A 144,179-nucleotide genomic window follows, 5' to 3' on the forward strand; every position below is an offset into this window, starting at 1 on the left:
GGGCCGTGGCCCACGAGGGCTGTGCGTTATTTGGTGGCTACCTGAACTTGCTGAGTTACCGGGAGGATACATGGAGGACATTCTGGGAACAGTGCGTTCCCAGAATTTACAGCCCACAGAACAGCCATAGTAAAATGACTTACAGTAGGAGCCCTGGAGAAAAGAGGTGTGTTTGCGTAGAAGATATATTTTTTTCAATATTCTTTATGTTAATATGTCATCCTTAATGCAGCAGCTTCTGAGCAGGGAGCATGGCTGTTTTCTTGAAAATTTATCTCATTCTTTTTTCAAAGATCATCAGGAGCAATCCATCATTAGCTAATTGAGACCAGAAATGAAATTCTCCAACTGGTATTTCACACACCTAACAAGTGGAGGTAATGGTTTTGTCACCAGTATTTGTGCACGTGTACGTACAAACATAAATATAGACACTCGTGTCTTTCTATCTGTTTTACCATGGTGTCTGGGGTGAGCTGCCCTTGAAACATGGCAAACATCATGGAATAGCACCAAGGGGCACCAGTGCAGTACCTCGCTGCCTAGCAAGAACATTAGGTAGAGGGTTTTCTGTGTAGCTACAGGACTGAATAAGACTGCATCTAGTTAGCAGTTCATAAAAGGCTGATTTACCATTAGAAACTCATCCTGCCAAAGAGAAGAATAACCTACATCACAGGCAAGCTAGCCAAAATTCTCCTTTTCTCTAAAAAGGGTATTAAAGCAGATTTTCTTGTGAATACGTTCAAATAACTGAAATAAAATGCTTCACCAGTAAAATGGGGGATTTATCTCCATACTGCTTAATCTGGTACTGAAACATGAACTCCCTCAGATACATAGTTAATACACAATTGCCTGCTGCTTTTGACTATCTTCAGCCAACAGAAGGGCCCAAATATAAAATTACAGAAATTGGAGATGAAAGGTCTTAGTCAGTCAATTTGCTGAACCACTTGCCATGTTATCTGTGCTCCCTCTAATACACTGTCAAATGTTCTTATAATCATCACTTGGACTCTTGATGTCATTTGCATTCTGAACAACTTGGGTTTCGCGCACAAATGAATGGATTACACTCATCCATCCGTAGGTTATTCATCTGTTCAAGAACATTTCTATGTAAGACAAGGGTATTGCCAAAATTAAATAATCAATTAAAGAGCTTCTTGGTTTTGAGAAACCATTTATTTCCACTTACAGGTGCAAATTTCTATATAAAATGGGTAATGTTTTCTTCAACCTAACAGAGCCACGTATGATTTATGAAATGTTACTCCAGTAAGACAAGCTTATTTTACACTTTATTTACTCAGAACAGAACACTGATGGGAGAAATAAATGAGACGGACAAGATGATCCATAGTCGGGGGCACGGGTTGCTTTATTGCACAGCTAGGAACAGAATCTGGGCCTCTTGCATCACAGACCATTGACCTCGAAAGAAAAGAGGTGGAAGGCAGTTCGGATTGGACAACTGGAACAAACCACACAAAAAAAGAATCAATAAGTATTGAGAGCTAATGATCAAGTGCTGGCCTCATCTGACAGACACATGGATCAAGACGCTCTGAAAATGCAAGGCTGCAAAAACGCAGCACCGGGGGCTACGTGGATGCTGCTGCCCTTACAGTGCTCGCAGGGAAATTCATTACTTCAGAGTCCTCCTCTATTTGGTCTCTTCTACAAAATCATCAGAACTGCTTGCTCAGTAATTGAGGCACAACAATCAATTTCTACCTTGAAAATGTTTTATTTGTGTTTGGGAGTATTCTGTTCTATATTCCAAGTATGTTACTCCCTTGAGAATATTTCGAAAATAAGCCGTAGCCCCCCCACTCATTCTAATCCTCCAGTATGCTTATTCTGCTGCTGCTCCGGCCAGCAGGTTAACTAATTAAGCTGTACTTCCCAGAACTGTGCTGACAACACTAGCATTATCAATGGGGTTTATGATTAAAAGAAAAAAAAAAAAAAGAAAAATCCATTTGCTTTGTGCCCTCTGAAAAACAGAGGAGAAAAAAAAATCAATTATTTGCCAGGCAGATAAGCAGAAAGCAGAAAAAAAAAGGAAAAAGGTGATTAGTATCTTCTTTTTTTAAAAGATTTTTGGGGAAAAAGTTAATATTATCATTTTAATCTGAGAGATTTCTTTCAATAGCAATAGAATATTATACAGTCCCGAGTATGGATCTTCATTAATTCTACACCCGATTCGCTGCGATCTTCCTACCTTGAATGAAATCATGGCTCCAAGTCAACAGGACTTCTCCAGTGATTGCAATGAAACTCAGGTTACACTTGCGCTTTCAGCACCCATTGAAGAGCTTGTTTAAAAGCCAGAAGAAGGGTATAGGGGCCTAATGTGATTTTAAGTTCTCAAAGCAATGGTCACCTTTTTATTTTGGGGGAAAAACAAGCTTCCTTAGTTAACTTTCCTCTGCCTAGAAAGGCCTGAACTCCCATTAAAGACACATAGTCTTTTTACCAAGGGGCTCGCTACTGAGGTAGTGCTGGTCTCTCCCACGTCTCGTTTCCCAGCTCCCTGCAGACCCCTCATGATCAAGACGCTCTGCTGCATCCCTCGCGGGCACAGCCGCCGCTGCTGCCTGGCTGCAGGGAACGCGCTAGGCAGCGGACCCTCGGAGCGGCGCTGGGAGCATGCACACAAGGAACGGGCTGTAGGAAAGTTGGGGCTCTCAGCAGCTACCAACCCACAGGTGACAACTTTTTGATGAGGGCTCTGCCTACGCTGGCCCTTGAGAGAACACCCAGGCAAGGTGCTTGGTGGGTTGTGCAGGTTGCAGCTGCTGCCACATTGTTGATTAGCCTCAGCCTCCAAGTGCTGTCACCTGGCTCTGCCTGAGGACGGTAAGGTTAAGTAAGGGAAATACCCCAAAATAGAGGTGTGCAGGGCAGCACTGCTGTTTGTGATATACCCCTGCTCCACGCATAGATTCCCACTTTTTATGTGCACTTTTGGGCGTGGACTGGAAAAGCCAATGCTGGTGATGGACCCGCTCCTTGGCTCTGCTGCTCCACAGGGCTTGGGGAGACCCATGGTGGCGCCTCGGGCTTGGGTGAACTCGAAACAAAGGCGGCAGCAGCGCCGCTCTGCAGCACGACCGTGCTGAAACGCTCCTCGCACCTGGTGGGAGGAGAGGGGTCTCTCGGCTACCGCCTCCCCAGGCCTCGTGTGGAGCGTCAGTGAGCGACCACAGGAGACCGCGTCCTCCCTCCCCGCGCCCAACGCGCCACCAGCACCGCTCCCCACGCTGCTGTCCTTTTTCCTCCCTTTCTCCCTCGCTTTCCTCTGTGTAAAGGCGCGTCCACCCTTCCCCTCCCCGCGCGGCCAGCGGGGCAGAAGGCGCCGCGGGGCAGACCCGGCCTAGCGACCCCGGGCCCGGCGCAGCCCCCCGGGCACCGCCCCGCGCGGCCCCGCGCTCGGGGAGGGCCGGGGCGGGGCGAGGCGGCCGCGTCCCCCGCCCCGCCGCCGCCGCCGCCTCCACCTGCCGCCGCAGCGCCGGGAGCGGGAGCGTTGGCGCTGCTGCCGCGGGGCCCTTTGTGCTGCTCGGCCGCTGCCCGCAGGCCCGCGGCGGCTGCGTCACCCGAGGCGCTGCGACACCCCGCGCCCGCCGCCCCCTGCGCCACCGCCGCGGCGGAGCGAGGCCTCGCCGCCCCCTGCGCACGCACCGCGGGTGAGTGGCGGGGAGGCTGCGGGGGGCGGCGGGGCCGCTGCGGCGCTGGTGGCGGGGGGCGCCGCGAGGCTCTGACCCCGCTGCGCTGTGTGCGCCCCTAGGGAGCCCTGCGCTGCCGGCAGGATGGTGAAGCTGGGCAACAATTTCAGCGAGAAGAGCACAAAGCAGCCGCTCCTGGAGGATGGCTTCGACACCATCCCCCTCATCACGCCCCTGGACGTCAACCAGCTCCAGTTCCCACCTCCGGACAAGGTGGGTAGGGCGGCCGGGCAGCGCCGCAGCGCACAAAGGAGCGGCTGCCGGCGGGGAGCCCCGCGGCGCCTCCCGGCGCGGGCGTTTCGCCTCCATCGGGGGAAACGGCGGCCGTTCCGCTGACGAAAACCCCCGCATTGATCTGCATCGAAATTACTCCAGTTATCGGGGAAAAAGCAGGGAAAATGCTAGCAATAAGGGTGTTTAGACCCTGGTGCTGCCAGGAATATGGGGACATAGGTCTCCATGCTGCCTGGCATATCCCTTCTCATTCTGTGTTTCCTCTCAGTATCTGGAAGGTGCTGGATATGCCCTGTGAATTGCATGGATTTTCTCTGTGTCGGAACACCTCCCCTGACGGGAAGGCGCTGCTCCATCTCTCCGTAGGCAGCCCGGCCCCAGCGTGGGCTCCCGTGCCTTGTGTTGTCTCCGTGGGACTCCCGACGTGCCGAAATAGCCAGAGGGGAACAGCCTGCTCTGCTTCTCCTGGCAGGTTATTCAGCCCCAAACCTCCAAATTAGGGATTCAGTTGTCCTTGGCTAGACAGGAACAGTCCGAGGGGCTGCTTACAGTGTGCACACTGCTTTCTTCATTGTATGCTAGGGATTTAACGTAGGAAAATGATGTGGCCGCTGGTAAATATGCCGCTTCCTCTCACAATGATTCAGTAAATGTTACTGTAAGTAGTATGCTACTACATCCAGTAGTAAGATACGTTTCCAGATACTGACTTTTCGGATGTGCAGCTGGCAAAAGACCTGTATGATCATTGGAAAATGAACAACTGAACTGGGGAATGGTCAGTACTAGCTTTTAAATGATTCTCAGAGTGATTTTTGGTTTTGGCTTCATGTCTTCCAAAAGCTCAATTTTATTTTAAGATGAAATGATAGATAAGATGAAATGATAGGTAAAGTTCCTTGTAGCTTAAAATAATCACCTATTCTTATGTTAAGGATAGAGAATTCAGATTTCTGTGTTGCTGTGTAGCATGCTGCTTGTAGGCAGTACAGCTACATTTGTGATCTCCATTTTAATGCCTCTCAACATCATTCTGTTCTCAACGTGATGACCAGTTGGCAGGCATAAATACAGTAAGCCATAGCAGCTGCTCTGGAGCCTTAGGGCCTGTTTTTCACCCTGAGTTACATGGATGTAAATCCCATAACTGAGGACAAAAATCCACCCTGAGGCTTTAGAACAACTTAAGTCTCATGTATTCAGTAACCTGCCAACTGGTGACTGGATGTAGCTGGTTCCTGAGGACCCACAACCAGAGGTATTTGTTGTGCTACTCTGCTGTCACGCAGGTCTCAGTGTGGTCTGAGATTTAGCACAAGTGCCATCCCGTTGCAGAGCCGTGAGGATCTGTGCTGCTTTGATTGCTCCTGTGGCTCTTTGGCTGACAAAGACGCGCTGGGCAGAACTCCTCCCACCTTCACCAGGTTTGCCTCGAACAAAAGCAAGCACACGGCTAGACTTAAAACGCGAGAAAAGGGAGCACCGCCTGGCGTTCCGTCTTTCCCCGCTGTCCGTTTGTGCGTTCGCTTTCCTTTCCCTCTGCAGACATGGAGGGGAAAATAAAAACCCCGACTGGCTTTGTTCTGTGGCTGCCTGATAAGTCACGTTAGTGTTTCTTTGTTGGCTGCTATGGTCGAAAAGGCAGTAGGGCAATGGATGTGAAAAACAGCAAACGTAGTAAGTCAGGATTGACGCACAAATCAAATTCTGAAGTACAAAGACGCTCATGTATAATAAATCGGAGTACATACTTCTCACATCTGTGCTTATTATTCACTGACAAGTATGGCAGAGAAGCCCGGCTTCAAGACTAGTAGAGAGGATGGCACAAAGATGATTTGGATGATTTTGACAGCTTCTAAATTAAGTGGATGAATTGATCTAAATTCATTTTTAGGTATGTTAAACAAAAGAAGACATTACATAACCAAGCAGATAGAACTGTATGTTCAGTTCAGTAGCAACTGAATGTGATGTGAGTTGCCTGATATTATGCAACATAAGGGGGAGGAAGGGAAGCAAAATGTTAAAAACACTCCAAAAATCTTCAGTTTGCTCCTGTGATACTGTTGGGTATACAGAAAGTTATATAATTATTATAACTGTAGCTGAAAATAGATTTAGAAGCTACTTTCCCTGTGTCCTGTACATATCTGTGTAACATTTTAAATGTTTTTAATGTTAAAATTTTTAATTCAACTTTGTGGTACTGAGCTTAGGCACAACTACATACTCAAGATATCATTTCAGGTAAATGAGGAGCGAGAAGGGAAACCAAAAGCTTTGATTTCACTACCTGGCTACCTGTAAGTGTCACAGTCCTAATTTCACAATAACATAATTGCTAGGGGAAAGAGTGACACAATAATATCTGATAGCATAAGGTAACAATAGTACCCAATTCTAACAGTTTGAAAGGAATTGCACATTTATTGTTTAGAGTATAAGGGGAAAAAAAAAAAGTAAATCTAAACAGCACAGTCAGTACAATAAACAGCTTGCTGTTTTGAGAGTGATACTTTGAAAAGGTCATAAAATCTGTATAATACAGAAGTGAGGCAAATAGGCTACGTAGGTGAAAATTTTGTACAGCTAGAATGCTTAGGAGAGCACTAGAGATATGACTAAGGTAATGAATATTTTAGGAATAGAGGTAAGATGCTGAATCTTATGGCTTGGGGCAATAGCTCATAGCAGGAGATGAACTTAACTTGTAAGGGTTTCTGTGCATCTTGCTGCTTATAGCAAATAATCTCAAAGTTATCTGAGACTTTACAGGTACAGTGCAAAGAACTACATTCTATCACATATGGAACAGCAACTAGGTGGGTCATATCTCTTCTTTCAAACTCAAAATGGTGCCATCAAAGAATATTGCTGCTGATGGTAAATTTCTAAGGGCCCTCTTAAATAACCACCTGATCCCATTGGTCTGTGGTTTGAAATCACATTATTAGAATCTCCTGAAGCAAATGGAAGTGAGTATTCTCAAACGATACAAACAGCATGAAGTTGATGTTTCGTGATAAATTTGGACTTGAAATAAATAAATGTCTCTGTGCTATAGCAGCACAGAGGCAGATGAACTAAAAAAAAAAAAACACTCTGAACTTTTGCGAAATACTTCGAGAGAAAATTTGCTGGCGATTGCTTTGAAAACAATAGATAGGAAAAAATAACTGGCAACTTAGAGCTTCCACAGAGCAATTACTCACAGTGGGAAAATGCCTGGTATTGTGCTAGAAGCCCTTGTAGGCAGATAAGAGAAATAAAAGCACTGCTATGCTTTGGGTTGCACGAGGGAAATTGTTTCCTGGGTGAGTTAGTTAATTCTTGAGTAAATATGATGTTGAGTTTTAGGCTTGACAAATTTACCTGAGGATGTTTTAATAAGGTACTGACAGCTTTCTTTGATTTCCTTTTTTCCTTCCATTTTTTTTCTTTAAGGTCGTGGTCAAAACGAAAACAGAATATGAACCTGACCGCAAGAAGGGAAAGTTCCGCACTCCTAAAATAGCTGAATTCACAATCAGCATCACCGAAGGGGTCTCGGAAAGATTTAAGGTAAGCAGTGTTATCTGTAGATGATAATGACTCAGCTGTGCTCACAGAAGTGCTTAAAATCAGTTGCCGATCGTAGTCAAAACTGGCTTTTGCTAACACAATGGCTGTTGTAGGTACAACTGAAAAATAAATGGAAAAAAATCAATGTTAAAATAGTTCAGTACTTAGCAATAAAAAGCAGACTCTTGCAGCATTATTGCTTTTAATTCCTCCCTGGCAGGTCAGTTCATAAGACACCTCTGGCAGTGGGTGGGTTTGGGCACTTTGCTGCCAGGTGTGTATGTGGGCTGTGCACAGTTATGTCTCCCTGCATGGGTGATGCTCCTGTTTGTGTTGAAGGACAAGAACCACACGAGTATCTGTTTTCTTTTTGGGTTATTATTTTTTTACTGTAGCCAAGCCATTCTCATTTAAGCGCTGTCATATTCCATTATGTATTTTTTCACAGTTTAATGTATGACTTGGCAGCTCAGGGATATACACCAGACCTCTCTGCTATCAATTTTCCTGGTCCTGTTGTCCCTTCCAGCTTGGTGACGACTGTTGCTGGAGGCTGGCAGTTCAGCTCGAATCAGTGACTCGGGTCTGCTCCTTGGTGTCCACACTCTCACTCGCTTGAGTAGCCTCAGGGGAAAGCTGGGAGCTTAACTGATGCAAGGCTCGAGCTATCTTTCCTGTTTCTCCCTGGAGAATAGGTTTGAAGCAAAGCAAAGCAGGGAAGGTTGCACTTCTGATCATGTTTTTGTACCTGTTGTCTTAATAAGCAAAGACCATCACTTTCCAGTGCTGTTAACGGGGCATCCTACCCAAGGATGCCAAGGCGTCTTTAAAACAGTAGGCAACCATGCTGTTCAGTGCACAGGTACAACAAAGGTGGAAAGCCTCTCATTTAGCCTGAACAGAAATGCCAAGTTGCAATAAAAATATGTATTCTCATTACATAGCACCTCTGTACATAGCCCCTGTTTGGTGATTCGAATTTTAGGATGCACCTAATGATTCTAACTCTGTAACATGGAGAATAAAACACAGAAATTGTACCTGGCCCATGCTTTTAAAAGCTCTCTAACCCCAAAGTTACATTCGGAAACATATACATAGCTGTACCTGGAATTGTTGCCAGATGTTTTAGTGTGGGGCACCTGGTAGAGTCTTCATCCTTATAATGAAATCTGTAAGTTCTCTGTAAGGTGTGTGGCGAACCTGCTCAAACTGGGTGATAGAAGATGTCGTGAGTGTGACAGGGATTTACTGAGGAAATGAGGCCTAGTTCCAGTTTTTTCTTCATCTGATTTGGAGCAAGGACATCCCATCCCTCAGAAGATTCTTCTGGGAATTCTGACTCTTGCTTTCTCTTTCTCGTCCTGAATCCACGGTTCTGGTCCTTGAGATTAACCCTCTTCCTCTCAGGTGAGGCTTATACCTGTCTACATCTTACCCAAAAATATATCTCAGGCCTTTGGGCTATTTTTCCCCTCTGTGCAAGTTCTGAGCTTGAAAGTACTCTAAAAGGAGCTCTGAAAATTCCTATAACATTGCAGGTAAGAGTGTTTAGTCCGAATATCTGCTAAGGATACAGTCGAGCAGACTATTCTTGGGTATTTGCACTTAACAATAGCAGAAATATAGCGAGTAAGGTACTTTTTAAGATTAAAGTGTAGATGAGGAAGGATTTTTGAGTATCTCAGCTGATCTAAACGTTTTACTTACGAATATACATCTCTTTGTAGATCTGTCTTTGGAAAGTTGAGCAAAGAATAACCAATAAATACCTTGTCATGCTGTTGCATAGTCATTTCCAATTTGTGTGGCTGAGCAGTTAGATGCCAGAGCATTTTGATGTTGCATTTTTATGTATCTTTGGATGGCATACTTAAAATGTCTTTTAGATATTACTTTGTGATGATCGCTCAGGGATTAATCTCATACTACAGGGTTGCTAGGTTCTGCTGCTAGGTAACTGCTGCATCAGAGAGAGGTTTCAGTGAGATCTGGTTGCTCTTGGGAATTACATGATGATTCACACTGTGGCTGTAAGTCTAGGCTTTGAAAGGAGGGCGTGGGGGTTGATCAATTAGGAAAACTGTGGTTCAGTTAATTGAAAACAATAGTTTTGTGCAGCACAATCGGGTCCTAAAAATGTTCCTTAATTTCTATACAATGGTTTTTGAATTAAATTATGCTGCTTGTAACATTTTAAAAAGCAGGCATGATTGTCATATTCACCACTCCCAGTAGTAAATATTTCATGAATAATTGATGCTTTTTCATAAATATGTAGATGAAAAGTACTGATTGTGTGAGGTTTTTCTCCTGGGTCCTTATTAATTGTGAACTATCATGTTAATGGCTGCTGTTGATTCTGAGAGAGCAAAATGATATTTGTTTGAAAATTAAATATTTGCTATAATTATAAAATGCATTATTTAACTGATGGAATATTGACTTTGTCTTGGAAAAAAAATTAGAAGCTGTTTTAATGGCTTTAATATTCTGCATCACCAATGCATAAGCTTGCCACAAGATGTAAAATGAAACGTGGCACTAAGAATAAAAAGTCACTTGTATTTGCTAAAAATTCACAGGTGTATTCTAAGATGTAGTCCTTAAATAAGGACAAAGCTGACAGCATTTGGGGGAGTCGGTAGCACAGATCATCAGAAGCTCAGTTTTCTTGAGAAATTACATTACAGCAAGTGAAGCCACTCCAGCATGTGCCTGTGGCATGTAGATCATTTGGTGTTTAGCAGCTGAGTGAGTAAGAGTATTCTCTATGTTCAGTTCACATTATGACAGTTATAACAACAGAGCTGAGAATGTTTACAAGGGAAAATGCAGTGGTTTTGTGTGTTAAGTTCTGAATTCAAATTAGAATCTGTTTCAAGAATCCCAGAAGGTCAAAATGCGAAGGCTTCCCGATTCTGTGAACCCTTTAGTTTTACAGCAGTAATCACACCAAATATGATGTGAGGTTTTTTTTTCACTGAAGATCATGTGTTTCATTGAGAACTGGTAGCCTCTTTCTTTGGACAGTGTAGGTAATGTGGGGAGCTGGTCCTTCACGTCTGGTAAGCAAATGGTAAGCAATTTTCACAGAGGCAGATTTTCCTCTCGTGTAAATCATCTGCTATAAAGAACAGTACAGCATGGCTGGAACTGTCATTTCAAAAGAGATTTATGAATTGGGTGATAGAAGGAAATTATTGCAGGATAAAATTGATGGTATCAGTTAGCCTGGGCCAAACTTATGGCTCCATTGCTGGACAGCATTTTTACAAACTGCAGTTGGATTTCGTGGTAGGATGTCTGCTCTGGCTCCCACTGTATTGAGCTACAACAGTCTGCTGCACACAAGCACACCAATTTCAGAAACAGTCTGCTGCACCAAGGCACAAAATTTTTATCTTTGGGAAAACCCGAATAAAGAACATTGGGTATTTTGAAAGCAAATACTTCTGCTTCCCAGGAAATTTCAACCAAGCAGAAAGGTTTAAATGGAATGAAATTGTGGTGTACCTTGAAGCCTGTGGTTCCATACAAAGGCACAGCAGTTCTGCAGACTGTGCCCTTGCCTCATCTGCACCCATGGAACTGCAGAGCCAAGGCCTGAAGCTTCGGCGTGCCCAGACCTTGTGGCACGAGCCACATTCTACCAAGTAGCAAGCAGTGACGTAAACGCTTGCATGAAGTTGGGGACAGGGAGACCTTCTTTTAAAATTTTACTTGGTTATTTTAAAAGGTGGGAAAATGTCTGTTTTAACATGTTAACATTAATAAGTGTTCCATTATTGCTCAGTCTTAGGGGCCATCCTTTAAAACATGTTTACCTGTTTTTCTTAGTTTAACTATTATTTAGTAATTACTAAATATATATTTTTTACTTAGTAATTGCTTGGTATTACTGGCTGTCACGTAGTGCTGGGGATGGCAGCCGTCAGTAGTTCTGTTTAAAGTTGTTCACGAGTTTGGCAGGCTTTAGGCTTTGAATCTTTCCTATGTTGCTTAAGCAAGAAAAATAAAAAGTAAGTAACAATTCTTTTATTATAGCCACTATTTTTAAAAGTAAAGGCACTGTGGGACAACTATCTTTACTGCTTTTTTGAATTCCTTTTCTTCTTTAATACTTTATTTTCCTTTTTTTTAAAAAAAGGGGAATGGGTGCCTAACATCAACCCCTCTGGTCTGATTTAAGTGACCTGTGCCATTGCACTGCTTAGAAATCCTTTTCTTGGAGCAGGACCACAGACTGCAGTGACCCAGAAGGTGCTTTGGGTCTCTCCTGGTGTAAGCAGCCTTACACAGCCCTTCCTGAGATGTAGCAACCTCATCTAGCCTCTCTCCTTGCTGGTCCTTTCTGGGGTTGGAATGGGAAGGTAAGGAGGTCCACGCTTCAGGGTGTGAGGTTTCTTGGGCTGCTTCCTCTGTAGCACTGTTACTGCACTGGTAGGTGGTGCAGCGCCACGCAAGGACGTGACGGGGACGCTCTGTGTCCTGACCAGCCTTGTCAAACCACAGAGCTCCTCTCTGGAGGCCCCTGCCTTGGTACCTGCCTCCTGGCAGTACCTCCCTCAGGTTTCATTAAGCAGCTCCTTGCACTGTCATTTATAGGAAGAACTTGGCTCTGGAGCTTTTTCTTGTTTTCAGTTACTGGCCTTATGAGACCATGAGACCTTTTTTTGCTACTGCTCAGTCATCTCTGGGTAACTTCTCAAGTCAGTGAGAGTCAAGTGCTATCTTCCTCTTTGTCATCTGTTAGAGAAGGGCAGTGCTTTGATTTCTTTTGCCTTTTGTTACAGTCTACCCCAAGATTCTTCTCTTCTTTGAGCACAAAGATTTGGTGGGGAATGTTCTGGCAGAGAAGTTGGTCATATAGCCAAATGTGATGATAAGTGATGTTAGAAATGCCTTCCTGAAAGGAGGCACCTACTTGTCCTTTGAGCCCCCAGAAATACCATGTGTTTTCCCATGGTGGTTTAACCCAACTGTTCTGCACACCTGGGACTGCGGCACGAGCGCATCTGGATCACATCCTACATGCGGATAAGTGCACAGCCCTTTATTTTCTTTCATGTTGCCATCTTTTTCAGGATGAATCTTTGTTATTACCTCTTAACCCATATTGTCTCGGGCTCATCTTGCGTGCAGAGTTTTACAGACAGGCTAAGAGCAAACAGGAAAAGGATGATGGAAAAACATAAATGTTCCAGGAGGAGGAGAGCCATTTCCCTGCTCTGTGGCACGGTGCAGTTGGAGACGCAGGATCTCGGTGCAGAGAGGTCGAATCGAGGTCGTGGCCATTTGCAGCGAAGTCAACGTGATGTTCCACAAATTCTAGTCTGTGGGATGTAGCCAGGCTCAATCTATTGTAATTACAGTCTGCCTGCCTAAAATTCTGTAGTTTAAATTGGATAGCAATAATCTTAATTTCCTGTCCTAAATGGTTGTGCAGAGTTACTGTATTTCATCTGAGAGAGCTTTGCCTTTCACTGGTGAGCAAAGCATAAATTGATTGTAAATCATTGCAGATGAAAAGTGCTCTATAAATGCACGTCTTCACTCTTTTTATTTAGCACCAAGTGTGTGCTGGTAGGTTACAGGCAAATCAGAAACAAAGCTTGTGTTCCTGGGAGGCTACATTGAAATAGGTAATGCAGGGGTGAAAAATAGAGGTGAGATGTGACCAAGTGCCAGTGACTGAGCAGTGAAGATGTCTTGTTAGTTCCCTTGCTTGTAGCAACATGAGTGTTCTTGGGTGGATTTTATACTTCTTGAGAGGTGTGTGATGGGGGAAAAAAGGAGACAGAAGCAGGAAGGGATGTGAAGAGAAGTAGGCATAGCTGGTGCAATTGATGAATATTGCTGTGCATTCTCATTTGATTAAAATGGGAGCAAGATAAATGTTAGAAAAGTGAGGAAGGAGGCGCCTGCCGCAGCCAGGCAGAGGAGAGCAGAGCCTGCAGCGTTCTGCAGCTGCAGCAGCGTGTGGTGGGCTGAGCGGGAGGATCTCGTAGCAAACCTCGACGGTCAGGCCTTGTCACCAGCCGTTCACGTGTTAGGATAGTTGTCAGATCCAGTGAGTGTAATTTGTTTGGCTAAATGCTTACAGAGTCTGAAGATAGTCCTTTTTTTTGCCATGGGTACACTTAGTTCATTCATTAGTCAGCTCTCATTTCGATTACTGTAATGGCTTCTGGCTAGACACTGTCCTTCTTCTGCTCTTCACTTACAATCTATTCAAAAATCTGCCACTTGCATAATATCTTGTCATCTCTTCTGTTCACTGAGATCTGCTGCCAGATCTCCTTAAAACTAGCTTTAAAGGATACCTTGAAGATAAAAACAAAACCATACTGTAAGTCCTTGGTTTAAGGAAAGAGTTGATAGTGCTTCCTTGTAGTTAACTTTCCCTTAGCCTGCACAGGGAACGTTTAGCTTGCAATGTTGCTGTGGCAGAAAGCAATAAAATGTGCTGACCAGCTCGGGCGTAGAAGTGAGCCGGGGATCAGAGAGTTGTGCATCATTAGTGGTGGGTATTTGTGAAAGAGAAGAAAAAAATGTTAGAAGGAAGAGGAGGATTTTCAGCTTGTAGGAGAGAAGTGAATTGGATTAATAATGGGATCATCTGGAAATCCACTGCTGGGTTTCCTTCCATCTGTGTCATTTGTATGTGCAGCTCCTTTCCTTGCGCACGGGTTGCTGGTATCCTGAAGGATGGTCAGAGAACAGAGCCCCTGTCCTGTTAGGAAGGAGACAAGGGCTTACTTGATTAGGGATTTGCACATGGAGTGTGATTACAAATTATTGGAGATAACAAGAGGAAAAATTTACATGCTAATACTAAAATTAATAAGATTAGGTAATTCAATAAGTAAGTGAGAGAGAATGATTGTTGCGAGTTAAGAGCTCTCAGGGCTCCTGGCTCTTATCAGTGGCGCTCTGTGTGGTGCTGGAGGAGCCATCTTAGCTGTGACCTGTGAGAGCTCCGAGGACTCGCAGCTCCACAGAGGCAGGTGAAGGTGCAGCGTCTCGGCCAGCGGCGCGGAGGCTGGGCCCGCAGCGTGCCCAGCACCGGGCTCCTTCAGAAAGTCTAACGGCCTTCCAGAACAGCTCCAGAGTCTTAGAGACAGCGATCGCCCAATGATTGTGCACTTACAAATATCACCCCCAAGACTGGTTTCAACTACAAAATAGCTTGTCAGCTTGACAGAGTGCTCACGGCTGGGAAATAGTAAAATTATAAAACTATTCCCTGCCAGTAGGATGGGCGCAGAGCAGGTTTAAGATCCTTTGAAATTTGTGGATGTTTTTCAAAGCATTTTGAAATGTTTACCCCTTTCCATGGAGGAGACGGTCGTGACCGGGACCCAACTGCAGCTCCGCTTGGCGGCAGTGTCCCCCATCGAAGGCCGATTCTCTGTGGGAAGGCGCCTTCTTCGTGGCTCTGCAGAAAAGGCTTGGAGGCCACGGAAGCCATGGCAATGACCCCACTTCCCCGCTCTCTTGCCTCTTCCTTCTTCTCTATCCCTGTTCTGAAGGGAAGAGGGATGACTGCCAGAGCAGACGCTGGAGGATCACGTAGACTTGGAGCCAGCGGGTTGCAGTGCAGGAAGGGAATGACCCAAAACTGCGGCTTGGAGCGAGTTGTGTGTGTGGTGGGAGCAGAGAGGCGCTCAGGCCTCGGCCTGGTCGGGGATGCTGGCAGTATGGAAGGAAACCCCAGTGGTCTCTTGGGCGCACATATGGAAGGAGGAAACCCCCCATGGTCTCTTGGGCACCCATGTGGAGGGAGGAAAGGAGGAAACCACCATGGCCTCTTGGGCACACGGGACATGGCCAAGCTATGGGTGCAGGGCAGGACAAGAGTCCACCCGGGTTAACCCTTGGCTGCCCAAACGAGTAATAAAGTTGGGGGAAGGCTAATCGGATTTGAGAATTGATGTCAGTGTGAGGTTTTCGGAGGGTGATTAAAAATGAGATTTTTTTTTCCTCTTTTAATCCAATGATTGTTCTGGGAAACTGAATATGTTACTATTAACCAGAAAGGCCCTTTGCTTCCTCTCTCATTTAGATTGGCACGGTTACATTAGTATTTACATTTCTTCTGCTAAATTACTTTCCAATCTGTGGTTCTCCTTGCCCTCTTTTCCAGTCCTCTGTTTTTTTTTGCTTATTTTCTGGTGCTATCCTTGTAAAATCCATGTTTTTTGGAGCAGGTTCTGCTCCCCAGGCTGGTGTCCACCAGAAGCTTAGCACATGCTGCTACCTGGCCATGGTGACGTTGGCTTCCCAGCAGGGGTGTCTGTGAAGTTCATCTTGGTCTTTCATTATTAGCCCTAGCCCTGCTGCCAGATGCAGGGTTTGCAGTGCTACAAATCCTGGTAGTTCTGGGGTTTATCATAATGGTAGTGTGAAGGCTCTGGGTTTTTCTGTATGTTTTTGTTTTCCTTGCTTCCTAAAATACCTTTTTTTTCCTTAGAATAACTGACCCTGATATGTTGATTTTTTTTTTAGGCTGTGTATATACTCGGTTCACCCATATTTATTTAAAATATAGATCACATTGTCCTTTAATTTATTAATTTGTTTTATTTTATCTTTAGCTATATTTATGTATTTATTTTTAATGCTGTGAGAGATGCTGGCTTTTTTTCTTATTTGCCAAAAAAAAACCTCAACCACTCCTACTCTGTGGTCTTCTCGTAACCTCTGGGAGCTTCTCATTTGTGTTTGAGTAGAAATTTTTGAAAATTAACAATTCCCATCTAGGACATTCTCCCAAGTAATGATGCTGTTTGCTCAGCTCACACCTTCTGCAAAAAGAAAGAGATCTGATGGGGGAGCTTTGCAGGGTAACGGCTAGGCCCGAAGCCCATGGGCTTTTCCTGGCCAGAGGGAAACACTGGAGGTAATTTTATTTCCTGTATTACTGAAAAGGCTTCCCAGGCTCCAGCTGCTCAGGGTTTAACCCTGGGATGGCTGGCCTGATCCTGAGCTCATCTCAGGTTGAGCTCACGGCACGTCCCAGGCTCGGCTCAAGCAGCGGCGAGCCCCGGGGGCGGCAGGCAGGCCGGCGCGCGGCACCGCGGCCCGTACGGCGCAGGGCGCAGGGCGCAGGCCTCGCTCCCCGGCTGCGCGACAGCTGTGCCCGCGGCTGCAACCCCCTGCGTGGGGCTGGCGGGGAGCTGCTCCTGCGCCGCCACCACGGGGCGGGGAAGCCCCGGTGTAACCGGTGCGCTCTGGAGCACTGGGCGTCCAGGCTTGCGGGCTGTTGGCGTAACCATCCGCACGCACCGGGCGTAACAAACGCTACACCTAACAAGGAGGGACAGACGTTACTTTCTCCTTGCCCTGCCAGTCACCCTTATTATTTGGGTGACACCTGTGTTAATTTATTATCATTTTACTCCATTCTTGGCCAGGCAAGGGGTAAACAAACATGTTTATCCAGTGGCAGCTGACATAAACTTACACTCCCATTTACGTTGCTCACACACACTTGAAGAGCAGCAGACCAAACCCCAGACTACCTCCATGTGTCCTTGTGGCCTCGTGTGTGTGTGGAACAGAAAAGCAATCCGAAAAGCCTCCCTGTGCCGGCCACTGGGCCACTGAGGAGCTGACCTGCCCTTTTCTATGAGAAGAAGGGGGAGGCAGAGGCACTCAGGTGCCTCTCTCTCATCTCCCTCAATAGTTAAATAGCCTTTTTTATCCTTTGCTTGATTTTACTGCAAAGCGAGTTTGCTGTTGAAGGTGGCAGAGGTCAGTTACAAACAGCAATGTAACAAGCAGTGCTTTGCTCACTTGAGTGTGTTCTGTTTTCTTTACAGGTAACCGTGCTGGTTCTTTTTGCCCTTGCATTCCTAACATGTGTTGTATTCCTGGTAGTCTACAAGGTTTACAAGTATGATCACACCTGTCCAGAAGGATTTGTTTTCAAGGTAAATTGCATGCACGTTCTAGAAAAACAGAAGAGTATTTAGTTTTCTGCATAACCTTGATGCTGCATTGCATACAAATTAGTGCTTGTTTCATAGGTCACTGCTTCCTGTTGTGTTTTTCTGCTTAATTTGTCAGGGGGATTGTGGCTATCACACTAGTTTAATAATGTTTACCATTATTTCTGTTAATAGTAAAAAAGTACAGCACCGGTCCCACACCAGTGTCCTTCAGACCAACTTCAGCTGCACCTGTTTGAGCAAAGCCCTTATTTATCGGGCCGTACCCTTGGATGGTCCCTCCAAATTCACACATTGTAAGAAAAAAACATAACGATAAATCTAAAACCTGGAGAAAGGCAATTGGCTGTGGAATATATGTCACAGAAATAGGGAAGTAATCTTTCCATTAAGAGTAGCAGAGTTAAATAAGGGCAGTAAAAAGAACTTCTTGTTCTAGAACAGTGACCTCCAAGCCCTACCACTACAGGCCAAAAATGATGTCAAAAAGGGAAAATATACATTTATTTGGGGAAAAAAAATACTTTGGCTAACTGAAAGGGATGTTTGGACTCACATAATTCTTTCAAGATGATAGTGCTGGCTCTTCAGCTGTGACCTGGGCTGAAAGTCAAAAGGGAAACAGGGGATTTCTCAGTTATAAATTCAGCAAGGTTGGACTTTACTGCAGTTAGGTAAGAAAAGTAGTGTTGATGATGGCACTCTTTCATCTAGATGTTCTTTTAAGCATATCTATTCAGGCAGGTACCTTGCGTAACTTCAGAATGATTCCAGCAGAAGTGGTTGCCTCAGCACTCCTGAAAAACCTGTGCAGAACCTTCTGTGCCTGTCACGTTGGACACACAGACACTTTAACAGAATCCTGTCAAAGCTGTAGTCAGTCACTCTGTACTGGATTAATGTAGCTCCAACCATTTTTAGGTTATTTCCTCCTCTTGGTGCAAGAGGAGGAAAACAAAACGACTGTGGTGGAAACATTTGTCTGCAACTCGGGAGATTCAGCTTTCAGTTCTGCTGGTATTTTCTGTGTCATCTCAGGCAAGCTGCCTCTCTGTGCCCACGTCTCATGGGAGGACAGGTTTTTTCCCAAGCTTTCTCTTGGCTTCGAGCACTCTGGAACACGGGCCGCGTGATCTGCAGCGCATCCTGGCTTGATGAGAATGGCCGGCTAAGAGCTGCCCTCTGCTTCTCCCGTGTCCTTCCCATCACGTCTTCCCTTCCCTGAGTTGCAGCCCGCTGTTTTCTGCGGCCTTCTCCTTCTGGCATCACCAGCATTTGAGGGGAGGACAGTTTCTTAGTTGTGTTTCAGTCGCACTGTTGACAGAATTTGGCTGTTTATCCCTCCTTAGGATCTGGTGCTTCAAACAAGCCAGACAGGACGTCCCATGGCTGATGCTCTGTTCTTAAGGTGCAGCACACACCGAGTGTTGCCTTATGGAGTGTTACTCTCCCAGTGGTGGGTTCTGTGGAGGCAGTTTCCTGTTTGCTCAGAGGTGAAATGCTGGGATTCACAGTGTCTTCAGTCGTTTACATCTGCGAGTACATCTCCAGGATAAGCAAGCTAAAAAGCCTGGAACTACCAGTGCTGACATGAGTTTGTGTTTGCTGTGCATGCCTGTTTCTGTGAGCGTGTGTGTGTGTCGTGACACAGCTTGGCACAGATGGTCCAAGAGAGCCTGAGGAGAGGCTGGTGCCCTCCCATCATCATTGGGTTGACTCTCTGGATGACCCTCGTGCTTCACGGGCCTGCAGCAGCTGCCCTGGCCCGGGTGTCCCTGGGCTTGGATGCTCAGGGGAGCTGGTGCCATGGAAAGCTCAGGCGTATGCAGAGCTTTATGTCCGAGAATCAAACCCGCTCCTCCCCGCGCTGACGCTCTCGATACGTGGAGCTGTCCCAGGGGTTTCACTGTTTTCAGCCGTTCTGCTGTCCTGCACAGCCAGGCCTTTAAAGTCTGCTAAAAAGGTGCTTGTTTTCCTTTGTTCAAAAATCTTAAAATGGCTTTAAATCTCACTTGTGCTAATTTGTGCTTGCTGAAGCTTGGTGAGACAGCCCTAGTACTGCTGTCCTGATAAACGAATTCTGCTCTTCCTTTGCTGTTGTGTGCAGCCCTCCTCTGCAGCACTCGTCACTGCTGGGGCTCAGCTGCCAACACCTGAAGCTGCTCATACCCTGCAGAAACTTCTCCAGGGCCTCAGTGTGCTCTGTGCTGTGTCTGTGACTCTTTATGTGGCCAAGGCATCTGCCTTCTGCAAACTCATAATCAGCAAAGCAATTTCAGTGCATTAAAGGCAACAGAGTCATCTATTACGTTTGAAATTATTGACTTGGCAAAGTTAATAAAACAGATATTATTTTAAAGTGAAACACTGATATTGCTGAGGTCTTCGTATCAAGAGGACTAAAGTAGCCATCTAAATAACAGTCCAGTATAGACTGGCAACCAGGATTTTATCAGGCATTAAAGGCCTTAACTTGTAACTAGTGTTTTTAAGTAGAAGGGCTGGGAAAGAAAGGGCACTGCAGGGTCACTCTCTAGCATCCACCTTCTCCTGCTGCCATTCCTTCTCTGCCTACTTCTCCAGTAGTTTTGGGTGCCATGAAAACAAACTAAAAGGGTAGAGAGAAACAATCTGCAGAAGCTGGGAGCCGGGGAGCCACAAGGGAGGTTTTTCCATCCTCTCTGAGTTCATCCTCTCAGAAACATGGACTCGGGGGAGCAGAAATACAGCAAAGACGACAACTCTGGAACACGTTTCTTAGGCCCTTCTGTGGTTACAACAAAGTAACGTTACAGTAGTTTTTGCCTGTGGCAGAGCAAAGGGCTTCTGTTACAACTACAGTGTCTGTGGGTTTTTTGGGCTGGCAGGAATCTTGGCTTGTCTTCAACACTGATGATTTTATCCCATTGGCTTCAATTTCCCTGGTAGGTTTAATGAGTTCAATGGATTTTGCTCCTTCCCCGTTTTAAATGGGGGAAGGAGCCGCGCTCTGAGGCAAGGATTGTCCTGGCTGCTGCATGGCAGGAGCAAGGGCCACCACTGGTGCCAGTTAAACTGAGCCTCGTTGAACCTGGTCACGCGGAACGCGCGCCTGGCGTCTTGGGTTTTCTGGTGTCTACTGTTCGAAACGCTTGTTACTGAAACAGTTGTTACTGATGCTAGTTTAGTTATATATTTTTTTTCAGACTAAGACAAGGTTCGATCCTAAGCTAAATGTGGACATGTTTGAAATCTGATGAGTATCTGATTATTAAGTACATTCTTGAATGTACTTTTGTGCTCAGAAGTTTCCAGCAGAAAGTTTTGCTTGCTGAATGCTGAGAGCAGTAACTGCGACACTGCTCTGTGCCGTAACGCCGCGCGTTGCAGAGGGGCCCTTGCAGTGCTGGGAGTAGGAAGCTCCGGCAGGTTCTTCTCTTTCCAGCTGCTGCATGAAGGTTCCACAGGATTGACCGCTGCTGCTCTGAATGTTGCCGCTCCTCCCAGCTTGGCTGGGAGAAGGGCCTTTCTCCCACCCCAAACGCCGGCCCTGGGTGCGAGGCCAGGCGGCCCGGCCGGCACTGGGTGGATCCTAGGCAGAGGCCCGAGCAAACCTGGCACACGGGCAGGATCGTTCTCCTTCGGTGCAAACAGCTGCTTGAGGGCTCTCGCATCATCATCATCAGCCTTTCTAAAAGCTGCCCACAGACCAATGCATCGCTCATGCACATTCACTTTTTTTTAACAGACAGTGAAGTTACAATCTGACTTGGTATTTAACCATCTAAATCAGGTGGTTGATTTTCAGGAGCTTGGAGCACCAGCAGTTCCTATATAGTACTCTCAAACGTCTGAGAAATTACATAATATAGTCCCATTTCAGGATGGGTTTTAAAAGCCTGCTCTTGTCTGAGAAAGGAGGAGCCAGGTATTTTGTATGAATGCTGTGCACATGAGCTGGGTCACCCGTGACATTTTCACCTTGCTATAAACCTGTCCCTGCCTTGCTACCAAGATACTGGTATTAATTTTCACCACGCTATAAACCTGTCCCTGCCTTGCTACCAAGATACTGGTATTAATTTTCACCACGCTGACCAAAACCAGTGAAAGTGCCCAAAGTGCTAATCTAATGATAGAAATGGGGTGAGTGTAAGCTCAAACAGCTGGAGCCGTGCAGCTGGGGTGAGGAGGGAGGGACAAGGAGGAGGAAGCACCAACACAGGGCTGCAAGTGGGTGCAGACTTGGTATTTGTGAAAAGAAGTGTGGGCGTGCGTGTTGGTACGTTGTTGTTCTGGAAGAGAGGCCCAGGTGGCTGCTCCCGGCACGCGGGTGAGGTCTGAGCAGAGGGAAGGAGGGTTTGACCACGGCGGAATTACTGGGTGTCGCATCTTAACCACGCACAAAGGGGAGGGAGCTCAGACCAACAGGGGAAAAAAAAAATCACTCTCCAGACACTGTGTCTCACTAATCTACACGATGATTTTTCCTTCCAGAATAATCAGTGCATTCCAGCTGGATTGGAAAACTACTACTCCGAGCAAGACTCCAGCGCCCGAGGGAAATTTTACACGGTCATAAACCACTACAACCTGGCCAAGCAAACCATCACGCGCTCCGTGTCGCCCTGGATGACGGTGCTGTCGGAAGAGAAACTCTCGGAACAGGAGACTGAGGCTGCTGAGAAAGCAGCTTAGCTCAGATAAGCTCATTATTACCAGAATGTCATTTGAAGGTAACTAAGGGACTTTAAGGAACTTTTCATTGATTATAATTACGGATAATTTAGAGGTTACTCATGTTTATGGTGCAATTGCTTCTGTTTGCTGATACTGCTTTGCAAAAAAAAAAGAGCAACCAAACAAAAATTTGCTGCAGACCATTCATGGGCATAAAGCAAGGTGCATATCAGCATCGCTTTAGAGCTTTGACACCATTTTCAATGTTTAAGAAATCCAATGTTATATATGGTCTTGTAACTTATTGGATGCTGACAGATTTCTTCATGGGATTTTGCAGGGCTTGAAATTTAGATAAATCATGTGTTCTGTTGTCTGAACTGGCACTTACTTTATTTATTCTTTTTCTTATTGTTAGTCATTTTGCAAACTGAAACATCACAGCCATAACTAGAGTGATCTCTTGTTTAGCTAAGAGCTGTGTCTTTATTTGATTTCTGCTCAAACAAGAATGGTAAATCAGCATTGATAGCAAGAGCATAATATAATGATTGGTATGGAGAAAGGAAAGATATGTGAGGTAGCTTTTTTCTTACATTTCTTTACTGTTGTTGATTTGTAAGTGATAATGAAGTTCTCTGCAACACGGCATGCTCAATGTTTTATTATTGCTGTCAACAGGATTTAACTGCATTTTCCACTGTGGCTTTAGCGTCTTGGTAAGGATGTGCACAGAAACATGAACTAGATAAGACACTATGGAAAAACACAGGCATTTTTAGTAATGGATGTTGAGGCTAGTGTAAAAAAAATCATTAAGTTATTAAGGATGTTCTCATGAGAAATGACATGTTTTAATCATATTAAGAGGCAGAAAGCCTATTCACAGTAGATGTAGTCCACTATGTAATTTGTTGGATATGACAGATGGAGTAATGTCTAAATTTGCTCTTACTACATTAACATTTTCCCTTTTATCTATTATGACTATCTTTGAGTTATATGTATGGTTTGCAGTTTGCTACTTTTAAAAACACAGAGCATCACAGTGAAACAGTAGCATCTAGATACCACAGCTCGCTGGGTTGAGGCTACATGTGAAAAGTGAGTGAAGAAGTAAAGAAGTGTAACTGTCCACGTAGGGCTTGGGAGGGGAGAGGATGTAGATGGGCATAGTCTTGTGGATCCACGTTGAAGCTCCATTGTAATGACAAATTTCTCATCTCTTCTTAGTATGAAACCATGTTTTCATTTTTATTATAAATCTCAAATACATATATTACAACAGAAATCATCCCATTAATGTTTAAGTTGAAATGAGCGCCTGAAACACTTCAGGTAATCAGCTCCCTTCTCTGTTTTTGTTCTTATTACTTGAATGGGCTGGGTGTGGTGGACATGTCAAAAGTTCCATTGGTTTATGTAGAAACTATTCAAAAATGAAAGGAAAACCCAAGACTCTGGGTTCTTTCGCAGCATAGAGAATAGAAAAACATGGTCACGTTTCCACTTTTATTCTTCTCCAGTAGACTTGTGCTGTTAACAACTTTTCTTACCAATACAAATAAAAATAACCATTATTCTTTAATTCTCTAGGTTCGATATGAAATGTGCATTACACAGTAATATTGGTAAAAGGCTTTTATTATGTCATTTTAAGTGGAATGCATAAAAAGCAATAAATTATGTGCCAAATTGTTCTTTGCATTTAAAATTTCGAGGTTATGTTAAAAATGTTCAAAACACCCTGTTTGCATTTTCTAGTAGGCAAATACATTCTTGAATGTAATTAATTCACATGTAACTTTTGACATTTTCACTCTGTACAGAATAAAGAATAAGGATGATACTGCTTGTGGCATATCATATAATGATACATTTCTGAAGAGAGCCAAACAAATGGTTCATATCAACATATTTACAGAGGCCATTTGGATTTTACAAGGTAGAAAGATTATCATACATAGAAGCAATTCATAATGTATCTCCTCTCAAACTTAAGGCAATAAAAACAACTTTATATAACAAAGTAATTCAAATTAATACAGATGAGAGACAATCAGACAACTTTTCTCTCATTATAGCAGTAAACGTTACAAAGCGTAAAGCTTTACTATCTAGTGAGACATCTCGCCGCTTCCCAGGCTTGAAGGGAGCAGCAGCTTCTCCTCTGCCTCCCACAGGCAGCAGCTTCATTCTTATCTACAGCTGGCTTGAGCTTTTTGGCATTGAACATGTTACTCACCATTTTAGTACTTTGAAGAGTGTGGCTTAATATTGTCTGTTCTTTGGCTTTGTTCCAACATCTCAGAACTTGTTTTATTTACACTTTTTTTTTGTATTATTTTCTTTGCACCTCAAAGTAAAGTGTTTCAGTGGGTGGTTTGGTTTGGTTTTGAAATCAACAACCTTTTTGATCTCTGACTAAGCTAGTTTTTGAAGACCAGAAGTGGAGGTCACACATGCAAAATGTTCACGGCGTACAGGGACAATATGATTAAATGCTTGCAACAACTTAGCTGCTTTTGCACAATAACAATTTTCACTTGATCTGATCTGCACACGGGGAGGGGGACTTTAAATATCAACAACTGGGGTGAACAGCAATATTTTTTTTTCCTTTTGCTATCTCTGCTACTGCTCACAGCTCTCTTAACAGCTGATTCAAACATTTTTAGTTCTTTGCAGTATTAAGTTTGGATTAACATTTCAAGTCCCTTTATCAAGTGTAATCAGCTCCCTCTGCACTAATACACACATACTTATTTGTTGTAAAATACTTCCATCATAGCAGTATGAAAAATGATGCATAGAATATGCAGGTAGGACTATCCCACTCCACAGAAAAAAATGTCTAGAGTTCTTAAAACAAAGCTTGCAGATAATGTTTTTAATTAGTTATCGTACCAGTCCAGGAAAAGCAGGGAAAAGGAACACATCACAAGAAAGAAGAGGATCCATACTCTAAAGCCAGCATTGTTTTTGATTGCCTGTGAGGAGAAAGGGAATCTCTGTTACCATTTCCAGTAAAGATTCAACAAATATTTCAACAACGACAACCCTCGAAGACGGGTAGTGGCTGCAGCCTTCCCTATGAGATGGGCAGAGGCAAAACCTACCATTTATTTCCGATAGATCAAATTCAGGCTGACTACAGTGCTTGGGATTTACCCCCCTAAAGTTTCTTTGAAAACCAGTCATTAAATAAATACATAAATAAATAAATAAAGTCGTAGACAATGACACTATATCTAAAACATACAGAACTATGACAAAAATCTACACATTTATTTTAAAGCTATTTTTTTTAAGTTCCAAAATTGAATTTGTGTCATCAGAAGCCAATTCTCCATCATTCTAATAAACATCTCCCACCTAAGAAACCCCACCAGGGCTTTCTGGAGGTTGGGGTAGCAATGCTGATCAGGTGTTTAGGCCTCAAAGCAAGTAGAGCAAGCAGCAATTCTAGCAAATATTTTTCTAGGCATCTTCTCCCCAAAATGGACACTTGCAAACACTAGGGGACCTATTTTACTCTTTCTTCAGATTTATTCGTGTAATAGATTTTTTTTCACGTAATGCAAGCACTAATATGAATGAATGGTTTTGTATTTAGCACCTTCCTCAATTGTTTCCTCGGGGTGCTTGAGGAAACATAGTTCTACCTACAAATCTGAAACTGGAGGAAAAAAGGAAATTAGCACCACAGTGTGAGCACAGGTCCCTGAATCTCTGCCCATGAAGTGGTGGAGTTCAGGCTCCTGCAGGGAGGAAGCAGGTCCATGAGTAGACTCGCGCCCAGCCTCTTCAGTGACTGACTGGGAGGAATGCCATGGGATGGGGCCCTAGGACGTCCTACACAGGATGGGGCCCTGGAAGGAAGGGGGTCCAAGGGAGCAGCCCTCCTCCAAGGCCAGGATTGACACAACCCTGCGAGGAAGAAGTCGGGCAGGGCGGGCAGGAGACCCGTGTGGCCAAGGGAGGAGAGAGAATGTGGAAAGGGGGACAGGCCCCACAGGAGGAATACGGGAGTGCTGTCTGGGGCCGCAGAGATGCCGTGACGAAGGCTGTGGCCTATCTGGAATTAAATCTGCCACGGATGTCAAGGACAACAAGAAGGGCTTCTTCAAATATATAAATAGCAAAAGGAAGAGTAGGGAAAATGTGGGTCTGCCCCTGACTGGGGAGGGTGATGAGAGTTATAGAGGAGGTAGAGATACTGAATGCCTTCCTTGCTTCCATCTTTACTGCTAAGAGCAGCCCTCAGGAATTCCAGGCCCTGGAGACAAAGAAGTCTAGAGAAAGGAAGACTTGCCTTGGTTGAGGAGGACCAGGCTAGAGCTCATTTAGGCCAACCTGACACCCATGGACCCCACGAGAGGCAGCCACAAATGCTGCAGGAGCTGGTGGCTCTTACCCCTAGGCCACTCTCTATCATCTTGGGAAGGTCATGGAGAAGGGCGGGGGGGGATGCCTGAGGACTGGAAGAAAATCAGTGACATGAAGCTTCCAAAAGGGCAAGAGGGGGAGGACCCAGGTGCCTACAGTGTGACCGTGCGCCAGCACTGTGCCCTGGGGAACCCGGAGGGGACACAGCTGGAAACGGTACCTCTCGTATGTCTTCGTTGCCTTCTTTGATATTCTCGGTTGCACCCACTACTAACTGATGGATATTGTCAATCTCAGTTTCCTGTTAAGCAAGAAAAAAAAGTTGCATTTTTCATTCCCACTGGGAATATATATTAATAAGAATGTAAGTGAAAATAGTAAATACCAGCATGACTTTGCTTTTGTAAAAAAAAAAAAAAAAAAAAAAAAAAAAAATCCCTGTTCCCTTCATGCTTGCATTAGAGATTCATTAATCTTGTATTTTACCTGCAACCAAGACCAAAACACCCCAGAGAAAAAAATCCGCAAGATATATTTGCTACTGTAATATTAAAGTATACTAACCTGTTGCAAGACTTTTTCAGTGAATATCTCTTGTAATCTGGAGATTTCTACCACTTTTCCTTCAATTTGTCTTGATAAAGAACAGAAATAGTTATCTCAGAAATTAGTGCAAACATTTTCTGCTGCTTCTATTCACATTCTCAAACCCACTGACATGAGGCTATTCAAAAGGCCTGGTTAGTTTGGTAGCAGTTTATTACGTAGCTATAATGAGTGATTATGGCTTTAAAGGTTCACTACTGGGAGAAGACACAGTGGACCCCAAGTAGTTAATTTTTACCTATCCTTTTTATATGTTACTTTTAAGTATGAAATTTATCTTACCAAACAGTGATAACCTGAGAGGGTTCTACTTTGAGCCAGTTAAGTGGTTTAGCAGGAGAAGGGCAAAAGGCACCACCATCCCGGCCAAAAGGCCAGCAGCTCCAGGGGGGTTGGGAACTGCACCTCTCCTGCTGTTTTCCATGCATGGAATAGACAACTTGCTATGCCTGAAAAGCTTTAGCTGTTAAAACGTAGGTGAGAACGTGAGCCTTTATTTCAAACATAACCAGTACTACTCCCTAGAGTGCACCTGTGGCACCCGCCGCACGCGGGAAAGGAGCGGCGCCGGCTGCCAGAACAGCGGTGTGTCAAAGGAGAGGAAGCTGTACCTGACTTCATCAAAGAGGTTATTCATTTCGCCAACGAGTCTCTGGTTCTCCTGTTCAAACTGGAAGAGGAAACAAAAAAGGAACCCATGCGAGGTCGCAGTGCAGCTCATGCTCTGGGGATCCACAGACTTTCTTCAACCCCCCTTCCCCGCTCCCCCTAAGCCACCACCTCCCTCACCTTTCACTATGAAATATTTACAGTTTGTCACAACCAAAGAGATCTTCAGGAGTTCCTAATCTTAGCCTAAAAGAAGGATAGGAATCTGCTAGTTTGTAACCAATCATTACAACAGTTGATATTCTCCAGTTAGTGAACCCAGTACCAAAATAAGAAATTTTATTCAAGTTCCTTTGCACTAAAGAAAAAATATACTAGAGGAAATCAGGGCCTTCTCCCCTTTTATTTATAGTGGGGAATGTTCACAGTGGGTCTACTCTGCTCCTGTGATCTCTGCACAGGCATTTGCATTAGTTGTGCACTGCAGGTGAGAGCAGTTCAACATTTTACTATAACATGAAATATTTTAATATCTAGTACTTCATACCCTATAGATGCACAGGCTTTTTCTATCTCACCTTTTCATTTAAGGCTTGTGAGTAACAATGAAGCATTTAAATCTGTATTCTTCAACATTTCAAGTGCTTAAATTCAACATTTAAGCACTACATTCTTCAAATAAGTAAGCTTGAGAAGAAGGCAAACAGAAGCACACACGTAAATGAAAATAAGCTTTGATTTTCTGGCTGCACGTCAGTGCCAGAGCACGTGGAGCTCATTAAAGAACAAGGTAGCTGGTGACAAGTACAATGACACAATTTGCTGAAGCAGAATCTGCACAGCCAAAACACAGCCCAGAGAGGAATCACAAATGAGTTTCAAACAAGGAGTTATGAAACACTCGGACGGGATTTTGGGAGTCTGTGCGAGCTGACAGCGACACATCTCTGACAAACTGCATTTCTAAATCCCGAGCAAGAGACGCAGCAGTTGGGCACCGGCAAGAGCACCGCGGAGGTGCAGAGCCAGCCCCGTCTGCTGAGCGAGCTGTTGGGAAGGAGCCTGCCAGGCACTCTGGGACGTGAGCTTCATCCCTCGAGTGGCAGTTCCACGAGCAGGGAAAACGCGGCGCTGCCCTTAGGGACCCCGCAAGGTCCCGCGTGGTGCCTGGCAGCTCATCCCAGGCTTCCCAAAGCCTTCCAAAAGCTGGGAGAAAGGGCGGCACTTCCCTGAGGAGACGGCAGGTCAGCATCTGGGAACATCTGTCATCTTGTGCACAAAAAAGGAGGGAGGATGTGGGAAATGCCTGAATCACAGGGAATTTGTTGGGTCAGAGAGAGGGTCACGCTGCATTGCTGAGAGGCAGAGGGACAATTGCCACAAAAGCAGTGTTACTGAAAACGAAGAACTTGGCATTTCCATCTGGTTTAAACAAGGCAGTTCATTAAGATACAACATGGACATTAGCGGCTCTAGTACGAGTTGCATTCAGACCCTCACAGCGTATTGCACAGTACAGGAGTACTCTCCTCCCCTCTACAGCAGTCAGTAACTCGTGGCGCTGCACTGGGGTGCAGCCTTTCGAAAAAGGAGAGCATGGAGCCATGGAGCGATCCGTGCTGCTCCCCTCCTCCCCTAAGCAGGTGCTGCTGCTCATCCTGTTCCACGGTATGGCAGCTCAGCCCCTTCACTGGGCACCTGCCCAGTTTCCTCCTGGATTTTCTGCTAGATTAAGAAGCTGGAGCTCCCATGGGCTGAAGCCATGCCAGGCTCAGGGGAGCCTTGCCACGTTAACAAATACAAATCTGTGGGCTTAATCTGGCACAAGTGAATGGGAAGGGACTCCCCTTTTTTTTTTTTTTTTTTTAATTAAAGAAGGTAACAGTTAATCTCTTAGGAAAAGGCTTAGGGTATGCCATAGTTTCTGGCATACTCATTTTATTATAGTAATAAAAATATTTTTAATTTCTTTTAAAATATAAGCGTCTTTTTGCAGCAGAGGTTCCCCGGCCCCAGAGCAGAGGGCAAGGCTGGCCCTGGGCTGAAGGAGATGCCCTGCGCGGCTGCCCCGTGCCCCTCGTTCCTGCCTAAAGAGTTAACGTTTCTGCTTTAACAGCAGGGCAGCGCTCGCAGGGCGCTACCACTTCCACAGTGCTGGGCAGAGCGTTCGTTAAAATTTCATCACTGAACACACTGACATTTACTTCAAAAAAGCAGGGAGTTAAGTGGGTGTTACCATCGCAACCCTTGAGCTTCGCACTGGAAGCCTGTGATGTGGGGGGAGTCGCCGCAGGGCAGAGGCAAGGGAGAGAGCCCTGAGGAGCCGCGCGGCTCCGCGGGACGGGAGGGCCGTTAGGAGGGGCCGTTAGGGAGGGGCCGTTAGCCGGGCGGGACGCGCGCGCCGCCAGCCTCCCCCGCCCGGCTGTAGGGGTAACCGTTTCCGCACAAACACTCCGCACCAGCAGCTCCATGCTTTAAGCCGTCTTAGCAAAACCCAAGACGATAGGCAATTTAGAAGGCAAATTTTCAATAAGGAAACAGTGGGTGCTTTTAATCCCTTACAAATAGCACACATCCACTTGAGAAGTATTATTATAAAAGTCCCTGTGATATTTAAAACCCTCTATCGGCATGGAATTCTTTTTGAACGCTGCTAGATACACTCTGCAATTTGAAAGCAGGACTGATGAATTACTGGTCTCAAGCAGCAGCAAGATATGATGAAACAGTCAACTGAACAAAAGGGTAAAACGCGGGACACATTGTACATCAACGTGTCACACAAGAATTTACACAAGAGGAACATAAAACAGACTATAGCAATCAATACAGCTCAACAGTTTATGACTTATTAAAGTAACTGCTTTTTCTGAAAGTAAAATATTCTGTTACCAAAGTATGGCACAGAGTGACAAATTATATAGACTTTTTTCAGAATCTAACAACTAGATGAAATAATCAGAGTATTTTTCGTTATCCCACGAGATGAATCATTAAATGTATCTGATTTTGGTTAAGACAAAAAGTAAGACAGAAAGAGACAGGAAAAATGAGACATTTTCACAACTCAAACAGCAGAAACTATTTTCTTTTCCACTCAATCTGACCGTAACACATCTGCTCACAATAACTATAAAAACATTAATATACCTGTACGAAGGGTTATAAACTGAAATTTATTGTGCAAATCATACAATAGCCTGCAACCATTTTGAATCATGTAACGATCTCTCCTGTGGGTGAAATAACGAGTTAAATTGCCGTTGCAGCCATATGATAGGGCTTTAATTCATTATTTTACCCGCAGGAAGGACCATGAAACCATCACTGAGAACCGTAAGGACAATTTGCCACAACACATTCCAATTTAAAACCGATACAGCCGTTTCTGGGCTGTAACCTATCTTCTTCCTTCTGAGTGTTCCTGGATTTTATTGAGTAACTTAAATGCAGTTAAATCCGCTCTTCACAAATCAAACACTTAGAAAGTCAAAATTCAGTTGTCTGTAGCAGCAAACATAACGCAGAGGGGAAATAATTAGGGAATCGGTTATCTAAAACCGGGCTGGTTCCTAAGGGTTTGCAAAGAACCCCCTGGACTCTGCCCTAAGGGCACAATAAAGCCAGTGAGTGCTGCCAGGTTGGTATGATTTCATTTGGGAGTGTCCCAAGGCAATGAAAAAAGCAAGGCGCATACTTGGATTTTTCCCATTTACACCAATATTTATACCTGCTTACATCTCGGACCCAGATTTACATACGAGTTATGTGACTTGTCATTCTTTTCAGAGTCTGACAGGAATGGACATTGCACAATATCCAACATTACCCAGAAAGGCCAAAGCACTGAAAGGGAGCAGCTTCACTATAACACATATCTTTAAGGCTCTGTAAATTACCTAATAGTAATATTCATAAACTGAGACAGAAGTCACTTTAGGTCCACAGAAGAGAATAGTTTGCTAAGCTGTAAACATCAATACGTTAGTGGCAAAGACTTCAAATGTAAAACTGCAGCAAACAATGTGTTGCTGTACATTACAGAAACCTGTAAACTCTCTGTTTACAGCTTGGCAACTCCAATATAAGGTATCCAGTTCAATTCTGAAAAAGTCACCCCCTCAAAATTGCCTCCATCAAGGAGTATTAACTAGGCACAATCAGCTCATTTTCTACTTGACAATCACACAGGGAGGAGAGAAAAAAATCACCTATACTATTACTGCCACGAGTGGCGACTCTCTTACTTCAGTAGTCTCCTCTCAAGGTGCAGTGTGGGGATAATATTTAGTAGAGGCAGAAAGAGGCTGTATTTCCTCCCAGCAGAGCCAGGAGCCCAGGCTCGCGCTCTGGGTGAGCAGCAGAGATGCAGACAGCCCTTGTTCCTGGTGGGCACGAGCACCGGGGTCAGCCCGCAGCGGGTGAAGCAGCAGAGAGGAGCCCGGGCTAAGATCAGGGCCACAGGAAGCTTCAGCTCCCAGGATTGCAGGGAAATCAGCCACCCAGGTCAGACCAGCTGTCTGCGAGGACAGTTCAAGCAGCAGCTTCTCCAGTTCTACTTCCCCAGTCTTGCTTTTGACATCCAAGTTCTAAAGAGTATATAACCAGAAAGCATATCATGTGGTAATCTGAGGAGCAAAATACTCCACAAGACCAGTAAGAGTCTTTCAGCATATTTATATATTTTATATATATATATATATATATATATATATATAAATATATATGACTGCAAAGTTTTTTCCACTAACATTTTAATCTGTTGCTTTTCTTTCCCATCTGTGTTTTTTCCATTGAAGAGGCAGGTAAATTTAAAGCTGAGGTTAAAAGTGTCAAAGACAGGTCATCAGCAGTGACACCAGGGCAGTGTCATATACAATATATTTTCTTGCAAACTATAGGCAGAACCATGTAAACAAGGAGTAAAACACACTTGTTATTGTAACTTGGAGCATCAGTGTTGCTTTTGTATCACTTTTTGCAGGAAGTGGAGAGCTACCAACACAAAAAAACAAACAAAAGCACCATACCATAGATAACTTTGAAAGGGTAAAAAACAATAACGGATTTTCTAAAAATGGTTCTACCTCAGGAGTAACTGGCAGAATGCCAGACAATAATTGATTCAGGACTGGATATTTAGGAACCTCGAACTCTTTAAAAGGAACAGACTATGAATCCTTTTTTTTTTTTTTTAACCCTCGATTTCTTAGAATAGAACCACTCCCCCTCACAAGTCAATAGAGAGAACTTAATCCAGAACTTAATCTTCAAATCTTTTGCGAGTAAAATCTCCATCTGCAGATGCTTATCTTCCTTCACTCTGGCTAACAGGAGATTAAAGCCAAACCTCACAGACTAAGACAATTCAGTTAAGCTGTGAGATATCTGGAGGCTTATTCTAGAAAATACAAAAGGATTCCATAAAAAAGCAGTATCTGCACTCCCAACATGCCATGGCAAGAGATATAACAGTTTTAAAACTCACTAGAGCACGAGGGAGGCCTACAAAAAGCAGCCTGTCTCATTTCGTAGTGAATTATTAGTAAAGCCTTACAGAGCTGTCACCTCGGATACTTGTTTCCTCCTGATCCCCTGGAAGCTTGTGATAAAGGGGTTAATAATATTGTGCCCAAACAACGCAGAGAGAAAGAAATAATGAATAAGGCAAGGACAAGAAAGCCTTTTGATTCAGGCTGACATTGAGAAACAAAGTGCTTGTGCCTAGAGCAGCATCTGAAGCATCTTTTCTCTTTGACAAGCTGTACATAATTGCACACAACTTACTCATCCCTGACTGGAAGAGTGACACACACTCCATTTGGGAACTGCGCTCGTCACTGCCAAGGAAGCTTCAAACACTCACACTGAGGCACCGCTTTGCCTTTGTAGATCTCACCATCTTGGAGACTTTCCATTCAATAATATCCAATTATAAATCAGTTATTTCTTTATATAAAACAACACAGTAAGTGTTAACACAGAGAGGCTTCCGAAGAACTTTGGACCACGTACAGAATAGATATATTTTAGAAATATCAAAAATAACAGATCGGATGGCATCAATCATTTGTATTTCAGAAATCTAATATAACAGTTCAGTTACAGGCAGAACTAGATTAAGGAATACTCAAGAGTGGGGATATACAGAAGGTAGCATTCATGAGATACTGATGTGAAGGAAAGTCTGCAGCTATTCCTTCCAATAGCTAATGTAGCAATTTTAAACACTAGCTGTTTGCAGAAGAACAAGGAAGCCGCACACAAAAGGTAAATACCTTGTTCTCGAGTCACTCTGAACAGAATGAAAGTTGAAAGAGAATGTGGGTGAATTTACCTTTCTTTAACGCATATGGATAGAGTAGAAGATATAATAAAGTGGACAACAGATGGAAAAAGCACACTTACCATTTGTATCTCTTCAGGTGAAAGCTCATCTTCACCTTTGCCATCGCCCCATAATCCAAGGTTACTATGGGCATCAGGCAAATTCCTGTCTGTAAAAGAACCACCAGAAACTTCAGACAATGCAGCAAAGTGCAAAGCATTTTCTATTCATTTCATAACCCCGATGAAATTATTAATTTCCTCTCTCATTAACTGAGATTCATCCTGTATCTCCATCTTACCATTACCTCAATAAGGCTAAACTTCTGGCTAGGACAGAGGTCTACACAGGTATTCAATTCTCTGAACCCTGACGAGCTGCACCGCAATAGTGCTGGCGAGGCATATAAAACAACGCAGGAAGCACTAAGACTCCTTTGGCTGCAAAACTCTGAAATACTTGAATTTTAATAGAAGACAACACACAATTTTCAAAACGATAGCCTATATACAAACTACTCCTTCCCTTGAGATTTGACAGAACCATCAGCTCCTCATTCCTCAACATGGAAAAGAAGATCTCAGAGAAATTTTGGGCAAAGTTTCCAGGCCAAATTCCACTTCCTTGCACTGTCCAAGCTGCCTGGCACAGTGCAAATCCCAAGCCCAGCACCTGCACATCCTGCCTGCTGCACTGATTGCAGTAGCACTTCTCCTTTGATTAAAGCTAATCATCTGCAGAAATCTTAGCAGGAGTGGGACACAAAACATCTTGAAAGGCTATTTCTAGGATATTCCCTCTGGAAGCTTTATTTTTAGGATTAATTATATACTTCCGATTATAGAAAAATGTTAAAATGGGAGAGAAAAGAAACTATCCTATAGGAACCTCCTATTACTAAAGCTATTTTAGCATCGGCCTTTGAAATTCTAAAGATGTGACAAATCTTGGGACGGCCTCTTCCCTTCCCCCACTGGCTGCAGCATTTTTACAAAACCCAGAATACAGATTTGCACCGCCCCAGAACGGAAATATTGGACAAGTTAGAAGTTAAATATAAAAAGATTTAGTTTTTATTTTAAGAGATTTCAAACTTGCTAGTTATTATAGGCAGGTACTTCATGTATTTCTATTTGCTTTGTTGCAACCTTTCATACCTGAATTCTTTCAATTATACAAGCAGCCCTATCATTCAGATACTGACTTCTTGGAAAGCCCCTAAAAACAACTGCTGCTTATATGAAAAGTAATATAGGGGAAAATTTTCCCCTTAATAATCAGTATCTGTTAGTGAAAGTGCCTGAAAAGTAAGTATCACAAAAGAATATTGTTATTTCACTCTAAAATTGCATATTTTGCATCCCAACAACTGAATCAGGATGTAGAAACAGGGACAGTGTTACAAAGGAAGTATAGAGTCTAACTAATAAGGAATATATCCTTTATTTAAAAAAAACAAAAAACTTTTTATACTTTCATAAGAATAGATCTTTTATTTCTTACAAATCATCAATAAATAAAAGCTTTTCTTTTTTTAAAAAAAGATCGTTTGGAAAGGTTATTGTTTTTTATGGGGCATCATCAGTATTTCAAATCTGTTTCACAGAGACACAAAACTGCTTTTTTCAGGTAATCATGGATTTATGCTGCACAAAAATTATAATGAATTATTTACTTGATTCGGAGAAGAGACGATAACTAGTTTACAGGGCAAAGAAGCAATATATATTCCTTCTTATCCCAAAGGAACCAATTACTTTCCGGGCCTGGCAGCACCATTAGGAAAGAGCACCTGTATCCAATGTGGTTGCTAATAAGTCAGGGCACTTATGATGAAGAGGGGAGCGAGACACACGGATCTCCCCAGAGCTCCCTGGTCGCTGCGGCACCTTCAGCTCCGGGGAAGCCTCTCTGCAGCCCTCCTGGAGCTCACACTAAAGCTCCTCTGCAGCTCACCCGGCAAGCGCCAGACCAAGGAAAACCGGTTAACTCCATTTCCTTTGCAGAAACAAGACTAGTTAATGCAGGGGCGAGGTGTAAAGCAACTCTCCATCTGCACCTTTTGCTGGGCTGAAACGAGACAACTGCTAAGCTAGTGACTGGTTCAAACGCTGCTTGTTGCTTACACTCTGGAGATTATTTTCATATGTTGCCAGTATTTATTTATGTATTAGAAACTGGCCACTTAGTTTATATCTTCCTTCAGTGAGGCATGTTCGGTGTAATTCTGAGGTAAACAGGAGTTTTGTTTTATCTCAAAGCAAAAGTAATCACATTCCGCTTTGGTTTCTGTCCCTCCTGCAACAAACCAACAAACAAAAAGCACAGGTTGTACTTCAGCACCCCAGGTAAAGCATTTGGCTATTTCTCATGATGCTCAAACCAAAGACAGGAGCCCAAGCTACTCTCGGAAGAATTAGCTTTGCAGCTGAGATTTACGCAAGGGACCCGGGCACGCTGGAGACAGATTTCTAAACCACTGACAGGCTGAGGATGAAATAATTTATTTCTAAACATAACCATTTTTACTATTCCTTAAAAATCTGAAAGTTACTTGTGAAAAAACAATACACACCCAAGATTATAGCATTTAACCTGAGCTTTTTCCTTTGAAGTCACAAATATCTACTAGTGAAGTCACAAGGGTGATTTCTATAAATAGCAGCAACCAATACTTACACGTAACAGAGGAACTGCATATATCGTATGCATTTATGAACTATTTTGATATATAGGTTTCAGTTTTCTCCCAGATTAGTCATCATCCCCTCTTGGGCACTGCACCAGCATCGCTTGTGGAAGCAGACATGCCATGAACAACATTTCATCCATTTGCTGTACTGCTTTACTGTGTCCAAGGCAACCCAACACCATCTCCCGTGGCACAGCCCCCATCTCAGAGCTGCAGTCTGGTGGTGGCAGGGCACGCTCCCACACACTAGAGACATTCAGCAACCAGGGGACAGCACAGGGCCAAGGGATGCTCCCAGATTGCTGCCTCCTTGCTGGCACAAGCTCACAGCTGCAAAATACTGATAACATGATACGGTGAAACTTATCTCTGTGTCTGTGTGCTGCATCACTGAGACACGCTATGGAAGTGCTGTGGGCACTAGAAGTGACACATAATCAAAACCTTTACCTCACAGTAAAGTCTAAGGAGAAAAAAAAAGTGCACTGACAGGGCTGCAGAAGTATGAGCTGGTTAAGTAGAAAAGCAAAACCATATCAGAAAATCAAAGGTTTGCACACTGGGAAGTAATTTTCCTCCAGAAATGGAGGACCCACTTCATATAAATCCATCCTCTGTGACAGCCTAAGGGAAAGGTCTTTTCCCTTTCCTATGGAAAGGAAACTTTCAACAAAAATGAGGCAAGAAATAACTGATGATAAAAATAATATGGCCATTCAATGCATTTTTCTACCTTGACAAAATAGTATCCTCATGTAATATCATATTTAATAAAATTTCTGTTTCTATCCAAAAAACATTTCCATGCTGTAATCACGCTGTATTTCAGACAGCAGAATTCAAGACAGCAAAAGCAACATGGGAATCCCAGAAACAAGAGTTCTTTTCATTTATGAAACCTGGAATTATCTGCACATTGGTATTTCTCAGAAAGGCAGTGACAAAGGAGTTAGGGCAGTTCACACATCCCAGAACAGACCAAGGGGCCATTCCAAGCAATAGGTGACAGAAGACACTGCTTTGGACTTCTGGGTGCTTCCTGCCTAGTGCAACACCAGATGCAAGATAGTCTTTTCAGCAAGGAGATTTAATGCTCCAGATAAAAACATTCCCAAAATTATTGAACCTGGCCACCCAGTAACCTCTCCTCTACAAGGAAGACCTATGTATTCCAAATCCTATTGTAAAGGATCCAAGTTTAAAGGCTAGAAAATGTTCCTCACGAGCAGCTGAGCTACTTGCCATTTTCTTTCCATCGGTGAAAAGAATCTGGGAACTATCTACCTAAGTTCTCAGACACATGCAATTAAGGAATATTAAAAAAATAATAAAGAAGTGAAAAGGTTGCACAGAACTTATGAGGAAGAAGCCATCCAGCAAGACATCAGAAGCCTCTCTTAGACGGCTGGCAAATGGCCCTGAAACATGTTGAAGTTTAAGACTTGGTTTCCTCAGTCTCCTGGCTGCTTCACAAAACCCTGGTCAACCCAGGGAAAAAGAAAATAAAAATCTGCAAGGCACAGGAAGAAGCCTTATAGCAGCCTTTGCAGTATGAAGAAAGTACTAACGAATGGACAGTGCTGGCCACAAGTAAGATCTGACTAGTTGTTATTCTTACCTTTGGTTTCCTCAGCAGACAGCTTTTCCTCAGGATCATCTAAAGATGATGGATTCTGTGAAAGCTTCTCGGGAGAAAGAGGGGAGCTGGACTTGTTGCTTTGCTCTGGTTCAAGTCTGGACCTAGAAGTACAAGAACCTATAATTTACATGGCTTAATACAACTGGATTGCTGTAAAATGAGAACAACCACAGCTGACCATATATAGGAAACATATTCAGTGATTACATAGTAGATGTGTGGAGCCTGTTTCATCATACCACCAAAAGAGGATCAGGATTCAGGATACTATGATGAATTCTGTAGCAGCTATACAGTAGATATCTAGATGCCTAACAATTATGCTATTAGAGCAGCCTAGCTTCATAGTAAGACATCTGAAGGTTGGTGAAAATTTGCAGTTCGAACACAAACGACTGAAAAAAAAAATGTAACAAGCTGAATGACCTGTTGTGCCACCTTCATCCTTCCTCCCCTCCCAAACACACTCAGCAGATAATCTCATTATGATCTGCAATCTTCCCCCGCTGCTTAACAGAAGGTGTTGCATTTTGTGTTCCTTTCCTTATTTTACTGTGTCTAAATTCTAACCCTTAATTAGAAAATGTTGAGGTGAAAACAGAATAGAGTTCATTAGTCATCACTGGGTGACTATTCAAAGATGAAGAAAGACAAAAGGTAACAGGGAATCCTTCTAAGTTATAAAAGCTATCTATAAGTGCTAGGGTTTGAGAAAATTTATCAAAAAAACAAAACAAAAATAAACTAAGAAAAAGACAAGCAAATAAACAAACACCCCTCACCCCTTATCTCCTTCCCTCTCAAGACCCAGATTTGACTAATGCTGAGGAAAATAAATCTGGATATTTGTGTAGTTCAAATAATACTTCTGAAGCTAGTAAAACGTCCATTCCTCAGATACTAAACATCAGATTTATCTGAATAAAAGCTATGTTCACTTTTTAAGAATTGCATACATCTTTAACCATAAATTCTAATGGGGATTCTAATGGTAAAAAAAAAGTTTAACATTGGAAATGAAACGTAACTTTCAATTTCCCATAATTAACACTGCAACAAGGTACCATTACAAAATCACACGCACACACAAATCACCCTCACTATGTTTGTATTCTGAACATTTAATTCTTGGGAACCAATGCAACGCAACTGGCATAACTTTTTGCCAAAGTAATGTGAGTTAATACATAAAGACAGGTTATATTACTTAAGAAAACTACAACACTCATGCAATTAGTTGAAGAACTTTGAATGCATACCTATATAAAAGGAAGCATAATGGAGCAAATTTTTATTACAAATCCTTCAGAATTGTCTAACAAGTACATATTTTATGCCGATTAAATGTCAGGAAAGAAGATCTGCACTAGGCTTAGTTTCTTTTTAAATATATATTTACCTTTACTGTTTGTTGTCCTGACTTTCCACAATATGCTAATGTACAGTTTGCAAGGCATTTTAAGTGATGGAATATATACTTATTAGCACATAAGTGTCTACTTAAATCCTTAGGGAAATTACAAATCAACTACTTGAAGACATATGAAAGAAGACAGCATTTCTACAAGTCATCAGAAAGATGAATTCACACTCCATGATTTATTTAAAATGTATTTTCATGTAAATGGCAATTTGGCCCTTACATCACATCTACATTGCATTCAGGCTCCACACAGCTAACGTATATTTTCGTTCTTAAATCTATACGAGAGAGGTATACAAGTATCTTCCAACGTTCCATAAAATAACTTCATCTTCTGGGTCATTTTTTCATGCCTTACTGCTGCTCAGTTAAGTGATATTTTAACTTCTGACATAGCTCTTTGCTCTCTGCTTACTGTACATCAGATTGACTTCTTTCCCCCTAGGTTTAGCCCTCTGAGAAAACTGAAACTGGGATTTCATATGGAAGCAGTAGCAGAGGAGCACAGTGAACAAGAGCTGATATTTATTAGCCAATTATGGAAGGGCAGGAACCATGCTATCTTCCTTTGAAGTGCTTCACCATGAAAAATACTGACAAGGTTATGTATTCCTGCACACTAAAAATACCAGACTATTTTGTTTCTATATTATTATTTTCTAAAAAGATACAGGAGTTTTAAGACTACCAAGGCTTTATCTTGCTTTTCTCTCATAATTACTTCTACCAAATTTCGGAACTGGTTGAGTGCATTTTGTTCATTAGTTTTTGGGTTGTCCTATTATTCATGTCCCGGGAGGATAAATTTGAGTGAATCCAATTATATTTAATCATGCTGAATCACTCCAAATAAAATGTACTTCCCATCTGGATTTCTGAATACATCTCTCTAGTTTTAATGTGCATAGCTGATCTAGTCAAACACCAAACTGATAAAGCAGTATCAGTTCCTGGAAACACACTCAAGAATTTATCTGTTGACGTATGTTATAATATTCTTTATTTTCATAAGTGAATGCCCGCAAGAGAACTTAAGGCTAGAACTCAAATACCGCATATTTGAGAGGGGACTTCTGAGGTTTTAAAAAAAATTACCAATTTGCAAACTTGTGCATTCTCACTGTCACTCTCACACCTGACAGTGTGCAGTAAGAGAAAACTCTGAAATGCTCTAGTTCTGATACTTGGCAAGAGGAAAAAACAAAAACAAGACAAAAGAAAAAAAAAACAAAAACAGACAAAACAGCAAGCGCATATCTCCAATTTCTCCTAGACTTTTTTACAGTTTGAATGTATGTAAGCCATCACGACAGGAAGCAGAAGCTGCTTTCTTTAAATTAAAAAGTTTTGATTTTTACTAGGTTTCTACATAGCAAGAAATCCCACTGTCTCAAGTAGCATTTATCTGCAATCTAATCACTTGTTTTATCAGAAAGATGGTGGTTTTAAAGAGAGAGATGAGAGAAAAAGGAACATCCCTCATACCTAAACAGATGGTATCTTGATATTCTGCACAGCATCATTGACACATATTATAAATGAGTAAGATTCCACACTAGAATATTTTACACAGTTTACTATTAACAGGACATATGAAAATATTATGATGTTTTTGTAGAACTCCAGTTCTACATTAACCCACATTTTACCAATTTGATGGTTTAACTATTAGCATATACAAAAAATACAACAATATCCATTGTCATGCTGACTTAAATTCTCACATTCATAAAAGAAAAACAAAGAATGTAAGCCAAAATAAAAGGAACAAAGCACTAAAAGAAACATCTCAGAGCTTTGGAATGCAGCTGCTCACAGTGCAGGAAGCATGTCCAACTATGGCTTTCCATCTAAGAGAACCTCATTAGGTTCTAAACATGAATTTGTTCTAAATGTCCTACAAACTAAAGGTACAGTTAAACGTTTCATTTTTGTTGTGTTTAAAACATGAGGGCACACTACTCACAGTCTCTTCTTGTCTATTACTCGCTTGACTCGGATGGCTCTTTGTTCGGAGTACAGCTTGCACACTCCTGTTCAAAATAACATAGATCAAAATCTGAGGTCAGATCAGCATTTCTTTCTTGGAAAGAGCAATCAAGCATTCATTTTTAACCATTCAATATTTCAGGAAAAATAAACCATTTAGTACTTTTTAAATAATCCTCAACAAAGTTCAAGACAGCTGTTCTGTGCTCCTTCACCTGCGCAGACTGGACACCCTTGTGTGCTGAAATGCAAAAGAAAGATATAAACTTTTAGCTTTACATTCAACTGCAAAAAAGTCCGTGTTCTCAGTCTATATGCAAGTTGTATTCAGCAGCCTATTTAACACTATACAATTTAACATAGATATACCTTATATTCACATCTGCAAAACAGCAAATTATTACAACATACTAAAGCCCCAAACCACTTGCTGTCATCTGATCCTTATTTTTTTTGATTCTTGAAGGCCTACTGTTTATTGTCATATTATGTCTATTACATTTCTAAACAAGAATATGTGCCATCAAGGTAAGCACAGCAAAACAGAACTAGAGACTTGGCTTGCCTAAGATGCTGAAGCTCTAACACCTTCAGTTCTCCAGTATTTAGACTACGGACTATGCTTTGGTTCCTACTGTGTCAAGCATTCTTTTAATTCATACACATTAAAGTTTCTTATTTTAATGCTCTGAAGCTCCTATGCATGAATTGCTTCCAGCGATTCCGAATTTTACTGCAAGTATGTTTAGATGGCATTTCCAAGTTGAGAAAATCTTTGGCATACTTTGCCCACGCTGACAGCAGGCTTACTTTCTAGGAAAGGTATCCTGTGTTTCCAGACAACATCAGAGTAAATTGAACTTTAAGAAAAGGATGGACACGCTTTACATCCTAGTTTCACCTCCTAAAAAGTGCCTTCATTTTCACGAAAATGAACTACCAGTTTAAGTATTTTTCTTCTTCTCCTGTACTTTGGAAATCATCTTCAGATACCAATGAAACATAGACATAAAGCAGCTGAGTTGGAAAAGGCAAAACAGAAGTTTGATCTTTGCTCTTGAACAGCCCTAAGGCGGTTCTGTGAAAGATTCATCTTATCCTCAAGTTATCAGAAATACCTGTTACTTTACTGAAACTATGTTCAACAATGACCACATCAAGAAGAGCAGTGTCATTAACACTTCTTATAACAAAGCTGATGTCTTTTGATATATTGGTAACTTTTCTATTAAAAGAACAGGGGAGAGGAGAGGGGTAAAAAAACAAACAAACAAAAACAAACAACACGCAGTTTTTCCTGCCAGAAAACTCGAAATGACCATTGGGTTCTGCCTTTTTTTTTGTTTTATTTTGCTAGAGATCAAATTTCTAAGGGCTATACCCTTATGCAAGAAAATATTCATATTTGATTAAAATCTCTAAAGAGTTATGATATAGAATTTAGTCTACTGCATTCAGTGATTGGATTATCTCAAATATGGAAGACAGTCTATACTCTTAATACCTTACAGACTGACAAACTAGATGGAGGTAACTATTGATTTTTGTGAGCTTTGGTTCACGTCTCTGTGCCAGTGCTCACACTGACTAGTATATAAACAAATAAAGAAAATTCTACCTGCTGGCTTTCATTAGCACTAAAATAACTCAAGCATTGCATTAACCAGTCAATGGCATTACACAGGTGCAAACAAAACAGAAATGAGATTTTACTGCTTTTTTTTTTTTTTCCCTCACAAGCAGTTCAGGTTCTAAACCACCATCCAATATTCAGTATTACATTAGCTTTTATCTATAATGAACAAAAAATACGTAGAAGTTTCTCAATTTACCTTCTGTTCTCAGCTGATGAATGGCATCCGCACACGTCCTCATAAATATCTGAGCATCTTGATCAATCTGATCACGCTCTGCATCCGTCATCCTCACATATTCAGACATAATATGGCTGGAAAACAAGAAAAACAGTCATTTTAACAGTCCCCAAAATTTGGGCCTCCCTCTCACTAACCATCTCCACAGAGGCTTTTTGTCAACACTGATTTTCACGTAAAAAAACTAAGATATAAATTATTCTTAAAAGCGTAATATCCATAATTCTGATAAAAATGCCACTTCTATAAAGCTGTGAGTTTTTAAAAACTAGGACTGGAAAATGATTTGGGAAGAAATCAGTACTTATACCAGTCAGGCATACTTCATTTTAAAAACAAGAAAACAAGAAGGATACAGGAATAGGCCAAGCACCAAAAGGAAGAACATTGGAACTAAATTTCATTAAATAATTACTTAATAATTATTTTAAATAATTACTATATAATTAAAAATTATAATAAATTATAATTTATTATAATTATAATACATTATAGATTACAGTTATAATAAATTAAACGCATGTTTTATTACTCAAAATGCTCAAAGTAATTTTTGAAGTAGGTATGCTATGTCATCTGTCAATTCAAACAGTAGGGAGGATTATAAGAAAATAGTGTATTTTTAATATGAAGTAGACTAAGATCTTTTCTGGCCGCTTACCTCTAATTTTAGAGAATACATTATCTATTTAAAAGTTTCTAATAAGATTAATGTATATTTTTGTTAACAAGTTAATAAAAATAGACTCCAGCTACAAAAGGCCAAGTAATAGCAATGAATGTTAGGCAAAACTTTCCATTCAATGAGTCCAATGAACTAACGGGTTTGCTCCAAAAGACTTATGGATTTTTTTGTTTTCTTTATTCTTGTAAAATATTAATATATTGTAGATACCCATTAGGAAATGGAATTCTATATGAAGGTATTTAGTAGTGATTCCACAGTTTTGGAACACTGGTCAATAAAACTTTGCTAGAGTGCCTTATCCAATGTTCATCATGGATTTCCTGATCATATAGTAGTTATAGAACATTGTATCTCTCATTTAAAAATCAGTAAGGACAACCTTATTCATATCCTCATTTTAAGGCAGATTTTTGTTTACATGAGAAAGTTTTTTCACCTTTTCAAAGTATATATTATATAATATTAGGAATACACACACACACACGAATAAAGAGCTAATCTTCACTTTGCAAGGACAGCACAGCCCGATGTCCTAGAGATGTCCCTTACATACTCCACCGTGACGCTGCCAAACCCTCCCTACGTGCGCTGCCATCGCAGCCACCTACAACCATTCACAGTCGCTTCACTACCTTCTCACACGTCACACTTTAATCAAGCACATTCCTTCCTACATCTTCAGTGTGCAGACACTGTGATAATCCCAGATTTCCGCCTCAGAGTTTTAGGCTAACTCCAATGTTCCTGGGCGTTATGTCAAAGTATTCTGGCCTTCCTTGTATGCTGGTGGCATAAGAGAAAAGCATCAGATACTATGGCTGGTTTGAGGACTGGCAACTGCTGTCTGACAGAAAAAGCTAGCTAATATAAAGTAATATTCTGTATTTTATTCATGGTAGTTTTCCATGGATTCATCTATTTGCATGTAGCTGTCATGTCTTTTTTGCCCTCTGATTAAAACTACTCTTGTTTTTTTTTGTAACAGCTTATAACTTACAGAAAAGCATTCACAAAAGATTTCTGTTTACGTTTTATGATTGGAATTGCTCTCCTTTGGACAGGACATGCAGGTTTCACTACTCTGGGGCAATACCTCTATCGGAAGTCTCCTCAGTTATCTCATAAGCTACAACTCTAATCTACAGCCTCTTATAAAACAGCTTCATAATTACAAATGTTTTAGCAATTATCTAATCGTAGAGATAGGTGGCCGAAGAAGATGCATATTGATAGTCACATATGGAATATAAACTACCCATGACAGACCTCTGCCCCCACTCAGACTCTTTTACTGAGGCGTAAGGCAAGTTCTGAGCACCTGCAAAGCCAGCACAACCCTTCTGTGTACTCACGCCTGCGCAGGCCCAGCCAGAGGGGGACCAGCAAGATCGTGCGGTGTGGGGTAACGTGCAGCATTTTGCAGCAAGCCCCAACTACAGAGTTACTTGGGTATGCAGGGCACTCACATTCAGCTAGAAGAGCAGGATGGAATAATAGCTTCATGATGGCTCCTTCACAAAGCAAGAAGTCTCCACTATTCTTTTTCAGGCCATGATAATCAGTTTTGGCTGCTGTGGTACTGAACATAATAAAAAGCTCTTTTATTTGTATGTCTAGGTTCTTGCACCCTAACCAACCTTTTGGCATGTGAACAGTTCTGTGTTTTCTATGTATTTTAAACATGACAAGGTGAAAAAAAAAAAAAAAGAGTACAAAATCCAGACCACAATATTCTTTTAAATTAGACTTTAAAATACTGCTCAGGCATGTTTTATTTTTAATAATAGGGTAATTATTAGTAAACTAATTATACATCAAGGATAACTAACAGCCCTGGCACTGGAAAACAGGTTGTTCAGCTACTTTTTCCAGTGGTTAATATAAAATTACAGTAGCCTAAATTTTTAAGTAGGAGCAACTTTAAGTAGGAGCTACCTTTGCTTCAAAGGCAGCAAAATGCAATTTCATCCAGAAGGAAAAAAAATATATATCTATATAATTGCTTATATCTGCAGCATCTGGCGCCAACACTTTTAAACAAGATCTGGTCAAACCACTCAAGTCAAGGATACTTGAAACCCCAATCTCCTTAGGAAGGCAAGGATGGAAGCACACCAAAACAAGCACCTCCTGTTATGTCAATAAAACTATTTGTTGTGATTTTCAGCAGAAACAACAACTGTTGGAGGGCACTGTCATAACTTGGTGCTACTACATGAGTGAGCAAATGAGGAGACATGAGAGAAAAGTGCCACATGTGATGCAAGTCACAGCATAAGTGTGAAGGTTCAAGGCCTGCTGGGATAATATTGAAGGCAAACTTGATGAAGAGTATGACCCTCCCAGCTGCTCTTGACTACAAAAAAAAAAAAAAAAAAAAAAAAAAAAAAAAAAAAAGCCCAGGGTGAACACGTGCATAAAAACAAACTGCAGAAGACGGTAATTTTGATGCCTAACAATCTCACACAGAAAGTTCTTCTCTCAAGTTAAAGTTTCCTCCTTCCAATATGAGGTGATCAACAAATCTAGAAGTCTCTCAAGTAAATCCAAATATCTGACTAAAGCATTAGAAATAACTAAAGGTCTTTAAAGCATCTCAACCTTGGGAGATCTTTTCAAGAGACCATGGAGGAAACCAAGAGGACCATTCCAAATGTACAGGTTGTGATTGATACACCTCAACCACTCCCCAGAACGGTAGAGAGAAACAAGAAACACAGAATTGCCTTGGCAGCTCAGAGGTCAAAACCATGCAGGAATCAACGTTCAAAAGCAGTTTCTTACAAAAACACCCACTTTAATGAATGCAATCATTGATTATGAATGATTATGAAAAGACTGTGAGAAATTTAAAGTTACCTTTGAAATGTGTAAGTATGAAAATGATCAACTGAGCCAAAAAGAAAATATTTGAAAACATCTCCTATAAATTATGATCTTTTAAATAAAACCATTAGTTTTCTTTTTAAGACAAGTCTCTATTGTTAAATATAATGTTGTATTTAACATTATGAGTCCTTCCCTTAGTAGATACAACTGATAATAATATGGATCACTCATACCATTTGCTACTTATTCAGTGCTTTCATTATATACAACTTTACTTAAAAATGCTCATGCATGAAAACCCCAAGTTGCCACATTATTGCTACAACTTTAGAAAATAAAACAACTCACAGTTTCAAAGCCAAATTATAAGCAACAACCATACATTTGAAGGAGGATCATGTACTCCTCTGTAAATCAGACTCTTCTAGCAGGCCAATTTCCAGAGTAGGCCTTCCATCACAGCTTGCATCGTCAGTGAAAGTTCATTCATCATTTGTATTACTAAAGCTCTTAGTAGTTCTAGCCACAGATCAGAACCACAATAGCAAGAAGAAAAACAGCAAAATTCCTTAACACAGAAAACCTAAAAACTAAGTGTAAGAGGCAGCAAACAAGTCCGGATAAACAGATGAAGATGAAGGAACAAAGGAATAATTTTACTTTAGCAAGCTAAGATACTGCAGCACTAGTTTTAAGATGCTTTCCCATGCACATATTTTATTGATAAAAGTCAAGTCAAGAACGACCACAACAGAAAAGGCATATGAGCAATTTAATTACTAATTCTTAAGCTTTTTGCACTCAATTTAGGCATTTAAATTCAGTATTTAAATTTGATAAAAATGGGTCTGGGCCTAAATTTCACTTAACTCTCTACAGCTATCCTTGCCATTGTTAAATCTTTCTCTAAAAATCAAAGATCTCCCCTTTATAGCAGGACATTTAACGTAAGCCACAACTAAAAGACATTATTAGTAAATAATTCAGAGTGTGCAAAAGTAAAATCAAAGAAGCAATCAAATACCTAGACTATGCAGAAGTTTTATAAAGTTGAATAATTCAAGTAAGTGACTTGAAAGACAAATCACTAATACTTTTTTCTGAAGTTGAAAAACAAACAGCAGAATTGGCAAAATAAGGAGCAATCCAATGCCATTAGCAAAATTAAACCACCTACAAAATTTCCAGGTTATCCCACTAGCATTAAATTGTTTAAATTTTTTTCCCATAGTTTAAGTATTGAAAAGTTACTAAAATTGCTGTTCTGAAAGACGAAGGTATTTGCTGAAGCTAGGAGACAGGCTGGAGACTACGGCTCTCTTTTATCCACAAAGTAGAATTGCATAAGTAATCTACAATAGAGTTTGACAATCCTATCTATTTTAAGTTTGACCTTTAAGGATAGGATCAACTGGAATAGATCTCAGAGATCTCAGAGATTTAGAGGGCTTTTTATGGTTTAAGAATGAAAAGCTCTCCTCTTTCTTTTCGCCTTTTTAGCTAATGCCTAAAGAAAATAAGAAAATCACTGAGAAGTACCCGATTACTGGATGAAAGAGAATTTATTAAACAAAATAATCAACTTTTAGAAGCCAAAATAGCTTGAATAATCACTTTTATAGCTGTTTCTGCTAGTAAGTCACAAAGAGAACTCAAAAGTTAACTGCTACTCATGGTGTGTCCTTACTGTAATTATTTGCAGCATCTCAGTTCAGGCATTCATTTAAGCTTTCACACAATAAAGAGTTATTTCAGTATTAAATTGGTGGCTCCACCTAGTGTTGCTCGTTAGCTATCCCAAACAAGAATTCAAAAACAGAGAGCAGGTCGTATCCCACAGCTCTGTGACGCTTTTGCCTGCTGCTTGGAAAAGCAGTTCCTCCTACACCTTCACAGAGAACTCTACCCATGCACAGGAAGGGAGAGAGGGCCGAGCTTCATTTTCCTGGTAGTGATAAGGAACATATCTCACTGTCCTACAAGTTTAAAATATGCTGAAAACCTCTTTTTTGATGTTTGTTTGTTTCACTCCTACAATATCAAAATGCTGTTTTTAAAATATTGGAGTGGATGTGAGGAAAGGTGCCAGAAATCTTCTGGCAACTTATTTAGGGACACATTCGGATACCAGCCGAATCATACACTATTGCTACAGTTTTGAGCCTTTCGAGTAGGAAGCTTCTTCTAAGAGTGTTCCTCCAATACGGACAATGCTGAAGTTCATCTGTTCCCTTCATCCTCTTATGCAGAATGTAAATATCTCTGTCTGGAAAACTTTCCTGTTTCGTACCTGTGAAGCTCTCCACAGAAAGGCATTAAAACTAATTAGGGACTCAACATCTTCAACACTTGGATTGAAGCTGTGTTTTCTCTGCCACCTCAGTTGTAGCTTAGTTCACTCGGAGTTGTGGTAAAATCAGAACATTGACAGGGATGTCTGGATTTGTGCAATACTGCAGTTATGCAGATGAAATCACAGGAAATTGTGGAGTTCACAGCCATTCCTTCAAAGTAAAAAACCTGCTCTATTTTACTTGAACTGCATAGGCCTTTTCTCAGACGACCGTGGGAAAAAAAAAAAAAAAAAAAGATGGTTAGGTTTTTTAAATTGATTTTTTGAGAAGGGCAATGTAACAATAAGCCACTTCAGTGGCCGCAGGAATACCTTGATGCCATTCTCCTTGAATTAAAGGCTGCACCCTTACAATCTGCAAACTCTCCTTGGTACAAAATTTAACAGCTTCTGCATTAAAGGTTGTAACCCCATTCTTTAAGGCATCCCAGTTAGGATGGAAATTTTAAAGTGTGAATGCCTTTTTTTTTTTCCTGCTCTCCCAGATATAACTATAGACTGAGAAGGGTGAAGGAGAGTAAGAGAAAAGATTAGTGCAGGCCCACAAGATTTAACCATGATGACAGGAAAAGGTTATCTACTTATTTCAAATAATTATTTATAATGGTCAAATGTGTAGCACAAGCCCATTTCTACAATAGCTGAGTTCATTAAGATACCAATGAAGTACTGTACATTTCTGGAATGCAATATTGTGTGACTTATACTATAAGTAAAATTTGCATGTAACAAAAGTTTCATTAAGAAACACATTTCTGTGTCAGATGATACGACTATTTGTGCTAAGCTATTCAAAATACAACTTGTAGTAATATTAAACTTTTAGGTCTTAGGTTAGCTTGATAACTAATTAATAAGAACAGTACACCAGTAGACTGTAAGATACTCTCTTTTTTTTCTCCTTCTTACTAGCACCAACCTGTAAATAAACTTCTGTTTTAATCTTCTAAAAGTCCTACTAGCAAAGCTATCAGCCAGTAAGCAGATTCAGCAATGGTGAATGTTTCAGAGTGGCTGAAGAGAATTAAAGCTTCCTCTGCGCAACTCTGATCATCAGAACTGAAGCCTGATTTGTCACAGAAAAGCCAATACATTCAGTGCTGGTGTCCCCAACACAGCATGCTCAGTGATGTCCCTCCCCTCACAAAGCACATTTCAGAGTGTCATGAGTTCACATCATGCACCTCCAGAATCTGCTGAAGGTGCTAGCTATATGCTTAGAGGTAATAGAGAGGGCTAAGGTCACAGAATTACAAGGATAAGCTGGATCACCGGATCTTGAAACAGCACAAGACTATCTCAGTAGCTTACTCTGCTTGTCCTTAGAAGGTGCGGAGCTTGGATCGTAAATCACATTCAGACTCTGATCCACATTTTATTTAGGACCATCTTCTTGTGACAGGATTATTTTTCAATTGAAATAGCTTAGAGCAAACTATAGCTTATTTTAGTAACTATGCCTACCGCCTTTTTTTTTTTTTTTTTTTTCAAATTTTATATATCTGAAAATAATAATAATAAAAAAGTACACACTTACCTGTAAGCATTAATGTAATCTTTCCTGTGTTGCAGAAGAAAGTCTTTCAGCTTCCCAATATTTGAAATCTAGAAGAATGGAAGTCAGAAATGTTAAACTTTACAGTCAAAGAAATAATTATTTTAATACGCTCAAAGTTCAGTAATTCCGCATATGAATGATGAACTAATTATTCTGTAATTCAGAGTCATAAAAATCTCATCTCTTTTATAGAATAATTTTCACATTTTGCAAGATACATAAAAAATAATCTAAATATTATCTGTTGTGGGAAAACAGAACCTGGAGAGAAGTAGTAAAAATAAATTTCTTGGGTCAAAAAGTATGTATTGGGTCACTAAGCATCTAACCTGCCCACCCAGAACCTAATGTATATTTCAGAAAATATTTTTTTAGGAGATCATAATTTTTAAAAAATATTCTGTTGATGAGGTTAAAAAAAAGAGTTTACTTTAGAACTTGTAGAGCAGCCTGCTGCCTCCCTTCTTTCTATTTTTGCAGCAATCCAGTGAACAGTTTGTACCTAAACTCAAGTAGTTTCTCTGTCATCTGATGATCATTCTTGGGGAAAATATCTGCAAAAGACAGAAGCTAGATTTGAGCTTCACTGCAGAAACATTTTCTTGTAAATCTATCTGCTTTCCTTAACAAAGGAATGTTCCAAAGACTTTCTAAATGGAAAGATGAAAAAACTAAAAAACTCAAAGAGCTTTTGCAAACTTTAGTCTAACTCAAAAGACTGTGGGGCACAGAATGCTATTTATCTTAAAAAATGGATGAAACTATAGAAGTCTAGTTTGAATTAGCCCCAGAATGAGATGGGTACCAAAATGACTTCTTTAGAAAGCCTTGAAGGAGACACATAAGAGGGGGAAAAAAATGTTATACATTACAGTACATGATTACAGTACATCATTGCAGGGGCAGGGGGGAAACTTTCTTAAAGCAAATTCACTAATATTTATTAATAACTCAGTGTGAAAAAAACAAAGAAGGAAAAAAGCATTCAAAGAATTTTACATAACAATAGCTGTTCTGGTTTACAGATACAATAAATGTGGCTTACGGCGCGTATCTGGGAAAAACATCAGAAGCAGCTCAAGTCTTAAAATCCTATTTTCATGCAAATGTTCCTTGTAATTAAACAAACAAAAAACTACAGAGAAAGAATACAGAATAGTTTGGATAAATAGAAGATTAATTCCCCCAATTATTTTTCAAAAGATCAGCAGCTATTTGGGAAAAAAAAAAGAGGAAAAATAAACTTAGCAAGACTTCAATGATTTGTACAGCCAAATATAAGTGCTTTATTTTTGCAAATAAATATATACATTTCACTACTATCTTTTGCTCAGGTTCCTTTTTACTACAAGTCACGGTATCAGAGAAGATTCTTCCCAGGTTTCATGCTTAAAGTCTTCCATACGATCAGCAGAGGGCAAGACTCCTTCCCATTCATACCACACTCGGTTCTGTTAGTATCTTCAGTAAACCCAAGTTTTCTGCCATGTTTTACCACTGTCACAAGAAATACGAGGAGCGATACTGAATCTGCTGCCCAACAGCAGTGCAACATGAAGAGGCAGCTAAACCGTACGAGAGATGTTCCTTCTCTTTGCCACTGCAGCTTATTTTTCACGTACCTCATCCCTTCCTCAGCTCAGACTTGGCATGTCGTGACACTTGCTTAATATGGAAATTAAGCTTGACTACAAAAGCGAAACATTTTAAAACAGTCATACAGTGTTTGGGTAGAACAATAATACTTAATAGGCAGAAAGAAAGTACTAAAGACGATCAAGGAAGTACTAAAGAAGGGTAGAAATGTAAAATAAGGCTTTTAAAATATTGACATTAATATGCTAAACTCAAAAATACACTAAACTCAAAAATAGCTTAGCAAAAACACATACGTAATAAATCTTAATATTGCAATAGCTACAATTTAGGAGTGATTAACAAGCAGAAAGAATCAGAATGACAAGCAAGAACGCTGTCTTACAGTAATTAATTCATCTAGTCACAAAGAGCATTCTATTTAGGCTAAAATTGTCATCGAGTGCTTGAATTGCACTGACCCCACTTTGCCTCTCCTCCATTTGTAAAGCTATTTTCATGAATTCAGAATGACACTATTATGCCCATAGCTGCATCGAGCTCCTAGTTCCCAAGATTTGCATCAGAAGTGAAACTTCTTGTTCTATTTTCCCTCAAATCCTAACAACAACTTCTGTAATCCTGAGCTGATGCTGTAGCTCTTTTGCCTTTTCTTACCATGAGCTCCTAGAATAGTTTTGACTTAAAGCTCTCTTTACCATACCAACATAATTAAGCAATTTTATGAGAAATAAAGACATGCTAGTATTAAATAACTTGAATGCTGCTTTTATTGAAGAACTAGACAATGTTTTATATACACTGCTTTACCTTCCACAGACTCAAATACCCATAAAGATACAGAAACTGTGCAGAAACCTCCAGGGTCATCAGCCTGTGTTTACTCTGGGTTATCACAAGCTTATGATACACTTTATAAAAAGTTATCATGCTTCACTCTAAAGAAAACGGGATGAATAATAATTCCTGTTCCACCTGAATGGCTGTATTACTCTTACTGCTCTTTATTATGAATAAAAACCTTTAAAATTGCATGTTTACTGACTTCCATCCAATTGTTCTTGTTTCAAAAGTCCTTTCACTTAAAAGCTCTTCTTCCTCACATGTGTGCTCTGGAATGTATACACCATAACCCTACCTCCCCATAAACTTTGCAGTTCCCTTACCCCCCAAAAAAGGTTTCGACTCACAAGAGAGTTCTGAAGTTTCCTAACCATTTTCATAACTTTTCTTTGCATTTGCTCTAGATCACATCAATTCAATGTATTTTTGTTACAAATAACTACCTTCAGATCTGTGATTTCTCAAACTCGTTCTTCCTGAATGTTCTCCCTGCCTAGAGATTATCTAAAAACCACGTTTTGACTGCATTAAGGATCTGAGATTTAGCTTCCATCTTACTCGTACGAATTTCCACTTCCACGCTTTTTTAATATGTTCTCCAATTAATCTTTGGAGTAGACCTAGAGAAACCTTGACCGCCACTTGCACTTCAGCCCGCCCACCTTTCACACCAGGCACACGCCAGTCCCATTTGCCGCAACCGCCCAGTTTCGCAGCGATCGCCCCGCCAGCCCCCACGACGCTCGGGAGGGCAGATGGATTGAAGCAATTTGAAGACGAAGCACGAACGCATCTGAGTATTGGCTTCCTGTCATGGTTCCAACCCTCTGCCTCTGGAAATTAGCTGTCTTCCTCTCTGAAAATCTGGAGCAGAGAGATGAGTCTCTCTTTCAACCTTCAGATAAAGAAACATTCTCCTTTCTCCTCTGAAGGGATAGGAGGGCTTAAAGAGATGCCCTTCCTAGCTGCAGCACTCTTTCATTACATATAAGTTTTGTGGGTAGGAGCTGTACTCAGCTTCCATATAAGTGACATCTTTACGAGAAACATGGGAATGAATTTCACTTCCTCACAATATTGCCAGCATCTTTTACACCAATGACATGTTTTTGAGCTTCTGCTTCAAAGGAGAGTGAAGGTTACATTCCTTCTGACAACAGAGATTACTTACAACATCCCAGACTTTCCTCCAGCCCTTCTCTTTCCTACCTGTGCGCTGCAGTTGGGCACTGCCTTGAGGGTCAGCTCCATAAACCACCTCCCTGAGATGATTAAAATTGATTTAATCACACATCTTGTGTGCTGGATGGGGGAAATAATGATTATGTAAAGCTAACTAATATTAATTATCTATTTTTTCATTCAGGCCCCAAAACACCTCTCTCAGCCCAGTGCAGAGTATCAGTTAGCACCAGTAGGGAGCTGGGTCTGCCAAAGAAGTTATAATTAAATATATCTGAGTAAAATGATAACCTAAAAGCTCAGTTACAGAAGTGAGAGACTGCATCAGCTCCAGCTGTATTCTGTAGTCCAGAAAATATTTGGACTGCAGCTTCTTACATGAGGTTCTACACCTTGAGAAAGGCCAAATTTGGAATTGAGGACCTGATGTATTGTAGAAACCATACATGACAGCACCATTCATGGTGGTGTTCATAAAGCTCGAACTTCATTATGTAGCAATATAAACTTGTCAACAGGAGGAAATAGAGAAAAGTAAAGCCTGACATCTCGGCCACAGCTGCCAATATACAAGAATATACAAGCCATAAACCTCTTCTTTTTCTCAAACAGCCAAAGCCACAGTCAGCGGTACCACAATCAAAGACAGTAGCAATACTCCTGCTCTCTGCTACCCACAGCCTGGAAGGTTTTAATGCCCTGTTTTTCATCTCCAGGGAAAGCTCTTAACAGAGCAAGGTGTTGTGTTTTCCCATTCCAACACTTCGCAAAAGAGAATTCAAAATAAATTATTCCATCAAGAATTAGCAATGAGAAGCTTAGACTTCCCTCTCTTCTTTCCCACCTCCAACTTAAAACAGGGGAATACCCATCTACAAAGCTGAAGATCTGTAGTCCAAGCTGTGCTCTAGGTGAGCCACTAATGAGGTGAACCCCTGCAGGAGCTTCCTGCTCCCCAAAGCAAAAGAGTCTTGATCTCTTCTACCATCTCGAGCTCTTCACATCCACTCCCATGAGCTGATTCAACTCACCTTCACACAAGAACATGATTATTTTGTACATCTGAAGCGGGACAGTAACTTGCTTATGCTGCTGCAGCATGTTATAATTATCTCGGATAGGTAGCGCACCTCAAGATCAAGACCAACATTTCCAACCAAAAGCCAATTAAAAGCCTGTAATTATTATGACAATAAATCTTTGCAACCAAACAAACTTCATATTGAATCTATTTTACCTTTTGCTAATGTGTTTGCTGAAGGATTACAACAAGATAAATGCAAAAAGATATGTATAACTTTCAAATGTGACTAGCCAGGACCGATTCAATTCGAAATAATCACAAAATCAAGTACATAAATCTTGGCAATTTTTACAAACTCCCCTGGCGCATTTCTGGTACCAAAAACCCAACTGACTCTTTGAAGGAAGAAGCAGCAGTTATCCACTGGGTGGCAACCAAAATGTCAGTACTTATGCAAGTAAAAAATACCATCTGTAAATCCACCCTAAGCTCTGACACCTTGAGTAACTTCTATTAAAAGTTACCTTACAACGTGCACTTCTAAAAAATCACCTTTACTGTAGATAAAACTCTTTAATGCATACGCCTGTGTTTTGTTGTCATTTGATTTTTGTTTGATCAACTCTTGTCAAATCGTAAAAGCAAATATTACACATACTGCGGGTCCCACACAAAAGGAAGCTGTCACAGGCTGCCATCTGCTACCACAGGTGGTACACGCGGCTCCAGCCGTACTCGGGGCCTTCTCTGGAAATGGGGAATGTTCCTCCCTCTGGAGATTTTTCTCATGACTTGGCGCAAGATACATTTCTATATAAAAAGCAAAGCAGGCGAGCGCTCCGTACACAGGCACAAGGGCAAACACACTAGCACAAAACCCCCAGCGAGGTTTCTTGCAGTATCTTAGCAATCCACACGCTGCTTTCCACTCGCCACTCCCGAGGCAGTGGGTGACACTTTGCATCCGTTTAAGCAGCTTTGTTTGTGACCAAACGGAGCGGGGCAGCTTCCCGCGCCGCTCCGCGGGGCCGGCTCCTCCGCCACGGCCATTCGCCGCCCCCATCCGAATGACACTCTGCGTAAACGCTAATCCCGCTTTTTTCCAAAAGTGTGCTTTGTTACAGAAAACTCTAACAATACTTAAAACAAGATATAATAGAAGGGCTAATGTGAAAGTATTAAGAGACACTGCATTTACTCTTGATCCTGCAGGACTGGCATTGATGAATGATAGAAATGTCCTATTGCTCATAAAAATTAAAAAACAAACCAAAAAGTAAAAAAAAAAAAAAAAAAAAAAAAAAAAAAAAAAAGGCTTTATATTTGATTTTTTAAATATGCCTAAAAAAGCCTGATCTTCAAAGCTGTCTAAATAAATCCTATTTATTGATTCATGAAAATGTCAAAATATTGTACAAAATTTTTTGCAAAAGAGTAAAGGTTGAATAATGTTATTCTTGTAATATTAATATCTATGTGTCTATCAGCAGTTTTAAATCCTAAAGCTGCAGTCTAACTTAACATATCCACTGGCTACTTCAGAAGAAATTAAGATCTAAATAAGAAATTACAAGATGTAGAAGGACTGTGTGTTTCAAACTAAAGGCCTTTTAGTCTCTATAATACTGGGAGATGCAGCAGTTGCCATAATAAAAAACTTTTTTTTTTTAATTGCAAAAAGTCTGTTTCCAAATATTTAACATAAAAATTCTCATTTTCTAGTTGAACATTTCCATGATTAGCACATGCAAAGGCAAGTGTTTCTTGAAATCTGTAATAAAACCTAATGAAAAGAATAGATATTATAAATCAGAAAAACAATTTATATCACATCTTAAAACAAGTGTGGGCTCTTACTTAGATTATTACAGTCAAGAAAGACTAATGTGAAAGAGTTTTGATAGAGAAATGACTCATATGGAGAAGTTTTCCACCAAGAAATACCTTTGATTTTATAGGAATTATGAACTAGTGCTCGAAAGCCCAGGTTCTATACAGCTCCCATTTCTGTTTTATTCTGAGCACGGCTGGCCAACGGATTCACCCAGCTCTCTGCAGAATTGGAGCCTAAGCACAGACAAGACTTTGTCTACACTAATACCTGGATTTCTACATATACTTTCATATTTCAGAAATTTGAACCTCCAAAAGACTAAATGACATAATTCCTTGTTATAATGCCATGCAGTAAGGCCTAAGCCCAAATGTTCAGCCTCAGCTCTGAACTTCCCCTGTCGAGTGAAAAGTCCTGTTAGTCGTTTTTGCTGGTTACTTATCTCTAGTCCATTAGGTGGTGCTGTCCTATCTGAATTCAGCACAGAGCCCCATCGCGCTGCCTCCCAGTGACAGCGGGCCAGTTTTCAGATGATTTGTCTCTGGAGGGGATACATTTGGTTTAAGTTTCCACTGCGAATGTTAAAGCCTCTGGACTGGGTCACACAGATCAATTGCTCCTGTAACGTGAAACCCAAAAGAGCAAAAAATATCCAAGAGCGGCACCGGGGTGGCCGACTCGGGTCCGGAGACAGTCAGCCTGGCTACCTCTAATCTCATGAAAATTGGTACTTTGTTCAGTCTCTGCTTTGCATCAGCACAGGGCTTGCAGCAGCAGCAGTGCACAATTGCATTTTATTAGTAATCTTGCATTCAGGAATTGCAACAGAATTACTAAAACCAAGGTATGTGTTTTACAAACACATGGTATGTGGGTGTGAAGAAGTCCATAATAAAATTAATCTTTCTAAAAGTCACAAGAGGGAGGACCAAAGGCATTTTGACTCTTTCAAGGTAGGGACGGTACACAACTGAGAGATTTAAAATATTTTTGAAATATTTTTCTAATTTAAAATAATACAATATTTTCTCATTGAGTAAGACAGAAATAATCTTTAAGCCATCACTGCAGAATTTGCAAGAGTCTCTAGAACAGTGGAGGACAGAACCTATGTGCAGAACGGCTCCATCAGCATCCAGCTACCATTAAGAAACAGCATCTCTGAGCTGTGTGAGGAGGCAAACTCCCTTTCCTGATGCCTGATCAATAGCAGAAAATGCTTCAATTTGCTAAACATAAAATGGACAAAATTGAATTAAAAGCGCAGTCCTGTACAGTAGAGGGGAAAAAAAAAAAAAAAGCCTGGTTTCACACAAACTTTGCAATCTTTAATTCCTGCTTCACTAGGCATTTATTTCTATATACTGCTGCTGGTTCCAAATTTCTAAATCTTGTTGATTTTTACTGCTCTCAGTTCACATTTTACATACTGAACCTTTAAAGAACACTTCAAATGTGGACTTGATCATTTTGATTTTCATTCATTGCTATATTACATAAACTGGAATTTGGTGATAAATAACACACTATCAGCCCAAGGTTTCAAATTTCGTCTGGCTGTATATTTCTTAAAAACAGCTCCTTGCTACATGGATAAGATCAGGTCCGGTACAAGCTGAAGGGCCTATTTCTGGAATATTCTGGAACGATCATGTACCATTTCTAAGTGAAATACTTCCTAACTTTTTAACAAGCACAGAGCAAAATTAAAACCTAGCAGTTGTCAGGTCCAGTTCCCTGCTCATGGTAATAAACCCTGAAAGCGCCCAGTATTATCACTGGATTTAGGTTTTCTTGGGGTGTTACTTGGAGGTGGTGTTGCTGCATTGCTGTGCATTGCATTGACAGCAAAATGCCACTGTACAGAAAATAATTTTTGAATATACTGAATTTTTTAGCAATTGAAATTATCACAATGTATAATTTGATATCCATAAAGGTGTTTTACTAGCTTCGATACAGGTTAAAATACAGTTGAAAAATCTTATTTAATAGCGTAAGTACATAGAAACACTCTACTTTCAATTCTGAATCATGAAACTGCAGTGCATGTATAATCTCAGAAAAAGAGGCCTAGGTTAATTTTGTCATTGTTCACTTAACTCTTGCGGGAAGACACTGCTTTGATACCTGCATCTTCAGAAGCACATCCAAATATGCTGAAAGGATCAAAAGGAACACAAGCTGACCTCTAGAAAAAAAGTAGATTTTCTAAAAGGTAAAAAAAAATCATGCTACATGTTTTTACTTAACTAGTCTTCATTTATTCTCCCTATGGTAACACTTTCAATAAAAAAGAAACATCTGACTTTAATAAAACTTACCATTTCCCTTTTTCTTGTTTATTGTCCAAATCTAATCATAACTTTTCTTAACATTTATATTTTCACACACTCATCCAAACCTCATTGACTAAAATATAAACCCCACAACAATTGTGGGGAATGTTTTGGTTGAGAGATAAAAGTAAACTGGTCAAAAAGCATATTTGCAAAAATTGGCCTTTACTGTTGCTCTTCAAAACACTCCACTTACATTTCAGTAACTGCATTCAACTTTGCTAGGTCTTTTTGCAAGAGAGATTTTTCCCATCCCTTGTTCTCACAGTCTAAACTCATTTAGTGTTAAGTATTCTCGACTCAAATGCGTTTTACAATATAAAAATGTTTCCATTCTCATTTAGCACACATATTGTAAGTAATAGGATACTCTATCTGACTATCATCATGAAATTCAGAATCCAAGATTTTACAGGGCAATTCAGAGACACTTGCACGTGCTTAACTTGGGCACCGAACTGACTCGGCTGCAGCAGAGCCACGCAGGGCACCACAGCAGTCAATGAGCATTTGGCATCGGCTGTGCAGACCTGCTCCCTCCGCTTGGGCCGTGGCAGCAGCAGTTCCTCTCTTGGGAAAACACCAAGGAAGCCATTTGCTCCCACTGAATTTGGTATACATTTAAAGCATCAGTTTGAATAAAAGTAGAATTGCAACTCAAAACCAGTTGGTTATAGGGTGCATGTAACGCGCAGGGATGTCAAATGGAAATGCAGGGCCATGAGATAGGACCATCTGAAAGAAAAACACTTAACCTTTAAGATTGGATTAATCTAGGGGCTTTTAGCACATAGTATCCTATACTGAAAAAAATCTCTAATAAGGAGTCTTTGGAATACAACACAATGTCATTTTTAATGTATGTTAAAAAAGAAAACACTGACCACCACCGTGAACTCCGAAGGACCAGTCCATAGGCCCCTGCAAGGCCTGGAGCGCCCCCAAAGCTCTGCCGTTATGCTCACTACACCATAGCCTTACCAGTCCTTTTGGAAATGGGGGGTCAGCATAACTGCAATTTCTCTCATTCATACTGTCCTGCAAGATTTTTAGCCTTAGTTCCCTCATTTTGAATACCGAAAGCATTGCAGCTTTTTAAACCCACAAGGCAACAACCCAGGTACAAACCAAGTACCTCACCGAACACCACCCTTGACTCTCTTTCAAAAACACTAAGCTATGGTGTCAGCTGCTCTAGGACACCAGTGCTAACATTCAGCATCCTTCTTTCATCCCACGTGTTTCTTTCCGGCCATTCCCACTTGCACTCTCCCCTTCCAGGATATTCACGGGGCGACAGCTAGGCCGAGGCGCAGCTCCTGCCTCATACTGCACTCGCTCTGCCTCCAAATCCAGCCAGTCTGTCAAAAACAGCTCCGGGGGTTCAGCACCACTTTGTGTCAGCATGCAAGCATGTTTCTGGATTTCCATCATCAACACAACACTGCTCACAGTACAACGGGGCTTGAAATCCTGAGAACGAAGGCTCCTCACTATGTTGCCACTCTTATCTTCTATCCAACATCACTGAAATCCAGCCATAACACCTGAGAAAAATCTCTTCCTTGAGAAAACAGCCTTATTTCTCTGAAGTTACAACCAAATCAGCATTAGTCCATGCAGAAAAGCCTAACACGGCATGAAAAACAAACAAACAAAAAGTTTCTGGATCTCATCATTTGTTCACCACAACTTTTTTTTTCTTTCTGATTTAAAGCTGAATTCTGACCAGTCATATCTGGCAACTGCTTCAGCCTGGCTAAAAAAGCCAGGGAGCACGGGGGGGAGGTTGACAGGAATTTCTCCCGGCGGAAATTACAGCAGATAATCATGCAGAAATTCCTCCCAGGGAAGTGCTTTCAAAATTTAGGGGCAGTAAGATCAGTTCTAGCTGTTATTAAAATGGGAAATCAATATTATTCTTTCATATGTGAGTAATGCTGCCAATTCAAAAGTGCATTTTTAATCAGTGAAAGCAGAAACTCCTGACAAGATTTCAGTTGTGAATTAAGACACTATTTTCTCCTACTCTAAGCCATGAGTGTTGGTAAGGTTTTTTAAATGTCTATTTCCTGTAATTTTGGTTATTTTTGAGTATAATTATTTTACATTTTTATGATGCCTTTGGGGTATCATTACAAATATTTTTTAAGCATTTAAACTTCAGAAAATAAGTAATAGCTTCTCTTAAGGAGAGGCTGTCAACCCCCACTCTGAATAAACAATCCCTTTTAAAAGCAATCTAGAGATTTATATCCCCTGTAACCATAGAAATTAATCTTGAGTTTAAACAAAATAGAGCAAAACATAATTTATTTAATGAAAATCAGAACACAGCTATTGCAAATGAAAGTCGGGTTTCTGTTTTTTTTTAAATTCAGCAGACAGCTCTGGACGCAGTCAGAAGATTTTACTTGATGGGCTACTTCTCTCAGGTTAACCATACTCACTTAACCGACTGGAACAAAGCGCTGGGATCCCTGCGCACTTTCATTTTACTCAAGATGGGTGTTGATCAGTGAAAAAAATCATTAAAGAAGCTGAAATGAAATGAAAGAAACATTTTAAAAGATGAAAAGCAATCATGAGAAACTACTATGACATCGTGACGCCAGCAAAAAGACAGAAAAGACATTTTTTTCCCACGAGTTTTCATATAACAAAAGTTTAGAGAAGAAATAAGTACAAAGTGGAACGCACTTTATGTCAGCATAGCTCTTAAATCAAAGCACGGTCAAAAAAGCCCCAAACAGACAAAAAAACTGTTCTCTATGGAGTGGGAATATTTTACAAGGTTGCATGAAACACTACTTCAATCTGCGGACTCACAAACAGAATAATAATACAGGAAGTCAAGGTTAAAATAACCAAATATTTACAGCTCAGTCAAATAAGAAGGAACATTAGTATCTATTGTATTTTCAATAAAGAAAAAAAAAAAAAAAAGAAAAAATACACTACAATGTCCAGGTTCACAAGAGGCAACAGGCAACACAGATGTGCTTTATAAACAAAATCAAGAAAAAAAAATCATAGTCCTAAGGCTAGAAAAATTTTACAAAATCTATCACAGTAGACTGATTTTTTTTGTCCCTTAGGAAGTAGCAAGAGCCCCATATATCTAGTAGAACTGTGAAAAATATGCAAGAGAAGGCAATCGTCATCAAAAAGTTTAACAGACCACTCACTTCTGCATCTAATTTCTACAGGTACTGTGTCAGTCTGCTGTGCAGTGTTTATTGTTAGCCCATTACTTGAATATGCTAACTTTTTTCTGAGTCTAATTAAAAATATAATTAGGAAATTATCAGAATATAAGAGAAAAAAAAAAAAAGTAATTTCAACCTTCTTGTGACTAGAAAACTTACTATGCTCTAAACCAAATGATTACCTGCTACACAACAAAGGGATGTATAACTAAGAAGAGGAAAGAAAGAAAAATAAACTTTTTAAAAGCTTGAAATTTCTGAAAGTATAGTAGCTACCTGTAAATTAAAGTAACAATTCCGAAGTCATCAGGAACCCCCTCTAGAACTCGCTTTCTAGCTTCCCAATTTAAAAAGTAAATACCTCCTGCTTAAGGGTAATTTTTCCACTACTTAGAAAAAAAGAAAAAAGAAAAAAAGAAAAAGAGAACTTCAGAATGATTTTATTTGTCTGTGGCAACAATATTTTTTTTTCCAGAAGGCATTACTGCTTGCCCTCTAAAGGAGGAAGAACACAACCAAACATGAAAGGGCAGCAGTTAGAGAGGCTTAGATTTTAAACAGCAGTTTCTCATAAACAAAACATAAAGTAATTCTCTATCCAAACATATATCTGCTTTTGCAATGCACCTAGCAATCTAACCAGACTATAATCTGCAGTGTTACTGGTTTCCACCACATACTTTTGCCCGTAGATCCCCTGCAGCACCTCATTTGCACAAAACTGGAACCTGGCTCTTAATTCACAGCCAGAAACCAAAGTATTACTCACATCAGCCTTAACTTTTACTGTCAAGAAAACAAAAGGTAATGCAATGACACACTGCCAACATTTTAACAAGAGCTCCCTCCCAATTCTTTAACAGTAATGCATGGGACTTCTCCTGGCAAAGTAACTTTCTCCTGTCCTTGCAGACAAAGTAAATTACATGTTATTCTTATCCTCCCTTCCCTCGCTCTTCCACACACACACATACGCGCGCGCTCCCAGGAAAGATGCTCAGCCCTTCCAGCTGCACCCATAACCCGATGACTCTTAACTTACCACATGTTCCTCTTATCAGCCCCGCGCAGAGCTTTGCATAAATCTCTCTCTATCTAGCAGCCCTCCTTAGCAGCAATGCCAGAAACACGTCAAAATTCCGCATGCCGAGGGTCTGCAGCACGCTGTTGATGCTTACCCTTGCAAAAATCATCATTATTAGTCAGGAGAAGACGCAACTCTGATGTGATTGGGGGGAGCTAAGCAACTCGGTAATGCAACATGAATATGCATTATCCTAAGCAATGCTAATATGGGAGATAAAAGCTTCACTCCCTCTTTTTTTCCCCCCCTGCTCTATAGGGGGATGATCTAGGAGACTCAGCCAAACTCCAAGCTCATCCTGAGCCCCACATGGGCATACAAAAGCTTGCATGTTAGACAGACATGAAAAGACTCAAAGAAATGAACCGTATGACCACAGCAAATCAGTAACACATCTCAAAATATGAAACTTCAGCAGTCCATTCCCACCTGTCTCCAAACTAACTCACCTGTTTCTAAGCTGCCTCTTCTGGCAGCGCAGTATTCAGCCTGGAAAGCACCGTGTCCAACACCTGCACCAAGACATACCACAGCCTTTTATTGCCCTGCTGAGTCTGAGGTTTTAGTCAATAATAATAATTGCAAAGATGTTTCCCAGAAGAAAGGACTATAGGCTAAGTTATCTTCATGTCTACTAAAAATGAAATACAGTCTTTACTCTGAAATTACTAAGTAACTACAAATACAGATAAAAACCGTGCAGTTTGTTGTGAAGCCCCCTGAGGAGACAAGCTGGATATACACACACACATACTGCCAGGTGAGCACACACTGCAGGCACTAACCACACAGGCTGGGTGAGAGCACGTTCACCCACAGCCACAGCAAAGGGGCCATTCCTCTCCTGTAAACTCGATAAATGGAGACCTTCAGAAGACAAAAACTACTAAAATTCTGTGTTGCAAAATTAATTTGCAACACAAATTGGTTTAGATTTCATTTGCAACACAATTAGTTTAGATTTTACTGAAATATATCTGGTAGAAGAAAAAAAATCACTATTACTTTCCTCCCATTTTTTAAGGATGTTCCTTGTGAGTTTTTAAACAACAGCTTGTGGCAAAACCAGTATTTCAAGAGTGTGTTATCGCTTTCATAGAGGCCACAGTCTCCACAACTTCATGCTAATCTACATATGACCACAGTTGTACTCGGCAGGGCAAGGAAAAACCATTAAATAACCAGAACGATAACATGTCAACAAGCAAATACGTACAAACTGTGTAAAAATTTATAGGTGAGGCCATAAGGACTACTGAGAAAATTTTTGTAAGACTAAATGGCCAAAGAATTTCTTCTCATCCTGCCAATTTTTATCTAGTAAGAAAATGACAGAATGATTAGAAAAATATCATTGATAATAACTAGATTGTGCAGGTGTTGTTACAGTTGACACAGGCTTTGACATTTAATTGATGTCTCAGCATTATTCCCATGCATGGGTAAAATGCATTTAGACGAGGAAACAAATATAACACACCTCTTCATGGTAGATCTACCTTAACAGCAAATTTAAGAGGGGAAAAAAAAGTGCTACTAAAATCCAAAATACCATAAATCAAAATTAAAAATATTAGAGCTGAACAGTGGGAAGAAAACTTAATACAAGCAGACTCATCAACATCAGGTATGGTAAAGGCCTGCAAAGGTAGAGTAAGAGTACATGGAAAGATTGATAAGGAGTTTACTGCGGCATGCAGGTGCAAAAGTAGAGGCAGTAATGAAAATTGAAGGCAGCGAAGCAGTGGGAAGAACTGAAGGGACAACGGAAGAGATTAAAAAAATGCAGCACAAGGGAATGAACTGAGTTAAAAACATAAGGAGAAGTAAAAAGGTGTAAGATGTATCTTGGCTAACAGTGCAAATGCAAGACACACAAAGAGCTAGCGCTTAGAAGCACCCAAGAACAGGGATTGCCCCTTCAGGGCAAGAAAGCAAAGAATAGTGGGAAGGAAGAAACAAAACCAAAGAAAAAAATTACTAAGATGTAAAATATTCTTCTTTAAGAGTAGGTGAAAATCTTAAAAATATCCCACACAAAATTCTCTCTCAATATGTGCATGTGCACACACCAGCAGAGAGAGGGTTCGCGTGACCTCGAGTCTTCAGCACGTGTTTCACTCCCCAGCAGAGCAGCATTAGAATGAAAGCACCCGAAATTATCCTTCCCCCTCCCCAGAGAGGCACCAAAGGGCAACTGAGCCTTTCCAAGTGCCTGCATCTCCAGTATGATGCCAAAGGAAAAGCTGCATCTTGCATGGATATGGAAAAAGCCACGCTATCACAGCACTCTGAGGATCTTATTCGTTTCTTATTTGTCCTGAATGTTCTTCAGCCCATTTAATAATAATACAAACACTATTTCTGCAATAAGCAACTTCAGCGTTTGACAGGACTAGAACAGCACAGAAAATGGACAAAAAATAATCAGAAGGAGAAAAAAAGAAAAAAAAAAAGACAAAACACACACACACAGAAGGCTTGTCTATATTGAAAGTTATAACAACATAACTTTGCTTTTCGTGGTGTAAATGCATGGTATTAGCTTGGCCTATCCTGACTATAAGGTTCTGCCAGCTCTAGTTTCTCACACTTAAACTTAATTAAGGAATTTACATTTGACCAAATAAAAAAAGCATAATTTTAACAAAATGCATGCAGCTTTTTATTATTTAATTAATAGGCATTAATAATGTGAAGAGTGAGGCCAAAGAAAGCAAAAGCCAAAAAGCAAAGCCAAGAAACAGAAGTAGGATGAGAGCAAATGACAAGAAAGGAAAAATAATTAATATGGTTTAGAGCTTCGCTTGGACAAACTGTCCTTTATTTCCTTTATATTTCTCTAGGACAAATTAGACAGCAACAGAACGAAAGGCTGCCTTCTGCCTCACAAAGAAAGCAAAACTATTGACCGGATAATTGTGGGCAAGCAGCTTACACTTCCTGCAAATCAAATTTTCTTAGCATTCAAATAAACAAGCAACTCTCAGTTCTGCGGTATGTGCTGGTAGGAAATCAGGAAACAAAGACAGTACTAAAGAAATCAAATGCAATGAGAACAAAGAAAATACTCTGTTAAGATACAAAAATTGTTAAGGATAGACTGCCACAGAACAAAGAGTTATGACAAAATACAGCAAATGGAGCCAGAAATCAAAGCACGAAACTGGAAAAAATAAAGAGTTGGAAAGAACAAATGAGGGCAAAAAGGAGCTACTCTTTTTAAGTGAAGTAGATGAGAGAGAATGAGATGACATCCTTAAAGGACAGTATTTTCTACCAAAGTACAGTTTGGAGATTGCAATTTACTCCATATTTCCATTTAGAATTCAAAATGATATTGCAGGAAAATAATTAGATATATGTATATATTTACATGAAAGAAGGCAATTAAAGATGTATGCTTGCTACTTAATTGTGAGATCCTGTATCCTCAGCTCATATGCAGAGGGTACGTAGGCACTGAGGCACAAAGGACAAATACTTGCACTTTAAAAAATCCTCCTTTGCATCAATCTGTCAAAAACCTCACAGGTAAAAATATAATAGACTGGTTTTCTCTCATATTCCTTACGCTTCCATTACAAATACATAATATATGAAACACAAGGCAGAACATGGGCAGTACTAATTGAATGCAACAACCTAACTGAAATCCTGCACTTTATTGCAGCATGCACAAAAGAAGGAAAAAGAAAAGAAAAAAAAAAAAGAAGAAAAAGTGTGCACTAATGAGCAAAAAGTGCCACCAACCTCAATCTGGGACAAACACAGAGCTGATAAAGCTCATGAAAAAATTTTGAGAGAGACTGCACACTACACACTCAAGAGGTTATTCTCTCATTTTTACTGTAGCTTTTTTTTTTTTGGTCAATTGTAACTGTATTATTTTTTCATTAACATAATAAGACGTTGCAGGAGTCTCAACATTTAGGGTGAGAAAAGGTGTATTGCCACCTTAGAATTAAGATTACCTAGACCAGAGGTCACACGGTGCAAAACTCAGACCCATCGTTACTGGTAACCTGCAGCCTGAAAGACACTGCCTGGGTTTACTTTCAGATCATGCAGCTAGAGGTGTAGAGAGCCTTAGCTTCGGAAATACTCTCCTGTATTGAAGTTCTATAAAATGAAATGAAGTAACAGGTTCAGCATCATGAGGTAGTTTTATTCTAACTGCTATGAAGCTGTAACACAATGTTATTTAAAAAAATACAAAAGCAAAAATTGACATTTAGTGTTAAATGAATTTATTTTGAATTATGGAACCTGGTGATATGCTGAAAGCTAGTGCAGAGCTTGCCAGAATATCAGCTGGATGGTTTATAAGCCATTATGACAGGAAACAAAACAGTGCTGGGGAGTTTACAAGAGTTTCAAGAAAACATCTTGCATGATAAACCTACCTGTACAAATATGATCATAGAACAGATCACGATGCTCACCATTAGCAACAGCTAAAGGTCATCTCAGCTCCCAGTGTGGAGCTAAACAGGCAGAAAACAACAGGTTCTCAGTGCTTCTGTAAACAAGATTTTGACGAAGGACCGGAATTGAAGTAGGGATTTCCCAGCTTCTAGGTACAGGACAATCTTTTTCCCCCAAAACTGCTACCTATACTGCTATCCTATACTGTTTAAAAAAAAAAAATTCTTGCTTGCTTTTTTCTTAAATCTGGGCAAATACATTGTTGTGAGCAGGGACTATAAATTATATAATTTTGTTCAGACTCTCATAATTTGCAGTGATATGAAAGCTAAAGAATCAAGACAGCCGATTAACCAGCTTTTGTTGCATTTAAAATGCTTTACCCAGTAAACTTTTAGGCCTTGGTGTCATCTACTAACTTCACTGGGCTCAAGATGTAGCAGTAAACACTAGGTCAAGAATCAAGAACTTTAATGATCTGGCAACTAGGTAGCAAAAGAAATCCTTTAAGAACCATCAAACAAAACTAAAAATAAAATTAGATAAAATTCAAGTTTTAGACTGTGGTCAATTGAGGTCTAGACAAAACCCTATGTTTGTTCACTGCCTAGTCTCCAGTCTGCTCAAAGTTTGAAAAGGTAATTGAACTCAGTCTATAATTAGTGGATTAGATACAGATGGGCTCTGTACATTTCAGGGGAGCAAAGAGCTGTTTTGATTCATTTTATGATTGCCTGTAAGGTCAAACTTTTCAAAATGTACTTTCATCTGTTAAATGGTTTCTCAAATTCCCAGGGGGATATCTTCAATAACTGATGTTTTAAGCAATTTGAGTCTATCAGATTCAGTCTTTGAATGTAATAAGCTGTCCATTTTCTAGAATTATAAATGTGCATGTAGGTTAATTACTACAACTCTTACATATTTTCAAAAATGTACTTCTTTGAAAAACTGCAAATTTTATCCAAGTTTATTATACACAAATATTCTTAGAATTCTTCAACCTAAAGCAAAACAATATCTTTGAAAAGCATGAATAACTGAAGTTATTAATGTCCTTACTCAATTCTATCTCATTTGTCAAAAATATATGAGAATTCTCTTTCATGACTTGGTATATTTTGGTGCCTTCATCCTTATTCTTGCTCACAAGATAAAATATGAAACAATGACACTAAACTTTTACTCTGTTAAGATTTTTTTTTTTGTGAAATCCTGTCATCAGTCAGATCAACTGTAACCATGTAACCTATTCAGAGCAACCAGGGTTCCATCCCACATCTTCCCCTACTTCTTCGGATGCCCCCTTAGCTATAAGTTTAGGTGCTCTGCAAAGATGACCTAGCCCTGCTTTCAGTTAGAGACTCTCAGAGCTACTGGAACAGCAGTTCAAAGTAGACTGCACGTCACTCAATAGTTCTGCTCTATAATAGTTAATGCAGGAAATACACATATGCGTGTATATACACACTTTATTCCAAACAGCTTCCTATCCAGAAGGTTGAATTTGGATAAGAGCAACTTTGGAGAACATAAATCTGTGTCTCACCAATGTGGATGCCTCACTGGGAGTACGCTCAGGCAAACCACCGTCTTTGCAGCATCAGACACCCATGGAGTTGTTCCATCAGAGATCTAACATTTAAGCACTGATAAAGAGGCCAATAACAAACATGTTAATGTAATCTACCTCTTGGCTCCAAGTTTGCTAACAAAAGAGGCTTTAGAGCATGGCAATGCAGCTCATATAACTGAAGCCAGGGCCAATTACTACAAAAGCTCTAGTAGAAGGAAGCTTCTTCATGTAAAAGCAGAGTTACAGAGATATCTGCAGCCATCACCAGAAAGCTGTATAGAATCCTCACTACAGCTTACAAGCCTCATTAAATAAAGAAAATCTATTGATATATTTTAAGAACCAATTGATACAAATCTTGTTCAAAATAGTCCAATCTTTAAAAAGCCTGCAAAAAAAATCATGATTTTTTCTGACAATAATTGCTCTTTTTTAAAACACACAAAACCATCAACTGGCCAAATAAAAGGTCAGTCCTGGAAGTAGCCTTTTATTTTAATTTATTCAAAATTTAAATTCCATGCAATATTTGTCTTTTATTCCTTCTGCAACTTTAATGGATGCCTTTACATGTATTTCTTTAAAATGGGGAAATTACTCAGAATTACAATTTACGTATAGTGCATATACTTATTTTTTATATAGCTTTTATATGGGTATAAAATGGTCACATTTCATTCATTCATTATAAATTAAAAAAAAAAAAAACCTACTAAAGTATTTCAAGTGTTTTCTGTGAGCCCACAAACCATTTCTAGAACTACTGTAATTTTCCAGGACAGGGTCAATAACCTGCCAAACAATTTGGGTAAAGCCATGGTCGGACCACACCTCTGTGCAATCCATACACTATAAACACAGAAACATGCAGGTGTGATCTTTATGCTGGGTCATATTTTATTCAAACAGAACAACTCCTCAATACATTTTTTCTTTCTTCATTCCCCTTCACATATTGACTATCTCTTTGGTGCATTTTCCTGTATTTTCTGTACACTCCTTTGAACATGATGACTCTCTTCAAAACAAAGAATACAGCATCCGAGCTCCCCTCAGCATCCACCACCTAAACCTTAAGTGGGTTTCACAGTGAGCTAAAAATCCTAGGAAGTGGTGATAGTATCACCAAGAGAAATAAAATGCATTCTTACAATAAGCCCGTCACACTTACTTTATGGTACATCATGGTGTCTTTATGCAAATTAAAAAACATGCAAAACAAGGAAAGTAGATACCCAAAACATATAGACGACACGCAGCTGGTATGCAAACTACAGCAAGGAAGGGGAATTATTTAAACACATAATGCCTTGCATGAGTTAAAGTTTCCTTCACTCTTAAAAACAAATTCCTTTAACCACCTTTGCACATTCATATATCCTCCAAAATCTGTAAAGAATAAAAGAAGAAAAAATACAAAAAAGAGGTTGCTTGCTTTGCAGTAAATTCTAGAGTAGATAACTAGATTAAGTGCCTCATTAAATTTAATATGACTATTTTGTTTTAGAAATACTTCAACATATTGTTTCCCCTAAATTCATTTGCTATTAAAAACAAAGGCAGAATATTCATACATTCACATAGTCTAAGGTCAGGCTGATCAGAGTCACAGGTCACCAGAGCAGTAGTCAGGGATTTGGAAAACCAGTATCCAATTCTTTGCTTTGTTATGGCGCAGTGTCCCACATGTAAAGAGGAATTCCTAAGGCGCCCCTGCGCATTAACTCCTGCATTACTTGTTCAGTTGAATCCTTTTGGAATATTTGTACTTGACTTTGAGATTAAGTGATGGAAAATCCACCAAATCAAGGGTGAATTAAATTATACCACAAAAAATCATACTTTTTTCAACATTGTGTCTTGCTTTTCTATAAAAAAATCTACGGGCAAGAAGATTTTCTCTTGTGATCACAGGTCCTAGCTAAATAGGATGCACTTATGTTTCTCATCGGAAAACTTTTCCAGACTTCACATCATTTTTTTAGCTCTTCTCTGGGGGGGGGGGAAAAAAAAATCATTCTTTTGAAAAAGGTTCACACGAGGATTACGTGCAACATTGTCATTTTAATAGTGCTATATTCTTTTCCTTTACTTGATAATCCTCTTCATGTTATATTAAGCTTAGAAGTTTTTAAAGTATAAACCTCACTAATTTGATATTGACCCCTAGGTGCAATATTTACAGTATGCCAAAGAGACCAAGTTATACTCTATCATACCCACAAGCAGGACCAAAAAATAAAAATAAAAATCCCTTATCATACATGTGAAAGTAATATCAGGCCCAAGAAACTTCACATAATAAATTTTTTATAGAGTTGAATTAGCTGTGCTTCGGGTTAAGTCTACATACAGAAATGCTTTCCCTTGAATAACACAACAGAAAATACAGTGTGCGTCACACTATCCAACCAAATCAACCTGAAGAAAAAAAAAAAAAAAAAAGAGAGTTTTAAATTAATCAAAAATTTGTAGTTGTATACCCGTTTTCAAATAGCAGCTAAGTCCCAAAAGAAGATTGTCCCAAGAACACGCACATCTGTTTAATATTACAAGCCAACTGTCAACATCCTAAGTGAAGTTTTAATTTAATATTTTTTCTTTCTTGATGTTTTACCTTTAATCAATGCCTCGTGAGAGTATCGGCTTTCTATATGAAACTGTTAAATATAAAGAAATGTTATTGTAGCATGTTTATAAAATCATAGTTCGAGAACTTTTTATTTTTCTAAAGCCTGACCACAACTTAATTATCTGCAGGACATTCCAAGCTCACAGTCGCAAGCTCCAGTTCCCAAGCAATTTTAAACAATATCTACTGTACAGGACAGACAGCACTGCGGATACCACAGCACGGCACCGTTTCCAAAAGCCAGCGTTAGGGCCTTTAGGCATGGTTTTTATTTTCAATAAATATTTGTTTCCCCACTAATCATTAAATGGTTTTCATCACCATTACATGTTTGTCTTTCACATGTCGGCTTGCTGGTATGGTTTATTTTTAATATAAGTGAATTAGTTATACAAGAGAGATATAATGTATAACATCTCTTGTGTTATATATATATATATATATACTACTGAGCTTTATGACACTTCATGCCTCTGCTCACACGGTTTTGTTTCTTTTTCAGGAAAGCACCAGGGTAAAGACAAGAAACAAAATTGCCAAATAGGAGCTAGTGGGGAGAGTTCTGTCTAACATCTTCATTTCAACAAGTTCCTGACAAACTCCCAGGTCTTCCCATCCCTCTCATTAGCCCTCATCTCCTCCATAGTCCACGCAAGACCTCCAAGCTCCTCGTGGCTCCAGGCCACGCGCTGCCATGAGCCACATATGCTGGTGCCCCCCACACACCTGGCGCTACTACATGCACAGAAAAAGCAGGAAATCCAGCATTATTTTACTTCTCATTTTCTAAAGACACCATATTTGACTTCTAATTAGACTATTAGTCTGTATTACAATTCTAATAATCATATTAGAACATCATCTTTTAGCAAGTCACAAAACAAGACTCTTTCTCTTAATTTCAACCGCAGACCAACACACCTGAGACTTTCTGGATCACTAATGACCTTGTCTGAAAAGTCGAATCCCTGACGACTCAGTTCGGTTACACTCTGCGCTACAGAAATGAAGATTTCAATTATGAACCGATGAAACTACATCCACATTCAGAACTGTTTAAAAGTCAACCAAAAAAAGGAAAATGTCAAACAGGTAACTATTACTAACGGAAAAGGGAAGATGGGAAGGAAGCTTAAATAGATTTAACTGTATCTGCTTTGATAGTTCATTTGTTTTTATAAATATCAGACAGTACCTGTGAAAATGGAGCAGGTTTAAGTGTGAACAGTTTCAGCCCCTCCACATGTCTATATTGCTCTCAGTGCCCTCTGTCACGGGGAAAGAAGCCGAGTTAGAATGAAAGAACAAAAAAGCACAACATAAACGCCTCAGAGATGGCATCTGACAGCTATAAAGTGTCTTTTTAGGCAAGAAAAAAAAAATCACTCTGTGCCGCACTACCCCGCAGCTGGGAAAATGCCATTTTCAATAAAGTATTCATAATTTTAAATTCTCTGCAATTACATTCAACTGTAATATTTTAGACATTAAAGAACATTTTGCCTAAATTGTTGCCAATAGTTCCTATCCCCAATTTTCACCCTTTAATTGTTTTAACTACTGACGCTCTCATTCCAGGCTTTAATACTCTCCAGCCTGAAGAGTATTTTCAAGAATAACGGTCAGAAGTTTCCAAGACAGAGCATACCATTACATGACCTCCTACTGAAAATGTATATCCTTTCATCTACAGCGAAGCACCCAAAATATTAAGCCACTCACTACCAAAAGTCACAGGGAAGTGGCTCAGCACTGCAGTAGCAACTTGAGGACCAAAACCAGCCCAAATTAGCACCAAAAATAAAACAGCCTCAGTACTACGTGCTGAAAGCAACAACTTGTCCCAATTTCTGTGTACAGTCTTAAACTGTTTAAGCTCTGAAACATCTGTTACCTGACATTAAGAGAGCTTAAATATTTTTTTTTTTGCTGATGACAAAAGCATAAACCATAGCTAGTGTCCTAAATTACAATACCTTTCTATTTTGTTAATATTTTAATGCATCACAGAGTTCAAAACAGTTAACGACTGTGATGATTCAGAAATTCTCTAAGCTCCACTGTCATGGAGGGGAAAACTAATGTCCAAGTCTGGATTGAACCAATACCAATGGAATTAGTATTCTTCAAACACCCTAAATAAAAAGAACATCCTCTCTACTTAACATAATAGGCAGGATACACTATGAACCCAGAAAATAATAACTGCACTACATGAGGAAAAGTCACGGTTAAGTTCTTCTGTGTGCTACTATCCATCTAATTTGGCCCATTTGAAAGAAGGAGATGAGGGGAGTGAGAAGCTTAAAATTACTAACTCCCAGGGAAATGTGCCTTAGTTTTGTTCTCATTGCTAGCATATGGAAAAATAAATCCCAACAGTTATTTCTCCAAAGAACCACACTGATACCCTTTTGGGTCTGCCTAAATTTAAATTTACTTCTGTTCCATATGAGATTATAGTTAAATATATAGTCCATATGAGATTATAGTTAAAAAAAAAAAAAAAAAGAAAACACCATAAATAAGGAGCCCGAGACTTCCAGCATTATTAGTGTATCTCAAAATAACAAGCTCTTCTTGTCCCACAACCTTTGCTAAAGAATTCAGGGAAGCAGTAACTTCATCAATTACATTCACTAACACCAGAGCATTAAGTTTCATTCTTGCTCTTCCTTCTTCCATTTCTCTTTCTGCTTTCTCATCTACTTCAGATGTATTCTATCGTCCTCTATATTTTTTTCTATTTTTTCACTCTCACTTCTTTTTGCATCCATATTTCCATCCGCATGTGTCGTCTTAATACTTTATTTTCTTCATACTCGGCCTGTTCCCTTTCTGCTGTGTTTCTACTGCTCCATTTCAGCTTCTCAGGTCCCTGAGAACCTGCCACTCTGCCCCTATCACTCCTTGTTCTTCTTCAGACATCACACAAGCAGAACCAACATTTGAGAAAAGAAGGTGGCCACGTATGACAAACTCCAGATTTCTTCTACATCCGCATGCTTCACAGAATATAAACCTTAACCTCACTTGGGGTAAGATGGGAAATGAGCAGCGAGGGAGAGAGGAGAGAGCGAAGGCAGTGGAGCTCTTGCCCTCCCAACACAAACTGCAGCCTCTGGATACTTCTGGACTCCTTGGCACTGCATGAGCTCCAGCCAGGCAAAATGACAGAAATTATGTGCAACAAAACTGTCTCCCAAGCTAGCTCTCAATCCTGATGTTCAATCTAGATCCTGAAAATAATTCCCATGGAGTTAAGAACTGACTTAAACAACTGGGGAGGGATGGGAGAGGGTCAGAGAGGGGAGCTGCATTTGTGCAGACATTTCTCAAGTTCCCAGAGCTTTGGAGGGTTCCTTACTCCTTCTCCAAGGCAAACCTATATCCTCACCACTGTGACTGATGTAAGCTCTACTGAAACCAGCAGTATCACATGGGGAACATTAGTGACTTGGCATTTAATCCTATAGCGTTAAACAAGGTCGGCTTGCTTATTTGCTTTCCATATCTCCAGCTAAATTTCTTCCCTAAGAATAACAAAGAAAATGAGAGAGAAAGAAAAAAAAATGTTCATAAAAGAAATACACACTAACCATGATTTGCAAAGGGAAAGAGATAAATCTGCAACGCTAGAAAAACAAAATACAATTCAGAATAATACACCCTGCTCATGAACTGGGAAGGTAACATGTGCATACAAACTGCAGTCCCACCACTGAACTTACAGAAAAAAAAGTGACTCTCCAGAATTGCATGAGAGGATCAGAATAAGGTCCAACAACCTCAGCTGTGGGCCAAGTGTATTATAACTTACCTCTCATTAAAAGCCAAGTGAACTGAAAAATCACTAGCTGTCCAAACTTTGGCATAGTCATTAATTTCTAATAAAATCTAGGACTGGCTAAACCAAGAGTACTATATATTTCCCTTGCATCCAAATACTGTCTTATAGGAGTTATTCTTATGTGATCATTACAGTCAAAAATAACATGTAAGCTGATGTTAGTAAATCTAACTATTTTTGATCATTTCCTTCGTAGCACTGGCCAGTATCATCCATTCAGTCACAACAGAAGTAGTTCATTGCATGACCATATAGTCTTCAACTTACAGGCTGTGTTTTACCATGACTTTAACTTCAGGACTTTCAGTTCGAGAAGTTTTCAGGACTGGGTCCCAGCCTAGATCTGGTAAATACATGTCCCATCCTACAGCCAGCTCACTTTAATAACATTCTGATTTTTAGCTGACATTCCCAACTGAAAAATGCACTGCAGAAGATAACTGGAAGTTGATAGTGTTTTCCGATAAATACTGATGTGTTATTAAACATGTCTGTGTAATCAAAAAAATCTGAGCAATTACATGCAGGCAACTAATACTGAAATTTTGGTTCCCCTGGCAAGAGAACACAGTAGTTTTGAGTTTCACTTGGCAATCTCCGTCTCAAACCTAAATTGAAATTAAATATTGATATAGCTGGGGTTGTCTACAAACATTTATCTGTGTGTTATTTGCTGTTTCAGGCTAGCTGACACCAGATTTTCTCTGCTGCTTTTAGTATTCCAGCTATTTCTTGGCCTTTTCAAAAACTTCAGTGTAATTCTATATGCTCTGCAACCACCAACCTGAAACTGACTCAGAACAGACATGCAGTAATTAATTTCATACTCCAATAAAATGTCTAATACTTACTATTTTCATATACCTTCTGCTTTCAGAACAGTACCCAGGCACTAAGGACCCCTCACCATGACCCGCGACACGAAGCGGTTGGAGGTATCATCCCATCAACAGGGGAACATTGAGGCTACCTGCTTCCCACCCAGAGAGTTAGCCAGGGAAAAAGTCTAGGGGACTTCTAGGGAATTCTTTGCATTGAATTAGCTAACGTTTTTCAAATTTTCGATTGGTAAATCTCCAGAAATAATCCAGCAGAAATTGGTATCCCAGCAGAAATACTCCAGGAGAAACCTCCAGAAATATTCTATGTAGACTTGGGTTTTTCTATTTGTGCCTTACACTGGCTGCTGATTATGTAATGTACTTGGTTGGAAATGATAATTGTGTCTAAATTTTGTTCTTGGTTTGTCTTCAAATAATTCAAGATAGGCCAAAAAGGATCAGCAAAAGCATATGTTTAAAGCTTCTAATCATGCTATGTCAATAACCATGCCATGCTAACCAAGGTGGTCCAACAACCTCAATTTGGGGGATGAGTTACCAGCTTTGGGATTTCCCAGTTTTCTAGGCTGTATTACTGCAGTGACAATGGTAAATACTTAGCCACTGCAAGTACTATATACAGGACATCAGATCTCCTATCCTCCTCCCCCCAAAATGTTTGGGAACATGGACCAAACATCAGTGCTCTCTCTCTTCTAATAGGACAGCTTTTAATAGCAATGCTATTTGGAGCTATCCTTTGGGCTGAATTCAGACAGTGAGACACCAGCTGAACTACTGCAGAAATACACAAAAAGCTGTTTTATTTAATGCAAATAATAATAATAATAAAAAAAAACCAAGAAAAACATCATTAAAACCGGATAAGTGAAGCCTGTCTGTAGCCACTGCAATGTAGTATGAAAGTCAGGAGGCCCTGAAATTGGTTGAAAATTCATATTCAATGTCATTTCTTCAACATTCATATTCAATGTCAGTTGCTGCGGCTTTCGCAAGAACTAGGAGGCAAGTCGTTATGTGGGTTTTTTCCTCCTCATTAAATATCTGTATAGAGCAGCCAAACATATTCTTGATGTGAATATTGGCCTACTATACCATTTTTTAATCAGTTAATCATCCTATAGAATTCATACACAGAAGTTATATGAATAGCAGATGTTGAAACCTCATGAATCTGGCATCCTTATGTATTCAACAGCTTTAAACATACATATTTGATCATTCTGAAATTTTGTATTTAGAGATGTAGAAATATTTAACCTTTCAAATTTTCCATTCTCACAGATATGTTTTCAGATATGTCTGGTATTACTTTTGAAGAATTTATGCTCTATCACGTCAGTTTTTTAAAGCTTTTCATAAAACCTTAAGCAAAAATACTTGCTTAATCTCCCTAGCCAAACAAAGCTAACAAAAAAGCTTCACTCACAGTTGTAAACAAACCTATCACAAAGCTCCATTTGACCATTAATTTGTCTTTATTTATGTAAATAGGCTGTATCATTCCTTCCTCCATTTCTGCAACACATGTAGGAGTCACCCATGCTAAACTAAAAATATTTCCAGAGAAGCTATATGTCCAGGAAGACAAATGATCTTCCTAGCAGCTCATACTTGCCATAAAAAGTAACAGGAAAGGCTTAAACACTATCATTTTCTAAGACTGCCCTAAGACACAAGCTCAAATTCCAAACATTTCCAAAATTTACAATCTTTTAAAATGCCCTAAATGGCAGGTTTAAGACTATGGTAAAATAGTAAACGTATGTCATGTAAACTAGGCCTGCGTTCCATGTGAAGTGCTTGTATTTCCTGCTGAACACTTAACTCTAGTCCAATGATTTTAAGTACTTTTGCTCTAATCCTTACAGCTCTCAGCTGCACAGCAAAAAAAATTGCATTTTAGTTCAAATCTGATACAACACAAGGCAACCAGGAAAGCTGGTTAAAAGAAACAAACTTCAGTGTCCTTACATAATGTATAACTACGGCTCAGTAAAAAGGACATTTTGCTGATTTTGCGTTAGTTAACCTAAAAAGTATGCACACATACAGACACAATAAATTCACAATATTATTCACAATAAATTCAAAGAGCCTTTCCAAGTATTGGAAAGCCCATCACACCATAGCTTTATTGCAGGGAATCCCACAGCAGCCAATTCTTATCATGGTCCTAGTCAGTATCTAAACAACGAATGGGAGAGCTGCCCAAAACACACATCGCACAAGCATCACATGCACAGCTTTACTCATCTTTCATTACACACTGGACAGCCCAGTGTTTGATGGATACAGCTAAGGAATGAAAAGAAACAGTGAAAAGCTAATGCTGGGGGTGAGGAAAAACCCTTTGAAAAGCTGGAGGCCGTGGCACAGTCCTTCTTGATTTAGAAGAACACCCCTAGGCAAACTGGTCACTTTGGTCATAGCTCCACGACACCATCAGGAGCAGCAGTTTCTGCTAGTAACATTTTGCACAGTCTCCAGTTAACTTCGTTACACCCTCATAACACCATGCTGGTCTCAAGCATGTAAACCTGCTAATACCGCCACGCTGCAGCAAGGCAGCAAATCCGAGCATGAAGCCATCAAGCCTCTCAAATTGCAAATGCTGAAGTATTTCTATGAGTAACACAAAATATCGAAAGCAGGCAAGACGTCGCCTCCCCATCTGTACACGAGTTCTACACAGTGCAGATTCAAGCCAAAGTTCTTATGTTCCACATTCTTCCTGCCTGACTCAGTTCCTATGCACACACACACTAAGTCCAACAGTGTAAAACAGGACTTTGAAACCACATTTCCCAGTGAAACTTTACCATAAAGACTGGGCAGATGCAGAGCTGTCTTAAGCAAAATGCAAAGCTAGAAAACAAAATTCCACTATTCCAACGTTGCCAGCTTTTGCTTCAAATCTGCCTTCCTAATTACCAATTAAAGCTCTAATCTATTAATAAATAAATAAAAACTAGAAACAAAGGAAGCATTCTCCCAGTCTTGGGGTCCTACCAAAACCCATACTCTTTGGGGGAAAAGAAGAAAGAACACATGCTACATATGACAGATATAGTCACATCACTTCTAACAGCTGCATGAAGCGTATTAATGCTGAGACACAAAACCTAACCCGGTTCAATGAAAAGCCCAGATGTGACAGGCAGGTGGCCGTGCACTCTCCGAGCTGGGCCACCTCATCTGGGCTGTCCCCATTTGGAGCAGAGCTGGCTGGTGTCCTTGCAGCAAAAGCAGAGCAAGCCCTGGGCTCTCTGCAAATAGCTACGCCTGGGGCAAAACTAGTCTGTCTGTGCAGACTTTGCAGAAGTGTTTCAACGTTTCCATACTTGAGCGTCAAGTGGAGATCTTCAACTACTACTCAATCAAATAGGGCACAACAAAAGCTCTGACTGTGTATAAATTATTCAGGGTCCCTCCTGTGACTGTGTGTGGATCCTCACAATCATCTTTAGTTAACGTAACAGTTTGATATGTTCTTCATATTAAAAACAAAACAAAAAAGTAACTGTATTTAGGCAGAAAATGATTTGTTGGATTTTTGGTGCCTTTAAAAATAGAAATGTATTACAGAATTAATGTGTGTATCAAAGATAAATTGTTCCGGCCTGACAGAAGCAGCTAAATGTTTATCATTAAGGTTATAATAAAGTATTTGAAAGAGGTGTACAAGATTCATAATCAATGGAACAAAGTTACCACTAATTTTACTACAAAGTCTACCCTTAAACTGCAGATTGAATGTGTCGCTTCTCCATCAAGGCCTGCAAATCTTTTATGTATATCCTTCTCTGGTCTGGTGGAGTGGGCTCTGCTGCCACAAATGCAGTGGAATTAGAGGAGCAGAGATAGCCCAGGCCCAATCTATTGCACCCCCTCACAAGCACATTAACAAAACCTACGTTCAAAGATGTTTGGCAATAGATTTTAGCTTTGCCTTAATGTAGATGTAAATAGGGGGAGAAGAAGAAATAAGGTAAGAAGAAAAGCACAGACATACAGCACAGCACCACAGCACAGGATTATAGGCAGTGAGGAGAGGACAAAGGCGAGGTTAGGCCTAAGGACGAAGGGAACCTGAGGAAGACAACCAAAAGTGGGAGGAAGGTCAAGGGAGCACTGACTCCCTGGAAGGGAAGACAAAGGAGAGAGTGAGGAAGAGGAAGCAGGCACAGGTCCAGCCTGAGGCTATAAATTATTTGGAATCCAGTCTATTTCTGTGGTCGGAAACCTAGAAATGTAGAAATGGGACTGAGAGCGAGGAACCAAAGTGCAACCAGAGACAGTACTGGAGGCAACAGGGAAGAAAGTTAAAGCTTTGCAGAAAATTAACGGAAGTCCATGGCTGCAAAAGTATCTAAAATTAAACACGAAAATCTCAAATTTCTCACTTCCTCTGCCTCAGCAAATAGCTGCAAAACACTTTGGTTAAGTATCCAGACACCATCCAGCACTAAACCCATAGAGAATAACAACCTGCACCCAGCATTAGCCCAAGTGCCAGCAGTTCTGAACAGCAAACTTAAAAGTTGCAACTCTGTTAACCACAGATAATGCCAACACACTGCCACGTGGTAGAATTTCAATTCTTTTTTAAAAAAATCTAGGAATTCACACACACACAAATTGTGTTAAAAATTTTAAAGGCTGCTCTGTTCCAGTGCAAGACTGAAGGAGTCTGTTCACTCTAAGGCTGCAGAATCTGGAATACCTAAATACCTGCTAAAATCAGCAGATGACAGAAAAATATATATATATACACACATATATAAATATATATATGTATATAGAAAGATAACTTTCATGAGGAAGAATCTTGGATATAGTTTTGTGGACTGGTCTTACCAGATAGTCTCTTACCACAGAACTCAGAGTCAGTACAAGAGCGAGGCACTTAAATCATCTTTTAATAAGGAGTTAATAATTATGTTTTCACTTAACATATACCTGACATCCTTGCTTAGGCCTCAAAGTGATCACCAAACTACTTAAGATAAAATGTTAAGCATTACAGAACATTAAGTACCCTTTTTTCCCTGAAAAAGTACAATTAAGATCTAAATTAAACCCTAATCTCTGCCCTTGAAAATCGAACTATTCAGAACTCAACAAGTGTCAGAAACAAGACTACCTGTGCACTCTTGGGGCAGTCCTAAACCCACGTGTGCATCACGACGTGTTTTTGACACCATCCTCTTATACTCTTTCCGGCAGGCCTCTCCTCAGGGTGCACACTGAACAGCCAGCTTCCCCCACACCTAAACAAGCGTGCAACATTCAAACCCTGCTCCTATGCCAAACCCATGCAGAGAAAGATGGTCTGCAACAAATTTATAGCACTAACATGGATCAAGATAGGTCCGGACAGCTTTAGCTCTGCAACTCCTTAACCCCTCGATTTTCCCATTCTGAAAAGGCTGCGATGAGCTCCGCATGCCGAGCAGAGGCGGCCTCACCGAGCGCCACTGCGCGCCGGGGCAACGCGTCTGCGCAGGCCCCGGGGCCATCACGTCTACCCCGGGCGGCAGGGAGGCGCGGGGGCAACACGTCTACCTCGGGCTGCAGGGAAGCGCTGGGGCAACACGTCTACCTCGGGCTGCAGGGAAGCGCTGGGGCAACACGTCTACCTCGGGCGGCAGGGAGGCGCGGGGGCAACACGTCTACCCCGGGTCGCCGGGACAACACGTCTACTCCGGGCGCCGCGGCTGCCCGCCTGGCACCTGTCACCGGTTCCTCCGCCGCGAGCGACGGCGCGCGACATTCCCGGAGCCAGCGCGGCCTCGCAGGCGGCCAGCGGGGCCCCACAACCGCCCACCCGGACGCCTGGGCCCCGCCGGGGGTGGGGGAGGGAGGGCCCCGTGGCACTCACCACCTCTCGGGCCCGGCCGGAGAAGTCGCTCTTGGCGCGCGCGGCACCGCCGCGCTTGAGCAGCTCATCCCTGGCGTTGTCGCCGGCCGCCGCCACCCCCAGCGCCTTGTTACGGGTCTTCACCGTCTTCACGCTGGCCTTGAAGAGCAGCGTGATGTCCACGGCCATGGCGCCCCCTCCCTGCCCCCGCCGCGTCGCGCCGCGCCGGTGCCTCCGCTCAGGCGTCCCCGCGCCGCGCGGCCCGGCCCGCGCGTTCCGCCCCGCGGCGCGGCCCCGCGCAGCCGCAGAAAATAAGAATAAAAAAAGGGCAGTTCCGCCCGACGCCGACTTTTTTTCTTTTTCTTTTTTCTTTTTTTTTTTCCTCTGTCCTCAGTGCTCCCGGCAGTGACTCGCTTGACAAACTCCTCCTGCACCTCGCTTTGCGTGTAGAAAACACCCCAGGTCAGCAGCTGCGTTTGCGAGGAGAGTTTGCCAGGCAGCCGCGGCTTGTAAAAACCCAAAAAAGTCATTCCAAAAACCTTGGAGATCCGGAGCCCCCAACCATGGAGTGTCAGCTGTAACACCTACAGGGCCTGCTCAGAGCATGGGGGGTGCATAGAAATACGGGGTAATGAGAGCTGATGGAGAAACTGCTGCAGGTCTGCGCTGGCATTGCTGCCCGTGTGGCATTTCTCATGAAGTGCTCCTATGTGTAGGGATTTTGATCACATATTCACAAACTGTGTAAGTAAAGTATCCTTACTGCACCTGGAACGAGATTTCTCCTCATGGAGAAATAACCTCCTGTGAAATAGCCTTTCCGCTGTTGTTTCCAAACCCAATTCCTCGTCATGGGCTGCCCGCGGGGAGGTAAGCGTTGGGAGGAGGTGGTGCAAACCCCGACCAGTATCCGTGGTGGCCCTACGGGTCACCGTGACGCGCCGGGCGCTGCGCAAACGCCGCCTGACTGCGCCCAACGCGAGCAAACGCCTCCTCCCTCGCTGCGGCTCCAAGCTCAGCTTCCGATTTGGCCTTTCCACAGCAGACCACAGCTCAGCAAACTGCAGCTACTTGTCCCGTTTGCTCCATAGAAACAGCCTGTCATCCAGGATTAGTTAGTAGCCCGCTTTCATTCCAGTTCTCCTCAGTCCTAGCTGTACATTAGTTAGGTTGTGATTTGTCATTCATACTTTGTTCATATGGGTCTGTTCTGAATTGTGTTTTTATTGCTATATGCAGATGTATTTCTGATTAAAAGAATCTACAATTGAAGTCACTGTCCTCGGTGCTGGATTTACAATGAAAATATGTTTAAGATATGAAAAAAATGGATAGCTAAGGAGAGCAGACCTTTCATTCCAATAATGCCAGTAGTATTTGAGCTTATCTAGAATGAAATGCTTTGCTTTTTTAAGATTAAGAAATACAGTATGGGGATACTTTAGCAAAGTGTGTATTTAATAAAACAAGGAATTTACATTTAAATAAGATACTTTCAGGTATATTTCCTGAAATAAACCTGAAATTTGCATAGATAACTTTTTGTCAAAAGAAGTCAGAGGCCCCAAGTAACAGGGTCCTGAAAATGTGAGTGGCAGAATTAGCCTCAGGGGTTTTGTGCATATTTGGCTATATACCTTGTTCTAATGTTTCATGAACTTAGCATTTACACTGACTTGAAATGTTCTAATTTATTTAATTGCATACTTGGTATTTTTTTTGATAGAATGTTGCTTTTGTACATTTAAACTTCAAGAATATAAAAGTAATTCTGAAACTTTGATCTTCATCTTACTTTCCTGTTTTTTTACTGCTGCCTGTCATAATATAGTTTGTTTATTTTCTAATGAAATTCAGGTACTTATAAGTAATCAAAATACTGAATATGGTTTTGATCAAAAAAAAAGAAACCTCATTTCATTAAGGCAAAGCAAATTCTAGCAAACATAATATAATTTACCCCCCAACTTTGCAAAGATTTATACACATACATAATTCTTGTGAATACTGTGAATGCTCCCATTGAGATCAATGGAGCCGCACATAGTTAAGTACACGATCCTTTTATCAGATGAGGACATTGGCTATAAATACTTCAGAAGCAAGATTGTGACTTTTTCTACTTTTACTTATTTATTTGGGCTTTACGTCCACAAACAAGAGTGTGCATATGACTAGTAGTTTCTGAAAAAAAAACCTTGAAACAGTAACAGTAACTAATATTATACTGTCTATTCTTGAACTTACTGAAAACTTTCACTCAAGCACAGGGAAGTAAACAGAGATGCATTCTTTTTTAAAGAAACACAGTATTAAAATTCTGTATAGCTGATCTCATCTGTCAGAAACAGACTGAACAGTTAATCTGGTGAAGGAAAATGTTAAAATACCTTTTTAACCTGAAAGAAGGTTGCTGAAATGGTCTAACTCACTAGGTATATAATACCCAGGGCCTCTGCTGTAGAGATAAATAGATAGCTTTGAAGATTACAACTACTTTAAAATCAGTTGCTAAGAACTGGTGCCCAGAACTTTTATTTGAACTTGATCCTAGCTTCCTGTACACAGTAACTGCATCTACTCAGTAGCTATTTGCACTTTCACAGCCACCTTGTTTTGAAAGTTGAAAGCCAGCTTTGGAGCAGATAGGCATGCTGGTGCTTCCTGTAATTGCTGAAAAGACTAACCTTGAAATACAAGATTTTTAAGGTTAGAGTAAATTTCTAAAACACACACAAAGGACTACAGTCCCACCATAAGTGTTGCAGGTAAATATGCAAAAAAGTCTGTCCTGGGCACTCAGTTGTGCCTCAGCAGAAGCAGGTTGGGAAGGGAAGAGGTGAGAGTTTGCCTCGTACACAGTGTGAGGACAGCGTGCTGATCACCAGGCCTTGGTGCAGCTGCGTGACAGGCATGCCCGGCAAAATGCTTTGGGCAAACCTACCAGTCAAAAAGAGGTCAAAACTTTACTGGGGTTATCAATCTATATGTCCATTGAAGAGGGCCTGATGGGGTTCTTCTATGCTCAGAGTCAGGTAACTCCAAGATTTGTTTAGTTCCTTTTACCTGAGAGGTAGTAGAAGTGCTCCTGCACTTCACTTCCAAGGCGCCCCAGCTACAAAGGTCCTAATTTGTCCCTGGTGATAGAGAATTATACCCAAAGCATTTTACATGTTCCTTATTTTTTCTGGCATAAAAACAGTAACTTTCTTTATGTGATGATAATCTTAGCAACTGAAACAAATATCAAAAGGAAGGCAATTTGCTTACAGTGCACATTTTTAATCAAGACAAATCAAAAGGGGAGAAGCTGTATTTGATGATTGTTTAAACTTCTGAGCCAATTGCATGCATGCTGACTGGCTTAAATTCAAAGTAAACACAGTGAATTTTTGAATGTGTAAAGAAAACTTCTACAGTGTTTAAAAATAGGGTTGCAAAAAAGTGCAAGTAGTTTACAGGGAAAGTATATTCACTGTTTTCACCAAGTTCTGTGGAAAGAATGGATCTGAACAGTGTGGCTTTCAGCAAGTTGCATTATCTGTGGCAACAAACAGAGACTACTAGAAACTGGTCCAATTGACATTAACATCACATTTCTATCATTCCTTGTGAAATTAGCTCATTACTATTCACACCAAAAGTGAAAAAAAACAATGGCAATCTCTCATTTAAAATGCATTTATGCCTTAAATTTTTTTAGTATTTATGAGGTCTCACAAGGCAAATTCTGAAAAAAAAATTTACCTTGGTGTTCATATTGTTTAGAGACATATTTAATGCTTACACACATCATATATTAAACCATTATGTAACTCCTAATGTGAGTTAACCTATGCAAACTACACCAGCAAAGGAGATGGGTGTGCGTGTGCGTTCAATGCAATTAAGTTAGGACTAGGGAGACTTTAAAAAGTTGCATTTTTTATGCAACAGAAATGTTCAGGAGACCAATTCTTCACCATGTAAATTGAAACACTGTCTCTGCCTTTGATCTGTTGTCTGTAAAAAGCAGTTGAAATTCTAAGTGAGGAAAAAGCTGTATGTCTTCATAAAAATATAGACAAAGTTTGATAAAAAGAAGGCATTCAGTTATATACTTAACCTATGCACCATAATAAAGGAATGAACAACAGACTTCAGAGGGTCTTCAGTTCTCTGCTTTCAGCTCAGATTATAAATTTGCAGATCCATGCCCAATTTACAGAGCTTCTGACTTTACAAAACAGTGTGAGATTAGGGTTTTTTTGTCCTTATTGTCACTCTTGTTTCTTGTCTTGACTTGAATCCAGTCAATCTTGTCTTGATTCCACTCTGGTGGCTGCTAGTGTTACAAGCAGATTGTCCTCCAACTTGGACAGTACCTGGCTAGCGGATCCAAACCATCCGTAACTAGGAGGGAACTCAGGACCAAGCCTTAGGTCAGATCTGGCAAGGATAAACAGGAGCATAACTCCTTCGGAGATCCAACTCCCACCGTCAGTATTTGTATCTTATTTGATTTCAGTGTGTTTCGGGTGTAAGTGCCCTGAGTGCTTTACTGTCCCTGCAGCACTGACCTTGGCTTTACTGTCCCTGCTGCTTGAGAGAGCTTTTTCCTTGGAGAAATGACATCAGTAAGAAGAAAAGGAATTTAAGAATGAGAAAAGAAATATGAGCTTAGAGGAGAGATGAAAAATGGAAGAAGAGGTGTAGCTATGGTCTAATCAAGCTATTAAAATCTTACAATGAAGACAACCTGGGAGTAAGTTTTAATGAAAAAGGTTTAAGACACTGAAACTCAAATACCTGGAAGGTCCTGGAGCAGATGCACAACTGCCTGTGGGTGGAGAGAGAATTTTAGAGTTGTGAAAATAACTCTTCTTGGCAAGAGCCTACTTGAGACTGAGTGAGCCTTTCGAACGCTCTCTGAACGGCACCAGTGAATGTGCGTGGAGGATTTGGTTATGTGCAAGAATATCCAAATGTTTCAGGAGGGGTTTGAGTTAATGCTTAATATATTTACAACAGAGATTTCTGCTCATAATCATCTATAGGTGGCAAAACCTTTATAAATTAAGTAGTATTCCACATAAAGGAATCTCAGCACAAGCTTCTTACAAGTATAATTCAATGTAAGTAGTGAAGGTAATTAATATCTTTTACAACTACATGCGTCGCTGCCCAGATAAGTAGCTTCAGAAATGAGATGTTATGAATATAAAACAGACAAGGCCCAGATTGTGTTCACCATGGCCCACCACACTGGACCCAGGAGGATCTGGCTTGAAAATATAGGTGCAATAAATGTTGTGTATGTGAGATGCTCACATCGTCCTGCAGGCTCCCTGTTACTAGTTGTGAGCAGAAAAAAAAAAAAAAAGTATATATGCAATATCCTTTAGAAAATCCTGAAGAAAAATAACGTTGATATATCCACGGTGAAAACAGTAGGAGAGAGCCTGAGAAGAGACACTATTCAGGAACCATCCTACCATAAAGACTAAGAAGCAGTGCAGACACACCAGTTCCCCTTAATATAGTCCAGATTCAATTTATTTCTCAGGGTTCATGGGTTTAGGAGTGAAACCAAGCTGGCTACTCTGTAAAATTCCAATGCCTTAATAAAAACAGAGTAGAAAAAGACTGCTGTAAAATACTAGGGGTATGTGAAAAGGGTAGAAGAAAGAAAATATAAAAGGAATTTGTTTAAAGGTAGCTAGTAAAGGAGAGGAGGAGAGAAAAACAAAAGAGCTCATCTAAAATTATTTATAGAGAGCAGTATGAGGAAGGAATTGTAAAATATCAGTTTTCTTAAGCTTTTTGTAAGAAGCTCAAATCCCGTTGTGTCTAATACAAACCATGATTTGGACAGGCTTTGAATATATGTTACTATGAGCCCTTTAAAACTAAAAGAAGAAAAATCAAAGTCAAATTTTCATTCAGACTGTTGAATTCTGTTTTCTGTTAACTCTGATAACCAACTGATAGGCCAGAAAAAAAATCTTTCATGGCAGAATCTTTAAAATCTTTCATGGCAGAGTGCACCCCACATTTACGGGGTCAGAAACAACAACGAGCCCCAACAAAGATATTCCCATTGTTGAGACTTGAATCAGGCCTAGCCTACATCACAAGGTCCCATAAAATCTTTGCCAAAACCACAAAGGACTGGAATAACTTCATAGATCCACTCTGACATTTCTGAGGTTAGGCAATGCCTGTCTATCTGCTAAATATCTGTCAGATTAGCAGTATGGTGGCTTGTCATAGCGGTTTTCACAATAAATAAAGTACCAGTAAAGATACCAAATTAACTGACATTGCAATACTAAGTTTTTTTAAAAAATTTTACTATTTATAACATTAAGCTAATATATGTTCTCACAATAATGGCCTGGTTTTATTCCATTTGAAACACCCAAACTTTTTCATGGCCTAACTATACATAGCAGTAGCATGGGCATAAAGGAAGGGACAGGAACAGTTTAGTGAAGAAAGAGTAGAAAGTACTGCAATAATCCCAGTTTATATCGGTTTATTCTGTCAGTGAACAGCATAATAAACCACCATAAATAAACTAGACAGACTAGTCTTAGAGAGAACAGTTTTATTCTTGTATATGTCAGCTCAGCTGAGAAACTCCATGAAGCCAGTGGAAGAAGCCTACAAAATACAGCGTGGCTCCGTTCTTGCTTACCTTGGTACATAGCAGCAGTTAAACCTGGGGCAGAATAGGTGTCAGAGCAGCACGGTGTAGAGGTCCCTGAGCTGGCTCCAGCAGACTACAGCGCGCGGCATTCAGACCCCGGAATGTTTGCTGCCAGGGTGTAATCATATCCCCTCAGCCTTCCAAATTAGCCTGGTACAAAGGCATTATTATTTCTACGGAGAATATATCTTACCTGATAGAGTCATAGAGCCAACTTTTTCTTTTCATGTTGATGACTGACAGTCAGCATCTGGGACTTCTGGTCCTCCATCTTTTCCAACTGACTAACCTCCATCTCATAGCCAAAAATCTTGTTGTTAGCCCTGAGGGGAAAAGAAGGAAAAGATTCATACTTCTTAACTCTATCTAATAGTTAGTACATAGTCTCAGCTCATTCTCAAGGCATCTGTATAGTTGGTGGTCCTTTTGGCAATGTCTACTGTTCATTTTAAGGGACATCTATGGTGGGTGAGATGGATCCTTTTTGCACTGCCTCTCCTCACAGTCTACATTAGAAGAGCTTTTCAACTTAGACCAGGCATCTAACTTTAAGGCAAGCAATTCTGGGTTAGATGAATGCAATCCTTCTTATTATTGCACTTCATGTGATGAAAATGGAATACATCAAAATGAAATCAATACTTACTTGAGGACACTGGAGGGAGCTAACAGAAAGAGACATGGAAAAAAGACAGAAAAGGTGGCAAGAAAAGTTGTTTCAGTTATGTGAGCACTCCATGAATATTTAGGCCTGTAGTTTGCTTCTGATTTCAATCCATGTACAAATGTAGTAAAGAGGTATTTTTGTTTATATTAAATATGAGCTTTTTTTTTTGTATTGGTATTCTGGCATCATTGTAACTTTCTATTTTGAACATGTATATTTAGAAAACACACATAACAGACCTTTTCTTTTTCATTTAAATTGATGTTTATTTGAGTTCTCTTATTTCTGTTCACTTGGCTTCAGTCTCTGCAGTCTGATATTTAATCTAAAATAGAGAAAAGGGATTGTACAGAGACTTTGGCAAACTGTAGTTATACATCCTTTAGGAAAATACCACCATCTTCAGTGAACACAAAATAATGAGGAGGTGTCCTATTACATAATTGAGGAGACATTGTCTTTTATATGCATTCTGGTTCACCTTTCACACTAAATTAATCTTAATAAGCATCTGCTTTGAGTAAAGAGAGTTTTGTGATAATTCAACCATGACCTCTCTAGAAGTCCAAATGATTTCACTTTACGTTCTCAGACTGGAGGATTCTTTTGAAACATTTCACTTTACTATATGATAATCAGTGTGTTAACATGAGCTGATTAATCCCATCAGTCTAACTAACACTGATATCATGGCTCTCATGCCCTTTCCCCAGTAACCTCATGGCTGCAAAATCCCTGGCTTCTTAAATCAATTCAGGGCTGTCCTACAGATTATGTTATACAGGAGGTCAAACTTGATGATCACAGTGGTCCCCTCTGGCTTTATAATCTATGAATCTGTAACTCAAACTGGAAGAAATACAAATAATGGCACAATAGGAGTAATGGAGGAAATAAAACTAACTGCTTTTAAGACAGATCTTGATTTTTTTTATGGAAGGAATTATATGAGCTGGTTGTCTGCAATAGCTGGAGTGGGACAGGCAGTCCCTTCCATACTTGTTTTACTCTATTTCAGTTGCTCATCAGCTTGCTCTTATTTTTAGTATTTATTTAAAAACAGGTTTTGGTACAGTTACTAGGATAACAAATTATGGATGGATACTAGCTTTTTAAAGAAAGCCTCTCTTTCATTTCAGATGACAGATTGGACTGAGGCCTATGAATAATGCTTGTGTTGACCTGCCAAAATATGTCTTAGCAGCAATGAATTCCCAAATACCCAGGCAGAGCTTATTCATTTTGAAGTCAATGGGAGAGAAAGGAATACAACCCAGTGCTGAATCAGGCTGCATTTTAACATTTCAGTGATAGTATAGTGTACTTCCTTTAAAAAATAAGAAGTCTTTGCAAAAGTCAAACTCGTGTTAATTTAGCTACATAATTTATATACTTAATATTATACCATCATACTGCATGTATCAAAGGAAAATATTCAAGTTTGTGGCAGAGTTCCACAATTTCAATTTTTTCCTGCTCTAGTAGTTTCTGGGGTTTGACAAGGTCACAGTGCAGAAAAGAGCTGGACTGGATCACTAGAGGAAAAGGAGACACTTCCAAGAGAGGTAGGAAGTGGGTTTGGAAGTGTGTACATAGCAACACACTAAGGGCCGGATACAATTAAAATCATTAACACTGTCTTCAAGGGAACAACCACAGGGCTGACCATTTCAAACCAAGGATCTTCCTTATTCTGGAGAATTTCCTTACTCTGGAGGTTTGTCTCACAAGAGACCAAAGGAGATTCCAACTACTGTTTGCCATTAAAATTTCATGATATTTTTTATATAAGAGGCATTGCTCACCATCGCGCCTTGGCCAAGTTTCATCTCTGCCAACTGTGCTTAAACACCTTAATTTCTTCCTGTGGTTTCCATTATTTATGGTGATGCTACGTTTCACTATCCATGCTGTATTTTCTTCCAGAAACACATTTCAGCAGCAGGTTAGTTGTTCCTAAATACACTTTAGCTGCCTCATATTAAGTTTTATAGGACTCTATTTGTATTTGTGAAACTTTTTGAGCCACTTGTTTGGAAAAGAGCTTGGAGATGCTGGTTTAAGCTCATTATCACTGTAAATCTCCATTGCAACTCTATATGTACATTCAAAGCTTAAAATAGCAGCATGCTACATTATTTTATTTTCTTTCCATTTTTTTTCTCTTCACCTTTCCTCTTGCTCAGAGGTGTTCCTTTAATCAAACCCTTTAAGGTGTTCCTTTAATCAAACCCTTTGTATGTATTTTTTTGATTACTGGTAAAGCACCACCAGATTGTTTGTGCTGGAAAAGAAGCAAATGTGCACCTATATTAGCTCTGAAAATGCTGTATCTTCAGGCTGCTGCAGACAGGCCCGTGCTGCTGTGCCCAGCGCTCGCAGCCCATGCCCACGTGCTCTCACTACCCAGGCAACCCGGATATCTTGCGTTTTGGCTCTTCTCTGTAGGGTTATGCTTCCAGAAGGCTGGCTTGCTCATGTGCAAGTGTGCAAGCACGAATAATGGAAAGGGACTGCATAACAGAGGCATCCGTGGGGCTACGAGTCCCTTCTTTAGCAACAACCAAGTGTTAGAGTGGCACAAACCCAATGTGAAACCACACCAGGGACTTTCAGAGATCACTCGTGATTATGGCTGCTTCTATTTTAGTGTCTAATTTAAAGTATTTTTAGGAAGTTCTGAATTCAAAATCCTTTGATAACCAGATCCCTTTGAGGCACTTGAGCTCACCAAAAAATTAAATCATTTCTGAAAATCTTAGTTATAATTCCCCTTCTTAGGGATTTATATCTAGAGAAAATATTCAGAAATGGATTATTTGGTTGGTGTCTGTAGCAATATTGAGCATCATAAAACCATTCCCTATGATTATGGAGTAGAAGAATAAGAGATACCACAATAATAATACATTCATATCCTAAGGATGGTATCAACTGAGTGGATTTAAAGGATACAATAAAAGCCAGGTTTGTTTTGTTTAAAAAGCAAGTTAGTCAATTCCTTTACAGTGTATTACATCATATGGATTTTATGGTAATCTTTCAGCTGGTATCAATTGTTGCAACTTATAACTCCTAATAATTTATCCCATGTTTTCATTTTTTAATATACAGGCAGCACAGTGGCACTATAGATAAATTTGAATTCATATGCTTACGGAAAGGAGGGTCCAAATCTACATATTTTCGTAATTTAGGGATTCCAGCTAGTTTCCAGTGGGCCAGGAATCCGCATCTGCAATGTGAGGTTAGAACCAAGATTGCTGAGGTGGAGTGTACCAGCGATATAACAACTTAAAATCCAGTAAAGCATTAGCTGTGCCAACTTTCCTTTTCCACATGGACATCAACCATTCTGCATCACTAAGCCCACTTATTCAGTCTTCTGCCCTCTTTCATTTCCTATCCATAGCTGCCTACAGCATACATGCTTAAATTTGCAATACTAATTCACATCCACTTGTCAGCACTCTTCTATTAACTAACCATGAATTATCAACTTCAGTTATATATGTCTGGCCACAGGTAATTTTTCTCTTTATTTAACACACTTCAGAGCTTAAATGGAGTTTTTAGATGTGATTATAATAAGATCATGTAATCATAGCAGTATTTTGTGCTTGAAAGGACATTTTCAGACTTGCATGTTTGAAAGAACATTTGCGTGTAGCCAACTTAGGAAGAACCTATGGTGTGCATATGGTCCTGTGCATGTACATACGGGATTATTCAGTTATTGAAAAATAAAAAAAGTGTTTAGTAACTTTATTACTCAAAAAATCACATAACTGATAAACTTAAAAGTTAAGATGACTTTAAAGAAATATAAAATTTAAGGGAAATAAAAATACCTTGCAGAAGAATAGCACTTTAGTGTGTAGTAGTACGGCTGGAGTGGTCTTTACCAGGTGATTTCGTGGTTTTAAGTAGGAAGGTAAATTGCTTCAACTACTCAAAAAAAGATAGGAAACATGGGAGAAGTAAAGGTGGTGAAAGTAAATATGAGTTCTGCATTTATGTGGCAGGGGCCTAATTCTGTTTTGTTGAGGGTAGCAATAGTTTGGTTTTTATTTCACTGGACTGATTTGCCTTTTTGCAATTTTTGTTTCTCATGTGGTTTATTTTAAGAGCTCCTTATTTGCATGGTAAGTTTTACAAGCAAAATATTTGATTGCAAAATATTAAAGACTTCTGTCAGCTTCTTATTAAAATGAGGTCAAATCTTGAAGTCCTTGTTCAGCTTTTTCACCACTTTTCTCTGCCAACTCAGTGACTCAGTGAAAACTAAGATGAAAACAGCATACTTTAGAATGTGGCCCCAAAATATTATTAAATTGTTAAATTTAAGTCGCTAAACATGTTAAGTGGTCCACTTACAATCATTTAGTTTTTCCTCTTGCATTTTAAAATGAAGTTGGTGTAATCCTAGAGATTATCAGTATTTATGCGAGAAGATTTCAAAGTTACACCCACAGTCTGTTTTTGCTGAAATTTGGCTAAATTGGTATAAGGATCCCGCTAAATCGGGACAATCCTTTCCTATTGCAACATTTGCATTAACACAAACATGATCATAGCTTCTGTGTCCACACTTGAATGAATTTATGACAACTATTTTGAAAAGGAAATGTCTTTGTGGTAATACAACTGCACGCAGACTGAGGATTATAACAATTTAATCTTTTCTGTTTGTTTGTTTGCTTTCTGTCCTGTTGCTTTTTCCAAATTATCGATTTGGTTGGATTGTTGGGTGCAAAAAACTGAGTGCAGATCAGGCAGTCAAGGCTCACGCTCTTATTAGCAAACCAAACACTGGTCTTGTTGTTGTTGCTGATGCTGTTTGTTTTCATTGCTGTCTGAATGACCCTTTTACAGTCTCTGCCTTTGCCTGGCCGCCTGCGCCCGACCGCGTTTAACCGCGCTGGGTCGGCCGCGTTAGCCAGGATCCCGGCCATTCCGCAGCCAGGCCAATCACTATTATTCCAATCCAGCGACTCCGAATCGGAGGATTTCTCTTTTACACAGTTATTACCTCAACAACGCGCAGCGTAAACACGCAGGGATCTGGCGGGCCGGCCGCGCCGGCGCTGATTAAAGGCCGCGAGCAAGATGGATGGAGGCGGTGGGAGCAGCAGGCCGCCGCGTCCTGCTGCGCGCCAGTCTCTGCCATTGTGGCCGCCTCTGGGTACCAGACTCGCCGTGGTCCTCGCTGCTCTAAAAGGAGAGGCGGCTTTGTGTGCCTGCCCGCATCTGCAAACTGTTCTGACACATGATCTACCCTCTCAGCAAGGCCACTCATTAGGCTGATTATCACTTCAAAGTTTGTATTATCATCCATCTCTAAAGGCAATTAGGAATGGGTGGCTTTGAGTATCAGACACTGGGTGACACTAAGTGACTCATCTTTATTGATTCTTTTGTGCGCGGAGACAGTGATTGAGATGATAGGATTGCAGCCTACCTGCCCCTTTGACTGGTAAATACTGAAGAAAAACGGTGTGTAATTAACTGACAGTTAATATAGGTTCTGTTTAGTGTTCAGAAAGCACAATAGTGGAAGCTGCCCAAAAGGAACAAAGTAATGAAACTCCTTTGACAAGTTAAACTCTAAAGCCAACTGTGTAATTATCTGACAGCTAACGGGGGAGGGGAGGGCCCGGCTGAGTATTTATGAGACCAAAGGAATTCCAGGGCCTCCGCAATGGGGACAGTTACAGACAATAATCATAACAGCTACCCCAAATATTTGCTTGTGCGAGCCTGGCTTTCCAGCGACGAGCGACTGCTTGCAGGGCCGGAGGAAGCCTCGCCGTTTGGAAACACAGGGCCGGGGCCGGGCCTTCCCAGCGCCGCGTGGGACAAGGGAGGCGATCTGGAGGCCCCGTGTACGCGTTGGATGAACCGAGCTGCCTAGAAACTGAGACCTGCAAACACAGCTGCTGCCTGGTTTGCAGTAAGGAGTTTACTGGCAAAACTGGACCCACCTGGTGGGAATTACCCATTCACCTGTAATTCTGTCCTGCTAAAAAACCCTTCACTTTTTACTTCACAGTCGTACATATTCCTTTCCACGAACTGCCACAAACCTTCTGCCAAAACAAGCCAGTCGACACGGAGACACACGTACTGGTGGCCTGCTGCAACACGGAAAGCTGCTCTCCACATCCCCTATCTCCCACAATGCGGTGTTCCTGTCAGGATTAGCCTGTCTGGCAGCACTTGGAAATCCTCTGCCCATGGCAGGAAAAAGTCAAATTGGGATTCTGTGAAATTCATGTTCAGCAGTGAGCAGTCCCATTTGCAAAATGGATATGTTCTCTCACCTGATACTGGAAGGCACTAAGGAGAAAGCTGCTGCCTTTAAGAAGTTTGCAAGGAAGAGCTGTTATTACTGGAACAAGCCTTTTGGCAGCTCTGAACTCCAGAAAAGATGATCAGGGCATGCAGTCAGAAATATCAGTCTAGGCATAATGTAGCTGAATATGACAGAGTTTCATAAGAGGTTCTTTTGGAGTCTTTTCAGGAAATTTTGTGGTTTTAATTTTGTATGCATTGTGAATGATTAAGTAAAACCTTAAGATTCTTTGTAAATGGAATATTTTGAAACACTCAACAGATCTAAGAATGTCCTGGAAATGTCTCCGTGAGATGGAGAGAGGAAGGGAAGAATATCAGCAATGTGCAATTAAAGAAGTATATGTACACAGAGGATATAAATGTAGACTATGTACATTGTTGAAAGAAACAAGAACACTGCTACAACATTTACAGTTCTCTCCTTTTCCAGTGACTTTCTACTGACCTTCTCCATGCACTCTTGGGGCAGGTAGAAATGGCTCTCTACTTTCTGACAAATATTTTCGCCATTACTTGAATTGATCATTTTGTTGGACATGAATGCAGGTGGAATGGAAAAAAATTGGTGGAGTTTGTGGGATTCAGTGAAGGTCCAAGGAATAGAAAGAATTTGGATGACTTAGGGAAATGTGAGGTTAAGCATGGGAAGGAAGGTAACTCCTCTGATGAAAGAAGAGATTCGGCTAAATGGGGTGGTTGGATTATCAAGAAATATTAGGATATGATGGTGGGAAGCCAGCAATGTGGCTAGAGGTCTGAGGCACATACAGGTTATCCACATGCACTCATATTATGTGATTTTGCTGGAATATCCATGGATGTGTCATCAAAGGAGTGGCCAAACACAAGAAAAATATTTTTACCACTGTGTGTGATCTTTCTGAAACCATTGCAGAAGCAGAATGTTACAGCTTTTTCAGGTATTCTTTCTCCCCCGCAAAAAATGCTGACAAGGTAGATGACATACAGAAAAGAGCTACAAAAATTATTTGAGATCTAGATGTATATCTTACAATGAGATGCTAATGAACCTACTCAATTTAATTTATCTTAAAAAATTCTAAAGAAGATGAGGATTATTCAAAACCATTCATTTAGTTGGAAGATTTTAACTGATCAGACACATGCATTACAATGTCTAGTGTTAGAAACTGAAACCTGACAAATTAAAAAAAAATCATACATTTTTAATAAGGAGAGGAATTACTATTGGAAGAGGTTACATAGGATTGCTGTTGCCTTTATTTGCCTTTTGTTTTCAAATCAACTTTGTCTGAAAATTCTTTTTTTAGACAATTTTTTTCTAAAAATCCAGAAGTCATTGCAGAGGGGCACCGTTGCATAAATCTGTGTCCTGTAGAATGAAGAGGCATTGACAAGATAACCATAGTTTTTCCTCTGGGTTTATTTCTATGAGAGGGTGAAGCAACACGGAGCCATGGAGAGAGTGAGAAGGTTGCCTTTCCTGGCAGCTTGCAGATGGTGCCGAAACACAACGGAGCTCTGGAATCCTGGTCCTGCCACTGCCGGCCTGCTGTGCTTTTGGCAACTCACAGTCTCCTGCATAGTTTTTTATTCCCCATGAACCCTTTGATTACCTTATCTATTTGAAATGAGGCACAAGATAGTGCTGCTTCTGAACAAAACAGTACAAATCTCAGATAGATAGAGTTATTATTGCAGTACAAATACAGGAAAACAGGAAAGGGCCTCAACATTGCTAGCTTCTCCCTTCCAAATCATATCCCTGTCAGGCCTCTGACTCTTCCAGAATTGCAAAAAAATAATGAAGAATCCGTTTCAAACGCCTGCACTGATACAATCTTAAAATGAACTGGCATGAGAAACACACAGTAAAACTGAAAGCAATAGCAGCCACTGGAAGAAGTGTCAGCAGACAACAGTCAGTGTGACAAAGGGAGCTAGTTAGGTTAAGTATAATTGTGTTAGGTTCTTTTATTCTACTACGACTTTTTCTTCTATTACAATATTAAGAGTCATTTCAAATCCACATGATCTAAAGAGCTTCCTTTGCACATGCTATTATAACCTACCCTCTACTAGAAAGCACACAGAAAAGTTTGGCAAAAAGAAGAAAAAAACTCAAACAAAATATTTGCTCATTCATCTTGACCTCCACTACTCACTTGTAAGGTCCGTGCTACTTTCTCTGTCTCTCACTTTTCCCTTGTTTCCACTTTAATCTGATCCAAACAAATTATACATGAACAGGCATTTTCATTTGGGTCTTGTTCACTGAGGTACTTAGCAAACAATCAGCTGAGGAACAAGATAAGAACAGCAGAAAAAAAGATAAGCATTTGTTTAGATAGTGCAATCACAGATAAAGACCTAAGTAGGCCTGCACAAACTCAAGAACCAGTGCTATTATCTTTCAAACTATGGCACTGTGATTGCCTCCATTGTATTTCTTTGCTATAAATACTCACAAAGGAGTGATCTATCAATTCATTTAAAATGTACACAATCTGAACGAGCTTTTCTGCTTTGTTCTAGTTGAAAATGAGGGATGAAATCTAAAAGGTAGATTATTTGCTTTTGAGTCTTTATGTTTTTAACCTGGATGAGTAAAAGAAAATCAGTTGAAGTGAGAGGAAGAAAAATGGAAAACAAACAAACGTGAACATTACAAGATGAGAAGCTGTCTCTCCATTAGGGCTTAGCGTTATTAGTGGTCTTGGAGAGCTTACACCATGACTGTAAAGTAGCACCATTTCCATGTGAGTAGAAACATGGAGGGGGTGTAGAAACTCTTGCAGGACCACGAGAGGTGTCCTTCCTAATTTCCAGTGCTTGCAAAACACTTCACAAACATTGGCAACATAAGCCTCCCAGCTTCCCTACCAAGTAAGGAGGAAAGGCTGAGCCCTCCTCACGGATGGACAACCTAAATTACAAAGTGATCAGGTGACTTGCCTGAGGTTAAGCAGCAGGACTGATAGAAACCTGACCTCTGGCCACAAAGGTCCATCCCTTCACTCCAGGATCGTTCGCTCTTTTCTAAGCTCTGTGTAAAGTCATAGTCTCTATATGAGAAAATTGCAGTGTCTGAACATATTTGTTTGGCACCTTTCACCGGCACTGTGGCCACATCATCATTTTTGAAAGGCGCACTTCCATTCAGAATACACTGAAAAATGCATCCAAATCATTTATTCCATATGTCAGGAAATATGTGTGCCACTAAAACACGTTTAATTTAATGAATGTGAACTTTATGAACAGGCTCTGCAGAAAAGACCTATTTAAATATTGTTTTACTAAACATATGTGTGTATTTTAATAAATATGGCCTCAAATGTTATTTTGGTATGGGCCTAACCTCTTTTTTTATTGTCGATAAGAAACTAAGAAGCTGAGCCTTCAGTTTCTCCATTTCAGAGAAAGAGGCTTTTGCGAATTTTTGTCAGGATGTTTTTGTGCACTTGAGATGTTGCTTGCCTTTCATTTATGCCATATAGAAGCTTTACAGCATCATTTATAGAGCCATCACTATGCTAAGAAAAGACTGAATTTTCCAGTGGACAATGTAATGCCCGGATATATACAAGACTGAACAGGTATGTAAGACTGGATGAGGAACTCTTTTGATTGAAGCCTTCTCAACATTGCAAACACTTGTGCAAACACTAATGGGACACCCCTCAGCCCATGCTTGGACATGGACACAAGGGTTGACACAACCTCAGTAACAACTCTGAAAAGAGCTGTTGTTGTCTTGGTCTGCTTATCTACCTGCTCAGGAGGTCAAAGCAGAGGTAGCCATAAAACACGGGGAAAACATTCCATTTCCCAGAATCTCATGCAGTAAAACCTGAGGGTGGTGTGTGAAACCAGGCGGTGCTGGGGAGCAGATCAGTGCAGCTGATCAGGGTGACTGAAGGAATGGCAAAGTGGGAGAAGTTCAGCATAACATAAGGGCAGATAAGCACGGAGAAGTCGAGTTGCAAGGGGGCCTGAGAGGAAAAAGGCACCGATTTGAAGCAATGGAATGAGAGCAGCTAATATGAAGTTTCAAGGAAATTGTATGGATCCCATGGTCAGTATGGCCAGCAATGACCACAGCAGGAGGGATAAGCTGAGAAAGAAGAAATTTCCAGGGAAAGAAAATCATTCTAAAATCAGATTTCAATCTGGCTCAAGGTTTCAGCCATCCTCTACCCTAAAAGTTTTGTCTCACAAAGAGAGGAGCCATTTAAAACCAGCTTCAAATTTAAGTTCTACTAAGGATGCAACGTTTTGGATTGACACCTTCTTAAAAGAAAACCCCATATAAAACAGCTTGGAGTTAGGTTTATATAGAGGCCTCAAATATAGAGTATTATGGTGATTGATATTTGTTTGGGAGTCAAATTTGTTCTGCATGAAAAAGCCAGGGAAAGGGTTCCTCTTCTCTGATTCACTGAACAGAAGGTAATTGAAAGATCTCTTTATGGCAGGATTTACAACCTCTGAGCCTCAGTCGTTTTGAGCCAAATAATAATGCATTTGCATCGTAAGTGTATCTAATTTGAATTTCACTTCCTGCCTAAACACTTTGAAAAGATGCATGCCTTGAGGTGTCTGCCTGAATAAAATTCCTGTGGAATTGAGACTAACAAATAAAGTATGTCGTGGTGTGTTAGAATCTGCTCTGCCCTGGAGAATAGCTCCCCTGATAAACTGTCTGATTTATAATGACAACTGCTCCCACTGTTGTATACAAGTATACCTTACTGTAATGGGGAATTAAAGAGGCTTTCATGTGAACCAAATATTTGGCTTTGAAGTCAGTGGGAGCTGAGAGCGCTGAGCACCTCACAGGATTAGTCCCTTGGGAATTAACCTTTTCACCTTACTACAGTGGAAGGATAAAATTTTAAGATGGAACTTTAGTGGTGTAAGAGTGTAAGAGTACTGGGAAGGACGAGAAATCATGATGACTTACCTTCTGCTTTAAAGAGATTTGGGGTCATTCCACATCACTACATGACTCTCAGCACCTTGACTCCAGTTAGACCTCATAGAACTAGTTTTCATAGAGAATCTAGACTGCGCCTTTGTCATAGACTTGGTCATAGATTATAAGAACCCTAGGAAGGAACTTTATGTATTAAGTTGCTGTGTTAACTAACACGTCAACACTGCAATGTCAACACTGCATTCGTCCTGCAAAAGCAATACCAGTTTTTATATTTTCCTGTGAGAGACTTTCCATCTGCTTCTTTTCCCTTCTGTTTACTGTTTGAATTAATAAAGTGAGCATGAAAATCCAATGCATTCTCCAGTATCTTGGTCAAAAGTGAGGGTATTTTTTTTCTAGGTATTCTTTTGTTAATGATGATATTAAAAGTGACTTTTAAATGGGCTGTTGTGAAACAAACAGAATCTGCCATTGTGAGAAAAGACAAACTGCTTATAATTAGTTCTGGCAGCTGGAGGATGGCACTCCTGCTGTTCCTGCTGCTGGCACAGTAACGCACATCGTGTCACAATGCATGAATTATGTGGGGTCAGCCCTTCCGATGCACCCAAATTGCTACCAATTATTAATTAATTAGTATCATTATGGGACTGCCTTAAGGGCCCAATCAGCCCCTTTGAAACAAATAAAGTGACTTAGAAATAAAAGGAGGTGATGTGGTCCGTGATGAGTAAAAAACGTAACTCGAACAACAATTTCGTATGGGTCTAGTCCTGCAAGGTACCTAGTACCCCCCCAGCTGATCTGAAGTGCTCCCCTCGTGACCTCCAGTTGCATTTAAGTTCCATGTGAATATAGGGGAATATAATACAATATAATATTGCAGGAGCAATGCCAGGAGCCCTGTAGGTTGTTTCCTCTCTGTGAGATCTTACAATAAATAAAATTTTCCGAGATGAGGGTTTGCTAGTAGACAATTCTTTTAAGCAGTTTGACTTACACTTTGAAGGACATTCTATTCCTTTTTTTTACAATGGCTGTTTTTTCTAATACCTGGATTTCTTTTGATGTTGGCAATATGCATTTTTTCCCCAGTTAAGCATCCAATGTTATTAGAGTAATCATGAAGTTCTCATCAAATTCACTGAAATAAATTTCAAAACTGTACTTTGCCGATCTTTCAGAAGGCTATTAATGCTATGATGTATTTTTTACACATTAGGAAGATTTCTCTTCAAAACTATCTACAATAGTGGGCACTAATGCTTATAATTCAAGTATTTGAGAGAATCCTAAGTTAAAATTAAATTACTGCAAATGCTTCACAAATATTTTAGGTACATAAGTATTAAGTAGGACACTGTAAATTAAAGCTGAATAAGACCTATAAATACTTGTTTTGTATCAGTTGACAGCACATGTACATAAAGCTAATGCCCATTTTTCCATGGCAAAGTCAAGATGCTGTCTCTGGAATCTATGCAAGTAATACGTGCTTGCAAGATGTGAGGTGAATTTAACCAGTTACAGTTAAAATAGAGTTAATTAGTTAGAATGGTGTTTAGAACTACACATGCAATGAAGAAGAAAAGTAAAGTCTGCTAATTGAAAACACTAAGATGATTGCAGGCTACGTATGAATGAGATAGAATCCTTAATTCCATGTCCCTCTTGAGGAGCTCAAGTCATTATTTATGGGAAAAAAAAATGTCCATAAGCATATACTGTAAGTTTTCCAAAAGTTTCTATAAAATGTTAATTATAAAATGTCTATAAAAACCGAGATGAGAATATAGTGAGCCAGGCAACTAGGGGCAAGAAAAAAAAAAAAAGTCTTGAAGATCTGCTCCTTATTTTGGCACAAAAGGAGTTCAAGGCTTCTCAAGAAGTCTTCAGCCTTCTCTGGAGAAGAGAAGACTGAGAGGGGATCTAATCAGTGTCTATAAGTACCTCAAGGGAGGCAGTGAGGAGGATGGTGCTGGCCTCTTTTCACTGGTGGCCACCGACAGAACTAGAGGTAATGGCCACAAACTGAAGCACCAAGAGTTCCACAGGAACTTAAGGAAAAATTCCTTGACAGTGAAGGTGACAGAGCACTGGAACAGGCTGCCCGGAGAGGTTGTGGAGTCTCCTTCTCTGGAGATCTTCAAAACCTGCTTGGATGCGTGTGCAGGGGGGTTGGACTAGATGACCTCTAGAGGTTCCTTCCAACCTTAAGCATTCTATGATTCTATGATTCTATGAAAATACTTCCTGGGGACCTCAACCCTTACTTCCCCGATATGGGAATAAAGAATTAAGAAACTGGATGAACTCAGTAATAAACCGTAATCTCTGTGTTCAGCTCTGCTTCTTGCATGTTTTGCTGCAGAACTTCAATGACAAGTCTACACTGTGAACAGTGTAGCCTTAAATATTTCCCATAAATGTTCCTCAGAAATAAGGGGACTGTAGATGAGACAAAAATACTAATATCAGAACTAAATGCTTTAAAGCATGAATGCTCATCACTGTTTCAAAACAACTGTCTCAGGGAGGCTTTCAAAACTATATTGTCCCTAATTTATATATTTGCTACAGTTGTATATTGGATCCACAGCCCAGCATGGGATTCTGTCATCATGGAAGAGCTCAGCTTCTTCTTTTTCTCCAAAACTATCACAATCATTATGAGAGTTATAGTCATGTGCAAAGAAGGCCACAAGAAGAAAGGAGGAGGACAATCAGTAGAGGAAAAGAAAAAGAAAATAAATTTCCATTCACTGTGTGTATTGCACTTTCCCTGAAAACTGGGTTGTCTTGGTAGGTAAAAATGGCTACTCTCAGGCATTCACAACTGAAAATTTCAACCCCATCATAATTTATCCAAAAAATTAGTTTTCTATGTTGACTCTTCATTTATGACTTTTTAACTCTAGATGATTTTGCTTATAAAAGGGAGTGAGAATAAGGACTTCAGGGTGCAACTGCTGAAGAGAGCAAATAAGAGGAGCGTCCAATGTGCAGTTTTGACATTCTCCCATCCATCTATGTTGGTCTTGCTCTTTCAATTTTCAAAAGATGTAATTAGTAAAATTGTATCTATTTGCTACTCAGTACTAGCTGTGCTCTAGGACTCCTTTTCACAGAGCAGTGAAAAACCTTCAAATGGGCTATATCAGTTGCCTGTTAAGAATGATATCACCTGAGACATTTTATTACAACAGAATGTGCCAGTGGTTTGTAGCTACAGTCCTTAGAAACAGCATCTTTTGTACAGATTGATTAATACGAGGAGTCCCTATTTTCTGTGTTGGACATCTGTGTTGTAGCAACATGAGTTCATGTAGCAAACATATTAAGTATATATTAGACAACAAGAAGAGATTCTTGATAATTGATTACATCAGGCCTGGAACGTCACTGTCAGCAGTGACTTCTCGAATGACTGCACAAACAAGCAGAATTTCTCACCCATGAGCCAGATATCATGTCTAGCATGCAAATGTAAATCCAAAGCTACTCTTTTCGACACTAAGTTAAGTGATAGGAGAATCCAATCTCCTGTGAGGTTAAACAGAGCGCAAAATAGTTTTCTGCAAGTGTTTTTTTCTCCCAAACATTCTGAAAGTCACTTCAGTACGTTGTGACAAACATCACTATGGAGTGGGGACTTTTGGGATTTTTGTGGCATTTGCATGTTCACAGTAAATGGTGAATATGTGTAAACAGATAATCTGAATCTGATTTTTACCTGTGGCTTATGCTTTAATGACTTACATATAGAGTGCAAAAAACTCCATTAGATACTACTATGAATTACTGTTTCCTCTGCATAGCTGAGGTCCATGTTCTTCTGCTCTCTGAAGGAACAGTCTTATTTTTATACTCACTTTAGAGAGATTTCTCAGAAAAGCCTCATGCTGCGTCTGCCAAACTGCACCTCATACTGATCATGTTTGGGTAGGCACGATCGAGGCTCTGGGATTTCTAGCCAATTCCTTGAGATAAATACTGAGACTAAGGAAGAAGTCCTTTGACATTCCTGCTGTTTTGATGTGGCTTGCCAAGCATGCTTTGTCTTCTCAAGCACTATGCACATCGAACCACAAGTAACAGATCCAGACATGAAGGGGAGACCTGCTACTGATAAGGCCAATATTAGATTACTTTCAGTGGAGACAAAGGAAGAGCCATTGAAAAAGTACTCTTCAAGTCCCGATTTCTTTGCTGTATTGTGGGCAGTTAACATATTACTTCTTAACAAAACTGATATAAAGTCTGCGCTTTTCCTCAGGAAACCGATATTCACCACAACTACGCTCAGCTTGGTGGAAATTAGAAATATGCAGGATCTTCCATAAATAGCAATGAAAATTCAGCGTGGGTAAAAGAACATTTCAGCTTGGGTTTTTACAAGGACTCTGCCGTTTTGTTTAGCCTCAAATTAGTTTTTCTGAGGTTGTTTTTTGAAAGAGTATGAATGGAAACATTGCCATGATCTGTGCTCATTATAAAGGGAAATGTTTCGCAGTTGGACATTCCCTTCCACTGTTGTGAGTCCTGCTAACACTCTATGAGTGCCTGAGAACCAGAATATGAACCTAGCCAGAAAACAGCTATAAAAACAAGTAACATGGGCTACTCTGTTTTCTATTTGCATTTAACTCAAGAGGAAGGTAATAAAAACTGGATTAAAAAATGTTTTTGCCCCAATTCTGTCTGGCATTTGTGCCTCCTTGTTTAGCCATATACTAAATTCTACCTCCTCCCAAATCTTCAGAAAGCCCCCAATCATTCCGCATGAATTCCAAATGAAACAATAGTCCTGCTGCAAACTAGGGGGCAGAAATACACATTTTAGGGCATGTGTGTTCCAGTTTGTCATAGCTATATACATTATAGGGTGACCTGGACCCTGAAAGAAGAAGTCAACACAGAGGCAGCTAGTGTATGGCCACACGAAATAGAGCATTGCTTGACACCTGCTATGGTGCCTGGGGGATATAATGCAGTATTAGAGAGGGTCTAAGATGGCACCACCACATTGACAAACCCTGGCTTTACTTACTCAAAGCTTCTTCTACTCTTTTTTTTTGTTGTTGTTGTTTTGGCTGTCTAGGAACCCAGAGATTAATAAACAGGGTCTGCAACTGTGTCCCAACTACTGCACAGAAGCAGAAACATCTGTGTTCTCTTCTCCCCTTCATATTAGCAATGTTAATGCGTAAGGAAAACCATGGAGCCCAGGCATATCTCCCATGTTGTTATGAAGACCCAAAGAGTTACTAATAGAATTGGCTTGTTTTTTACCACAAAGTTTCTTTCTGTCAGAAAATTTAATTTTCTTGATCACAAGTCTGTTTTTTATGAGGAAATGGTTTGACGGAAAAGGTTTTTTCAACAAAAATACAAGTGGAAAATATTTAATATGAAAACACAATTTTTACATTTCAATTAGATTTTTTTTTTATTTTTATTTTTTTTGTGGAAGAAAAAGCCCTAATATTGTTCCCTGCACAAGTAGCACTTTTAAATTCTAGTCACTAGAGAGATGTAGATTTTTACCCCCTATAAAAACATGAATGTTTTGTTGACAGCATTTCTATAAACATATATCCTTTTCTCATTTACACTGTCACACAAAACTATTGGGACTGACAGGTCTTAAATCTGAAAAGGGCTCCACAATGCAGTCTCAAACACATTTCTGAAATGCCAAGAAGACAAAATGTAACCACATCCTGTTGAATATCTTAAGCCGTAAGGACACAGTACAAAATTTGAGAGGATGTGTCCCAATTAATTAACCTCTTTGACCAACTTCATTTTGTTTGGTGTCAGTTGCCATATGGAACCCCTAACTCCTCCCTGACCATGGATGGAAAATCTACTGTGTATATTGCCGTTATTTAGCTTAAAGGTAAACCTAAAGAATGTTTTTTTAAAAAATACTCTTTTTGAGGTTCCACTCATTAATAAAATGCATGCTTTAGACAACAAATTCAAAATATGATTCATAGTGAAATGTAATGCTTTTTGCTATTGTGGGTAAACCAGAACAGTCAAAATTAGAAGAGATAGAAGAGATTTGATTTTTTTCCACAAAGCCCAAACTGAATCAAGTCTTTTCTTAAGAAAATAATGCATAATAATAGTGTTCCACTTAAGAGTTTTTTTTAAAAAACTCATTGGCATTTACACTTGTCCCATTTCTCCTTGGCTGGAAATTTTTCTTTAGACCAGTGTTGTGGCAACCTTGTCTTCATCTCAGCTAAATGCAAAACGAGCTGCAAGTCTCCCGAGGCAGCAAACCTGCTTGAGCCTTAGCGCCTGATCCTCTCCCCGCTGAAGTCACTGAGAGTCTGTTAATTGATTTCAAAGGGAGCTGGATGAGGTCCCAGTATCAGACATAACTGTTTGGAGAGATTGTTTGAAAGAGGGTCTGCTCCAGTTAAATATCTGATTCATTACCTGAACCCAGCTGAATTGCCAGTGTAGAAGGTTCATCTATCATTAGTTTCTGCCTTCCAAGATCAGAGCTCAGGGATTTATCTGTTTCTCTTTCATCAGTGAATCACAGCACTAACATGATTATTTAAAGCAATGCAGAACAGAGTCCCTTCCAGCACTTCTAGGCAGGGCTCTTTTAATACGGTAGCTACAGGACACTGTTGAATGAATACTGAGCACATCTGACATAAAAGAATCCACGGACTCTCTTCCTCCAGCTTAGCAAAACAAAGTTTGTGCTGTGTAATATCACCTCAGCATATTTGGCTGAGTAGTTAAGGAAGGGACTGCAGATGATCCCTAGCCAGAATCCCTTGGAATCTGGAGAAGTTCAGAGCAGTAACTCCTAAGCTTTCATCCCAGGTTCCCCATCACAGTAGTCACACATGACAGCTTTGTTACCAGAGGGTATTCTCAGCAATATTGTTTTGGTTTTAGTAGAAAGGGAGAGGAAGGACCGTGCTTAAACGACAAACTTTTGATTGCATTTTCAGGGAAGTACTTGTAAGTTCTGACTGTACCTCTGTGTTCTGACTGTACCTCTGTGTTCTGCTAATGATCCAAGATGTTAAGATGTTTTGTGTGCTTAAAACATTTTGGATCACGTTTAAATACAACTGTCTATAGCACAGGGGGAAACTGCTTCAACTTTACAGCTCAAGGGTCTTCCGGAGCTTGGGACCTTGAAATCTTTTAAGCCAGAAGAAGTAAGTAAGGCTACAGCCCCCAGCCCCTGCCACCCCACCTTCAAAGTATCTGTGGGTGCTCACACTGCAATTTCCTCCTCCGTAATCTGACAATGACAATGCAGCCACGGGATTTTTTTCCCCTCTTTTCTTCCCCTGTTCCTGATGCCTTTTTCAGCTTTAAGGCTGCAGCACAGTTGTCAGAAATCTGGCTTCAATGGTCTGAAGGGAGACAGATACTGATAAATTTCCTTTTGATCTCTGCTCTGCAAAACCACTCAGTCAGAAAAAAATAGAGGGGTCTGTGTGCATAGGGCTTGGAGGATGTGAAAGGCAAAAAGCACCCTCTCATGCCAGAGCGAGTATAACTCCCACTGCACATTAGATCTGAAAGAGGAATATAGAGAGTTTTGTATACATTTTGCAAATCAATGCACTGTAAGGAAATTAAGCCACTGAGTAAAATGGGGGTAGTGATACTGATCTCCTTTGTAAAGTACTTTTGAGATCAGTTGATGAAAAGGACTGTATAAGAGCTAGGTATTATTATAGTTAAATCATGGCAATTGCATTTCTCAAAAACGTTATCTTTTTGTGGCATACTCATCAGGATCAGTGTTGAAAGGTTGCAGTTTATAATAAGTATTCTGTTATACTATAAATGAGACTGAAAAAGAACTTTTGTTTTCATCAGGTTATAGAAACTCGTACCTATCATTTGAGGATGCATCTATTCAACTGTAGCAGGTGCCTTTCACTCAACTTTCTGCATCTACTTTGGTCAAAGGTTGAATGAAGACAGTGGGCCCTTGATTAAGTACTAAGTGAGGCGGAGAACACATTTAAAACACAAAATGTTATCCTAATCATGCATAGGAAAGTCATGAGTAATCCAGGAGCAAATGTATTCCCCAAGTCTGTTCCCAAAATAGTATACCCTGCCTCTCAGCACATTTGACTAGCTCGGGCACTGTGTTGCACTAACACATCTAGCTGGTTTTCTGACTAGAGCAGGCTCTTGAGCAGTAGGGCAGAGCACAACCATACCTGCTGTGTCTGTGGAGGTGTTTTCATATGTTGCTTTGCTCAAAGAATAATGGTGCTGGTAGGATTGAATATAATTTGTCAGCACTAGCAAGGGTGGCAAACTTACTTGGGGGAATAAAAAAAGTCCAAATAGTGCTAAAGGAAACAAAGGAAGCTCAACATGAATTAAGATTTACAGAAAAGAAATTAAATAAATATACAAAATCTCAAATTAGCTTTTTTTCCCCCTCTATAGAAAGATTGCCTCTTTTACATGCTGGGAGACATATTGCATAGAGTGTATATGCAGCAGAATACATAAACAAATTTGGAACTGGAAGTCCAATGAGAAAAAGTAAGGCAAATGAGAAGTATTTTCCCCTAACAAAAATGCATTACCCATTCTTTAAATATAAGCATATATTACACTTCAAAATAGCTGGTAGTTATAATGTGCCAATAAAAACTGACAGCAAAATGCTAGATATAGATTGTGTGGGTAAAACTAATGTGGCTCCTGCATATGCTTTAGCAAGGCCTGTGCTACATTATTTACAGTTTATAATAAAGTCTGTGATGTGCCTTTTGTTCACTTCACCACAAAATCAACATGGAGTAACCATATGGCCACAACAGAGTCTTCTAAATATACACGAGCAGTAGAGTCTACGTACACGCAAAGGCTCTGTTGAGTTTCTGACAGATTTTGTAACAGAGCACAGTGAGTGTTAGTAAAGGACTTCCTATACTCCATCTCATGATATGAAAAAAATAATTCTCATACAGCTTTAAATTAGAGATACAGTCTTTTCAATTTAAATGCTGCATTTCCAGTGTTCCATGAAAAAAATACTTTATGTTTTTGATTGAATCAATTTTTCCAGAGGTTTATAAAGCTGAAATACAAAAGCAGTTTTGTTTTCTGTCCGGATTTTACAGATCATGTTGCAAATGCATGGTAAATACATCTGCATATAGTTCTTAAAAGAAACCTCAGTTTAATACAGACATATTATTGAGACAGGGATGAACTTGCTGTTTATTTACAATAGTTGTGAGAGGTCATTCAACTCCTCCTTGCAGGCAAGTGGCTTAAATAACACCAGCCTCCAACCTCAAAACACAGATCCAAATAAGAAGAGTGCAGCAGCTCTGCTCAGTTTGCAGAGCTTGAATGGGTACGTATGTGTGTGTGTATGTGTGTGGAGAAAAGACTTCAAATTGAGAAGTGGAGAAAACCAGAGAAACAGATTAAAGACACAAAAGGAGCCAATGCTTGTATACATCCTAGCAGAAGTCTACAGAATGTGGTATTGGTTGGGTACTGACACTGGACACTGTTTTATCTCTGGTAGCCTGAATCCTGCTGGTTTCAAGAGAGTAGGAGTTTGCTTCCTGGAAATAAATCTTATCAGAAATAAACAGAAATAAACATCAAAGAAAATTTACTCCATCAACTTCTCCATCCAATTGGAATAACCTTTGAGATCTCAAAATATGGCTAGTTACTTAGATCAAAAAGTGTAAACATATGTTTTATACTGTGTTTAATTATAGAGAAGAGCAAATTACTGAATTCAAACAATTCAAACAATTCAAATTCAAACAATTCAAAAAATAGGAGTATTTAGATACAGCTGAAATTCAATTAAGCCTGTAAGGTATGGTTATTAATATTACTACTGAAATCAAGTGGTGCCTTTGTCATGGACTGAGACCTCAACATGGGAAGAGCAGTATGAGCCACAGATAAAAAGCATAGTTCTGCCTCAAAGAGCAACAGGAAGATCCAGACAAATGAGTACAAGGAAACGAGACAATATTGCTCAAGTTTGCTAAAAGTCAGAGATAAGTAAAGGCCTCTCCAGGTCAATAATCTGGTCATTCTGCATATTTCCACAGATGTCATGGAAAGGGAAGATTTTGGAGAAGGCAGTGTCCCGTGGATGTTGGTGGGTAGCTCCCTCAAGCCTAATGGATAAACTACACAAAGAAATGAGAGTGCTTTGAAAATTTGTGAGCAGAAATTGCTGAAAAAGATGATATGTTCCTATTAATAACTGTGAGCCAGTATCTTGATAAAGCATATGAGATACTAAGCACAATAAGGATACATAGTCTAAATCAAGGTTGGAAAAAGGACAGTAAGAATAAGCTTCACTTGCAAGATGTTCTAGGGTGAATTGAGAAGAGAAAAAATTATTTTTTGATTTGGTGAACTTATAAATTAAATTAGGAAGCACGTAGGGCAATTGTCAAATAGGCAAGAGTGGAAAGGCAACTGTAGGAGAACGCTAAGCTGAATTGTATGGACTGGGAAATGTGAGAGCAGCTGAAGGGAGGGCAATGGATAAAACAGAAGTTGGTGAGCAAGTGGTGGGATGGGGTTGCTGGAGCAAGCACAGGTCTGAGAGGAAGCCTGTCAGCACTGGAAAAGGAGAGCAGGCTGGGGAGAGGAAGAAACACAAGCCTCAGAAGATGCCTCTGCTAAGTTCCCCTCTGAGGACTTCAGCGAGATGCCATTTGAGGAGAGAGAGGTGGATGCAGGAGGATGGGGAGCTTAAGGAGTGAGTCAGAGACATGGAAAAACTTACTAGGATTAAGTAGATTTATTCTGAAGAACATTACTTAGGGAAAGAGCACAACTGAAGGACAAAACACATCTGTGGTTCAGGAAAGCAGCTAGGCCACCATGTTTCCTTGAAACACACTGTGCTGTGCAAGATTAGGAGCAGAGGAAAGGAGTCCTGGCAGGGAGTTAGAGTTTTGCATTCAGGGAGAAGAGGAGAACAAAACAAAGAGCAGAGGATGGGGATTCCCAGAGGGAGCAATTGCGGAGTGTGCAGCAGGCAGCAGGTTTCCTTGGAGTCTGCTGGTCAGGCTGACAGACTGGTCCGCCTTTTGGCCTGAGAAGAGGGGAAGGTTCCTTTCTGTGAGGCTGTCCAGTCCAGACAACCCCCATTAGAGAGACCTCTAATTATTTTTTTCCCCAAAAAAACTCTGAGAAATTGTTTTTCTAGCACCTTTAAGAGGCTGGAGTTAAAGAACAATAGTTTGGTAAATGGCCATTTGCCGCTGTTTGCCCGGTCCAAAAATGTCTCAAGTAATACAATTAAGCTTAAATTTGGAAGCAAAATTCTTTCTTGCATCAAAACTTTATAGAAATACAGCAGAGAAAACACACTTTAATAATAAACAGATAATTAAAACCACTTGAAACCCATGTATGTGTTTTATTAGTGACTAAAATCAATGGTATGTTGCAATTTAGTTATGCGGGCCGATGTTATGTACCAGTTACATAGACATGTGCTACAGGCTTAGTCATAAAAGTGTGGAATGCACCACTAACAAATTCAATTTTTTTTCCCTTAACTACTCACAAACCCCCTCTTCTTCTGAAGGGAAGCCACATATCGCTCCTTATAAAGGGCTCAGTCAAAAGGAAAGCCAAAATAAAGACAGAACTTAACAGCCCAATGGGCTCTCACCAAAACTGTATCTTTTGGGGGAACTAAAAAAGAAAAGGAAGAACAGATAGGAAAGTTCATCCCCATTCCAAGAAAAAAATGCTGTTCTTAACAGAGTTCAAATATTATAAAGAGATGTTCATGTCACTAGGAAGAAATTAATGTGTAAAGGTCTAGGAAAACACTGACAGTTAATTTTTCTATCACGTTAGCTACACAAATGTAGCCCATTGAGGATTTCCCCCTTTAGCTTTGCATTAGAAAATTCATACTGGAATTTGCACTTTCAACTAACTCATTTATTCAGGCAGACTTCTGGAAAAATAGGCCTTGCTTGGGAGCACAATGTCACTGATGCCAAAACATAAGGAAAGACTACTAATTTTGGAAGTCCCCTAGCTAAATTTTCAGAATCTCTGAAAGGCAGAAGGTCTGGAGAAGTCAGGAGTAAAGGGGGCCTTTATCCCACATGTCACAAGTTGTGCATTAAGATATAAAGAACACCTAGAACTATAGCCTATTTTCCAAAATAGTTCAGCAAAAAAAAAAAAATTTTGAAATCTGTCTCCTTCTCAGGCTATCGTAAAAGTTAAGACAGACACATTTTCACAGCGTAAGTGCTCAAATGCCTAGTTTTGGCCTGCTGCAATGTAGGTATTTCAGTGCCACGTTGCTTCAGGGCAACTGTAGTTTTTGAGTGCCTGAAGCCTCGTTCTCCTTTACCGGCTGAGTTTCCAAACTAAATATCATAGAATACACTATGTAAGGAAATTCCTATGATACTTTGTCCAGGGAGCCAGAAGGAAGATTTGACTTTGCCATATCAGAAAATCCAGACCACAGAGGAGAATGAGACCTCTGAATTTTAACTCTAATGAAGCATTATAGTATACATATGCTAATGGCAAACTGATCCCAAAATAAAATGTATGGCTGGAAGAGGACTTATATGTGAAAGAATGTAGAACTCGCAGCATTTCATATAAAGGCACTACTAAGTTTATTGCATTTCATTTCATATCAAGCATTTAGATTAAAGCAGCAGACTGCTAATTCTATAGTAATTTCACACTGGCTAGAGCTCCATCTCTCCCCAAAGACCACCATGGCCTTTCTCCACGAGAGAAGGCAAATTTTAAGCTTACTAGAAGTGTGAAGGAAGAACCACTTTAAGACACTTCGCTTTAAAATGTAAGTTAGAAGTCTAATGGGTATGAAAAGTAAATGCTACAGGAAGGGATCACCATGCAAATTAATTATCTAACTGCTGTTGTCTCCTGGCTGAAACTCAGTAATACATAGTTTCGGATGCATTTGAAAATCGATCATATTTTTAGGTATCACAGGTTTATGCTGAGATCAGCCTAGACGCTTCAGCTAACTCAGCCTCACTGGGCTAAAAACTGCAGTGATACAAGAATGTTAGACTTGATCTTTCAAGTTATTTATGAAAATAAGCCTGATTAAGTGAATTTTAGAATCACTTGTGTTCAGAATTTTCACCAAGAGAACTACAAAGATTTGTATATAGATTTAGTAATTTTTTCATGTAAGTAGTCATACTTACTCGAATTCACTTACATTTGTATTTCCTCAGACACACACAGGTGATATGTAGGAAGACAGGTGTAAGTTGTGGTTACCCTGATGTAAGTAATATGGACACTTTTCCCATAAAATATCACTTTTATTGAGGTACAGTAGAAACTACAGGAACTACACGTTAAATTAGAATTAAATAAAATTCATTTATAAATTCATAAGATTAAATGAGATAAATTCAGGTGTGATCTAAACTAGTATATTGAGATATATTAACAGAACAGGCGGTAAATAAACCATATTTAGCTTTTCTCTAGGAAAACATCTGAACCTCATTTCACAGGAAGGTTCTGAGGAAGCTCAACCTACAGCACTCATAGGGAGGAGAAAGAGATAGGTCGTTGCAGTTGCATTATAAGATTGGCATCCCTGCTTCATTGCTTGCTTAGGTGAAGGAAGGAATCCCTCCAAACACTGAGACCATTTGGCAAACCTTTCTGAATGAGTTAGTAAAGCTTGGGAGGCATTTGCTTCTTTCAACATGCCAGTATTATTCTTCTCTTTCTGATGGGTTAGATTTTGTTCTGATTTTTGTCCTCATGAAATAATTGTATGTCAGGCCATATGAGAAATAAGACCTGCCCTCCCTGCAAAAAAAAATCTTGACCAGTCTACAGGAATGGGCTTCAAAAAGTTAATTTTTTTAAACATAGAAAGTTTAAATAAATTAAGGGCCTACATGAGACCAATAAAACCTAGAAAATTCAGGAATAAGATTTTATTCTCTACTCCATACTCTTCCCTGCCCTTTTTTTAAAGGCTAAAATAAATTTCTTATAATGAAAGCTAGCTACATTCTATAATTGTAGATACTCTTTATATCTGAATGCACCTCAGAAGTTTACAGCTTAGTAGGGTGGTCAAGTTAGTCTTGTCACTTAATTTGATGAATCTGATGTCTGGATGCTGAAATGATGTCATCCACTTAAAAGAAAATAGCAAATTTTTGCTTAGACAGCTTGTCAGCTTTTAAATATAATTTCCACTAACAAGCATTTTATGTGGCAGCAGCAAAGTTAATTCTTGGAATACCTAACTTTTTTGCTCTTTAGTATTTTCACTGTCATTTTTGTGATGTAATGGCTAGCAACAAGAATGATAAGGAAAGAAATCTCACTGTGAAAGAAAGATGTCCAGGGTCCTCCAGCTCAAGTGATGCCAACCGCCAGCCATCTCCAGTCTGCCAAAAGAAGAGTAGAAGAAGCATCAAAGAAGGGCTTTCTAGGCTACATAAGACAATATCAAAACATCCACACTAATAATTTAACTGTTTGTTTTTTGATTTTTTTTTTTCCTGTGATAAATTTGCATGTATACAATTCTTTCCTGAAAGCCATTTTCAGCTTATCCTAGTATATCTATGTTTTGCCTCAGGCTCCGAAATCCCCAGGGAATGACTCAGCCATCAGGTTCTTGTGAGGTGCATCTTCTCAGTCTTTTCCATGGGAACTGTTCAAATCTGTTTAAATCACAAAATACCTACTGGAGCTAAATCTTCTTTCTCTCATATCGCAGATACTCATTTGGCTCTCACCTGGGGATTACTTCCTATTCTAATGCGGGTTGTTCTCCTCCTTTATTTTGTACAGGAATTCCACCTTTGTCAGCCGTGACATACATATCCCACTGAGAAGTTTGGCTTTTGACAAACAGACATTGATTGAAAACCACATGACAGAAAATCCCTGATGAGCTCTAGGTGTCACATTTGCTTCACAGGCCCTGAGGATTGAGAACTAATCAAAAGCAGACAAGAGCTTGCTGTCTATCTTCAGGAACTGCCAGATAATCATTTTCTCAAGATACTTTTCTAATAGCTAAAGGAGCTGAACTCCGTACTCACTCTCCATGTACTAAAAGTACCCAGTGGTAAAGAAATTACAACTTATCTTAAACCACCTTTTCCCCCAAATGAGGTTCTCTAAGGATCCTATAAAATTCACGTAAGAACTGGCACTTACCTTTATGTAAACAACCTTTTGAACCTAGGGTGGTGGATAGCAGTATGAGATAGAGAGAGATTTTGAGAACAGGAGCACTGAAGCTGGAACAGTTTTACACTAGCATAAGTGAAATATGTAAGTGAAGAGTCAGGCTCTGCAAAGCTTTATAAAGTTAAAATGGTCTTTTCTCAACCTTGGATTTATACAGTTATTGGATTATATATAGCAAAGATATGTTAAAAATATGAGAATGGAGTAAAATGCTCCCCAATCAGGGTGTTAATGCACCTCTGCAAAAAGAGAGGATCATATGCCACACAATTTAGCAAATATATTAATTATTTTGCCAAAAAGGGGACAGATAGATAGATTATACGCCCCCTCCTTTTTATGAGCTCTTTCTTTTCGTTTTATTTTATCAACTGGTCAGTATGACTTGGAAAGAAACATGTAGGGTCAAATGAAGTATTAAAAGTTGGATTGGTCTGAAAATGACTCTATAATTACAATCGTCATCAGTAGTTTGAAAGATCAGAAATTCCCTCAATACTTGTGGTATAGAAATAAAAATACAGAAAATCCCTTCAATGGAAAAAATATTAGACAGCATCAAATTAAACTGTAATTGACTCTTCAAGTTATGATTACAATTCTGGGAAATTAAATACATGAGCATCTAACTTGCAAAGATTCAAAACACTGGTATAACTAAGGGGTTTTAGTATTTTAATATAAATGCATTTTAGTAATAATGTACATTTATTAATAATGTAAATAACCATCATAGGAAAATAAGATTTAAAATCTCTTATTAAGTTTTTCATTTGAAAACACTAATTAATGGTTTGACATCTGAAGTGTTGCAGTGGCCTATATGGTTTTGTTTATGCTTCACGCCAAGGAAAATTTGTTAGACTAAGTTGCAATGCTTTTTTTGCATCTGGATTTTATGATGTTTGGCTTTGTAATGACTGTATATAGAGCTGATTCCACTATTTAAGATTCTGGCCAAATGTAATTAACTTAAGTGCCTAGAAGATGAAAGTTTATTTGCTTTATACTGGATTAAAGTGTAAGTAGCAGAGGTAGTATGAACAGACTGTGTAAGTTATCTCCAGCTATTGAAGTTCCCAAGATCTGCATACCAGCGCAGGACAGTGGTGGCCAGGAAGTCCAGGGATGTTTGAATTTATTAAATTTGCAGTAAGAAAACACCAAATACGTTCAATGGACTAAATAGGTTAAGTGAAACCACAACTTGCATAATGATTTCTCTGATTGTATTTCTTCTCAGAAGCTTTATCACAGATGCATGTGATACATCATGCTTGCAGCTCGAACAGCACTGTAGCTACATAAACCTACTGCCAAAGCAGGTTTTCCAAAGTAGGTAATCCTCAGTGTCAGAGCAGTGTGCAGGTGATGATTGTTCGGGTTAAATTACACTGTGTCAACAATGATTTATTTGAACTATTAGTGCACAAGAGCAGATACCACAAAACTGACCACTAAGTCTCAGACCATGGCGATCTAATATTTTTGTTTATGAATCAGTAATATGCCAATGTACAATTGTAGCTAAATAAAGATAAGAGCAAAAAGATGCCAAAGCAGGTCCACACAGGATAGATCACTAGACGTGGAACATAAACCATCAGATAAAAACCCAGCCCTGTAGGCATAGGCTACTGACAGATGGAGCAGTTATCTTTTCCAGGGAGATAAACATGCATCCTTGTGTTCTTTATTTACAAGAACAAATTAAATCGGTTTTAACACTTCCATATTCATGTAAAACACATATTATCTGGTAATGACTTTGAATTCTCTTCAGTGTTATTAAGTTTTGGCTTATTTATGGCTTTAGTTCTTTTTTTTTTTTTTTACCTGCCTGGTTATTGGAATAACCCAGAACTTCTGCACCATTTTCAGCGATGAATTCCATGATTTTCAGAAATCCCTTGTTTGTTCTCTTTCTAGCCTTCTAAAGAGATTTCTTTTTCTCCATTGAGGTAGAAAGCAGACAACCCTCAAGGGCAGCACACTTCTTCCTTTGACTCTGTTCCATTGGTTTATTATCTGGAATTGAAGATATGAAGACAGAGACATAAGTAGTTTTATAGTCCAGATTTCTTGGCTACAAGTTGTTCATAAATACTGAAGGAAAAAAAAAAAAAGGAAAAGATTATAACGATGATGCGAGTCAGAAAGGATTTTTTTTTTTTAGATTTAAAACCAGAAAACATTACTAGAACAGATTTTACCAAAAAATGATATATTGAGATAGAGAGTACAATAGTACAATAAAAATAGTACAATAAAAATGTAAACATTACATTTATTTTTAAGGTGTATGCTTTTATACATTAAGATATTTTAACATAAATTGTATGTTCATGTGTCTCTGTGTATGCAGCTGCAGCTGCCATGTTTTAGAATTCAAGAACATATGTCCTGGCATCCTATGGTGCAACAGAAAATACATTTCCTCTTTTCTGACTCACTTAGAGTGTAACTATGCCACTAAATAAAATGGGTCACAAAACTGTTCTCATGGATAAGCAGCGTGACTCACGTCTGTATGGCTGAAATCCTTTGCCTGTTGGACTTAGGAGGCCAAATCCAAATTATGTCTTGGTAATGGGTATTGCCACAGAGAGAGTCTGAGAGGTTGTTTCTTGGCGTAGTCCTAGACACTACGCTAATAATTTCACATTGTGTTTGATCATGTGCCAGCGGCCTGGGCTCGGGTTTAGTTTGCAAGTACAGACATATGCTGTAAAAAGAATGACTCCTGATACACGTGTCAATCCTCTGTACTCCCTGGATTCAGCAGGTCAACTGACTGTAGCTATTTCAAATTTCAGCAAGGATAACATTAAGCTTCTACACCAAATTGTGGATCCGGAGGTATGGACACCTGACTGCTATTTTTTTCCCATTCTTACTTTAGGGCTCTCACAGAGTGTATTCATAGCAGAAAGAAGACATTAGGTGGTGCATTGCATCCTTTCTATGATTAGCACAAACAATTATGTTCTGTGCATTTCCATTAAAAAAGTAACTGAGGTAACTAGAAAAAAATGGTGTTGTCTTTTTTTTTATACCGAAAGGATCCCATATATATGTATCATGTTTAATTGAAAGAAAGAGGAAATAACTATGTGGTATAAAAATTGGTTACACATCCTGCAAAAATTTTTCATGAAGCTGTTGGCCTCTAGTCCACATTTGTGTACAGCCAGCTCCCTTGAAAATTTATGTTATGCTCTGGATTTAGGCATAGCCGCTTTCTGTAACAGCAGAATCTCCAGGCTTGAAAAACTGGCACTTTTTGGCCTAGCACATGTAATGTGTCCCTTCATAAACTAATTAGAGACAGATTTTATTTGAATCAATGGATAAAAAACAGATAGTATGTATTTGTATGTATTATTTATAGATACTTAGAATAATGTCTACAGCAGTCTACAGATAATTCATTTGCTGAAGTTTAGCAGAATTCCTATTGCAATATGGAAAACAAACCAGGAAAGATGCATACAAAGATGTAACAAAATTACAACCTAGAAAGCATTTCCCCCCTTTTTTTTTCTCCTGTGTTTTAGATCTACACATGCAGCCTGGGTGAAGTATCACATTTGCTTTGAGATGTTTTTGGAGTGCACTACCAAAAGGGCCTGCACTGACTCTTTCTCAGTCTCTGTCCCTATTTTGACATTATTTCCTGTGACAATTTGAGCAATCAGATAACTACCCAATGAGCCAAATCAGGCAATTGATGTGACTAAATTTTAATTTATCAAAAAGAACTCAGAAAAATCTACTGTTCTTATTCAGGGAAAGTAGTTAACTTTCTGATATTGCGAAGCAGGAATTTCGATGTATTTAAGATATCTGGCTTGGCCGTAATTAGCCCACGATACCAGCAAGAAGGAGGATGTGAGAACATATGGCCAGCAGCATGGAGGTTGATATAGGGCTTTTTGGCAGAGTGTCGTTAGATCAAATTAAAACACTTGGAAGAGCAGGGTTGGAGCTTCACCTAATTTAAAGCTCTGCAGTTTTCCTCCACAATGACAGGTTGTGATCCCCTTGTTTTCTGGCCATTTGCTTTCTTCTCTTCTTTTGTGTCAACTCTAGCACAGGAATGAGATGGTTCAGTGAAATGACGCAACAGGAAATTGCTCTGTTCTTTTCTTTTGGTGGGTTAGTTTTCCACAGGATTCATCCTTAGGTCACTTGGTTATTAGGTCCAAAGCAAGGGACATGGCAAGGGATGCACGGATGAAACTGTGAGAGCAGGACAATCTCTTTTGGGGGTTCATGAGAGTGGGTGTCACACCAAACTCCACCAGGGTCATCAACTCTCTTTAAGTTCCCAGTGAATAAATACACAACATTTAAAATCATCCTTATGGAGTCACTTCTCAGTAAATTAGGTAGACATCTTAGTTAAATTAGATCATCTTGATCATTTCAGAATACCAGAACACATTCAAATATATCCACAATGGTTTTACTACCCTTTCTTAGGTTTATAGTGCAGTGACTGATATGAAGCCTTGAAAGCTGTGAGTAGTCCTAATTTTTTCCTTTAGGACCTCAAGTCAAGGCATTGTATGGACAGCTAAAAGGAGGCAGTTCCCATGTCCCATGGAGCTAGCCATGAAGATAAGCTTGAAAGAAAGAGAAGTTTGTATGGCACCTTAAAAGCTCACGCTTTCAGGTTTCTCCTTGTATTCTGAAGCTGTTTGCAAAAGCTATGAAACTTCATTATGAGAGATAACAGACTATAAAACCATTTACTGGCCTGTGAGGAAGAAAAGATGAAAATGGCATGCATGTGGCAAAATAAAACTCATTCTTCTGCTGAAGAATTTCATTCTGTCACTATTAAGTGTCATTATTAAGAGAGCAACTATCCTATTTACTATTACACGACAGAGTCTTTGTCTAAGTAGTTAAGCAACTGTATCCTTAATCTCTAAGTTGAGAGCTGCTAACAGGCCATGTCGGGGTTTCTGTTTGATGTTAGTGCAAATAAGCTGCCTCATACATATGTACTGGCTACCTGGCCTGAGCTGAGGACAGGCAATTAGCAACTGAAAGGAGCAGCTTCTTCAACTGCACCCCTAGTCTCGCATCGTCCCAAATTCTAAAAGAAATTCAAGCTTTCAGGCTTTGCTTGGAAAAACCTAGGTTCACGTGAGAAATAGTTCAAGAAGCTGCTGATTTTCAGGTAGTAGCTGCTCAGCTGGGGAATTCGGCAGTCTCTGAGATGGCTACACAGCTGTTTTAGACAAAATCAAACAGGCAAGACAGCTCAGATCTCTGCCAAGGGGAAGCTGGAAGAAACTGTTCCTACTCCCTGATGTTACAGCAATACATAGTTATAGATTCATAGCTATCTGACTATAGCTGTAATAACAAATCTAAAGGGAAGAGAAATTATTGCTAATGAAGATGACCATAGTTTTTCACTGACTACACAGGAAGTCTGGCGAGCAATGCAGACTAGACTCCTCACTTTGGGGCAGCTCTATTTAGGTAAGATAAATCCCATCTGCAGTTTCTCACTTTCTCCAGGGAGCTGACTGTAGTAGCTAAGCTGGGAGTAAACTCCTGGCTTTTCTGAAATGAGAATGAAAGTCTCTGAGTGCAGGCAGCTTCAACTGAAGGTATTACTAGAATAGCTCTATATGTAAATCTTCCAACAAGCTGTCCTAAAAATTCCTCCTTTAATTTACCACTTCAGCAAAATAGTGTCTTCTCTTTAGTCACCCGAGGTTGGTAACATGCAACGATAACTCTCACAACCAGAACAAGCAAAACACACACTGAGAGTGTTTCTGATTCAAGGTCCCATTTTTCACATTTGAAACAGGATGCCTCTGATTTGCAGGTGTCCTGGCTTTTAATTCCAACCTCAGGCTGATAGTATCTCTATCTCTTTTCCATTGAATGTCTTTGAGAAACAGATACAACAAGCAAAGAGTGGTGCTCTTCCCTGCACTTTGATCAAAGGCAGTTATTGACAGAGCAATTTGTAGCAATGGATGGACTACTCATAAACAAGCTTATCCAAGAGGAAAGACAAGGTATTTTTAGGATAAAAACATACGAACTGCAATGAAGCCTGCTGGAACACTTGCTCTGTGTGTTGTTTTCAGAACTGTGTTTAATGAGATATGCAATGTAATCAAATTCCTATGTCAGTGTAATTAATGGAAGATTTGTTCAAAAATGGAATTATGTGAAAAACTATGTTAAAATATTCTGATTTAAAATATGATGTTTACTATTATATATGAAAACACATTTATTTTTATAGTTCACTAATTTCCCCATATATCCTACTGCTGTGGTATTTAATCCAGCTCAAGCAAAGGATTCTCTGCTATACTTCTGTAAACCTCTTGAAAAAGCAGCTTTTCCACTGATGCGGACACAGAGCTACTTATTTCAGCAATCATTTACTAGGTATGTCCTGATAAAACCTAAATTAAGATGGAGTTAAAACTGAGAAAACAATTAATTGAAGGAAAAAAGCTGCACATATTTGTTTCAATTACATCAAAGTCAAACCTGGAAAACATGATTAAGCTTATATTTACATTAAGATAATCAATGAAAAGTAAGTCTCTGAAATGTCCTTAGCCATGTCATAAAGATATGACTATAATTAAATTATTTAGTATTTATTTGTGGCCCTGAATTATATTATAATTCATTCTTATGAGAAATGAGGCTCCCCAATCCTATGTTTTTGCTATTTACGGTATCATTGAAGGGCACATTTAAATTTACTTAGGTGCCAGACTGTGCTGCCCTAATCTTAATATGTTTGTATTTCCACTGTGTGTAACCAAACTCAAAAAAAACAGTGACACAGACGCTAAATTTCTTAAAGGACCCAGTTTGAAACAAACTATGCGATAAATTAAAATATTGCATTTACTTGACTTATAGAAGACTCATCCTGCACTCCATGATCCTGAAAATATACCGTGGATCCCTACCTGGATAATACATTCTCTGCTCTGAGAAGACAGAATCTAAATCCTCATGGCAGAGGTACATCCAGCTTCTCTATGACTACTGCCCCATCGATCTGCTTGACCTACGTAGGTTGTCCTCGGTGGGAGTCAAGTTGAAGACGGTCAAAGTCTTTGTTTCATGTCAGTTGACTTCAGGCCCATAAGCAGCCATTTGTCTGCAGCTTTTACATTCTAAATAGAGAAGATAGATAGGCAAAATGCAGAGTAAAGCAGGGATCATCATTCCTTTAACATTTTTTACCAGGAAACTGCCCTCAAAGACAAAGTTGCTCCATCACTGCTCCTCACTTGCCCATATTGGCTTGAAGACCCACAGGAAAGCAAACATGCCAAATGGCCCGAGATGCAGGTTAGCAACATAAACCTTGGGCAGACTGGCATGGGAAACACCCTCTGCACCACGACACTTTTCTATGTAAAGAAAAAAAAAATAAAGAATTTAATTAATTCCTTTTCAGCAAGGAGCAGTATAAATGGTTTTCAACTAATAAAACACCTGCAAGTAAAAGCAACTTCCCTAAATTAGTATTTATAAATTATTTGGAGTGAGCCTATCAGCATTACTTTGTGCAGCTGTTCATTTATCAAATTACATAAATCACTTATTCCATCAGCAAAGTGTCAGCTTCCATTCCAGAGTTAGCTTCCACATAACCTGATTAAAGAAGTGTCCAAAATTCCTGCATTCCTTCTGTATTATACTCGGAATCTTGCTTTATTTCCTCCTTGGATATATACTTATATCTGCATTTAAATTGCTTTATTTACAACACAGTGCACTTCCAAATAGGAATTTCTTGGGACCCAACTAATTTTAAGGCTTGACAGAGGTTTTGTCCACACTGAGCTCTACAGGACAGTAACACTAGGATTAGAATGTAATTAAAGCTGAGGATAAAGAATGAGTTTACAAGGTAATATCAGATGGGAAGAATAGAGACAGATGAATAGGATATAAGTTCTCTTCCTAACTCTTTGCCAAGTTAGCAGTTTTTACAGCAATTACACTGTGTTAGAAATTCCTGATTAAATCTTTTCATCAAAGATCAAAACCCCAGTTTGCACAGGCTTATGAAAATACTTTCAATTGTTATTAACAGACTTTAATTGCACCAATATGCTTTTCACTGCTTAAAAAGGCCTTTGTTCTTCACAAATAGTGATACAAAGGTAACAGCAATACTTTAGTGGCTTTTACTGCTTGCATGCAAAATAGGAGTCCTTAAGCTTTAAAAATCTTTTCTCTCAGAGATACCATCTTTTGCCTGGAGCTAAAGGAATTAGGGGATATTTACATGATTTAAGGCTAATTTTATAGCATATTATGTTCTCTTTTTGCCATGGAATCAAATACTAGAGGATTTGATTTTTAAAAATGTAAATATTGGGAAAATGTAATGAAACCATTGTTTGCATGGGAAATTTCTGTGTTAATCTGGAAACAATATACAATATTGTATATTGGAATTGCGTAACTTACTTAGTGGTCAGTAACAGGAAAAAATAACAATAGCTCTGGAAATATAAATACGTGTGATAATACGTACAGAACTCATGCTAGACGCTTAGAATGAAGTCAGAAACTACATTTTAGCTTTGAAAATATTGTTTAGGTGACAGGAAAAAGAAAACAGTCTCTAAAACTTTTCGATACATGTGAATGAAATATTACTAAAAGCTGATCAGTATTTTTAATATTTAATTAATTAAATTAAGTAGGTTTAATCAAAACTACTAAATTCACCATTTCTATCAACGATTTCCAAATCCTATTTCAACTATGATCAAACAGTTCTAGCAACATTCTGGTGAGGAGAAAAAAAGCTTGAGTATAAAGCAGGAATAGACGTTGGTTTTCTCTGAAGATAATACTTAGCTTAAGGCAACAAGAGAAAGACTAAACTGCCAAAATGTATGACCACTGGGAGATCTGTTATTTTATATGGATGGGAAATACAGATAATTGCTAAGAAGAAGAAAAGGCAGTTAAAGACTTTCGTGAAGAAAAAGTTCTATGATAAATGTTTGGGCTAGTTAGAAAGAACAATGTGTGGAGAGAAATATTGAAAGGGGACTGTGGGAGGTCTATGAAGAGCCAAACACAGTGAAGGGAGTGAAATCCCGGTGACCTGAGCGGGTAGAGCATGTGGTTAGGATGCTGGAAGTCATACCAGCAAGGCTTATTTTGGAAAGACATCCTTAGGAGTTTCAATCTTCTGGCCAATCAAGAAGAACATGGGAAGATAATATTGAGCAAGACCTAATTGCTCTTAAAATGGATCACCATCAAAGGGAAAAACACACATTTGGCAGAAAGAGGTAGGAGAAAATCTGCCAAGGACCTTTCGGGTCCGTAGAATTGATGGATAATAGCACACAGATTCTAGGATATTCCATGTGATTTCTCTCATCTTTAGTTTTGGAATGAATTCACAGTGAAATTATTGCCTTCATTCTGTCCAGAACTTCTTAAGGAGCATTTAGAAGAAGATAGTAATGAAGTGGCTAGCAATTGCCTATTCCGAGTGTAACTTTTCCCTAAGTAGTGACAAATGAGGCAGGGAGAGAATTGCTTTGCAGATGTATCTACAGATCCAAGGTTGTCTGTGAGAAACGCATAGGAAGAAGCATGAAGAATTCTGCTCCAGGAAAAACAGCACAGGGATGCCTGAGTTTTCAAATTGCATTATAATTCTATTCCCAACATTTCATGTAAGAAGAGTCAAGGGAGATGTCACGATAACAGGCATTCAGGTCCAAGCCACGTAAAACTCTACTATGCAGGAACGTGGCTTTTTTGTTTGGATTATTAACACAGTGGGATGGCCCAAATTTGCAAAGGAATTTGCATGAGTAAGGATTTGTAGGAGCTAAGGCCAGTATGAGAAACTTGACAAAAACTGAAAGATAACTTACTGGTCCTTAGCTAAAACACTAATTGAAATTAATGGTGGATAGATAAGGAATTGTGCAGGCCTGCTGGAATTGTCCCAGAACTATCTGGTTGTGTATGCAATTTTTCTGCATTTCAGCACAAGTGTACATTCTTCAAGTAGTTAGGAACTGCCAGCTGAAATGACATTTTGCAAGTGATAATATGGAACAGTTTGTTCTGTTTTAACTCTAGATTTGCCTGTGTAGTTACGAGTCTCCCACCATATGCCTGTGTCCCCTAATCATTCCAACCCCCTTCTATCCCTATCCCATCTCCTTGGTAAAGGATTTGCTCTAACCTCTGGGAAATAAAATGTTGCAAAGTCATATTTTACAGCAAAAATGGTTGCACAGATTTACTTAATTTGTCAAATCAAACCAATGACCAGTAATGCCACCAGCAACTAAATAAGCAACTTTGCATCAGACTAGTTCGTGGATCATAGCTTAAACAAACCTCAAGTATGCAACCTGTAACAGCATGTGCCAAAGCACCTCTTTCTTTGGGTTTAAAATTCTTGTACTTAATATCAGCACTTTCAAGCCACAGGTAGCAAACCTTTAACAAAATACATTGACTACAGACCTGCCGTTTTCAGAACAAACACAAGAGGGAGCTTTTAGATGATGTTGTATTAGTGCTCTAGCAGCCACACTGTAAGCTCTCAGCAAAACACTCGAGTAACATTTTGCTTAACGTACTGCTTTTGGCCCTCACTCTCTCTCACCTTCTACTGGTGTCATCTCGTAACTTCTCAATTAAATCACATGATTTTACTCCAATGCCTCAGCAAGAACCCAACTGTAATGTACTTCCTCTCAGAAACTTGATATATTGCAATGTATATTTAATTTTACTCTACACACACACACACTTGCAGACACAAACACACGCACCAAATCTTCATGAACTTTAAGTCAAGATTCCTAAACTTCACAGCCCACAAATGAAAACAAACTAGCAGTTAAATCATTCTACACCCCATTTCCAGACCACTCATCAGTTTTTCTTCTCAACCCCAACTACTTCCCTTCTATCCCCCACAGCCCACATACCTCCACCTCAGCCAGAGGCACCAGCACACGGCCCTGTGCTCTGACCACGTTTCCTGCTGGCAGGGCCCTGCGTTGCTGCGCTCTCTCTAGGGTTGGTGTGGCTTTCCAGAATTACACTTTGAAGCAACTCTGCATGCAGTTTGTTGTTGGGATGTAAAGGCTGTGATACATAGTGAAAAATGGTAGCTGTAACCTGCATTTCTCTAATATTCAGGGAAATGTCTGAATTGCTACATTTGGTACTAATTTTTATGAGGAAATTTCAGAATTGAAACCTGCTGAAGTGTTTTCTTTAGTGTGTTACACTTGTGGATGGAGTTATGGTTGCCTTTTAGTTGCCCAGGATGTGGATGGAGATATATGGGCTGTAGAAGAGGTAACAGAAACCAAGAAGAGGAACCCATTCACACTGCAGATATAAGGAGACACAGAACTGCTCCTTGGCTTTTCATGGGATACACAGTTGAGCCATTGCAGCTGAACTTTACTTAAGGAGTTTTCATTTGCTTGGGTTCTAATGGATGGAGTAATGTAACTATTTTAAAAACAATATTCTACTGCTGACAGTTACTCAACTCACAACTGCTGAACTCTATATTACCCCAACACAACCGTCATGTGTCTTTTGATTCCTCTCTGTGCCTTCCCAGATATTCTTAAAAATCCCCTAAGGTCTGCTTTTTTCATTCCTTCCCATAATTTTGAAGCTATAGGGAGGACCTGCCTTTCCAAAATACGAGATACTGTTAAGAGCTGTTACAAGACAGACGATGATTCCAGTGTGATGGAACAGGACAAGGAAGGATTGTGCATGAACCTGCAATTGAGCAGTTTGCTACTCTGTGGAGATCCTAAGTGATTTAAGGAACAACATGGCTGTGGTAAAGAAACTGGCCATGCAAGTGCTTGTAAGGAACTCCTTGGCCTCACAAATAGAAGATGAATGCCAAGCAAGTTAACAGGCCGCACTGGGGAAGTTTAATTAAAAATTAGTAAGGTTACTGCGATGAAATGTGTGGAAATTAACTGTGCATGCACTAAGCTTCTTCTACCAAGCTAGGGTAAACCCGGGTAAGGAAACAGACTCAGGAGGTAAGACTTTTGCTCTGAAATGTACCATGGTATAAGACTATAGATACTACACCTTTTCCTTTGACACATTTATCATCTATTGCTGTTGGGCTCAAGACTCTGAACTTGATTCTCTACAGGTACTATTCTGCAACACCAGTTCTCCTGAAAGTATCAAAAAAGTGTAAAATATTTTATTACCTCTCATAGCAGGTTAATTATAATGCAGCAGGATACACAGGTATCTCTGCATAACATTTACATAAGACAAAAACAGGCTAAATCTCTCTTCTGTACAAAATATGTTTTTAAAGTGAGCTTGTTTAGCCCCAAAGAAATCAGAACACGCCAATTATCCAGAAAGGGCTTCTGAACTATTTATCTCTCCATGTGTATTTTCATACTTTGACTTGGACTGAAGTGTCTGAAGTTGGCAAGTATCTTCTCTTCCCCTCGCCAAATACAGTCTTTGACAGGTACATGAAGGTCAGAATATTCTCACAGATTCACGTATTTCCCAATAAAACTAAGGATTCTTTAAAATGAAAAGCTAAACTCACGTAGCAGGTGATAATATATTAGTTTCCAGGTAAACTGATGGTTTCTTACACTACTTTGACCACTTTAACTATTTCCACCTGCACAGTTTTCTTGAATGTTGAGGGTCTCATCTGACAGCTGTAGTAAGAAATTCTATGAAATCCCCCACCCATTTAACAGAGTGCTCAATGTGGACTGTAGCTTCTTTGTGTTCTTGATAACTATTTTTACATTTGATACTTTCTAAATTCAGTCCTCTGATCTTAAGGTAGTTCATGGTGTTACTGCTTCATTGCCTCTAACCTTTGAGCCATTTGGATGAAGAGGTATGATTAGGCTGTTGCCGAAGAGCCTTCAAAAGCCACCAAATTTTCTCTTTTGATTCTTCTTCTAAGCTTCAGGAACGCCACAGCAGATAAAAAATTATTCACCAGCTGTAAGAGCGGGAATAAACTACAAGAGTGAGGGAATCAAACAAACCATTTAATACAACAGTGAAATTTTACCAAGGGTCACCTGAGATCTCCTATTTGCTGCATTGCTAAGATGTAAATGTTAAACATGTTGTCTAAAACTGTGTTGTTTTTCTGGGTAAATGCACAGCTCTGTATAAAGGCACTGAAAAAGGATCTTTTCTTCGGTAAGGCGTGAAATGATACAATGCTTACGCAGAGCTCAAAGCTAGACACTTTCTAACAAAACAGACATTTTGGGAAACGGCATGCACTGTGGCTCTTTGGGCTGGTAAGCAAAAAACAAGCACTGCGGACCAACCTGATAGAAAAGGAAAACATTTTTATTATCTGTCCTCAGTCTAACCTGGAGGTGGCTCAGCTATAGAGCTCAGCAGTCCCAGCCTCTCTGCGGCAGCTGATGGTGAAGTTGTCACACTGAAGGGACCGCAGCTGTGCCAAGACAATTACCAGACTGCATGTTTTCAACAGAAGTAGTTCAACTGTGCAAAATGTCTCAAGTTATACTTCATATGGTCAGATTCAGAGTGGGGGATACTTCTTAATCATGATCGTTTTTCCTCAAGTTCGCAGCCAGCAAATTCTTCATCAACTTGAAACATGAAACATTCCTTCTAACTGTAGATATTCATCCAAACCAGGCTACAGGAACGAGTTCTTCAGCTGGTCAAAACACACATAAATTTCTTAGAAGTAATGCAGTCTGAAAAAATCTTTTCCTTTGATTATATAAAGTTGCTCTGTTGTCTAACAGTACAATAGCAGAAGAAGCTTTGGGCTTCAGAGGTGCTGTTGGGTCCAAGTCTAATGTTTAGATAATTTCTTCTGCTTGTTTAATAATAGACACAGTTGAATCGCTTCTGTGCCTCATTAACTTTTCTTTGACAAAATTTACTTGACATACCCTGCTTAGTGTGTTGCTTTGGCTCTCTTCTAAACTTTTATTTCGGGCTCATCAGGGGTTTTATGAGTGCGAGACATTAAAGCAAGCACATCTACAGTTGCATTCTCCCATTGACAGACTGCTGGCATTGATTTTTATTGCTTCTCTTTTAATTTCCTTTGAGGTATCAGATATGACTGGATAATAGATTCTACTGAAACTGTCCTTCTACGGAAGAAGAGCAAACTAGATGATCATTCATAGCATAATCATTCACTTCTCATTTCAAAATGGACATACACTGGAAAATATGTGCACTGAAGTACATACCTCTGGAATGTCCTTGCTGTATTCATAAATGTTGTGCATTACCACTAAGTAATTCAATGTCAGTAAGTATTTTTTTCCAGTCAAGTCGTTGAATCATTTGTTGGCTGATAAATTATATCTGAATCTTTGCTAGGTTGCATGCCAGGGTCCACATGGTGAAGATGAACACTCTCTATTGCACACTATATCTATGTAATCCTGGGTTCCATCAGCTATGACAGAATGGTATTGTGAACCACAATTAATTTCCTTTACAATAGTGTGGATAACTTCACGGCTCATTAGACTGATGATTTCATTCTGAATTGTTGGACTTGTGTAATCTTGTTTTCTCTTCAGCTTGCTTCCCAGGGTCTCATTGTCATTGCTGTGAGCTTCAGTAATTCAACAAAATTCTCCTCATCAGTCTGATGGCCATGAATTACCAGGCCTTGTCTATTCCACTAAAATATAGAGAATATTATTTTATACAGTCAGCAAATCTGATCTCCCATATTAGTGATGTGAGCATTTCAGCTTGATAGTCCCCTACAGACATGCTGTACAATTCTGAAACAATTCTGACACTCCAAACAAATGAAAACAATTTGGCAGGGATTAAAGCTAGTTAGTGGCCAGGTGACATCCATGGTTGATGGAACTTTGGCTCTGGAAGTGGATTCCTCTGCTTCCTCCCCTCCACCACTACTGACTTGATTCCTTTTGCTGCTGCTTTTGGTATAGCCTAGTGTGAAGTGGTCAACCATGGCACGAAAGGCAGGACATTTGCTGATCAGCAAACCCCTCATGAAGCATGGGGCTGCGATATCACACTAAAGAACTTCAGGAGCAGGCATGCAGAGATCACAACCACAGGGGCACAAACAGGGCTACTTTATATGGATATTCTTATAAGGCAATAGCAACAGTTATTTCTATTAATCAGAAGTTTGAAGAATGTTTGCTTGCCTGTGTCTGCCAGAATACTGTATCGTGGCATTATTCTTGGACCTATACCAGAATACTTTCATGAATGATATTGAAGAGGCTTGTATTCAGATTTTTCCCTTTGCAGAAAAAAAGCAATATGAGAGAAAAAGGGAATGGTGAGAGAAAGTGAGAACCAGAACATACAGTTTTCAGGAAAGATGGAGAAGGAAATAGCAAATATATGCTGTGGTTGGTTGGTGTTAATCTAACCCCCAGGTAAGATGATGTATGTTTTTTTTATTTCGTACTTTTCATACATTCAGTTGCAACTGGGACATGAGGCAACAATCCTGTCAAGCATAACCTCTTAGGTTTTTAATACATGTGAAACTGGAGTTAGAATTCAAGAATAAGATGTGTCATGTTTTCAAGATTCATCTAAATGTTTCATCCCAGTTCTCACCTGCAAATGGGAACCGTAACTTCTTTTTATGTGATATGAATGATGTGGCATGAATTATGAATATAACGCCTGTTTGGTTTGCTTTGTCCTAACAACTCCAACTTCATATCATGACATCATTGTCTTTCACTGTGGTGGAATGTGATGTCATTACACTTAAATTCTGGGGAACATCTAAGAGGAATTGGGCCAAAAAAAAAAGGAATGGGAACCGAGAAGCACTTTGGTTATACAGGTTAAACTTTTGTGTCATGGAAGAAATGATGAGAAAACATGGTTTAGGATTCATAAATAAACAACACTGTAGTTACACTGTATTTAAAATATATCTATACTGTGTTGTGTCTTTAGAGTAATGGTTGGCAATTCACAAACTTGAATATTTCACATAAATATATAACTGTACTTTCACTTTTATTTTTAATATATCTATGTTAAAAATCTATATTCATTATAATATCTATTTCAGAGTAAATATTTAATTATGGTGCTTATTGTAATTAAATTATAAGCATCGAAAAGAATAAGCACATATTTTAATTTGTGTAATAGAGAGTAATTATGATTAATTATAAAGAGGACATGGCACCAGTAGGTTTAGCAGAGCAACTGAAATCTCCTAAACTCACAGGGCTCAGCCATGGGCTTTGTGAGGATGTTTGCATACTGTGTTGTTCACACAAGCTCTTCCTGCTGCTGAATCTGCTACCAGCTGGGAGGGTGTCCCCTTGCAGGGAGCTCTGACAGCTAAGGGCAGCAGCAGGTCCCTCCACCCGCCTCAGGCGTGGGACGTGCTGGGAGGGAGCGCAAAGCATCCGGATAACTCTTAAATAGCAGTGAGATACTGAGCAGGCTGCTGCTATTAAATTATAGGCCGAAGAAGCTTTGCTCTTTAGCCTGCCTCCAAATTTATGAACAGACAGCCCAAGACTTTGCATCTCCCCTCAGATACCAACACACGGCAGACTAAGTCAATGGAGGCTGATTAGTAAGTTAAAAGATGTCTACATAACACCAATGTTTGCACAGTGCTGGTGTGAGGGGATAGATAACCTGTAATGGTAATAATCTGTCCCGGGTATGTACAGAGCATTCCATTAGCACGTCACGTCCTGACAGCTGGCCAGAAGAGTGGAGAAGCTTTCCCTTTTTCAGTTCTTTTTTTTTTTTTTTTTTTTAATTTAAATCTTAAAGCAAGTCTTTCAGTTCTAGCCCTGCTTTTGCTCAGAACTATGAATTAGCTTAAGAACCCAATAGATGTACATTCAAGGCTTATTGGACAGTCACTTCTAACCAGTTTTGCTAGTCTCCATTTGATGTAAAGTACTATGAACGTGCAATGTGAATACCAGCTTTGATAGAAGGAGACATTTGATTTTATTCATACAACACCAGTGCATTTTCTTTTATTCATACAACACTGTGATATCTTATAAAGGATTTTTTTTTCTACTTCTGTGTAAGCTTGATTTTTCAAAAAAATAAGAGATGGAAAATTTGATTCTTTTGAAACTTCTTCAATGGTTTCTCAAATCCCTTCTCAACTATCTTAGTAAGTCTAGACATTTTAACACAAGTTGTATACTGTTTTCTTGTGATCTTAGTATCTCAAATTACACTCTCCATGGAGCACAGGTTTTTTTTTTTTCTTTACTGTAGCTAAATTGTTATTCACATCAGTAAAAAGAAGCCTGCCTGTTTTGTTTGATCTAAGTGGAAGACTAGCCATGGATTGCATTTTGATGTTTGGAAATGCTGGGTAAAATTACCAAGCTGTGCACCAAATGTGAATATGTCTTTTCCTAGTAAATTACAGGTATTTTACACATATTTTCTCAAAGAAACTCCTCACTGTATGCATCAGTTCTGTGACAAATCCATCATAGGCTTTTGCTTTTTTATAGGAGGGAAGAGACTGAGAATTCCTGCAGATTTATAAAGAAAAGCAGGTTTATATACCAAAATGCCTGTTTCTATTTGGGCTAGATCTTTTTGTAGTTACTTAAGTTAGTTCTTATGGCTATCATGCTACAAAATGCTACAGTTTATTTAGCAAAGATCAAAGCTTTTCAGGACACAAGATTTCTCAAAGAGCAAAACAGGTCACTTACTTACATTTTCTGTATAGCAGACTATATTTAAGGCAACCATTTTGGGGTGAAGTTTAAGAATCATTTTTTTGCTTATCTAGCTTCTACTTCAGTTGCGATTACTTGAGATCCTACCTCTAGACCCTCATTTTCCAGTTCTTCATGGAGAGTCTCATTAAATCATTTGCATTCTAATAGCTACAGTGACCTCTTCCACAGGAAAGGAAACCTTTTTTAATTCACATTTTTCAATCATACAGCAATTTAATTATTTGCTATAGACTCTTTTTCAAAATCCTTAAGGTTTTCTACTGTCAGCACTGACACTGTACCCATAAAAATATTTTGTGTCTCAATGGGAAACACTGCAGGCTGTAGGTGAACAACCCCTTGATATTTGTTCTTACTTCCTGCTAAGAACTTTGAGCAACAGTCTTGGGCTCACTGGAGAGGTCAGCAGGAAGACTTTCAGTTGAGACTTGAAAGATAAAGAAATCATTTGGGTTATGTTTATGGAAAGCTTTCCCCAGCAAGGGAGAAATCATGAAGGAGTGTATTTGGGACAAAGCATCTGGGACAAAGTGCAGCAGAGACTCACATCGCATGTGATGAGAAGTGGTAAGTGACCTCTGAGAAATTATATGAATTATGCAGTACGTCATGAAGGCTTTCGAGACTGAGATAAGGAGCCTGTCTTGGATCTACTAGAGAAATGGGAACCAACCGAGAGATACCATGGGAGAAATAACGTGACTAAAGTAATGAATGAGAACATTCCAAATTGACGTGTATGGGAAAAACTCTATTTGCTAAAGCAAAGACAACCTAGATGTTACATAAGGACTTGGAGGAGAAACTACCGGATAGATAGCTGTTTTTAATAGATATGTTGTGGAGAAAAAGAAACCTTAATTGAATTAGGTATGCAGCTGATCTGGAGGCACCAACATATCTTGGAGAAGTAGGAGGAGATATCAGAAAGGCAGGCCAAATTTGGACAGATTACTGACTTTGAGGGCACCTAGGATAATGTCTGCAAAGAAGAGAGTGTTGACTGTTTCAGAGCACAGAATCTATTTTACCTTGCTTCATTGGACACATAATTTTAAAAAATGCTTGATAATGAAATAGCCACATTCCAGGTTTGTTTTAACAGAACAAATCATTTTCACATACATAGTCTTCTTAATCTAGAAGCACAATCTTCTTTTCCTTGTAATTTTTCTTGTAATGACAGTTGTTGGTTTTGTATTCCATGTGTTGGGTAAAAGAAAAGTAGGATAGTAATCATTCCAGTCAACCAAGAAACTACAAACCCATCTAGGACTTGAAATCTGCATGTTCCACCTTTGGACACATCATTCTCTCCTACTTGTGAGTGCATTTTTTTTTTCCAGTACGAATTTCCCTCTTTCTGGCTAGGTGACTTATTAAAAGCCCTTATCCCTAAGTATGTGTTTTGTTCAAGAGGAACAATACTTCTTCTGAGGTCTGTAAGTTCCCTTATAGCTATAAAAAAGGCGGTATATAGGACAGAGACTGCAAGATCATCCTGTTAGTAAGAGCATTTCCTCTAAATTGTAGCTGAGACATCTAACAGTGGTAGTTCGCCCTGAGTTAATCAGCAATATTTGCTCTATCACTGATCATGAATCAAACAGACTCAACCCACAACACTATTTTTTCAGGACCTTTTCTAAGATACAGACTGTAGGTTTGTATCTTTGGAGACCCCATATGCACAAACATTGAATGATGAGCACGACTTAGTAAGTCGTAGCTACCCTAGTGAAGTTAAAGGTGATCCAGTGGAGTATTTCAGTAGAGGGATTATTGCTATTAGCTATGATCTGTAAACACTGTAGCCATACCAGTGACACATAATTTAGATTTACCAGGGAATATCTAAACAGTGCAAGTCAGCCTGAACAGTAAGGGATAAAATGCCAAGTTCTGGGTAGTTAAAAGCCTTGCATGCTCATATATGAATAGAGTATATAGGGATACCAAACATATACTCTCTAAATTTGATTCGGTAAAGCTGAAACTCTCTGCCTTTCTCTTGGTCTCAAGGTGCTCTCAACATGAAAACCATTCAATAAAATTTGATATGTTCATATGAAATGTTGAACAAAGACACAAGAGTAATGTCCTTAACTCTCCAGCTGAGCAGTCCAATAAACCCCGCTATTTATTCCACAGAAAAACATGAACAAAGAGATGGGCTTTCAACTGAGCCCTGAAGGTCAATAAGTAGGAACTTGGTCTACACATCTAGTTTACTAGTTTATGTCAGTTTGGGGTTTGATTTAAACAAATATAACCCTTGGCCTTGATGTACTTCTACTAGTATAAACATGCTTGAGCTGGGTATAACTGGTAGAGCTCTTTCAACACAACTGTAACTCACTGATGAGTGAATGCTAAGATGAATGCCTGTACCATACCCTGTTGCAGATATACGAGCTACCTGTCGCTGAGCTGGCTCTGGAAGCTAAAGCAGTGTACCTGTATGGTACTTCTAAGCAGTCAACCACAGAACTGTACCACTTCTTGCATTTAAATTAAGGTCCCTGTGGTCTATGGACAAACCTGATCCCTGACAATGAATTGGTCGGTTTCTACCGTGGCTTACACAGTGTAGGCTGCGTACTCATGTACACAGTATCCCACAGTTTGATCTCTGTAGGTCTGGTGCCTAAATTAGCAAGAATGATTTTCTCTCTTTCTCTCTGCTGACTCTGAAGGATGGCTAGATGGTTAGTTCAGCTGAGTGAGTCTGTGCTGTAAATATATGAGTTAAGTAAGATGAATCCTATTTTTAAAGTGTTGAGCAAAAGAGTAACACAGCAAAATCTTAATTCCAATATAGCCACATGCACACCACTATGATAGACTCATTTAAGTAAGGAAATTTAATTAATGACAGTGGCACAATTTCTGCATACAGAAGAGTTGCAGTCCCAGCCACTCTCGGCACAGGGAGATGCAAATTCCAGAGCTGAGCAATCTGGTGAGATTTTGATGTTCTCCTCTGCAAGCAAAGAGCTACTAAATCACTTGGCCTCAATAATTCTCAGAGATTTGCAGCAGTGCATGAGGAAAGAAAATATACCTCAGGTAGTTAAGTCCCAGGTCATGTAATACCCTCGAAGTGAAAGCAGCATGCTAATTTGCACTCTCAAGGGAAGCAGTAAGTAATGTACTGAAGCAGGGTGATTCTTCCGAGTAGTTTGACTAAAGAAGCGGGTCACTGCATCTGCACCAGCTGGAGCTTCTGAGTGACTTTCAAGAGCATAATATGTTTAACAAGCAGCATGGTAATCTAATCAGTGAATGTAAAAGCATGACTGTAGGCAAAACGTGGGAGAATGGGAAGAACTCACCAATTAAGAGAGGAAAACTATCAACTTCTTCCCTCAAAGCTTCTGAACGTACAATTGTTTATGCAGTTTCCATGGATATCAATAATTTGATTGCTACATTACAAACCTCATTGTCGAGAATTATAATACTATACCAACAACAATCTTAGGTAATATTGTATCTTACCAGTTGTAAACTGCTGCATTGTAAATTGCAGTCCCAGTGTGAGCTGAAGAAATGTGGGCAAAAGCATGTGGTCTGATTTGCGATTAACTCAAATTTGCACACCCTTTACTTTGGTAGATGTTCTAGAAGTGGCTACTACTAAAGTGATGTTCTGAAACTGAATTTTGTACATTTTCAAAGTCATAACAATTTCCTATTTAAGATCTCTGAAGCAGCAAACTAAGATGCAAAGCAGAAGACTTCTTTCATTAAGTGGAGAAGCAACTAAATAGTGCAGAGCATTCTAATTTTGTTGGACAGTCCTTTCAAATGACTTTGATAGAACATTTGAGCACTTGAATGTAGAGCTGAAATGAAATGAAATTACAGTAGATGGTGTGAAACTAATACCTCTTCTCATCTGGGGTTCAATGAAATATCTAATGGGTACAAAGGCAGTAGGCTCTGCCCATAACGGCTCTCAGTTAGCTTATTTCTGTAATATCTAACAGAAAGAACAACATGGGCAAAAACCTTTCTCATAAATGAAATTGTATCATCCATCTATGCTGCCATAGCCTGAAAAATGCCTTCTTCTTCTCAATTCGCATATTTGAAGATAAATTCATTATTATTTTGTAGCAATTTGTAACAAATCAACAGAACCCCTTTGTTGGGCCAACTAACGCTCTTGATTATACCATCGAAAATCTGGAATTGCTGCCTTGAAATCAATGACATTTCAGTGAATGGAGTTTGACGCATACAAAGTGTATTTCAGCTCATTACCTTTCTGCAGTTATAGGAAACCTCAGATAGTTTCCCTGTGCGACACTGTAAATTTCTAGATCATTGTACAGACTGCAAGGGAGCACAGTAGTTGGCATATTAGATCAAATCAGTGGGCTGTGTTAACTAATCTGTTTTTGTCAAGGGTGATAGTATCAGTTGTTTTAAAGGAAGGTATAAGGAACTTCAGAGAAGAAATATGGAACAACCTGCCACAAGAACAGAAACACATGAAAATATGGGAAAAGCATGTATGTGAAAGGAAGGGAGCAATTTAGCAAATGCATGCAAAAAGACGTTAACCAACTCACTTTTCTGAGAGTATTTGAAAATGCATCTATGCTATATAAAGTACCAACAGTCATCCCTCTATTAAATATTTAGAGTAAATTCTCTATTTATAAAAATGCTGGACACTTCTTTTGCATCCAATGAATATTCATTGGGAAGTTCATTGGTGGGTGCCTATTGAAAACTTAAAGATCAAAAGGGAACTGTGTCAATTTTGTCCTTTTCTGGCTTGACTGCTATTTTTTGATGTAATAAATTGCCAATTTTGGAAGGGTAAAGAACAGAAATGGAAACGAGTATGCCTTTCAGGAGACTTTTGACTGTGCCATTATGAATAGTCTCCAAACAAACAGCTTGTTGCAGGCCATTCACACAGCAGATAGACATCCAATTGTTAGCCATGCAAATAGCCATATCCAATGGTCAGACAGCTGTTAGCTGGCTCTTAGAATGATTGGTAACCGGCCTCTTGCAGAACTTACCCTGCCTACGGGCTGCTGGGTCTCATCTTTTTCTAAAATCTTATTAATAAATAGAACACGTTTCGTGTGATCACTGATGTCTATCCGCTCCCTCCTCACCACTTCTGTCAGTAACACAACGTGCACAACAAAGCTCTCCACCCTCCCAAAGGAAAAACAAAAGAAAGAAAAGGAAAAGCAAGAAAAGCGTTTTTACAGGTTATGTTTATAGAGTTTTATTCCCATAGGATGTCATAGGTAAAATTAAAGCTTATTTTGTGCAACAATTGTATCACCCCTGTGCTTCTCAGTGCCAGTAAGTTATGCTCACACATCCTCACATGCTGCTTATAAGCTCATACACACATTTCTTATTCGCAGAGCCATATTTTGAAAATGCATATGCCAGGAGCACACAGTAATTTCCAAAATTTAGATTTTCAACAGGAAACACGGAGGTATGATATGCTCATTTCATTATGGGTGGCTTTTCATGTCTCAATCAATCATGCATTACATGTTGCAGCAAGAATTTGTCTAATGCAAAATAAATTGGAATACTGGAGAGAAGTAGAAAAAGACCCCTTCAATTTGAAAGTTGAAAATACTCAATTTGCTCCTAAACTTCTGCCAGTAATGCCCAGATGCCAATAAAGCATCATGTTCCTGGAAGTGCCCAGGACTGCCAAAATCCTGTAGGCTCCTTTGGCTGGACTGTTCACCACATCTGCTTCCAGCTGTGGCAAAATCCAGGCAAATTGGCTGACCTCTGCCAAAACTTCAGAGACTCACACGTCTCATACTGTGCTGCTTCCTCAGCACCCTCAGATCTGCAGCAGAAATGCATATTTTCCTGCACAGCCTCTGTATGGAGCCCGTGCAGCTTGAGCAAAGCTTTGGCTCCTTGACCCTGTCCTGAAACTTGCCTGTAATGAGGTCACCCCTGAAAACCACAGCGCCTACTAGGAACCACAGCTCAAAGGTTAGTGGTGATTGTGGCATGCTAAATTTGATTTCCTCTTCTTCCTAAAACCATTTGAGCCTTTGATTTCTGCTGCCTGAGTACTTGAACTGCAAGATTTTAGACTGAGATGGAGCCCTTCTATGTATCTTTTAAAATTAGTGATTGATATGGAATAATGGGCAGCAGAAGGTTTGAGTATAATTAAATAACCTTCTGAGTTAGGTACTCAGCTGAGGAGAGAGAAACCACTTTCAGTCCTGGAAATATTTAATAAAGATGTATTTCGGATTCAGAATTAGCTACAAGGGGATGTGGGTTAGATCTGCCCCAGCATAGTGCTCGTTCTAGCTGCAAGGTGACGCTGCCTCTTCATATCTGCCTTCTCTCTTCTCTTTCTGCCTCAGTGATTTTTTATTTATGTCTAACAAATAGGAACAACATCAGCAAGAGAAATAGAAAAACAGAAGAGCAAATACATCGCGCCTCCTCACAAGGATGGTGTTCACTGGAGGAAGATGCTTTCTTTCTGGAAGGGAAGACACTGACCACAGGTTCTTGTCCCCAGAGGAACACGCTAGCCAGGCACATTCTTAGTCTCCTAAGGCTCCTCGTTGAGTCTAAATAGAATTGAAACTCAAAGTAGATGGACTGTAACAGGTAGAAGAAATTGGGTACATGGCCACATGATGCCCAAGACTTTTTTCTCCCTGACAGTTAACTTTATGCCCTGTCCTCATTCAGAATGGGTTTACAGAGCAAGGGTTTTTCCCTCTCACTTAGTATATGGAATTGAGTATAAGTACTAATCTTTTATTTTCCATAACTCCTTGGAATCTTGCAAATCATAGAATCATAGAATGCTTAAGGTTGGAAGGGACCTCTAGAGCTCATCTAGTCCAACCCCCTGCACACGCAGGGTCACCTAAAGCACGTGGCACACGACTGTGACCAAGCGGGTTTTGAAGATCTCCAGAGAAGGAGACTCCACAACCTCTCTGGGCAGCCTGTTCCAGTGCTCTGTCACCCTCACTGTTAAAAAAAAAAATCCTTAAGTTCATGTAGAACTTTTGGTGCTTCATTTTGTGGCCATTACCTCTAGTTCTGTCGGTGGCCACCACTGAAAAGAGGCCAGCACCATCCTCCTCACTGCCTCCCTTGAGGTACTTGTAGACACTGATCAGGTCCCCTCTCAGCCTTCTCTTCTCCAGGCTGAACAGGCCCAGCTCCCTCAGCCTCTCCTCATAGGGCAGATGTTCCAGGCCCCTGATCATCCTTGTAGCCCTGCGCTGGACTCTCTCCAGCAGCTCCACATCCCTCTTGTACTGTGGAGCCCAGAACTGGACACAATACTCCAGATGCGGCCTCACCAGGGCTGAGTAGAGGGGCAGGATCACCTCCCTCGACCTGCTGGAGACGCTCTTCTTAATGCAGCCCAGGATTCCATTGGCCTTCTTGGCCATGAGGGCACACTGCTGTCTCAGGGTCAACCTGTCATCCACCATGACGCCCAGGTCCTTCTCTGCAGAGCTGCTCTCCAGAAGGTCGGTCCCCAGCCTGTACTGGTGTCTGGGGTTATTCCTCCCCAGGTGCAGGACCTTGCACTTGGCCTTGTTGAATTGCATGAGGTTTTTCACCGCCCAGTTGTCCAGTCTGTCCAGGTCCCTCTGGATGGCAGCGCAGCCCTCTGGGGTATCAAATGGCTCCTCAGTTCAAATTATCTACATATATCCAATAATCAAAGACTCACAGTTGACATTTTCAGAGCGTCCAAATTTCTTAACTGTGTATCTTTTATTAATTACCTCAAACTCTACTTTAATACTCCTTATCTGATTTTCCTGGTGTCTTGAATTCACTAGGTGAAAGTTGCAGGAAACAGTTTAATGGCAACTTCTATCTCATTGTTTTTATCAATTATTATTCATACATCCAGGGCCCCAGATATCTCCGGAGCTTAACAACCTGTTTAAAAAAAAAAGGCCCCAGCCCAATTAACAGTAAAATACAGTAACTATAAAGGAAGAGCATTGTGCCCCAGAAGAATTTCCTATCTTCAGGGGTGATAGTTCACTCCAGCCACCATGGTTCGGGCAGCTACTTATGCCAAGTTGCAGCTCTGTCATGGTCTAACGAGAGACTGGCTTCCAGTGCTAGAAACTGTCGCACAGTCAAAGTGAGACCTAGACCACAGCTTAGAAATTGCTCCTCTGTAGAGACTACACATAGCAACTGAAAACGCTGTACGAGGCTTGTTGCTTTCAGCTTGATTTCATTACAGGTTCCATGAGAAGGCTTTTCTTCTTCTTCTGAACGTAGATGCTAGGATTCAGTGCTACTTTCCGAAATAAACGGACACTCTGAATTTTGGAGCTGCAGCTACTCCAAATTTTGTATCACATTTAATGTGCAAACTCTCTTTTACATTTAATGTGCAAACTCTCTTTTTATGCTAATTGTATCTGTGCTAGTGAAAGTTGAAATATTTGTTAATTTTACTGAATATACCTGGATTTATAACAGCTGAAAATGTGATTTTTCTCCAGCTTAACTAGGATACGGCATTTTAATCACTTACGTGTGTTCTCTTGGTCCTGACTTGAGCATATTTATTAACTGAAGCATCAGTATTAAAAGTAAGTCCAGTTACCACATCAGCCACCTTAAAACATTGAGTTAGAAAGAGGGCTAACATTATATATTTCCTACAAGGTCAAAAAATTTTGACTATCCTTGGCTATGCATCTATATCGCTCATCTCTTTGATATTGTTCCTTCATATTCAGCAGTGCCATAATATCTGTTTCAATGAAACTAGCTATGGAAAACCAGAAAGCTCTTCCTTGATTTTGCCTGTCTGATTTCAATGCACACACTAGTTAGCAAGATGCAGTTCCTTGGTAAACTGCATTTAAGGATGGAGGCGTGGGCTGATCCTTAATAGCACTACTTCAATAGTCCTACATCCAGCAGCGGATGCCACTCACTGCTTTCCATCTAGCTTCCTGGATACAAGGAAAAGCAAGTTATCCATCTCCTTTAAGTCTCC

The 144,179-nt window shown here is 39.9% G+C and overlaps 2 protein-coding genes across 2 annotated transcripts; one reads left to right on the plus strand and one right to left on the minus strand.

Moving 5' to 3' along the window:
* The first annotated feature begins 3,756 nt into the window (after positions 1 to 3,756).
* On the plus strand, positions 3,757 to 23,166 carry NSG1 (neuronal vesicle trafficking associated 1). The gene is made up of 4 exons (XM_010228001.2): positions 3,757 to 3,950; positions 7,419 to 7,535; positions 17,363 to 17,473; positions 21,968 to 23,166. Exons 1-4 carry the CDS (start codon positions 3,822 to 3,824, stop codon positions 22,166 to 22,168), a joined length of 558 nt encoding a protein of 185 aa, XP_010226303.1. The 5' UTR covers positions 3,757 to 3,821; the 3' UTR covers positions 22,169 to 23,166.
* A 1,783-nt stretch (positions 23,167 to 24,949) lies between these two features.
* On the minus strand, positions 24,950 to 83,749 carry STX18 (syntaxin 18). The gene is made up of 11 exons (XM_088539992.1): positions 83,451 to 83,749; positions 51,107 to 51,174; positions 43,658 to 43,773; positions 41,989 to 42,066; positions 41,803 to 41,869; positions 38,393 to 38,514; positions 34,163 to 34,251; positions 27,757 to 27,815; positions 27,104 to 27,173; positions 26,760 to 26,840; positions 24,950 to 25,140 (listed from the first exon to the last, which is right to left on the minus strand). The coding sequence occupies exons 1-11, from the start codon at positions 83,616 to 83,618 to the stop codon at positions 25,045 to 25,047; spliced, it is 1,014 nt and encodes a 337-aa protein (XP_088396118.1). The 5' UTR covers positions 83,619 to 83,749; the 3' UTR covers positions 24,950 to 25,044.
* Between the last annotated feature and the right edge of the window lie 60,430 nt (positions 83,750 to 144,179).

Source organism: Tinamus guttatus, unplaced genomic scaffold, assembly GCF_059628265.1.
Source record: "Tinamus guttatus ecotype Peru unplaced genomic scaffold, ASM5962826v1 Tinamus_guttatus_pri_ptg000052l, whole genome shotgun sequence".
NCBI classification, from domain to species: domain Eukaryota; kingdom Metazoa; phylum Chordata; class Aves; order Tinamiformes; family Tinamidae; genus Tinamus; species Tinamus guttatus.

Excerpts from the sequence above, each read along its gene's own strand:
- NSG1 (XM_010228001.2), top strand. The coding sequence starts at position 3,822 with ATGGTGAAGCTGGGCAACAATTTCAGCGAGAAGAGCACAAAGCAGCCG. Across the intron at positions 7,536-17,362 it reads GGGTCTCGGAAAGATTTAAG|GTAACCGTGCTGGTTCTTTT; the intron begins GTAAGCAGTGTT and ends TTTTCTTTACAG. Across the intron at positions 17,474-21,967 it reads CAGAAGGATTTGTTTTCAAG|AATAATCAGTGCATTCCAGC; the intron begins GTAAATTGCATG and ends TTTTCCTTCCAG.
- STX18 (XM_088539992.1), bottom strand. The coding sequence starts at position 83,618 with ATGGCCGTGGACATCACGCTGCTCTTCAAGGCCAGCGTGAAGACGGTG. Across the intron at positions 38,515-41,802 it reads GTAATAGACAAGAAGAGACT|GTCCAGACTTGAACCAGAGC; the intron begins GTGAGTAGTGTG and ends TTGTACTTCTAG. Across the intron at positions 34,252-38,392 it reads GTCTGCTGAGGAAACCAAAG|ACAGGAATTTGCCTGATGCC; the intron begins GTAAGAATAACA and ends GTTCTTTTACAG.